The sequence below is a fragment of the Trachemys scripta genome, chromosome 23, assembly GCF_013100865.1.
Source record: "Trachemys scripta elegans isolate TJP31775 chromosome 23, CAS_Tse_1.0, whole genome shotgun sequence".
In the NCBI taxonomy this organism is placed as follows: domain Eukaryota; kingdom Metazoa; phylum Chordata; order Testudines; family Emydidae; genus Trachemys; species Trachemys scripta.
In genome coordinates, this window is record NC_048320.1 from 14,105,197 (window position 1) to 14,242,889 (window position 137,693).

A 137,693-nucleotide genomic window follows, 5' to 3' on the forward strand; every position below is an offset into this window, starting at 1 on the left:
AGTATTCATACCCTCACTCATTGTTCATAAAAGGAGTTGCCTTAATTTATGTCTACAAAGAACATTTTACAAAAGTGAAATAGGATCTGAACACAGACTCAGGGGGAAGCTCTTACAATGGGGAATACAGCCAAAAAAATGTCACCTGATTTTGAAGATCTTCTATTTCCTTATAGAAGCAGCTGTAGTCCTTTGGTACACCGGTGTGTCCATGATGGGCATACCATTCCTTGATTTTGCACTCTAGGGCAGCATTTTCTTCCTCCAGGCATCGCACCTTGTCCAGGTAAGAAGCCAGGCGGTCATTAAGGTTCTGCATGGTCAGCTTTTCATCATAGGTGACAAATACGCCATCTCCACAAACGCCACCACCACCAAAGCCACCACCGACTGCACCACCAAAACCACCACCAAAGCCACCACCGACAGCACCACCAAATCCACCTCCATATCCACAGCGGGTGCTGCCACCACCGAACCCAATGCTGGAACAACCTCCATAGCCGTATCCTGGGTGACCTCCTGCTACGACACCTCCATAGCTACCTCCAGAAAAGCTACCAGCACTCAGTCCCGCTCCACAACTTGCACCACCACTGTAACTCCTACCCGAAAATCCTCTACCACTGCCTATCCCATAGGAGCTATATCTTCCAGAAGAGACTGAAGAAATCCTTCCTCCACCACCGCCTCCAACTGCACAGCTACCACCACTACTCCTCCCTTTGGTAGAGAGAGTAACAGTCTGCTTGGTGCTGTAGCTCATAGCGACAGCGATTAAGAATCCAACCCAAAGCCCAAAGCAAGAGGCACAGCTTAATATGAATTCAGACTGCAGATTTTCTATCCCCACAGGTCTCTATTTATACCTTCCACAGTGAGTGTCACCAGTCGGGTGTTTCTCCTTCCCATGGGGCTGACTAGTCTTGCTGTTTATGCCAAGAATAATTTCCCAAAGGCAGTTTCCCTCCAGAAATCCCAGTACACAAGGAATTTAAGTTACATGTCAGCAGTTTGTTTCAAAAATACACTCGCAATGATGTTTTATGAATCATCAGCTTTTCCTTATGATGAAAACTTTACAAGAAGCCAGGAAAAAACATGGCCCTAAATTATATGCAGGGAATAAATCATAGAACATATTGCAACAGAGAACTCTTAATCTGTAATTATTTTATTTTCATTTTTATTTTGTCTTTAATAAGCATTTTTTTCATATGAGATGCTGTGGTGTAGATATAGAAGATCAAAATGAATGAATGAATAAATATGGAGTCTTGCTCTGATAAAGTGAAAACCTCACTGTAGAAGGATCTGACGCACCATGATATAAATACTCAGGTCTGCTCCTTGGCACAGTGGCAGATACTAGGTCCAGTAGAGTCCTAACAAAGCTCTGAGAGCTTGGACACCACTACTGCTATAATATACAGGGACAAACTAAGGGTACATCTACACTACAGCGGGGAGTCGATTTAAGATACGCAAATTCAGCTACGTGAATAGCGTAGCTGAATTCGACGTATTACAGCCGACTTACCCCGTTGTGAGGACGGCGGCAAAATCGACTTCTGCCGCTTTTTGTCGGCGGCGCTTACTACCACCTCCGCTGGTGGAGTTAGAGCGCCGATTTGGGGATCGATTGTCGCGTCCCGACGGGACGCGATAAATCGATCCCCGAGAGGTCGATTTCTACCCGCCGATTCAGGCGGGTAGTATAGACCAGGCCTAAGAGGATTCAGAGAACTGGCATACTAGCCAAAAGGGCAGTAACATTTGCCCAAGAGGAAATCTTAATGATGGGATGCTTTTCTTTTCAAGTGCACAAACACTCAAATTCTCTAATAGATGGAAATTTTCAAGCAACTATTAGTAGTAATTGGCCTTTGTCTCACAAACAACCAATTAGGCCTTTAAGGAAGATGTTATGATCAGCCCTCATTTATATAGACTGTGGTGCTGTCAGAGAAGACAGAGAGCGTGTTAGCTGCCACCCCAGAAGAGAGGGGCTTCTTTGCGAAAGAGTTAGAACTATTTACAGCCAGCCAGAACCAGTCAGCTCTGGACAGTCAATAGTCGCCAGCATGAGATATTGTGCTAGGGATCTGGAAGCCCTAACATGGAAAATTAGGAGCAATCAGGAACTCTCTGTACAGAGAGAGGCTATATAGTGTTGCCTGAATGAGAGAGAAAGAGATTCCACATTAGAGAAGAAAGAGTTACTGAAAAACTGCTTGCCGCTGTGAGCACCTAATCTCCAAACCCTTCTCCCCTGGAAAATGGTGTGAGATTAAACTCCTATTCACACTTCTCAAACCATCTCATATTTACTGGTAGGATTAGCTGTCTCTCCTAGGCGTTTATATGGCTCCCATCACCACAGCATTCCAATTGCCTTTCAAGTGTATGGATTTATCCACATCCCATCCATGTGAGCTAGGGTACTATGATCTCCACTAACTGATTGATTGCTTGATCGATTTAGATTTTAAATAATGAAAGGGATGCCTATCCAAGGCTGTAGGCACCCTGACACATTCATTACTTATATAGTACATGGAAATCCCAGCAGCATTGGAATAATCCTTCCAGTAGGGTAGTGGGATGAATACAGAAATGACTTGCTCCAGCTCCCAGAGTGAAGCTGTGGCTGAGCCAGGAATTGAACCCAGAGCTGTTGGATTAGGCTACGGTGTCTTAAACACAAGCCCGACCTTCCTTCAGATCTGTGACTCAGTCCAGCCCCACATACCACTCAGCAAAGACTCACTCATGAGTAAGGAGGAAAGGGGAAAGGAGGAAAATCTGATTTTCATCACTTGCATTGTGGAGTACAATTGGAGTCAGGGTGAGGATCTGTGGATGAAAATAAATGAATATAATGTTTTTGTTGCTGGACTCAAACTTTGGTTGGCCTGTGTGAGATATCTGAAATCTGATCCAGCCACAATCCACAGCAAGCAGTGTTTCTGGATGAAGTTACATTCTGCTTCCTCTTTCAGAGGTGTCTTTTTAGCACTGCAGAGTTCCACTTTCTTGCCAGCGCATCTGGTTGCCTGAATTACATGCAGCACAAACAAAGGTTGATTGTCAATTCCACATTCAGTATTATAGGAAGATCTTTGTACATTTGTAGTTAGCTAAAGACTCCGTTGCTTGACATACAGGCCCGACCATGGATCACAGAGGGAAATGCATTTATGTTTGCTACTCATCTCATTAACTCCGACTCTCTCCTGCTCTCTGTGACAGCAAACTGTCCTTTTGCTTCAAAACTTGCAGCATCAGGTGTTACTGTTTTTCCCACCAAAATGATTGACTTCCTGTTGCACCTTCCCACCGATGGCTTTTTATAACAATAGGCAGAGTTAATTTTCAGGACATCGCTCTCTCTTTGTCTGTCTGGTTCTTTTGTTCATCAAAAGTCCACTGTAGAATATTTTCTCTAAGAGCCCTGTGTGTTCCATGAGGAGGGTGTGTCCAAACCAGCAGAACTTTCTTTCGTAAATATTGCTTCCGTGATGCTTCTGCAACCTTGTTATACATGATTTTATCTTGTCACTTGTCATAATTACCTTATACAATTTGCATAATAGCTGCCAGGCGTCATCTATTAAATTTTTCCAGTTCTTTGATGTGCAGACAGATAGTAAGTTGGAAATCAGTACTCTACAGTAAATGTGGACTTTGATTTTTGCATGTGGGTGTGGGATACTGTGCTGATTGCAATTTTAGTGTTGCAACCTTTCAAATTCAGACTATGCCTTTTTATTGGGTTAATGATTCACAGGTCAGTAATCACCGTGTCTGACAAAATTTGAAGCAGGTAAATGAAATCTTTACTAGGCTGAATTTGGCATCATTGATTGTGGTCCTAGGTCTTAAATATACCTTCCAAGGTGCCGGTTTTGTACATTACTTCAGTTTCTCTCACGCTGGTGGTTAGTTCATAGCTTTGAGTTATCTCAGCACATTTGTTAGTGATGAAGTGGAGGTGTGGTAGAGCGTGTGCAACAAGAGCAGAATCATCTACTCATAGAAGCTCATCCTTAACATCCTCGATTTCTTGTCTGGAGGCTTTAATCTGCTTGCAGAGTCTGCCGCTATTTCACGATGCAATAGAAATTCCTGGCATTTACACACTGGGGGCATCATCGTCAATCGATCATCATGGCAAAGAAGAATCCAAAGAAACTTACATTAGGGAATACCGGGAAGAATGAAGTGGGAGCGAAGGCACAGCTGGTTCACCCTCCTTTTATATTTTCTTGCTGGGATGTGTGTGCAGTGATGGATTGGAATAGGAGACAATGCTGGAGCCTGCAGCGGAAGACGGAAATGTACTGGCAGAGCACTGTGTGAATGTGGGAAGTGAGCAACAGAGCTGCACTATTTAAAGTGCTTGAAACACCTGACATTAAGGTGGTCAGTTCAATGCAGATAGATAGATAGATAGATGTGTACCCAACTTGCTGTTTCTTCTTAAATTATTCTTTTATTTATATTTAAATTTTATACAAATATTGTACAATACATTTATGATGTTTCGTTCATATGACTGCCTCACAGCATACAGCATTTACAACCATTGATACTAAGCAAGTGTTAGACTAGGTGTGAAATATTATTTTTATTGCAGTCGTGTATACAGATCCCATACAAGTATAGAAGCCCTAGTGTACTAGGCACTGGACAAACAAACAACACGAGGACAGTCCCAGCCTTGAGAGCTCACAGCCTGAGGGTTGGTAATCATGATGGGAGTTTACACTTGCATACATTTTTACAAATGTTACAAACTGTACCATAAATAAATATAGAACATCAGATCTACATCATAAAATAGACTTTTATGGAGAATTTAGAGTATCTACTTCATACCATAAAATACACGAGTATTCAAAAAATCTAGTATAAACATAGTCTTGTATAATTGTTTGCAACATGCAGTATTTCATGATGATTTCAAACCTGTGACTGGTGGTCTCCTCTCAGTCTATGTCTACACTAGCACTTACGTCAGTTTAACTTATGTCGCTCTGGGATGTGAAAAAGGCACCCCTCTGAACGATGTAAGTTACACCAACCTAACTGCCAGTGTTGACATGCAGATTGCTAGATAGATTAGACAGTTGTCAGGAGAGCTTCTCCCGCTGACAGCGCTAGTGCCGCCGCTGGTGGGGCTGGAGTCGTTAAGCTGACAGGAGGGGTCTGTCCCGTCAGCTTAGAGCAGTTACATTACAGAGCTTACAGCAGCGCAGCTGCATTGCTCCAGCTCCACTGTCGTAAACGCTCTAGTGTAGCCATAACCTCAGTCTCCTCATGCACACCTTGTAGCATCTGTTCATTTGTCCCTACAGAGATTTCATTTCTGCTCCCCCATGAATGGGCGGCTGATTCTGCCTCCCAATGGGAGCACAATTCATTATAACCACAACTGTTGGCATCAATGCTGACGGCTTCCCAAGATCCATTCTGCACTGAGCCTGGAGACTCCTTCCTTATGCGCTGCCCACACTCCTTCCTTGTTGTTCTCTTTGTCTTCTCCTACTTGCATCTTAGTGCCTTTGCTCATGCTGCCTCCTACTCTTGGAACAGCCTCCCCTTCTCGCTGCGTACCAAACAGCTTCACTCCCCCTTTAAATGCCTCTTCACAACCATGATTAAGGCTACATTTAGGTCATGGAGGTCATGGAAGTGACGGAATCCATGACTTCCAGAGACCTCGGTGCCATTCTCTGCTTCAGCCCCAGGGGCTGCAGGGCTCTGGAGCTGGCAGGCAGTGGCAGCAGGGACAAGCGACAGGGTCCCCTGAAAAGTGCCAGTGACAGGTGACAGACTCCTGAGGGGGCCCTCCTCAGGGTTCCTGTGACAGGCGACAACCTCGCACGGGGGGAGGGGGATACCTTGGGCGAGCGGCTGGGGTGTCCCATTTTCTCTTTGGGAAATATGCTCCCTGCTGCTTCCAGCTACCGTGGGCGGAGGGGGAACCCCACAGCTCCCAGCCACCACGGTGGTGGGGGAAACCAGAGAGCCGCAGCAGCAAAAGTCACAGACGGGTCACGGATTCCGTGAATTTGTGTTTATTGCCCGTGACCTGTCCATGACTTTTACTAAAAATAACCGTGACAAAATCTTCGTCTTACTCATGACTTTCAGCCTAAGCCTGAGCCTCTCAATCACCTGCTTGTCTTCTCTTGCTCTACATTGTTCATGTAGGAAAAGTGAGAAAAGAAACAAAATTTAAGCTTAGAAATGGCGTTCCCCACATAACATGAATCACGTCTTCTCTCCTTTTCGTAACCCTCCTTCATCCCTTCCCTCCTGTCATCTTTGCCTGTTGTCATCACTTCCTCTGTCCAATTTAGATTGGAAACTCGTTGGGGCAAGGACTGTGTCTTCTGTTCTTTCTGTAAAGCGTTTTGCACACTTAGCGCGGGGTGCTGTATCACCATAGCTCTGACCAAAGCACTAGTGAAATGCACGGGACCAGTTACTGTTAGAGATGAACTGGATACAGAGCTCTCCACAGAGAAGGTTAATAATAGAGTCTTGCCAAAGGGCTGGCTACACAAGCACACCCAGACGGTTGCTGAGGATATTGTGTGGCTTAAACGCTGTCTCTTGTCTGAACCCAGACTCACAAAGCAGGCAACTCCTGAGGATTCTGGTTATAATTTACCTTTTTGAGTAATTCCTTGAGTCGCAGAGCAGGTGACTGAGAGAGTGGTTAGCGCCACTGAACTAACCTGTGGTCAGTGTTGAGAACAATGGTCTCTGTGACACTCTGTACCTCAGGGGCGCACCTTGTAACCCCCATATTCCTCAGTTATATATAAAATTGTGATCTTGCAGCTAAAGCAGGCCATGTGAGGTATCAGGGGAAAGGTTATGATCTGCTGAAAGCCATTGTTCTATCTAAATATGTGTACCATCAATGCATATGAAATTATAAGAATCGTGTTGTATGGTTTTCACTAAAATATGCTGGGGGGTTGGGAAGCGCCCAGATACTAGCTCTCCAGAGACAACGACAAGGCGGGTAGCCAACACCTGGGAGGGTGCTGAGCAGACATCACCAGCCATTGTCCAGTAGAGGAGTTACAATTCAATGACTCACTCACAGGAGAGACACCAGGGTATTGCTTCACCTGGGGACTCAGCAGTGCCCACCAGACATGCCTGGACTTGTGTTCTCCAAGCACATGGACTGAGGGTATAAAACAGAATACAGGGGCCCCAGGCTTGGCCTTTTCTCCTGCCCCCACCTATGCTGCAAGCAACAAGAATGCTCAGAAGAATGAAGACTCCAACAGAGGAGACTGGCCCAGGTTTAAGAGACAAACCTGTATATTGAGGACTGTAAGATCAGTGGGGTGAGAACATTGCTTGATCTAAATACTGTCTAGTATGCTAAGGATTAGGGTTTAGACTGCGTGCTAGAATTTTATTTTCTTTGATAACTATCTCTGACTTTTTGCCTATCACTTATAATCACTTAAAATCTATCTTTTGTAGTCAATAAACTTGCTTTACTGTTTATTTTTACCAGTGAGTTTGCCTGATGTGTTTGGTAAATCTGCTCAGGTTACAAAGGCTAGTGTATGTCCACTTTCCATTGATGAAGTGGTGAACCAATTAATAAACTTGCATTGCTCAAGAAAGGGTCTTGAGTAGTGCACGATGGTATATTCCTGAGGTACAAGGCTTGGAGCTGGGGGGATGTGGCTGGTATCTTTCTCTGTGTGATTCATGAGTGGCTCTGGGAGCATTCATGCAATCTAACTGGGTGTGGAGCTCCACATGCGGTTGTGCTGAGTGATAACAGCATCTGGAGGGGTTTGCTGCTGGTCACTAGCAAGGCATTGTGAGAGACAACCCAGGCTGGAGAGTTAAGGGGGCACAGTGGTCCCACAGTTCCAGGCTGCACCCCGTGGATCCCATCACAGTCTCCATGCGGTCATGCCCTGTGACTTGGGGCTGAAGGGTGAAAGTAAAAGGAGAGGGGACACAAGAACCGAGTGTACTGTCAGTAGGGGAGGTCTAGAAAGTGAGATGGATTCTGGCTACAGGGCTTCATCATAGTTTCATATTGGCAACTCATCTCTAGGATTTTCCTCAGATCTGGACCGGGACAGGAACTCACCTCCACATTGATATCACCAGTTGACTGGCTTCTCGGACAATTCATTTCCTGCATAGAGAACCCACAGCAAATATTAGTGGTTCTCACATGGTGAGTTCACTTCTGTAGCAAAAAAGTAGTAAAAACCACCTCTGGGAGCCAGTGAACAGCTTCTTTGTGAGACTCATCTTTGACACATCTCTAGCGCTGGTCACATCTCCACTGACGTCAACAGAGTCACACCTGCCTACGCTAGTTGTGAATTTGTCCCTGGAAGCAGAGCAGCATTCCCTGGGTATCAATGCGTTCTACAAGCACTGTGCTTTTGGGGGTGACAATTAACCAAAACGGAGTGGGCAGCACTGACTGTTGTGCTTGGGAAGAGAATTACTTTCCTACTTGTAACCATGTCTCCAGATCTACCTGGGTGTTCTAGTCACTCTGGGATGCGGAGCCAGCATGGGGATGTTACATTTTTCAATGGTGCATGTTGTCATTTGTTATTTGGGCTCTAACTCCTTCTTTCTCAATTAGAGAAATACCATCTATCTTATGTAATACAGCTTACTTGGAAATTTGATCTGTCACATGGTTCTTTAGTTCCCCACATTCATTTGTTTTCCCTTGTATCTCCCCATGTGTTGCAGTCCATCTTTTCCTGTGTTTGCTCTATTTTACCCATTAAAAGTTCACTCTTCCGCATTTTCTCTGGCAACCTCTTGTCATCCACAAGGAGAGTGTGTCCAGTCCTGCAGAGTCTGGCTTTCCGAAGTATTGTTTGACCTATTTGGCTAAGCTCATCTTGTCACCACAAATATATAATAGCTCGAAGGTGCTCCTGATTATTTATTTTCAGCCCTTTGTGGTGCCAACAATACCTTGGCCATAATTAATAAATGTAATATATGCTGCAGCTACACTGGCAAATTTAGGACACATAACTCACCATTATTGCAGCTCCATTAGTGATATCAATAGTGAGACTGTAGTGTAGACAAGCCTTGTACACTTTTACCATCAGGTTATCTAATCCATCTCAGAGCAGAATTAGATGACTGATAAAAATGCCTGTGTTTACACTACAGTCTCTGCTATTACTGTCCCTGGTGGAGATATAGCAATGGTAAATTACAAGAATTTCTGGTCAAAATCTTGTTTTTTCACAATTTGTAAAGATAATGATCAGTTTACATTTCATTCAAAACATTTCACTCTTATTTTTCAACAAAAAAACTTCAACATATTTTGTTTCATTTTGAAAGTGTGTAGCGTTTCAAAACAAAATTTTGAATTGTTTTTGAGAGGTTCCCCTTTTCTGTCACTTTTTTTACTTTTTCCCTAAAACTAAACATGCCCAGGTTTGTAACCTTTCCTCATAGGTCAGGTCTTCTAAAACTTGTATTGGTTTTGTTGCTGTCTGTTAAATGTGATCACAAAGTAATGTGAAGGCACCTGCAAAATGTTCTGTGGACATTTTATATATAATATGCCTAATAAAGTGGTTACCATATAAGTTAGGTAAGAAAACAGGAACTGAAATGACATTTGTGCTTTGTAGCTTTATATTTAATTTACTCTAATTTTATAACGTGACTTAGAAATACAGTGGAATTCTGTACAGAGAGGGATTTGGAGCGATTCCTTCCTTTTCTGATAAATATATCCAAATGATGTCTCTATGCAAGTCATGAAACTGGGAGCTCCTCAAATTGAACAGTTCATAAAAATAAAACCTCCATCTCTCATGAACGGAGTCCTTTTTTGCAGCTATTTTAATGCCTCGATTGGTCAGTTAAATTGCAGTAGGCTCAATGCTGCAACCCTAACTCGCTCTGAGTAATACTTATGAAAATACTAGTCCTACTGAAGTCAATGATACAACTTTGTAGGTGCTTCCCAGTGTGACTAAGGGTTACAGAATTAAGCCCAGTATTGTTAGCTTTAATGAGCACTCCTGCAAACTGGTACATTTTGTTCAGACTCAAGCACAATCCCCCAATCGTCACCTCCGCCATCAATAAATCCTATAAAGTTCTTCACTCAGCCACTCCCAGCTATTTCCTAGCAATCCGCTGAGTGACAAAACATCCCCGGAGATTCTTTATGCTGCATTTGGGAAACCTATCCCTCTTGCTCTCTTCCTTCTTTCAACCTCAGAACAACGCCATCTTCTGGCTGCCCATGGGTGACTCTTGGTACATCCCGCCAAGGGTTTGAGGGGGCCCCTGCCTCAGGCCTTTAGAATGACAGAGACAAGATTCCATTTTGCATGAATGAGAAGAAAAGGTTTATTAGACATTTGCAGACTTCAGTGCGGCACTCAAAGACGGGTGAAGGAGAATGCAAGACACTGAGAAGGGAAAGAATGCACAAACTGAGCTGAGTATTCCCCATGGCCCAGGCAGATACAGCGCCTGGTCATTCAGTGAATTGTTTCTGAGCAGCTCAAGCCTTGGGACTGGAATCCATAGAGTGCTCTGTACTGTTAGCGGGTGGAAAGCTGCACCTGCTCACGAGAAGAGACCACCTTTCCATCTTGGACCTCCTCAACAATCGTGCGGACTTGACGAGTGGATGAGATTACTTCAAAGAAGAAGAGAGAAAAACAGTTATTTGGAGCATAGAGAAAATACTATGTATGTTCCCTAGGCATCTTGAATATACTGTTTCAAACAATCCTTCATTGGCTGAGGGGGAAAGAAAAAATGTGATTCCAACAGTTAACTTGTATAAATCACCTAAACAACTCAAGAGAAAGCAAAATCTCAGCCTGGATTCAAAGAAAAGTTCACCACGATTTGTAGACCTTTAAAGTGAAGACTGAGCTATTTGCATATCATTTTGAACTCATATTTGAGCCAATACCTCCATCTCCAGATACCAGTGATGGACTTTCACACTTGATCCCAACTAAACAAAATTAGGTGACCATTTGAAGGTTTAGGTATTATTTGATTTTTCAGATTTCTCCAAACACAGAATTCAAAATAATTTAAGACAAGATTGAACTCACGCGAACATAATCTGCTGCTCCCGTACCAACCTCCCTTTTCTCCATGAACCCAAAGCAAAGGGTTTCATACAGCTCTCCCTGACAACTCAGTTAGAAGGTCCCTTTACCCCACGTCTTTTCTGCTTCTAAGGGCAATGGTCATTTGGGGATTTTCTGTTCCTGTCCCCTCCACCCGTTCTCCACAGACAATACTTTGTTAGTAATCAGATTGCACAATTTGTTAACTGATAAGCTTGTACTCTGCAAAGCCGCTTGTTACAGATGTGACCGAGTTACACTTCAGATAAGGTACATCCTTACCATCTCTCCCAGACTGCGAGGACAGCGCTGCCGAGTACTGGGAAGCAATGCTACAAGGGGAAAAATAATAAGGGCAAATTAGAAACATGAACACGTCTTCGGGATCTCACAGTCTGTATTCAGTGGTGGAGGAGAGGCAGCCAGGTCACAGATGATAACAAATCACAGACCCCCCCAAAATGTGAATTAATGATTTAGAACGACACCTGACAATATTTGTTCTGACTTGACCTTGCTTTTCACTTTCTGCAACAACCTGAGTCTCCCTGAAATTGTCCAGTATTATAACACGAGGAGAAAACCCTTTCAAAAAGATCAAAGCATCTCACGTCGCTTTACAGATCTGTCAAATAACTGTCAGCCCCCCTATGAGGCACAATAATAATGTTATTTACACCCTTTTACAGATGGGAAAGCTAAGGGCTAAAGAAGTCAATTAACTATTAAGCTTGCTCAATGAGTTGGCACCAGAGCCCAGAAAAGAAACCAGTTCTTCTAATTCCCAGTCCCGTGCTCTAACCACAGTACTGCAAAGGGAGCACTCCAGAGTTCAGAGAATGAATACCTCCCAGGACAGGGTTCTCACTGAGGATAGTAACAGGGGATAAGCCATTGAGCCGCCACTTATTGGCCTTCATATCGATGAATCTTGACTATTTATTTCAAAATGAGCCTCTAGGGACACAGGTTATTCAGCTGTTTAGCTGTGTCATTATTAGCCGGCCCCGCCCCATGGCACTCTATCTAATCGACTCCCTTTACGTACTGGGTATCCTCGCCCTCCAGCAGGCGGCGGTATGTGGCAATCTCTTGCTCCAGGCGCGTCTTGACGTCCACGAGAATCTTGTACTCATGGTTCTGGCGCTCCATGTCGCATCGGAGCTCGGCCAGCTGCTCCTCCACACTAGTGATCAAGCCCTGGAGCTGTGCCAATTGGACGCCATAGCGGGATTCTGTCTCCGCCAAGGTGCCTTCCAGAGCAGCTTTCTGGGAATGCAGAGTAGAGGGGAAAGAATTCAGTGAGGGGGTCACTCATCTTTGTGCCTCCCCATGTGTGTGTCTCCCTGGGAAGCCAGTAGCACGTACCATGCTGAGCTGGGACTGCAGCTCTATCTCCAGGCCCTGGACGGTGCGTCTTAGTTCCGTGATCTCCGACTTGCCGCTCTGCAACTGTTCCGTGTTCATGGCTACTTCTCGGTTCAGCTCTTCCGTCTGGAACAAGGGAAAACAATCTAGTTACTGCACGAATGATGTGTGTAAAGATTTGCCCCCACCCGTAAGTATCAGGAAAGTGCTTCTCCTCATTCAGGCATTGTGTACCTTGGTGAAGAACCACTGCTCGGCCTCTTTACGGTTCTTCTCTGCCAAGCTCTCATACTGCTCTCTCATGTCAGCCAGGATCTTGGTCAGGTCAACCCCAGGAGCGGCGTCCATCTCCACAGTGATCTCTCCACCCAGCTGGCCCCGTAGTATATTCATTTCCTGTGACAAGAGAGACAGGCTATGTTCATCTGCATCTTAATTATACAGACCCACTGCAATGCATCTGAGGAGGTTTTTCCCACTTGCAACCTGCATAGAGACCTAAAAAAACTCCTGTGGGGGTTTCAGTTGTTTCTGTTTGGCTAATAAAATCCCAAGCATCCAGTGGCTTCTCAACCTAGCAGCCAACGTAAGGTTCTGTTCCTATAGCCAATGACTTGGCTCCAGTAGAAACTACCTGAATTGTAAGCGGTGGATGTAACTTACCTGGTACCTACAGAATAGATGTTCAGAGTCTATTATTCTTTACCTGCTCATATCCCTTCCCAACAACTGCAAATCTCGGAACTGTTCCTACTGATTGGCCTGTGCAGATTCCATTGTGCATTAGCTACAATTTATAGGTCCCTCTTTGGTGCCTTGTTTCGTCCTCACCTCCTCATGGTTTTTCTTGAGGTAAGCCAGCTCCTCCTTCAGGTTTTCGATCTGCATCTCCAGGTCAGCTCTGGCCAGGGTCAGCTCATCCAGCACTCTCCGCAGGCCGTTGATGTCAGCCTCCACACTCATGCGCAGGGCCAGCTCCGTCTCAAACCTTGAAGTGTAAAAAAGGTCAAAAACTCAGACACATCCAGCTGATACCGATTTTTCACTCCCTTTTCCTCCCCAAGTTTCATGTATTTTTGAATGGCATTTTTGCTATCAGAGTTTCCTTCAGTGTTTCAAAAGTTTCTTCCGAATTCATGAAAGCTAAAATGAAGGTCACACTTGACACAGGCTCCCCCATTCCCTTTTCCAGGCACCACCTAACATAGGAACCTGGGAAGCATCTTCAACAGAGATCCTCAAGCAGAATGGCCTTTTTACGCATTTCCCTTCTCATCAGAGCTCCAAGGAGCCCTGGACTTACTTGGTTCTGAAGTCATCAGCTGCCAGCCTGGCATTGTCAATCTGTAAGACAATGTTGGCATTGTCGATAGTGGCAGCAAGGATCTGGGGAAGAGAAAAGAGGGGATAAGAGGGATTGAAAAAGAAGTTTCAAAAATTGCATATTGCTGATTAATTGAGGGATGCAAACAGAAATGAATGCTTCGGAGAAGGGCCAGGAGCAGCACTGTCCTTCTGCTCCTATATGGTAGAATTTGCATAACTGTACCATGGAGATATGAGACAAGCGGGTATGGACCAAATTCTCATTTGCACTAAGGGCCCTTTGCACTGCTCTCGTCATGTAAACAGGCCCCAAAGTGTGTGTAAATATAATTTACGTGGCCAGCATGGTATAAAATGAGAATCAGGCACCCTATATCTGTCTCTCTAGATACTTATTTTGTACCTATCTCTGTATCATCTGCATGCCTATAACACTCTGGGTATCCATTTTGGGAACTGTGCTCATTTGGAAGAAAGATAGTGAGCAAGCCGTATCTCATCCCATATAATTCCTCCTTCAACTTCAAATATTTTAGCTGGATTTTTAAAAGAGCTGGATAATTTAAAGAGTAATAATGTTTGCAGCTACATGCTAAGGTAAGGGTGCTCAGATCTCATGCTTCAAGTCATATGACAGTAACTTACAGAGGTCAGGAAAGATTTTCCTCCTCACCTACAGCGTTGTGTGTATTATGGAGGGGGCAGGCTTGTCTTCCTCTGAATCATCACGTATTGGTCATACAGAAAGCAGCATATGAGACTCGATTGACCACCGGTCAGATCTAATATGATAAAGCCTGTATAAAATGGTTAGACTGTTGGTGTGCCGAGGCCACTGCACGTCATGCTGACCAATATTGTCTCATTGTTTCCTTGTAATCCCGCATTGGTCTGTCTGTATCCACCTGTTATCTCTTGTCTTATACTTAGATTGTATCTCTCTGGGGCAGGAACTCTCTTTACGTTCTGTGTTTGTACACCGCCTATGTACAATCGGGTCCTGGTCAATGGCTGAGCAGGGAGTCGAACCATTACAATTTGGGTGCAGTTCCAGTTCAGGTTCATCAGTACTTCCTAACTGTTCAGTTCTGACACTAACTTCGAGTGATGGATCAATGACCAATTCAACCACTTAAACAGTATGAATCAGTTCAAATACATTGCTAGCAGATTAATGTCACACAGTCTTATGCTTGCACTGTAACTCCTAGCAAAAGAGTACAATGATAAATATTTCTTTCACTGTAAAAAAATATTTTTAAACAAATAATTTGCACACCCTAGTACAACATCCTCCAGAACTCTGTCCGTCATGTTTGATCACTGAGGTGACAAAATGAAATTCAGCCCAGAAATTGCCCTTTCTACGCTGACTTCTGTAGCAGGAAGGAACATGCACTCAGCAAGAAACTGGAGGGGACAGAGAGGGGAGGGAGGTGTTCTGGGAGTCGTAGTTGCCTTCCATGGATAGTCCTCTCCTTGTACATACCAGACAGGAGAAGTACCAGTCCCAGAATGCTTTTCTCCTGCCTCCCTCTAGTGTCATCTCCTCCAATGGCTTCCTGGGAAGTGTGGTCCCTGCCTCTCTCTCTCTAGGGTGGGAGCAGAGAGAGACCCTTCCTCAGCACTCCCAAAGACCATCTCTCAGCACCTCATCACTGAACCTGTTGTTTTAAACCAGTCACTGGTTTGGGGGTCAGTTCGGGTTCAATGCATCTGAGAGGTTTTCAGTTCTGATTCACTTCAAAAACCTCCGTGAAGCAGTTTTCAGGCTGGGCATGGGTTTGACTCTCTGTGGCCAAGGATCCTAGCACAACAGTAATACAAATAATAAGTAACAATAATCATTGATTCTCGTCTTGCTCCAGGACTTTCGTTGCTGTCAGTCACACTCTCATGCACGAGGAAGGGGCAGAAGCTGAGTGGAATTCTCTGAGCAGAAAATCTCACTGTGTCTGAGCTCCCTTTAGAACCTATCCCGAAGCTCCAGGGAGAGGAAAACCAAACCTGGGACTCTAAGTAAAGTTAGCAAAGTGGAGCCAAAATGAAGAAAAGAAAATATCATGGGAGTTTTATTAGCTCAAAGTCTGATTCACCTGCCTCACTGAGAGTCTCACTTTCTGCACACCGGATATTTTGCTAACATTCACTGCTGATGCTTTGTAAGGAGAAGATAGTGACAGCAAGACAAATATTGCATTTGTGACTGCATCCTTACTCAGGAGACACTCCCCATGACCCCCAATGACTCTACGTTCAATGAGTTTTGTCTGAGTAAGGACTGAGTAAGGATGTCACAACCTAACCTACTGAAAGGAACGTAAAATAAAATGAAAGCAGACGACACAAGTAACCAGTGAGTGGCATGAACGTTGGTGCTGCAGTGAGGCCATCCCTTGGGCCTTTTCATGAGACCTTACTGTGCAAATGCTGAGACACAAAAATGAATTAGAATGAAGACGACAGGCCTGTTCCGCTCTCAGTGACTTGAGTGAAGTTACTCCTGACCTACACTGGTGTAAGAGAGAAGAGAATCAGGCCCAAATTGTTCTGAATCCTCCTAGTTTTGAGCATATGGAAAATGTTAGGTCTTGTGTCAGCCATTCCGGAATTGCAAAGGTCCCACATCCTTGTTATCATTTGATTTGGTCTCTTTTTTAACTTCTACATTCAGCCTAGTAACAGGCTAGAAGTGATTATTATAATCATTATGACTATCTTAGCATCCATGTGCTCACAAAGTGAATGGTGCCAAACAGATAAAACGTCCCTGCCCTGAGAGCTCACCGCCTTCTGATGAGCTAAACATCTGGCAGAAGCAGCATATTTGGAGCGTAAGTAATATCCGGTACTTAGCCAATTGTGTATAATCCTGCCAGCCGTATTGCTGCTGCAGCCTGCTTCCTTCTAATGTTGCTGCAGTACCCAAGACAGAACAGCTACTCAACATGAACCAGTAGGCTTCTGCTGCTCCTTTCCTGCTCCAAAGTCTGTTTCCCTATTAGAAATCATTTAACAGGAAATGCAGTTTTGCTCCTTCTGAGGGAATATCATTAAATCACGGGTGAGTGTAAGGGCACGTCTTCACTAGCAACGTGAAAGCACTGCTGCGGCACCAGCACTGGGAAAGAGCTCTCCCAGCACTATAAAAAAACACCTCCACGAGGGGGACAGCGCCCAGCGCTGGTGCACTGTCTACACTGGCACTTTACAGCACTGAAACTTGCAGTGCTCGGGGGGGTGTTTTTTCACTCCCCTGAGTGAGAAAGTTGCAGCGCTATAAAGTGCCAGTGTAGACAAGCCCTAAATTGCTAAATCTCCTTCATTTGTGTCTGGGCACAGAATTGCTATGAAGCCCTTACTATACCTGTTGCCTGTAATCAGTTAATCCCTCGGTAATCAGTTTTTAGACACAAGGCAATCTGTAATAAAGAAAATCAGACAAGAGACATCAGACTTTTTTAACAATAGTGTCATACCTTGCTCCTCAGGTCTTCAATTGTCCTGTAATATGGGCTGTAGTCACGGTCAGGACTGGGTCCCTGCTTCTTATACCACTCCTTGATCTTAATCTCCAGATCGGAATTGGCCTCCTCCAGAGCACGCACCTTGTCCAGGTAGGTAGCCAGGCGGTCGTTCAGGTTCTGCATAGTTTCCTTCTCACCCGCAGGGAGAATGCCATCACCACCACCAAAGCCACCTCCAAAGCCACCCCCATAGCCACCTCCAAAGCCACCTCCAAGGCCACCACCAAGGCCACCTCCAAGGCCACCCCCATAGCCACCTCCAAGGCCACCCCCATAGCCACCTCCAAAGCTACTATTGTAGCTTCCCCCATAGCCACCACCCAGGCTACTTCCTACTCCAGAGACATACCTAGAAGAGGAGACAGAAAAGCCACCAGATCCCCCGTGGATACTTGGGGCTCTGTAGGGACCTCCAAGATGCACTGAGGAAACCCGTGTGGAGCCACCTCCTAATCCACCTAATCCCCCTAACCCCTTTAGGGATGTAGACGAGGAATATTGCCTGACGCTGGTGGTCATGATGAAAGGTAGTTGAGGATCTAAAGCCCAAGAGAGTCACCCAGCACAGCTATGAAAGAAGGAGAGTGCTGCTAACTTCCCTGACTCTGAGCTCCTTTTATACCCACAACAGGGGGCGTTGCCACTGCAAGGTCCTTTTTTCTCTCTTACATTCTCCAGGGTTTTTATCACCCTTAAAGTCTGAGCCAACTTCTAGAATCATCATTTTTCTCCTTGATGTGTTTATGCTTTTGTCACATTCCACTAGAAACACTTTACTTCACCAAGAGTGTTTCTATGTTTCTTCTTGTTTCTAAATGTACAGTCAGGTGTGATTCAAAGTGGGAGGCTCATTGCTCCAGGCTACATTTTTACAGCTGTTGAATGTGAGACAGACTCCTCCAGCGCATTTCTGTGAAGTAAATCTTTCTTTCTTGGGTTTTACAGAGTACCATTCCCAGTAATTACTGGGTGCTTAGTAAATCTCTTGTGATACTTGCTGTTTTAAGGAAGAACATTAAATAAAACCTTAAATGCAGCATTTCTCAAATGCGGCCACCGTGGCCACCAGGGGCTTTTCTTGCGGCCACAGCCTCCTGGGTGGTGATTAGGGGGGCGGGGGACAAAGCAGCGGCCCCTCCTTTGGGGCTGCCAGGAGGGGTTGGGCCTTGCCCCCCTTTGGAGCCACAAACACTGGGGGAGCAGACAGCCGGTGTGAGTTCCCCACCTTCCCGGGGCAGTCGGGCTCAGGCTTCTGGCTTCAGCCCTGGTGTGACAAGTGACAAGTGACAGGCTCCGGCTGCGTGGCAGCAGGCTTCTGCCATGGGCTCTGACCGCAAGGCTTTGGGCCTGGGCTTTGGCTACTCAGGAGTGAGCTCCATCCCTTGGCTGCAAGACTCCATTCCCAGTCTCACCACCCCACTCATCGCCCCCACTGCCTCCCTACCCACCTCCCCATCCAAGTCTTAATTTGTTCCCCGACTTGCCAAGGCTGAGTAGGTCTGCTGTGGAAAGTGATATTTGTATATTTGTTAATATCACCTCTCACTGCCTCTCAGCTAGCTAACCGTCTGCTGCTATGAAAAGTGATATTAACAAACCTACAAATATCACTTTTCATAGAAGCAAACTTACTGGCTAGCAAGTCTAAAAAATGCAGCCAAAAAAGCAAAAGAAACAACAAAAGATAAGAACATGCAAAGCACCTTATTTGTGTTTCTATTCTATTTAGGTCCAGTAAAGAATAGAGACAACTGTACATTATTTTTATTATTGAGTCTGCAAAAAAAAAAACCCTACATAAATAAATTATTATGATTTGGACATATACATGTGCATATTTATTTGTTTTTCCTAAAGTTCATTAAGTATTTTAGGAAAAATTGTGTGACTGGCCACCAGCATGAGTTGGTGGTCACACTCTGAGGCCACCAAAAAATGTGAGAACCCCTGCTCTAACGTGTGTCTTTAATTTTGTGAGTATGGTGTTGGTGATAGATGTATGTCGGACAGCTCTGAACCCAAGTCTTCTGTGTATCCACAGAACGGACAAAATTGTCAGCAAATGTGCAGGCTTCCTCCATAACGCTCCCGGTCAATGTACCTTCACCTCATCCTGGAAGATCTCCTATAGAGGTGAGAGGGGACTTCAGCCCCCTGGCCAATTCAATACTTGGCCTGTCTGCTGAGGTAGCCATTAAGAGGCCCAATTAGTGTTGGATGCGGTCATTGATTTTGTGATGTCAACATCTGCCATTAAGAACTAGACTGCGATCCCCCAAGTTATTTTTAAAAATCCAGGGCATGGCTATTAGATGGAAGAACTTTAGAAATTATGGAGCTCTCTAAGAAAGAGGACAGTTCAGTGTAAAGAAAGACCCAAGAAAACAGTCTGAATGGCCTGGGGACTGGTTATTGGCTTTAAGAATTGGGGATTTAGACTAATGCTCAGCAGAACAACACAGTTCTATATAATTAATCTAATGAACAAGTTAATCAGATGTTATCAGAGATTTTCCTTGTGGCTCCCTGCCCTGAGAGCACCCTTTGAGTGATGTACACACCCAACATAAACCAAACTGCTCAAGAGATGCTAACTGCCCTGTGAAGAGCCAATGGGCTCAGAAAATTATAGGGTTGAATTAGGTCAAGTTCTGCTATCTCAATTCTCAATACTAAACTCCCTACCAGACTGAAAACCCTCGGGCACAGATGTAAGTGGCACTATTTAATAATGTTCCAGGGTGTGGAGGAAAGCATATTTCTTCACATGTTGTACCATGTCAACCACTTTACTGTCTTCCTAGACAGGCCCTAACAATCCCCTTCCCCAAAGCTAGAAATTATGTTCCTTAGATCAGCTTCCATGAAAGGGGGAAGAGACTATGTCCCACAAGCAACAGATGTCTATTTCTGAGCAGGCTTTGATTGCTCAGCTCCGTCCCACCCGGGCTGGAGCATTTTACAGGAAAGGGGATGGAACTGATGAGTGAGAATAGGGGTGGGATGTGTCTTTGGGATATTTACTACTATTACATTACATCTAATTCTAGATATAGCAGAGAAAATGATGGCACAAAAGCTTTCATGTGTTTATCATTTACTGAAGCAGCTTTGTACAAGCATCGGGTGAGATAGGAGGAAGTGAACCTGACGTTTCAAGAGATCCCTTCGGGCCATAAAATCTATGACATCTATGGATGGTCACATCCACAGGTACAACATGGGTACAAAGTGGGTGTCAAATCCTACCCTTACGTCGCGGTGGCAGTCTACACTCACTTTGCCCAGGTATAAATGACAACACAAGATGTGAGGCAAGGCCTGTAATTTTGAGGTCCAGATTTTCTCCCCCACTTGATGCCAGAACCATAAAAAGAACCAGAAACTTCCTGCATCATCCCAGCTGAATGTAGTGACAACACAGGAAATGTGCAAGGTAAACCATCCAGAATGGTATAAGACCTAAATGACCGTAAAGCCTGATTTGCTTGGCAGCTGCAGAGTGCAAGGATCACATATGAACCAATCCTACTAACCTTGTCACTGAGATTTATAGTAATTCTCCAGTCTGTACTTTAGCTAAGGAACACAGAATATCAGAAACCTAGTTGAGGAAACGGTTAATTGTGTTATTAAACCATTGTGTGTTATTAAACCAATGTGTGTTATTATAACCTCTCTCTTTCATGCGCGGATACTCCTGGGGTAGGCGAGTCTGCTGCTAGAACAGAGCCATTGTGGCTGGATGCTTTGCCAGTCGCACTGGTGTAGGGGCAGGCAGGGACCATGGTTCCCCAATCTGGCTATCCCCAGCTCACTATTACCTGTGCTGCAGCTGTGGCCAGTGTACAAGCAACCTGAGGAAGAGGAACCCAGAACCATCTCACTCATGGCCCCGTAGACACACCAGAGAATCTGAACCTGAACTTCTCTAGTTATGTTTGAAATCATTTTAATTCTTTCTTCTAGTTCAGACGTGGGCAAACTACAGCCCGCGGACCACATCCGGCCCACAGGACCATCCTGTCTGGTCCCTGAGCTCCTGGCCGGGGAGCCTAGTCCCCGGCCCCTCCCCCACTGTCCCCCGTCCCCCACAGCCGGGCCGGTGTGTGGGCTGCACTCTGGCACGCCACTCCCGCTGGGCAGCGTGGGGAGCACAGCTGGCTCTGGTCGGGTGTCATGGCTGTGAGCTCCTGCTGATGATAAGGGGGCGGGGTGTGGGGGGGTTGGGTAAGGGAGTGGGCGGTCCTGGGGGGCAGTCAGGGAGGAGGGGGCAGTTGGATGGGGCAGAGGTTTTGGGGGGGGCGGTCAGGGATAGGGAACAGGGAGGGTTGGGAGTGGGAGTCCTGGGGGGCCTGTCAGGGGGCGGGGATGTGGATAGGGGTTGGGAGGGCAGTCAGGGGACAGGGAGCGGGGGGGTGGATAAGGGGGTGGGATCCCAGGGGGGCAGTTAGGGGCGGGGGGGTCCCGGGAGGGGGTGGTCAGGAGATGAGGAGCAGAGGGCAGTTGGCTAGGGGGTGGGAGTCCCAGGGGGGGCTGTCAGAGGATGGGGGTGTGGATAGGGGTCAGGGCAGTCAGGGGACAGGGAGCAGGGGGGTTGGATAGGGGGCGGGGATCCCAGGAGGGGGCGGTCAGGGGACAAGGAGCAGGGTGGGTTGGATGGGTTGGGAGTTCTGAGGGGGGCAGTCAGGGGTGGGAAGTGGGAGGGGGCGGATAGGGGGCGGGGGCCAGGCTGTCTGGGAAGGCACAGCCTTCCCTACCCAGCCCTCTATACAGTTGCGCAACCCCGATGTAGCCCGCGGGCCAAAAAGTTTGCCCACCCCTGTTCTAGTTCTTTAATTGTTTGATTTGTTCTTTCAACAAGTCTTCTAGCGTAGTAGGTGTACCCGGCATTTACAAGAGAAAAATACAAAGGCAAGTTTCCTGCCTTCAGTTGAAGAACTGAGCAGACAGGACTCCAAAGACACCTCCTTTAGAAGAGGAATCGTGTCCATTGATTTTCCTCCTGTACAATGCCAGGCACATCAATGATGCTATATAAATGCACAAATGCGTTCAGGAAGAGGATGCTAATCTTACAGAGTAATTGTGCTGATCATAACCCTGCATTCATGGCTGATGATTATAATGTACCTGAATAGGTCTGAGTGGAATGATGATGGGGTCATGTAAGTTCTGGGATTCTGAGCCAGAGAGAGAACAGAAAGGCTCCTTTCCCCCCTTTCAGGGAGAACCAGAGCTCTCTCTAGCTATACCAGGGCTTAGCCAGGTAAAATCAGGGCAAGGTCCCTAAAAACAGGGTCTTCAAATAGGAGGACCAGATTCTGCCAGCTTCACACATGTTCAGTAATATCTTATTCAGAATCATCCTGTTGCTGTCCACCAGCACTACATATGGAGCCAGGTACTACTTGAAGGGAGGAAGGGTGGCAGAACCTAGTGACTGAGGGTAGACGTACACTGCAATCAGGTTGTGTAATTGCAGCACATGTCAACACACCTGAGCTAGCTGTAACCTCGCTAGCTCAGGCAGTGACATAGCAATGGAAGTGATGTACCGTTGGCAGCTTGGACAAGCCTGCCTGAGGCCCTGGGTAATTCCTTGGGTGGCTGCTCACGGAGCAGTCCGTGCTGCTGTGGCTTCGCGGCTATGAGGGCATGAGCTAGCTCAGTTAAAGATCTCAGGTATGTCTACATGTGCTGCAGTTACACCCCTGATTGCAGTGCAGACGTACCCTGATAGCTGAAATTGTCTTCCGGGAACTGCCCGTCAAGATGGAGTGTATCAGTGTCCCACTGCATCAGGAATGGGCAGTAATGACAAATTGGCACAGGGGATCAAACCCCAACACAGCATGTAATAACCTTATCCTGAGCAGGTCACGCACCCCCTGACAGCTATCAGAGGGGTCTGCCTTTCTCTGACCCTTTAGAAAGACCTGGACAGTTGCCAAGAAAGTCACACTGAATAAAACTGCAATTGTATTACCGATGAAGGGGTCAGCCAAAGGTACCGTTAACACATCTGCCGCACCAAGCGTTGTGACCTGTGTAACACAGCCAGCGCTGATGGAGGTGTGTGGCTGATAGTTGGCAGGGGGCTGGTATGATGGCGTCTGTGATTCATTTTCTTTCCCTGTGCACCATGCACCTTGGCTCAGGCTCAGTGACCTGATGAAGCCCCATCTCTTACCTTCCTCTGTGGAATAGCCACTTGCGTCCCTGAGCAGGACTGTGAAACCACCAAGTCTCTCTCAGGTTTCCCATTTTGAGACCATTGCAACTTAGGGCAGAATATCTGACACTGTTTATACAGTTTAGTTGCAGAATTTTAGCCAGGTTGGATGTGATCAATAAAGCCACTAGTTCTTTGCCTTCATATTTAGCTCTGGTGTATGAATTCAGATCACTCAGTGATCTAGCGTACAATGCCTTTTAGAGACCATCTGAACAATTCCTTCTTCTGGCTGCCCACGAGTGCTGATGGAAGTTCTAGCAAACAGCACCAATCTCCCCCTAGAGAGCCTGTGTCATCAGCCCCCTAGAACAACCGAGACAAGACTCTAGTTTGCATGAATGAGAAGATAAGCTTTATTTGACACTTATGGGACGAGCACAGGATAGCACTCAGACAAGGGTGAGGGAAACAGAGGCAGAATGAAAAGGGAAGGAACACACTAATGGAGCCCAGACCTACACAGCCTTGGTGACAGTATTACACATCTACAGCACATGGACTGGAGTCTTCTTTCCTTTTCTATTGATGTATCCAAGGTGCTCAGGACTGGGGCCTGTGGACTGGTGTGTAGTCTTAGCGGGGGGAATGATGGACCTGCTCGCGGGAAGAAATCACCTTTCCATCTTGGACTTCCTCAACGATTGTACGGACTTGTCGGGTGGTCGTGGACACTACAAGGGAGAAGGAGATAGAAGAAACTATCAGCTGTCCTAAGGATCTGATCATCCTTTGGAATTTTTATCCTAGCTAGTGTATCTTCAGAACTGAGTGTCATAAATGCATATCCTATGTTCCATTTTACACAAATACTTGACTTAATAATATCTTCAATATTTCAAAGGAATCACTCCAGTTTTGCACCCACTAATGAATGAGAGCCTATGGAAAGAAGCTTGCTAAGGATGTGATGCAGAAATGTGTGCTCATTACTTCAGATAAGACAAATTCTTACCTTCTTTTGCTGAAGCGTACTGGGAGGCAATGCTACAAGAGGAGAAAAAAGAGAGAAAATTAGAAATATAGACACCAGAGGAGAGGGCACAGTGAGAGAACAAAGGTGCAGGCCTCTTATGGGGAGAAATAATTATTTTGACACAAGTCTGATGAATTTCATTATTATGTCAATTTTGCAGGTCCCCAATGTCCTCTCCTTGAAATTGTCTAGAGTTAAGATTTGAGCAGAACATTTGATCTTGGAAGGATTTTCAAGGTGTGAAGGGATTTAGACACATTATATTAGCCTCTCAACCCTCCTGTGAGGTTCGTTAGTGTTATTAGCTACTTTCCCAAGGTCATGCAATCGCTGAAGAAGCCAGGAATAACCCCCCCCCACCCCAAAGCCCTGAAAGCTAGAGTTTTCACATAGCTACTAGACAATGCTGCCTCTCCAAGATGGAAATGTTATGTTACACTCCATAATTCAGACAATAAATACCTCCCAGGACCGGGTTCTCACTGACGATGGTAATGGGATAAACCATTGAGCCATCACTTATTAGTCTTCTTCACAACTACCTAGGAATCTGGATTATTTATTTCAAAATAAGCCTCTAGGGACACAGGTTATTCAGCTGTTTAGCTGTGTCATTATTAGCCGGCCCTGCCCCATGGCACTCTATCTAATCGACTCCCTTTACGTACTGGGTATCCTCGCCCTCCAGCAAGCGGCGGTATGTGGCAATCTCTTGCTCCAGGCGCGTCTTGACGTCCACGAGAATCTTGTACTCATGGTTCTGGCGCTCCATGTCGCATCGGAGCTCGGCCAGCTGCTCCTCCACGCTAGTGATCAAGCCCTGGAGCTGTGCCAACTGGGAGCCATAATGGGCTTCTGTCTCCGCCAAGGAGCCTTCCAGAGCGGCTTTCTGGGAATGCAGAGTAGAGGGGAAAGAATTCAGTGAGGGGGTCACTCATCTCTGTGCCTCCCCATGTGTGTGTCTCCCTGGGAAGCCAGTAGCACGTACCATGCTGAGCTGGGACTGCAGCTCTATCTCCAGGCCCTGGACGGTGCGTCTTAGTTCCGTGATCTCCGACTTGCCGCTCTGCAACTGTTCCGTGTTCATGGCTACTTCTCGGTTCAGCTGTTCTGTCTGGAACAAGGGAAAACAATCTAGTTACTGCACGAATGATGTGTGTAAAGGTTTGCCCCCACCCGTAAGTGTCAGGAAAGTGCTTCTCCTCATTCAGGCATTGTGTACCTGGGTGAAGAACCACTGCTCGGCCTCTTTACGGTTCTTCTCTGCCAAGCTCTCATACTGCTCTCTCATGTCAGCCAGGATCTTGGTCAGGTCAACCCCAGGAGCGGCGTCCATCTCCACCGTGATATCTCCACCCAGCTGGCTCCGTAGTATATTCATTTCCTGTGACAAGAGAGACACGCTATGTTCATCTGCATCTTAACTATACAGACCCACTGCAGTGCATCTGAGGAGGTTTTCCCAATTTGCGACTTTTCAGACAAGAGACCATCTCCTGATGTGTCTTTGTTCAGCATCATGGGACTGTGACCCTAACTGTCTACAACAAGTAAAATAATAAAAATAATTTCCTAAGAAATCTCCATTTGGGGATTCAGTTGCCTCTGTCCAGAGACTAAATCCCAAACAACAGCTGGGTCCACAGCCTGGGAAGCAGGTTTCTGTTGCTGTAGATACTGGCGAGGCCCCAGTGGAAGCTCCTGAAATGATGAGTGGTGCATGAGTCTGACCTGGGGCCTACAGAGGACATGTTGCTGTCCAGAATTAATTATTCCCCACTTCTTTATTCCCAGATGCCCTCCCAACTACCCTAATGCTTGGAAATAGCCCTGCTGATTGGCCTGATTTTCATTGTACCTTAGCTACAACTTATAAATCCCCTCCTTGGTGCTTGATTTTGTCCTCACCTCCTCATGATTCTTCTTGAGATAAGCCAGCTCCTCCTTCAGGTTTTCGATCTGCATCTCCAGGTCAGCTCTGGCCAGGGTCAGCTCGTCCAGGACTCTCCGCAGGCCATTGATGTCAGCCTCCACACTCATGCGCAGGGCCTGCTCCGTCTCAAACCTTCAAGCATAAAAAGGGTGCTCACTACTGAGTTGTCACCCCTTTTTCTCCCCATGCTGCTGTCAACCTTTCAATGTCTTATAACTCTCTGTGCTGCGTGGGGGGTTGGGTGAATGAGGGACACAGTGAATGATATGCAGTGTCCAATGGATGGAACAGCGCTGGTTGGTCAAGTCTCTGCTAAGACCAGTAACTTTACTGAGCAGCTTTGGGGCATATTCTATATTGAGCTCTGAGGTGAGTGCTTCTGTTTAGATGTGTAAAATACTGGTAGCACCATTGCCCCAGGCCTATATGTTCTGAGTGATATGTAAATTAGATCAAGTCCTACATGCAAACTAAATAAAATAAGATAGGTTCTACTGGAAGCAAGACATTGCCCAAGTTTTTAGTCCCTATTTGCTTTGCAAAATGCACATTTATTTGAAATGCCTTGTTTGCCAGTGATTTGTCAGTTGTCTCGTTGGAAATGAATAGGAAGCTCCCTTTTAGAGAGGAACTCTCCCTCTTTTCCAGTCATGATGCAGGTGAGGAAGCTCGTTGTGCACAAAAGGCTCCCCAGACGGATCTCACTCCCAGGGGGAGCAGCACTTACTTGGTTCTGAAGTCATCAGCTGTCAGCCTAGCGTTGTCGATCTGCAAGAGGAGGCTGGCATTGTCGACAGTGGCAGCAAGGATCTGGGGGAAAGAGAGCAAAAGAGCAAGTGGGAAAGAAGCCTCAAAAGCTCCTCATGTTGTTGGCTGATTGTGGGATCCAAGCAGGGGTGAATGTTAGGGACGGGCCAGGAACAGCAGAAGGATTTACCGAATGGAGAAATGCAACAGTGCTGAGTTAGACTGGGCAGTGTCTGACTGCACTGCGGCCTCCCTTTCCTGCTTATCCATCAGGATGAATTGCAAAAGGCAGCATGATAATATCTGAGTAAGTGCAAGGCCTGATAAGGGCACTCAATCTCACGCTTCAGGGCATTTGCTGATCTCACGTGGTTCCAGAAAGAACCACCCTTCTTTCCCCGCCCCATCCCCACCACCATGTACTGCTGTGTGCAATTGTCATAGCAGGAATATTGGAGGGGGAGGGGAGACTAGCCATCCTCGGAACCATCAGGTATTGGTGACTGCCACAGGCAGTGCGGGTGGCCCCGTAGTGTGCTCTTGTATGGCAAAGCCTGTGTCCATTTGTTCTGGAGTGGAGTTCATTCACAGTAACTCACTCTATGACAAGGATCCTTGCAGAAGCTGAACAAAGTGTAGTGAGCAGGTGCTCTTTATATCGGATTTTTGGTGATACATTCTCAGATACAGATAATCCATCCCCGGGCTCCCGAGGGGAGAACTCCAAGCCAGGCTTTGAGGAAGGAACATCAAAAATGCCAGTGAGAGGAAGGGAAAATAATGTGTCTAGTTTGCTCCTGCCCCTGCATCGCGGAGGCTTTCTGCTTCTGCTTTCCTCGGATTTCCCTTGGGTTTACTAATGACGGTTTGTAAGCGATCAATAAGGACAGTAAGAGGGAAAATATCAACCCTGGGGCTTTCCTCTCAAGATGTGAAGCCAGGAAACCAAATCAGAATGGAAAGAATTTGCTCCACAGGCTCCTGGTTTTGAGATTATAGGACAAGTCAGGCCTTGCATTGATCATTCCTGGAAGAAGGCTGTGGAATTTATCAGTCCTTCCACCTTTTCCTTTTTAACCCTCTGCACTCAGTTTAGTGCTAATAGCTGAAGCAATTGACAGGAGTTTGCAAATTCTTTGATTCTGTGCATATACAATCATACTAAGTATATCCTGCTTTGCCTTACCTCTAGATTCGTTTGTTTATAGAATATTCAAACTGTACCATATTATCAACATAGGCCAATGTCGATAAGACTCTGCTGCTGCATTACTGCCTCTTATGTCTGTTTCATACAATCACATAATAAGAAATACACCACTTGTTCTTTCTGGAGGAATGTCATTAAATAACTGAAGTTGATAAATTACTAAATCCCCTTCCTTGATATCTGGCACAGGGGAAAATTGGATTGCCTTTCATTTCCAGCTTTTAGTTACAGAATTATTCAGTGCCCCTGTGCCAGTTTAATGAAGAGTCTCAGACAAGAGACATCAGACCTTTTTAACAATAGTGTCATACCTTGCTCCTCAGGTCTTCAATTGTCCTGTAATATGGGCTGTAGTCACGGTCAGGACCAGGTCCCTGCTTCTTATACCACTCCTTGATCTTAATCTCCAGATCGGAATTGGCCTCCTCCAGAGCACGCACCTTGTCCAGGTAGTTAGCCAGGCGGTCATTCAGGTTCTGCATAGTTTCCTTCTCACCCGCAGGGAGAATGCCATCACCACCGCCAAAGCCACCTCCAAAGCCACCCCCATAGCCACCTCCAAAGCCACCTCCAAGGCCACCACCAAGGCCACCCCCAAAGCCACCTCCAAGGCCACCCCCATAGCCACCTCCAAAGCTACTACTGTAGCTTCCCCCATAGCCACCACCCAGACTACTTCCTACTCCAGAGACATACTTAGAAGAGGAGACAGAAAAGCCACCAGATCCCCCATGGATACTTGGAGGTCTGTAGGAACCTCCAAGATGCACTGAGGAAACCCGTGTGGAGCCACCTCCTAATCCACCTAATCCACCTAACCCCTTTAGGGATGTAGACGAGGAATATTGCCTGACGCTGGTGGTCATGGTGAAAGGTAGTTGAGGATCTAAAGCCCAAGAGAGTCACCCAGCTCAGCTATGAAAGAAGGAGAGTGCTGCTAACTTCCCTGACTCTGAGCTCCTTTTATACCCACAACAGGGGGCGTTGCCACTGCAAGGTCCTTTTTTCTCTCTTACATTCCCCAGGGTTTTCATCACCCTTAAAGTCTGAGCCAACTTCCAGAGTCATCATTTTTCTCCTTGATGTGTTCATGCTTTTGTCACATTCCACTAGAAACACTTTACTTCACCAAGAGTGTTTCTATGTTTCATTTTTGTTCCCAAAGGAGGGGTGAGGTGTGATTCAGAATAGCAGGCTCATTGCTCAAGGCCACATTTGAACATACCTTACCCTGTTACGCAGGAGGCACAGAGACATTCGGACTCCACCCCGCAGTTTGCGAATCCATCTTAAATGAAATGAAAATATTTACAGAGCTGTTTGCGAAAGGTGCTGATGCGAGAGGTTTGTGGGGACAAATCCTTTGGACTGGATCCCAAGCCCACTGAAGTCATTGGAGTGCTTCCAACCAGGCCCTTTATCCGTGAGACAGGCATAGACCAGGCAGCCGCAGTGAAAACTTCTCTGAGCCCTGCAGGGCAAAAATACTGTAGCTCCACAGACTCTTCCCACTGGTCATTTCTATCTCTGTATTGATGTTGGCTCGGATCATAGAGGGATTGGAAAAACATCTAAGAACGTCAGTCCATGGCCCTGCTAAGGCAGAATCTAGTCCCCTGTCAGAGAATGAACTGTCTACAAATGGATACAACATTAGATTTTAGCTCCCCGGCCACATTGCCTGCTGTTCCTTTGGGAGGTGTGTGACCAGTTTTTCCTTGTATTTCTGTATGAATTTGTATTTCAGCTCATTTGCAATCACAAGAGAATATTGTCCAGGCCCATTTAGCAGGGGAACTGGGGGGTATTTCAGAGTGTGTGATGGGTTAAGGGCAGTGTTTGCGTTTGTACTGAGCACTGGACACTAACCAGTAAGTGGGAAGCAGACAGTTTTGACAGAGCAGGGCAGGACTGAAAACCCAAAGGCTGATGAAGCAACAAAGCCATCTGAAAAGAGAGGAGCCGCTCCTGTAATATGTGATGAAGGGATTGAGAATAGTCAGTATAATAACGGGGTTGGGCAGCTATTGGGGTGAGGAAGCAGCAGGAAAACCAGGCCGGGATTAGCGGCACTGTTTCATTCTCTGCTAGGGTGACCAGACAGCAAGTGTGAACAATCGGGACGGGGGTGGGGGGTAATAGGCGCCTATAGAAGAAAAAGCCCCAAATATCGGGACTGTCCCTATAAATTTGGGACATCTGGTCACCCTATTCTCTGCTCTGGTTTTACATTGCCAGGAGCCCGCTATCACTTGCAGTGTGCAGAGGCAAATTGCAAACCCAGCCCACTGGCCTGACGGTTCCAGAGGTAGCACTGGCAGATAATGTGAAATGATGCTTCTTTCTCTGGGAGAGGCTTATGGGCAGAGCTATGTGTGGGGAGGGCTTGCAGGGTCACGTTCCCTGCCCTCCCCCCGCAGCCCGATTTGCTGCTTGGCTTGTACTGAGCATGCTCACACAGACTGAGCGTGCTCAGTAACATTGCTGAAGCCGGCCGCCCTCACTTTGCTCCCCTACTCTCGGCGGCATGGGTCGTCTCTGCTTGTGGGGTAGCAAAAGACAGTGACTTATGGGGATCTTCTTGGGATTCAGGAAGCAGTTTGTGGTGTGTCTTTCATTAAAGTGGGGTCTTGGTTGTCCTTGGCTGAGTCCCAGTCGAGTGCTCGGTCTGGTAGGCTGCACTGCCTCAGCATTGATGTACAATAGATTTTCATTTCTGTCTGGGCAGATGGTGTTTTCGCTAATCTCCAAATTCACTTGTTTCATCCTCCCTTTGTCTGGTGATTCTAACAAACATTTGTTCCTCCTCCTGGTCTTGGCCCCTTTGGTGAGGGTGTCTACTCCCTGTTGTTGTGTGCTAGGGATGTTGCCGTGATGGCATGCTCCCCATTCCAAAAGCCGGTGCTACCACTTAACTCAGATTCCTAATCGGTCTGAAATTGGCAGTGGAGGCTGCTTATGAGATCGTCAATGTGCTAAAAGTGCCAGGTTTGCCCTTCCATAGCCCCTGCATGGAAGCACGCTCCGGATTTGACTGAAATTGCCATCAAACCAGCCAAACTTTGCTATGTCCCTTCACTGACAAAATCTCTGATTTGGGTCCCTTCTTTGTACATGAGCTGCCGTGGCATTTCTCTTCATTTAACGCGTGACTGTATCTCAGCCGAGGAGCCCAGCCGATGGTCTGGAATGGGCGATGGAACATTTCCTCTTTCTGTCACCCGGCTGATAGTGATCCAAATTCATTATCATTCAACTGCTGCTTACTGACCTCCAGTGGAGTCCCTAAGGAACAGGTCTCCACATCCCCCAAAGCCGGTCACCTTGCTGGCACAGCAGGACAGCAAAGGACTGACTAGGCCCTTAAGCCTGAGATTTCCCCTCCACTCCTAGCGGGTCCCCAGGCCAGTGATGATTCTCATTAGTAGGACAGTGCCAGGGCAGCCTTCTCTGCCGTAACTATTTTGTAGAGGAACCAAGGAGTTCACTCTCCGAGGCTGTCGGTCCTGCACCTCTGTCCAGCCATAAATTCACTCGAGATAAAGCAAATAATAATGCAGGAGATGGTATCTGAGTCTGTTCCAACAAGAAGCACGTTGCGCGTGTTATTTCCTCCCTCAGGTTAGGTACAGATGAACAGCAAGAAAGTACATGACCGAGAACAACAATCATCTCTCCTGGGAAGGAAAATGAAATCATTGCTTAGAAGTTCTGGAACTCTGCAACTAATCCCACAATTCAGTGTGAGAAACGGGATTGAATGGACCTGGATAATTGCGTTGTAGAAATTATGATCAAACAGTAAACTCTGCTTTTAATCTAATGAAAAAGCTAATTAGAAACAATTGACGATTCCCCTTCAGGCCAGTTTCCTGGTGAGTGATACATACAGCCAGTAGAAACCAAACAATGGAAAAGACACCAATTGGTGTCTAGAGCTAAAGGGCAGAATCCTGAGCAAAGAGACAGTAACATGGAGAAAGGGCTCAGGTATTGGCAGGAGTGGGAATGCAAGAGCTTTGCTCCTTCACCCTCTGAGCCAGGCATCCTTGCAGAAATGCCGGTGTTGCTAGGCAATAACATACCAAGGTGTGAGTCCAGCAGGTTGGTTTTGTTTCTGTCCAGTTTCCTCACTATTTACTGTCTGCCAAGGCTGCTCCTACCAGCCCTCTACTCAACACCTGGAAAGAATGTTCCCTACGTGTGTTTGCATGAAAGGAAACACTAAAATGACCTGTATGCAACAGAGGCACATTTCTGAGTAGGCCTGTGTAAGTCCCCATGCCAGCTGGGCTGGAGCACTGGCAGGAAGGGAGCCCCCCCTCTTCTGAGAGCCCCATTTAAAATAGACAGAAGAAAAACTCCTTCCAAGTCTGGCCTTAAGCAAAAGCATGACACACGACTGCTTGGGGCCTGCACATTTTCATTCCCCCATACCCTCATAGTCCAACCCATCCCCTGCCAAGAAGATTGGAGTAGAGGAGAGGGCAAGTCATGGCCTGATCCCCTTTAGCAGTAGAAGTGGAGAAGGAGGCTGTGGCACCAAAGCAGAAGGTCCAATTCTGCCTCTGGGACCAGGAAGGAAAGCAATTTTAGGCCTTATTCTTTTTCCCGCCCCAAACAGGTTGGGGTCTTGCAGATTGTAAGGCCAGTCCTGGCTCTGTTGTTATCCTGTAGGACCCAGAATACACATTCTGGCCTCAGTCTGAAGTTTAAGAGGTTCTTTTATCTTAATATCAGAGGGGTAGCTGTGTTAGTCTGAATCTGTAAAAAGTCTCAAAGGTGCCACAGGACCCTCTGTTTCTTTTTATCTTAATGCCACTTCAGCCAGTAGGCTCTCAGCATGCTTCTTTTTTCTCGTTTAATTAAATGTTATGGGGCAGGTAGACACCCCTTCCTTCCAGCTTCCACCACCCATGTTCTTCTGTTTGCAGAACATCAAAGCAGAGCATCATGTGGGCTCTCTCCCCATCAAATTCCTTGAGCCATATCTCCACCAATGAGACACCTGCCATAAAGCACCAACCTGAACGCTCTTTTCTTGTGCCCTCGTTCTCTGGCAGGGAGGGGCGACTGACTGACTCTTGCTTGTCCATTTCCAGTTGCAACATGCACTGAAGAATTCCTGTCACTGCAGTGGGTGGGTGTGAAAGATTCCCAGTGATTCACAGCTGTGAGTTCAGTCAGTTCACACACTGAGTTATTCACCTGGTTCAGTGGCCTCCTCCAAAGGGAAGGAGAATGCACAGAACAGCAATTAATTTGGCTTTGCTTGGGTGAGTGGAGACCTGTCCGACGGCAAAAACCTCCAAACGATAACTCAAGCTGTTCCCATGTATGCGCTGCAATTCATTTACCCTCTTAGTCATGTAACTGCTCTCACTGTCCAGTTACAGTGTAAGCTCTTCGGGGCAGGGCATGTGTCTTATGCTCATTAACAGCACTAATTTTAATAATACTCACCCACCTATACCTGCTTTTGTGATATGGAGCCGAACCCACTGCGGATCTAAGACTCCATGAGCAACTCTGATTCCATTTTTCTGAAATCGAAGGTCATTACTTGCCCCTGGCTGCTCTCGTCCCTAAGGGGCTCTCTAGTTCCATTGTAGGCCATCGCAGAGACAGTTCTGCTTCTGGATTGGTGGTGTAATAAGCAAAGCTACGAAAGTTCCACTCTGGTTGATGTGAGAATGGGATCTCCTAGGTTAGGCTGAGGACACCAGATGACGTTATTCTACAGCACTGATCATTGAAACATCAAAGAGCTCTAGGGGTAGAACAAAGCAGCTTTTATTTTATCAAGACAAAGAATCAGTTCTTTGCCACAAAGGAGCCAAAATCCTGAAGTTGGAGTGTGTTTATTAAAGGCGTCTGTTTAACAGAATATAGTCTTGGAGATTCCCCACCTCATTTTTCAGAGTCAATCTTCCACATCCGGCAGAGAGCCCTCACCACTGAAATTCACCCCCACCGAGCCTGAGCTTGGCCACCCAGCTTAGAGCGAGCTGACTCCCCACCCACGACAGGGTTTGGATTCCCCCCCGGGATCTGAGCTGCAGGCTGGGTTTGCCCAGGTGATCTGACCCTTCCACGGCTGTTTGGTGCTGCAGGGCATTGTAGTGCGTAAGCTCCTGATAGGGTGACCAGATGTCCTGATTTTATAGGGACAGTCCCGATTTTGGGGTCTTTTTTTTTATATAGGCTCCTATTACCCCCCAACCCCTGTCCCGATTTTTCACATTTGCTGTCTGGTCACCCTAGCTCCTGATCAGGGGCAGAATCTTATTTGCTTCTGATCTAAACTGTGGGAAGTTTTCCCAGTTTCTACAGCGACAGCATCCTTAGAACAGTAGGAATTCCCCGACTGTATCAGCCCAGGAATCCAGCTAGCACAGTCTCCCGTCTCTGACTGGAGCCAGCACCAGTTGCTCGTGAGGCAATAGGGCATTAAGGACTAACTTGCCCACCGGGTTTCTCCCCAACACCCATCAGAGAGAGGCTGGCTCATATCCCTTTCAAAATTCCCTGTTTTCTAATCCGGGTTACTGTAGATCTGGATATTTTTGTCAGCATAGAAATGTCCAGAGCTTTTGGAATCTTGTTATGTTCTTGGCCTCAGTGATATCTAGTGGCACTGACTTCCACAGGCTAATTGTGCATTGTGTGGTAAAATGCTTATAAGAAACGTCCATAGTACAGAAATACACGCCTTGAGCTAGAGTCCAAATGCTGGAAACAGGACAGGAAAGAGCATTTACCCGCTTTACCCCAAACGCCTCCCTCCAACCTGCCACAAGCCTCTATCAGCTGCTCGCCTTCCGCACGTCTGACCTACTCCCCTCTGTGTCACTGGGCTGCACCCACGCTGCACCACCCAAGGGAATTCTGGAACTAGACTTTAATAGAGCCTCCCATGGTACGACAATACTTTTGCCTCCCATTAATCTGTGCTTGACGACCGGTTTTATGGTGCCATTGTCAAGACTCAAACTGCATGAGCCTCACAGGCTCCAGAGGTTCCCACCAGTTCTTTAAGCAATTCCCATTGCAGTTTCTCTCTGTATTTTGGGAGATCTCATCCCCTCGGTCCACTGGCTGGCTGCCCCCTCTGCGCTCCCAACCCCGCATTGTGTCATGGCCACACACAGGTTGTTCCTTGGTTCACTGCTCACAATGACAGCTCCTCCCCGTGGGCACTGGGGCTCTCTGATCCCTGCTCTTACGTTCGGCAGTGCCCTGCAGGGCTCCTGGCAGCAGTTCCCAGCCCCGCCTTGGAGCTGTAATGATTATTTATAAGACTTTAACAAGGGAAAACAAAGCCGCTCTGCCAGACATGTATGTGAAGCTGCAATTAGTGTCTCTGCGCCTGGCTCTCTCTCTCGGTTAGCTCAGCTCCCTGCCTGCCTTCTGCCTACAGCACAGCTGATAACGTTGACATGACAGAGATAATTATGATTTGTATTTTGTCAGCAGCGTCTCTGGAACTCTAGATAACAGTGCCTGGGCTCATCGCTGCAGGAAACAGCAAGTACCGGAGTTAGAGAGTACTGTTATACGGGGCCAGTTTGGAGCAGACAAGGGGGCTGTCTGGCCCAATAGTACAGTTCTTAAATCAGAAAAGTCCAGTGGTCCATCTAGTCCAGTATCCTGCTCTCTGCCAGGCCAGAGTAAACTAACGCTCTGCCTAGTCCAGTGAGCTGTCTCCATCAGTAGCCAATGCCATATACTTCAGAGGCAGCCATAACCTGCACCTCTAGTGTATCTAAGTGTGTCCTCTACACCATGGGGGTGGAAGAGGTACTTCCCGACCCATAGGTGGTGGCCAGCATACATCCAAGGCATGTGGTTTTATCCTACTTCCTGTCAGTGCAGATGTTCTCTTAGCCCAATACGGTATCGGCCAGACCCACTGAGGGCACTTGGGCGCAGCACTGCAAACACCCAACTCGAGGCCCCCTGCCACCCAGTGGGATCTTCAGCCCCAAGTTAGGGCTCCCTGGATAGCGCTTGGGTGGCGCTAGGTGCTTACGAGTGGGATCCGCAGAAGTTGGCGAGCTGACCCGGGAACCACCTCAACTAGCCCGTGGGAAATGCCAGGGAGAGGGGCGTGGCCTAAACGCCGGGCCAGAGGGAGACAAGTCATAGCTGTGAACCTGCTCTTGGAGCCAGGCACCTCGCTGAATGCCCTAACCTCTGGGCTCTAGGGTACTCTGGGGAGGAATCCTCTCCTGGGAAATGCTTAAATATTTATTGGAGCAGGGACTGGAGCTAGCTAGGTCTCCCAGGTGCCCATCTTACCCACTAGTCCATAGAGTCAGTCTCCTGCTCCCTGGCCCAAGGGATAAGTGAGTATTTTAGACCAAGTGGAAGAGTTTCACCAGGCGTCTGAGCCGGCCATCTTGGGGTTAGAGTTAGAGCACTCACCTGGGAGGTGGGGGGGCCTGCTGTCAAGTCCCTGCTCTGAACCAGGCAGAGGCGGGATTTGAACCTGGTCTCCTGCAGCCTGGCTGAGTGCACTAACCACTGGGCTAGTGGGACTAAGGGAGACAGCACAAGCATCCCCTCCTCAGCTGTGTTCGATGAGGGGCCCGGTCTGGTAAGCACTCCTAGCAGAGGAGGCCCTGCGGGCGAGGTAGGTGGGGCAATGCCTCGCTGGAGGATCCTGCCAGGGCGTAAACCCTCAGCAGCAGCAGGACAGGGGCAGCGGTGCCCACATACCCACGGTGCAAACTGAGCTGCCTAGAGGGTTGGCTGGCAACTGGGCAGGGGGCTGAGGATCTAAAGGCACCTAAATCCCTTTGCAGATCTAGCCTGACGTGTCAGTCCCGGGTTGGCCGACCCTTTCAAGGGAGCAGGACCAGCCTCACCTGGGACTGATCAGCTGTCTCCCAGCTGAGAACCGCCAGTTAAGGCTCAGGGATTATAAAAGCAGCGCAGGCCAGAGGCTGATGCAGGAGCTGGGGGTGGGTGAAGAGCACTGCAGGGAGCAGGTTGGCTCCTGTGGCAGGCCCCGGAGTAGTGGGGATCCCAGGTGGATGCCCTATAGGAGGAGTAGAACAAAGCTGTTCAGAGCAGGGCGTCTCTGGGCTGGCAGGAAAAGCGCACGACTTGTGGGTGTCTCACGGAAGCTGTAGGAAATGGGTGGCCCCAGCAGAAGACCCCGGGTTAGGGAGAAAGGGATGATTGAAGTGGAACTTGTGTTACCCGTTCTCATGGGGAAGGAATAAAACTGACTCCTCTAGAAAAAGGGCCTAAGCCAGCCTCTGGGGGTGGCGTCCATCCTCCCTGGCTGCGGGGACAGGCAGCAGCCGGCGGTGTCTGAGCCTTCCAAGGGGCCCGATCCTGCAAGGTGCTTCACTCCCCGTGACGCTGGTGCTGTCCGGCCGCAGGCTGGCGCTCAGCTCTCTGTGACTAGCCCAGGGCCGGGGAATGCCCAAAGCTGAGTGTCGCAGCGCCACAAGGGCCACATCGTCGGTGCTCAGCCCCTCTGAAACCAGGCCACTCTCCTGCCTGTGTCTGACTAGAGACGTGGCAGCTAGCGGGCAGCACTCAGAGTGTCTCTCTCCAGGGCCTGGGGCACGTGAGCACCGCCCAGGGCCTCCTGCGCAGCTCAGGAAATGAGCCGGAGAGCTGGGCGTTTGCAGCCTTTTCAGTAACTGGCAGCAGAGGTTGGAGACAGGCAGCTAAGGATCAGCTGATGAAGTGAATGTGGGAAAGTCTGGGATCTCGAGAGGCTTCCCAGGGGGCACACCCCTGCGGCCTCCTCTGAGCCACCCGGGGAAGGGACCAGGGAGTTGGCTGTGTTCAGTGTTGAACACTGTACGGCAGCACATTGGAATACACCCCCCGCAGGCACCGCACGCCCTCCTCCCCCACCCCACACCGTGGGGTGCACAGTGCTGGTCTGGTGTGAGATTCCCCGAGGGATGAGGAGCACCAGTCTCTTCAATCCTCGTCCTCCCTCCTCCCACCAGAAATCCCCCGGGGCCCACCCCCATGACCCCATGGAAACCTTACATTACTGTTAGCACCTGAAAGCCCCTAGGCTCTCTGGGCAGGGGCTGGCCACAGGTCTTGCAGGGCCCTGTGTGAAGTGAGACTTGTGGGGCCCCATCTTGGCACTGCATGTGCCCAAGCCGGCCATCCTCCCTGATCCACCAGGGGAAGCACTTTGGGTGGCCAGCCACGTGTGTTTCACAGGACTCTGCATGTGCAAGGCAAACTCCGCTGCTGTCTAGCCAGCCCAAACAGCCTCTTCTCTCAGGACTTTCTGGTCATCTCCCGGTGCATCCAGTTCTCTGAGGCCTCCGGGAGAGCCGCCTCTTCCCCCTCCCCAGTATAACATGGAAAGGATCTGAGAGCCCAGGGAGAACTGGCACACTTGAGCCATCTCCCCAGCTCCAAAGAGGGCAGTTTCTGGGAAATATCTTTTACTGGACCAGCTTCTGGTGGTGGAGAGACAAGGTTTGGAGCCTGAAGAAGAGCTCTGTGCTGCTCAAAAGTTTATTTCTTCCTCGAACACAAGTTGGTCCAGTAAAAGCTAGTCCCTGCCCCCACCTTGTCTCGCTCCTCTCCTGGGAGGAACACAGCTACTTCGCTGCACTCAGGGAAGCAATCTGTCTTCTGGAGCGATTCTTGTTGGGACCTGCTGCTGGAGACCAAGTGTCTGGGGAGTCGGGGCTGTACCTGAATTCTGTGGGAGTAAACGCGGTGTAATTTGGCATCGGCTGCTCAGCTGCCAGTGCTCTCGAGGCTCAGAGACGTGAAGGCTGGCCTGGCACCCCACAAGGAACACTGCACCTTGGCAGTTGACTCAGTAGGGTGCTCTGCCCTCTGGGTCAGTATTGATCTAGTGTCCCAGGCAGCAGGGGGTGCTGCGCTGCGCTGCAGGAGAAGGCATCGGTGATGGCTAGGGGACACTGTCTCCTCTGAGACAGGACTGAACCCTGTCCTTCGGGGGAGCACATTTTCTCCTGAGACACACTGGCCAACCTTTAAATTGTGGGACAGGAATTCAGAGCTGGGGGCAGGAGAAAACACTAGCGTAGGAGGAGCAGGCAGTGTGGGAAATACCCCGGTGCTGGCTTCTGTAACAGAACTTCAGGTGCTAAGAATCAGTGTTTCTTCAGTGGGAGATTTGTTAGAGGGAACGCTATGCTGGTGAGAGGCACTGGGCTGACAGCCATGCAGAATGAAGCTACCTGTGTGTCCATGGAGTGGGTACAGTAAGTAGCATAGCCACCTGGGATGGTCTCATAGGTGGGATGGTCCCAGAGGTGTGATGGCCACCTGGATCTATGGCCTGTATAGGTCAGCTGGCCACGTGGGACTAATAGCCATACAGGTCTATTGGCCATACGGGTGGATGGCCACTTGGGTGGGCGGCCACATTTGGCCACGTAGTAGCAATTGCCATATGGTTATAATGGCCAGGTTGGTGTGATGCTCTCCACGGCTGCATATATTCCAGCTAACTTCTCCCAACTGCCTTTTTCGTTCAGACTTTTCCTATCCCTAACCTGGTTATTCCCTATCTTCTGTCTGCCTTTCCCTCCCCCGATCCAGCCTGGGGTCAGACAGTCAGTCGTGTCCCTTTGCAGGGGCTTCCAGTTTGGGGTCACTACCTGCGTTTTGCTTCAAGTTTCAAGTTCAAATCAATCAAAAAGCTCAAAGAGAAACTGCTGATTTGTCTGGTTTCATGTCAGTCCCAGGCAAAAGCTCCAGGCTCTCTGCTGTTTCCATGGTAAACCTTAAGTCAGCTCCTGGTGTGCTCAGAACTCAAAGGTTAGCGGCTGAGAGGAGGGTGCAGCAGATCAGGTGACATGTCAGTGATTGGGGGGGAGAGGGAAGTTCTGGGTCAGTTCACAGAGCTGAGTAGCTTCATCTGTAAAGCTGTAAGGGTCACGCCAACCCAGTGGCTTTGCTGCAGGAGTTCCAGGGTCGGGGGACACACTTGCAGGGTCTTAAGGAAGGGCTGAGAGCCTGGTGGCAGATACTGACTGGCTCCTGAGGGAGAGGCTAGCGCTGAGAGCCAGCAAGGCTGGGACGGAGTGAGGCCTGGCCTACACTTGAATGGTTTGTCAGCATGTCGGTGACAAACCCTAACCAATGCAGCCCTAATGTAGACGCAAACAAAGTCCGTTTGCCGGTGTAGCTTTATTTCAGTGGGGGGGCTGGTATAAGCTATGCAGTACAAGTATTCCTTTGCTATGTCTCTGCTGGAGGGTTTGCAGGTACAGCTAGCCAGCCGGCCCTGTCTAGCGCACACAAAGAATTCCTGGGAAGGTGTTTTTTCCCCTTCAGGGAGAGCCATTGTGGAGCCCTTGTCAGGGACATGTTCCAGAGCCCCCCAGAGATACCTTCCCTCTAGGCTCCGGCAGGCTGGTTCCCAGGCCCCAGAGGACGCTCCGACGGGAATAATCCCCCACTCGCTCCCGGACAGGAGAGCAGATGGGGGCAGAAGATCAAAAGTCGGAATTAAGGAGCTTTCACGTAGTGTTGTTAATTATTACCAAGTATTTATTGTTACTTTGTGCGTTTGCGCCGCTTTCCAGCCAGGGATTGCTGGATAGTGCAAAGATCCCCATGCTACCGGTGTCAGACCTCACTTGGGTCTCACATGCCTTGTGAATGCGCTGGAACAAGTCGCCCATTCCAATGTCAAATGTTCACCAAGGGTGCCCTCACCTGGTGACTCTTGGTATTGCTGGTCGGCGTTGGGGATTTCCAAGCTACATCCCTTTCGTACACGGTGCAGCAGCAAGACAGACTCTGAACGTAGTTCAGGGGCAGATCCTGACACAGCGCAGGGAAATAATTGCATCTCTTCCAGTGTGCAGTGCGGGTCGGTGCCCCCAGTGGCTGCAGGCAGCAATTTCTCCTCCTGCCCCGCCAGTGCATCCTATTTTCAAAGTGAAAAACTGGGCCACTGTACTCCAGAGGGGATGTACTTGAGAGACTGATAATAGCAGCTCATTCGGCACCCTGAAACACTACATCAACCACTCCTCCTAGTTGTGACACCGGGGGCTTAGCCCCACTAGTGACCAGCTGTCCTGCTAGTGGGTGTTGGGGACATGATCCGCTTCTCTATGCAGTAGTGTATAAAATAGATTTAAAACGATTACGTCTTATTGGTATTGCAGAGCGCCTAGGGGCCCTCTGTTGTGCTAGGCATTGTACAAGCATAACACAGAGCTGGCCCCTGACAAGCTTACAGTCTACGTATAAGGCAAGAGGCGATAAACTGGCAGGGGGAGTGCAAGGAAGCAATGCGATGAGACTGGTGACCGGGGTAAGGGATGGTCACAGATGAGAGCAGTGACTCTGAAGTCCAATTCAACCTATTATATGGTTTAAAACCAGGATTTTCTACACATGCTGCATTTGGCTATGCTTGTACAGAGATTTCTTTCCACAGGTGGTTGGCAATATAGGTGCACAGACAATATACAGGCATACACGTGGGTATGTACACGCGTGCTGGCCCGTGTAAAAACAGGAATCTTGACTGAATATGTAACTCAAGGCAGTCTGAATGTTACAGGCTCAGATCCTCCTCTCGAGCTGGGCACGGCTTCCCCAGCGTCCGTGGCAATTCCGCACAGCGTGGACTGAAGGGAGACTGTGGCTTTCCTGAGGCAAAATATGGGGTTGGGAGGGAGGCAGGCGGGAGTCCCTCAAATTCTTTCCTATTCAGTAGATGGAAGGGCTTCTGTTGTCCAGGCCAGCCAACCCTACAGCCCCCAGGACCTGCCCTTTGGCCCAGTGCAGGGTCAGGCAACGTGTCTCCCCACATCGCCTGGTGCGGAGTTGATGGCTGCACAGGTAACGCGGTGAGGCAGGGCTGCTTCCCGGATTAAAGCTTCTGAGAAGCGACGTCGTCACGGATGGCTCCGGCCCAGCGGCTGCTGGGTCCCGGCTTCCTTCTTTGCTAACTTGTGGGTTCCTCTCCTTTCTGTGGGGCATGGGAGGGTGTAGTACTGACTCCTGCCTATAGGTGGCACCAAACTGCTGCTTTACCATCCAGCTCAGAGGTGCTGGGAATCCGGGGGGCGAAGGCAGGTGGCACAGTGTGAGCATGGAGCTGCCCCGCTAAATGCCCCTGTGACTCCCGCCTGACGCCCCTGCCCTGGAGGGAAACCCACTCCCAAGCTGCACCAGGGGCAGGAGCCGTGGACAGCTCCCAAGCGTCCCACCACCTTCCTGGGAGCGGCCGTGCAGCCAGACGGCAGGGTCGAAAGGGAGACGCTGACTGGGGGGGTGGGAGCTGGTATCAGTCGCCCACAATGGGGGCTCCAGGCCCGGGGCGTCAGAGCATGCAGAGGGACGTCACGTCTACGAGGGAGCGGAGAGGCTGCCATTGGGGATCTTGAGGACGTTCTGCCCCCGCAGGCAGCTCTGTTTCTCAGGTTCCCTGGTATCATCAGAGGAGCTTCCGCGTCTCACTAATCCTGTGTCATAGCCCCGGCACAGTCCCGCCCTGGGAGAATCCTCTTCTGGGCTGGCCTCGCCCTTGAGCCAGCAGGGTGCGTCTAACTCTGAGGGGCCTCTCTGCACCCCAAGTTATCAGTATCACTAATGGCTGCACTGCGGCTGCACCTAGAGGCCAGGGCTCTGTTGTGTGCGGTGCTGCACGCGCACCTAACAAAGAGATGGTCTGTGCACCTGACAAGCTGCTTGGTGGATACGGTGCAGTAACAGCTTCAGGGACCCTGAGCATCTGGCTCACCCCAGCAGGGTGAAGCAGCGATGGCCTGGAAGCAGTGATGGCCTGTGATTTCCATAAGCCCCCCTCCTGAGCCTGTGTGGACAGCCGCCCCGCCCTGCCCCACATGGGTCCCCCACCTCCCAGCCCATCACCATCTGCAGCACTGGGAACGCCTCAATATCTCTATTGCCCCCGTCAGCCCTTGCCCCCTATTGGGGTGGGTGCATCAGTGACCAGGGCTCTTTGGCCTCCACGGGCCCGTAAAAGGAGTGGCTACTGGCTATGGTGGCAAAACTCCTGCTTGCAATAGTTCCTGCCTGTGTCTGCAGAAGCAAAAGGAAGGCAAGTCTGATCCCGGCCAGTCTCTGGTACAGGGACAGTTTCAGCTGCGATTGGAGAAGAGGTGGAGAGTCAGTGAAGCTGATCGGGGGGCAGGGCTGAGGGATTAGTGAGGGGCAGAGGGAGCACAGCAGGTGGTTCTGGTTCTGGTTCAGGAGCCATTCAGTCTCCAGAGCTCTCAAGTCGGCACCTTTCCCCCATGCTAACTTCCCTCTAAAAGGTCAGGCAGGCAGATCAGAACTGAGCAGAGTGTTTCCAGCTGCCATGACACAAGCAGCTCCCCTGGCTTGTGTTTTGCAGGCCTCAGAGCTTGCCGGGCAGAGGCAGCTGTTGTATACCCCTGACCCAGACAAAACTAGGCCTGGCTCTCTGTGACTCAGGCGCATTCCTGAGGCAGGCCAGGACGTGTGTTCCAGGTACTGTTTATCTCAGCGCTCTGGCCTCAGGCTGGGGCGGCCTCCGGTCTCCCGCTGAGACATGTGAGAAGATAATTACAGGCTAGTTAAGACTTCAAAGGTTTTACATTCCTTCCCATGGGGCCACGCCTGGGACAGACGTTCTCCAAAGTGCCACTTCCCATGGATCAGGCCCGTCAAAGCCACAGTGGCCAGTCTGGGCCCTGGGAGTTGCAGTCATGTCACCCCGTATTTCAGGGTGACACGCACGGGGTCTCCTCCGAGACCTGGCTCGGTGACCCCCCATTCACACCCTGGAGCCTATTTCAGTGACGAACAAACCTCCAGCAGGGTCCTTCAGCTCAGCCCCTGCAGCAGGTCTGGGTGTCTCCCAGGCAGGGCATCCTTCTCCTAGGCCTCAGCCAAGACCCTGTCTGGTGCAGAAGGATGCTCGGTCTGCTTGGCCCAGTCGCTTCTGCTGACAACAAGCCTGCAGCTAGCACCAGCTGTGGTGGTGCTTTTTGTGATGTGGACACACACACACACACACACACACCCCGGGGCCTGGACTGAGACCATTCACACAAGCCTCTCTGGACAGCTGCCAGGGACCTCAGATGTTTCTGCCAAGCTTATCTGCACCACGGAGCTTTGGCCAGCTCGAGAGCACGCTCCATTCGTTCTGGCTTGGCATGAGCTAGCAATACCTTGAGAACCGTCTTCCTCGCTCCGGTTCTCCTGTGCTGGTTAGGGCTCCCCGGAGCTGCTGGGAATCATGGTATCCTTACACGTGCTCCTAAAAACCGACTGATTCCCACTGAGATGTGATTTAATCCTGCCCCCATCTCCTCTTTGGGCCCACACAGCAATGACAGCCAGATTCCTGGCTCAGGTGCATCCAGAGTCATGTTCTTGTCTTCAGTGGCGTAACCTGGACAGGTGCTGGTGTAACCCTTAGGGTCTGATTAGGAGAATTGCTCCTGCTCCCCTTCCTGTTTGACCCCACAGCGATGTCATAGTCTTGCATGTGACAGCCCCATGGGATGTCACCGCCGTGGAAACAATGGTGTTGGCCGCATTGCAGCACTACGCCCCAGAAGCTCAAAACGGGAACTAAGGCACCAAAATGAGGAGCCGGATTCCCAAGGTGCACAGCTGCCAGCAGCTCCTTTTGGGGCCTAAAGAAGCATTTAAGGGTGGGATTTTCAAAAGTGCCTGAGTGACTTAGGAGCATCATCGACTTTCAAAGGGACTCAGGCTCCTAGGGCACTTGGCTGCTTTTGAAAATCCCGCCCTTAAATCCTGACAGAGGCACCTAAATAAGTGGCCTGATTTTCGGCACCTACTTTTGAAAATTGTGGTTTAGCAGCAGGGAAGTGCAGAGAAACAGGCCAGCAAGTACATTTCATTCATGACCAAGACCCCTCAAGTAGGGCCATTTACCATCTGTATGTCTCACCTGCCAGTCCTCTGCCAAGCCCCAGTGCCGGCTAGTGACAGCTTCTCAGTGACTCACAGCAGCAAGTGTGTGAACTTGGCAGCTGCTCCCGGAAAATCCCCACTTGCATTGTTCCCAGCCAAGGGTGTGGAGCGCTGCAGCGAAACTCATGCAGGCCCCACCTCTCCTGCAGACACTTGCCAGGGCCAGCCAGGGGATACTCGCTATCGAGTGCCGAGGCACAAAAACCTGACCAGGCAGGACCCGCTGGCCCCTAGACCCGTGCAGGAGCCTGGCGTTGGGGGATTGATTCTAGGGCATCAGTCTGGCTTATTCTTTGGCTTATTTAATCTAATTTTGAAGTACACTGAACGCTGGTGAATGGTGCTGTATCATATGCCTGGCCCTGCAGGCCTCTGCTTATCTCAGAGCAGGCCCAGCTCAGGCAGCCACAGGGCAAACTTCCCACTCCCGAAGAGCGTCCCCTCCAGGGACGAGGGCCGTTCAGTCCCCGGGCCCCTCTTCTGAGACTGCCAACAAAGGGCACCGATTAGTGTCAAGCGTGGGACATGGATCCGGGCAGTAGGGACTGGACTGAAACCCGCCAAGTCATTTCACACAGTCCAGCAAAGAGTGTCGGCCACTCCAGCCCCAGCTGGATTCTTGCTGGTGGCCTACATGGGATCCCATTCCCAACCCCCGATGAGGTGTATGTTGCTGTCCTGTGTGGACAGAGGGTTCACACACAAGGAACTTGGATTAATGAGCAGCTGCTGCCACTGGTAAATATCCCATTTGGGACCCTGTGGCATCTGCTTTTCACACCCTTCTTCCTTTGCAGCAAAGGTCTCACATTCTGCCCTGCCATGGGCATCAGGCACAGATTCCAGACGTCTAAATAACCATCCTCGCAGCAATATAAGAGCAGAGGTGCTGGAACTAGGGGGGCATTCACGCCCCCCGGCTTGATGTGGTTTCCATCATATCCAGGGTTTACAGTTTGGGTCAATGGCTCTCAGCCCCGCACTGTACACATTGCTCCAGCCCCCTGTAAGAGCTGCATTGCTGCAGAAAATCTCTTGTGTACTGAGCATGCCTGAGAGCTGTCCTGTGAGTGCAGCCTGGTGTACACTGAACTGTAGCAAGACAGGGCACTGGCAGAGCGTGAGATAGCCTGTCTCCAGAGACAGCCTGGAAGGCATGAAGCCCTTTTCTCCAACCCCCTAGAATACACCCAATCCTGTCCCATTGTGAACATCTCTTCCTGAGCCCAGCCGGGGGGCAGCTAATGCCTCGGAGCACGAGGACGGGGTCCCTTGGTAGCTAGTATCACTGATGTGCTGTTCTTCATCTGGGCCTGGTGTGAAGATCATTAAACTATTTGTGTGCTCCAGGGGTTAATTTATCAATGTATTTACATGTGTCCTTTTAAACTGTGGGACCTTTGAGTTTCCCAAAGCATTGTGGGATGCAGCGTGGAATCCCACTGGCCTCCTCTCTACCACTCACTGTTTCATCCGCCACTGACTTTTATCCTTTGATTTGGTATTGGCCTTTGCTAATTTCAGGTTCTCTGAAGAGCCCATAGCAGGGCACTACCAGCTCCTGAGAACGGAGCATGCGGTTTTACAGTCCGGCGTCACCCGGGCGAATTTGGAAACTGGGGGGGGGGGGGAGGGGAGCGGTGCACGGGGCAGGTCTGGCATGAGAACGAGGCAATAATCCAGACTGACAGAATGAGTGTCATGAGTGTCCTTGCCCTGTGCTGTCGGCCCTTCCATGGCCTTCTCCACGCCACACGGCACTATAGGGCACACAGCTGCTCTGCAGGACAGGGGCCTTGCAGTGGGGCCACGCGTCCAGCCAGGGGGTCCTGCAGCACAGGCCATGGGGAGAGCAGGGTGGGGCCTTGTAACACAGGCCAACCATGCAGTTGGTGTGTGTCGGGGGGGGGGGGTCCTGCAGCACAGGCCACGCACTGGGGAAGGGGTCTTGCAACATGGGACAGCTCCAAACCCAATGAAGCCCTTGCTCCATCTGCTTCCTCTTCCTCACGCTCTGTCCCGTACTCTGCTGACACCTTCCCAAGGCCATAGAGCGGGAGAGGGCGCAGTCAGACGGCTGGACATGGGGGAGGTGCTGCTAAGTTTACAGCCCACAGTCAGGTCAGATACCGCGGGGCTGTGACTTCGATTGGAATCCCTTTGGTTTGCAGCACCCGGCGGTCCCTTCGTAGGGCCCAGAGAGGGGCCTGTGGTGGCGGCCGAGTCGGGACTGGCCCAGCGCCGCCCCAGGGCAAAGAGCTGGCTGTGTCAGGGCATTCCCTTCAAAAGCAGCCAGCAGCAATTTGTTTCCTTATAAGGTAAAAAAACCAGCTTCTCTCTGGGAGTCGCCCAAGCAGCCAGGTCCAATCACGCAGGTTATGCAGACACGCCCGGCTTGGCGAGGCCTGAGAGCGCAGGCTGGCCCCGGGCGTAAGGAGTGCTGACAGAGGGAAGCTCTCCGGGTGCATCTCCTCCCTGCTAATCAGTGACTAACACCAAGGCGTGAGCAGGTGCGGAGCAGCAGAGACAAAGGCAAACAGAAGCATGTGGAATTTACATCCTCATCCCTTAACCACTGGCCTTCCCCCTCTGACCCACGCACCAGGCCTGGAGCTCCATGCTGGGAGCAGCAATGGACACAGAGCCAAGCGGGCAGCAACCATAGCGTGAGGGTCTGTTCCCTGCCATGGCAACTGGGAGCCCCTCCCACGTGGGGAGAAATCCCAGAACCAAGGAGAGTCCCAGATGAGGTTTGCTTCTGCTCAGGAGTGAATCTGGGACAAACTCTACAGGGGATTTGGCAAGCGACAGCTTAGAAAATAAAGACCAAAATTCAAACCGAATCTGTCTCAGATCAAAGGGGAAACGCGAGGCCTCAAAGAGCAGCTAAAGATTTCAGCAGGGGAGAATGTTCTCGCCCCAAGTACGTCAGCCCAGCAGCAGTGGGACTCCACTGGGGAAACACCCAGGCTGGAGAGCTTACGAGAACAGCCTTTCTCATGGGAGGATGGTGCTTTGGCCTCCAGGCTGGACCCAGGGTGCTGAGGAAGAACTCTGCAGACGTTAGCCAAGCTTCCCTCTCCAAAGATGTGGCTGCAGGTTTGGGCCAGTCTTTCCCGTATCCAACCAAACTGACCCTTCCCAAATCACCAGCATTTCAGAGGCCTCCACTTCTCTGCATCTCCAGAGGCCCCCATTGAGCCAAGAGCTGGGGACTCCAGAGCAAAGGCAGGTACCTAGCGTCAGAGGTGCCCAGTTGGGGATGAGCCCATAGGAGGTGAACAGACAGACAACACTCTGGACCTAGCCAGTCCCTGCACAAAGGGCAGACACATCTCACGGGCCACTTGCCCATTGCGGGAGCACCCCCATAGGATGGCAAGAAAGTCTCCTTTCTCCCCGGGCTTATAAAAACACTGGACACATTTGCAGTTGACCATCTGATCAGTGCACTCATAGCAGCGTTTGTATTAGGGGAAAGCAGCACATAACATCATCCTCATAGAGGGGCAGTGAGGGGCAGTGGCTAGGACACTGGCCCGGTAGCCAGGACTCCTGGGTTCTGTTCGCAGCTCTGTCACTGACCTGCTATATGACCTCACACAAGTCGCTTTCCCTGTTTCTTCTGCCCCCTTTGATTGTGTGTGTTGCGAATTCTTACAGCAGGGACTGTCTCTTGCTATGTCTGTGCAGTGCCCGGCACAAGGAGCCCAATCTTGGTTCGGGGTCTCTAGGTGCTCCCGTGATACGTGTAATGGTTACAGAGATTGGCCGGCCTGGAGAGCTGCATCTCACTGAATAAATCTCAGCAAACCAGAGCAGCTTTTGACCTAATCCTTTGCTGCTGGGGTCTCTTAGCAGGTTCAGCTACTACCGGACACCGCTGGCAGTGACTGCTGGACTTCCCCATTGCCTGGCACAAGAAGGGTTAAATGCATCCGATCTGGGGTGTGAAGAACTGAGAGAGACAAGTCTCCTGTTGCCGAGTAAACGGCCACCTGCCAGCCAGTTCTCCGCTTGGACTTGCAGCCAAGGGAGAGGGGTTGGTGGGATCATGTCTGGGGCCCTTGGTGGAGCCTTTGCTCATTGGCAGCGTCGTTTGGTTTTGCAGCCCCAGTGGGTTGAACAAGTGTGGCTGATTGTGTAAGCTGCTGGCAGTGTGGAGAAGGCTGGATACACGTTCTGCCTACGATGAAGTCCGGCTGTTGGGGAGGGACGTGCCCTCGTCTCTTCTTTCCAGTAACCAGAATCAGAGACATTTGGTTTATCTTGAGTAGGGTGACCACACAGCAAATGTTAAAAATCGGGACGGGGGTGGGGGGTAATAGGAGCCTATATAAGAAAATGACCCAAAAATCGGGACTGTCCCTATAAAATCGGGACATCTGGTCACCCTAATCTCGAGACAGTTTAATCCCCAAAACAAAGGCTTCCCTGCCACTGCTCTGTGCCTGTCACAGTGCCCAATCTGCGTCGCCTGCAGGGATTAAAAGCCAAAGGACGCACTCATGTGTTCACAGGCCATCCAAAGCACCCAGGAGGACGGGCTGAGAACAGGCTCTAATGCACTCGCTCAGGACAGCAGGAAATCCCCAGCCCTGCCGCTAGTAGGCAAAGAACGGGCGGGTTTGTGTGTGGAGCAGCAGAGAGCATGGAGTTGTACTGCTCCGCACCGGGCATGGCTCCCAGCAACCCCCACAGAGCCATGGGTCACACAGCATATATCTCACCATAATTCCCCCCAAAGCTTTCTACTGCAGGCGTCCTAGCACGCCTCGTGCGCTGACATCGCATGAATCTACTGCAGGCCTCCCAGCATGCATCGTGCGCTGACATCGCATGAATCTACGGCAGGCCTCCCAGCATGCATCGTGCGCTGACATCGCATGAATCTACTGCAGGCCTCCCAGCATGCATCGTGCGCTGACATCGCATGAATCTACTGCAGGCCTCCCAGCACGCATCGTGCGCTGACATCGCATGAATCTACTGCAGGCCTCCCAGCATGCATCGTGCGCTGACATCGCATGAATCTACTGCAGGCCTCCCAGCATGCATCGTGCGCTGACATCGCATGAATCTACGGCAGGCCTCCCAGCATGCATCCTGCGCTGACATCGCATGAATCTACGGCAGGCCTCCCAGCATGCATCCTGCGCTGACATCGCATGAATCTACTGCAGGCCTCCGAGCATGCATTGTGCGCTGACATCACATGAATCTGCCCTGGGCAGTAAGATGGTGCCACATGTTACTATTCTGCACAATTTAGCAAATGTTAAAAATTAATTAACACCTTAAAATACTCATCTCCCCTGGCTGCCCCTGGACCCAGCCCCATGCTGCAGCCGGGCTCCATGGCGGGTGTGACACCGGCAGCCCAGTGCATGCTGGGATGCCCCAACGTTGTACAGCTCCAGGGGCCTAATCCAGCAGGGAAAGGGGAGACTAAAGCCCTTCGGGCTCGACTGCCCGAGCAGAGCCCCAGCGTCAGAGCCTTCCCGGTCCCTGACTGCGCTGGGAGGCTGATGTAACAAAGAGCCCAGGCCTCTAAAGCAGCCGCCATTTAAAAGAAGGGTCCTGCTTTGCTCCAAAGGGCAACTCAGGGATCCAACCTGGGCAAAGCCAACTCCCCAGGCCAAATCTGTCACCCTAGAGACACCGCGCTGAAGTCAGCTGGGGGACCCCAGGAGTGACTCTGGCCCCGTGTGTCCCACCCAGTGAACCCCCCCGCCCCATCTCAGAAGGGATCCGTTGGGTGTCGAAGGTGACGTCTCTGCTTGGTGCTGTGCAGAGGGAAATCTCTCTGTGGTCTGGGTGTTGTCCCCTTTCAGGCTGGGTGGGGTGTTTGTGCACCGTGGGAAGCTTTGCTCCCGTTGCCAGGTACACAGGAGGGAGCTGCTGGAGCGTAGCCAGTGTTTGGCCCTAAGGGGGAGGCTGGATGTGTGGGCAGGGAGCAACCCGGTGCCTGGCCGCGGGGCAGGGATGGGGCTGGGAGAATGCAGGGGCTGGGCTGGAGCCAGCGGGACGCTGCAGATTGAGACATGCGCTCCTCCCTTTGATTGTTTTGCCTAGTAAGTGAAACCAAGAATTGAGGCCCAGAGCAGGATCAGGCATCAGAGCCAGGGTCCTTTCCGACCTTCCCCCTTGCCTGTGGTGGCGAATAGGACCCAAGGCATGTCCCTGATTCTCCTCTCACTCCCCCAGTATTGCAATGTGGCAACTCCTTCAGCTTCAGCGGGGTCATCTCTGATTTATACCAGTGTCCTTAGCATTGTTCCCACTAGCGTCTCCATAGAGACCCTGCAGAGACAAGGGGAGCCCAGCTCTCTGTGCTATCCAGTACTAGTGAGCACAGCAGATCTCAGTGACCCCGCTCCACACGGCAGAGCTAACTCACTCACCCCAGCCCTGGGCCCCACTCACACCACACTTCCAGAAGCACCGGGAAGGGCGGGATGGGGTCTGCAGAGCGAGGGAGAGCCAGTAATGTGGAGCTGCACAAGGGAGAACACGTCCCCTGACAGGGGCCAGGATGGAGGGACAAGGGAAGAGAGCGATCCTGGAGGGCTATTTTGGCCTGGACCCGAAATGAGTGGAGAGCCAATGCGACTGTCCGTGTCAAACGGGCCTTAGAAATCCCCAGACAGAGACCCATTGGCTGAAATGCCTTTGACATTAGCCCCACTGCAGGCTCATTCCCTTGGTGTTTGGTTCCTTGCACGGTGTTCAAGCAGCGTGAAGATCCCAGCTGGGAATCGGGAGTTATTGTCCATTCAGGTCTCAGTCCAGCAATTCCAGATGGCACCAAAGCCCCAGGTCTGCAGCAAACGTGAATCCCAGGAGTGAGAGCCAATAACAACCCAAGTGTTAGCCCAGAGGGACCGGGCCAGAGACAAAGGCTCCAGCATCTGAAAATCCCCCCAAGGGGCAGAAAGGGAAGCACTGCCGTGGAGCATCCCGTCCCCCAGGAATGACACCCCACGGGGAGGATACAGGGCAGCATCCCAGTGTCAGGAGCTGGGAGTCATTCAACTGCACGGGCCAGGTGGGCCCAGGGTTAGGGGGTTTGACCTCTCAGCTCTTGCAGCCTGCGCTGGAATCCTGCCTCGAGTCACAATGAATTTGTTGGGTCTCATCCTTCTCCTGGTCTGTCCTCATTACACGCTGCCCAGGAGAGAGCGGCTCAAGACTGGCTCAAGGGGAGGGGCTGCAGGTCAGGATTGAGGGGCAGTGGCAGAGCGGTGAATCGGCCCAGGCCTGGAGGCCAGTCCATTGCCAGCACTGCGGGAGGGCCGGGTGCTGGATGGCAGTGGAGGCTGCAGTGCATTGGCCGATCTGTGTGTGGGCCCAGGCCTGGGAGAGCAGCGGGTCTGCTGGCCTGGCCTGGGGTACGTTGGTGAGGGGCAGCACCAGAATTGCTGCACTGAGCCCCAAGATGCCTTGTGTGACTGCACAGCCCAGCGCTCTCCTCCTGTCCCTTGCACAGAGCCACATGGTTTCTCACAAAACGAAAGGAAAGGCCAGCGGCCCCCGGGAAGCAGGCGAGGAGACATTTCCGACTCCAACTAGCCATCACTGCCCCGCTCCGAGGTTCGGATGCACAAACCAAGCGGAGCTAAGGTCTGTAAGTCTACTTTTGGACTTCAGGGACACGGGTTGTTTCTTTTAATGATTTGATCAACTCTGCTTTTTCTCTCTTATTTAGAGCGAAATGAGGGTTTGGCCAGAACCCCCAGGGTCTCCCAGCTCCCCTTTTCTTGGCTTCTGAGGCTGGTGCCTTTCCAGACAGATACGATCAGAGCTGGAGCATCTGTGAATAGTTCCAGCAAAGCAGGACATGTCTAGCACCAGTGGGCTCATTGGCATGTGGAAACAGATCATTATGTGGAAGAGCAGCCCAGCTGCTGATGCCAGGTGAGTTCCTGTGCAAGTAATTACTGGCTCCCTGGGCAGGGCTGGCTGCAAACTTTGAGTCAAGAGCGCAGACGAGTCATGAAATCTTGCACAGAGGGTGGTGGGAGGGTTTCTTTGATCCGTCTGTCCAGCTGGCTCCTCCATAAAGACCAAATGTAAAAATCAGGGCTCTCCCCAGATTGTCCTTTAGTTCCTTCCTCCCTCCGCACCCCCCTGACCTTCGCACCTGGGCTCCTCAGCAACATGGAAAACACACAACGATCCAACACCCCCGAAAAGTGCAGGTGGAAAACCTCCCCCTCTGCTGCGATCAGGGGGGGCCTCTTACTCAGTCGCCCCATTGCCAAGCCAAACATCTGAGTTAGAAATCATGCCGTGAAGCCCACCAAATGCAGCCTCTGGCTGGACCCTCCCAGCACTCCACTGAGACGGCTCCGCTGCTGCTGGCCCGGGCAAGGCCCCCCTGGCTGCAGTGGGCACGTGTTATTCCCATGATGCTCTGCATAGCTGCTGTTTTTTAGACAACAAGGCAGGAAAGGAAGGCCGGCCACGCAGAGCAATGGTTATGCACGACTGTTGGGCAGTGCTATGGATCGGGCATGTCAGGCAGGTCCACAAATGCTGCCTGCCTTCAGATCTGGTGTGGTCCTGCAGAGAGACCTGAGACGCAAATCACTGTTCCCATCTGAGAGGATCTCCCAGAAAACTGCGCTCTGCCACCTTGGCTCCCTGCCCGGCTCCCTGAGCAAGGCCTTGTCCATGCAACTGAGAAGCGAGGGGAGCAAGGAGCTTATGAGAGCCCTGGAAATGAATGTCCAAAGGCCCCACCCCTCCCACATGCCACCCGGCTCCCCCTTTGGACTCCCATGTACGGCCCAGGTCCTGTGCTCTGTCCCCTCCCGCCCCAGTGGCTGGCAGTGCCCTTGCAACAGGCGCTCGGGCAGGTCTAATCTCAACTTCAGCTGAACTGCCCAGCACTAACCGCAGAGGAAGCGCCTGCTGCCCGGCTCGCTCCGAAAGCCCTGGCCTCTGGGAGCCTCCAGGTTTGTGGCTAACTCCACAGAGACCAGCCCAGGGCTGCACAACGAGACACCCTATCAGAGGCTGTCGGGAAGGCTGTAAATGTCCTGTCGACGTACAGCTCCATAAACACCACAATGGGCTGTCACCGGCCCTGGCTCTGGCAGGAAACATCCCTCTTTTTCTAGCCCTTTGCCAGGGCGGTACATGCCCAGCAGCTCACGGCTGTGCAGAGTCCTAGGCGGCCGTGGTGGGAGGCGCGTCTGCTGCTCTGTGGACCAGCTGATAGCAGCCATGCCCCGTCCTTCAGGCACCAGTGCTGACCCAAAGAGGGGGCACTCGGCCCAACGGATGGCGCTTGCTAGAGGTGAGCAAGCCAGTCTGGAGAAGAACCAACCTGAGCTCAGGCCCGGCCTTTGCCGAGGTTCTAACGCTCGGAAACTTGTTTCCTCCCATTTGTTTGTCATTTCGGTGGCTGCCTTTGCACTCAAGAGCGTCTGGGTCCGATCGGCTTCCGTCCCTGGCTGCTAACGGCCTGGTGGCAGAGGAGCTGGCAGTTAACCACGCTCACTTTCCCCCTGGTATCCCCTGAGGGTGGCCTGCATTCTGGGCACAGATACGCTGGGAGGCTCAGATCTATCAGCGCACAGCCATTCTCCATGGTTGTCTGCATGGCTGACACTGGCCCAGGAAGTGCCCATCGACATATCTCATCCAGCCAGGACTTGGGGACCCCAGTCAGGACGTGTGCTGCACCCTAAGATGTTCCTGCTCACATGGGTCCTAGGTTTGTGCTGTGCCACCCGGCACAAGTGACCTGCTGCTGAGGGGCTGACCAGGGGCTTGGAAGAGAAAGCACTCGAAGAGCCCCGTGGGTCCCAGCGACACACACCAGCCACCAGCCCATTGGGGTGTCACCCGGGGCTGCTCCTGCACGGGCAGCTGGGGATGGCAAATCCAGAGACCACAGGCTGCAGCAGCCCCCTCTGCAGTGACTCCGGGAGCCAGCCCAGGTGGCCTTGGGGCCTTGTTTGCTGACAGAGACACTGGTAGCTTTGTGCTGCACCTGGACACACCTTGGGCATCAGTCATTTCGCTGCCCTCGGGGAGGCTCTGGGCAGATGCCTGAGCATCAAGGGGGCACGAGGCAGGGCAATCCCAATGCTAGGAATGCAGCCATGCCAGAAGGATGTTCTCCACCCTGCTCATCTCCTCCCAGCTCCTTCAACCTGGGGCTGTTCTTTTACCCCCTGGCCTGCCTGCCGCCCTCCACCACACACCAACACCACATACAGGAATCACCAGTGCGAATCCTGACAGCACACGGGCCCACTCCGGCCCAAGTCCTTAGCATGTGTGAAAAAGACCCTGGCACATGGTGGGCTGTGTGCAGACCCAAACCCTTCCTACTGGGACTTCGATGCCACAAACCAGTCCCCATCCTTAGAGCAGAGAACCAGCACCACAGACTAGCTCCGGGGAAGATGATCAGTAAATGCCCAGGAGAAGGGGAATCACCTTTGCTGTTATTTACATTACAGTAACAGCTACAGAGACAACTGAGATGGGGTCCTGTTATGCCGGGCATTGCACAGATGCAGCGAGAGCCAGTCCAGGCCCCCTAAGAACTTGCAGTCCAAAGGGAGGGAGGGCAGGTGATTTGGCCAAGGAACCAGGCTGCCTTGCTAACCTCAGCAATGCCCAGGGCTTCCCAGAGCTCCGGAGATTCCCAGACGCGCTCCACGCAGCTGCTTTGGAGAGGCGCTACCTGCCTGTTGCGCAGGGATGGAGAAGGCGGGTTGGGCGAACCTGAATCCAGCTTGATTAGAACATTTATGCTGCCATCTTGTGGACAAAAGAGGTTTGCACACTCCAGAGCACGGAGAAAGTGGGGGCTTTGGCAAACCGTATACGGCTGGGCCCCGCTAATGGAAAGGGCTGAATGCTTTGGATGTTCACTGCTTTGCTGTCCAGACTCCCTGGGGCCTTTCCTAAGCAGCCTGTCTCAGAAATCCCAGTGATGCTGGTTCAGCCAATGCCCCGTTCGGATCGTCCAGCTAAAGAGATCGTCCTTCGAATTGACATTCTTCTTTCTGCCCTAACAGGAGCCCATTCCAGCTGCAGTGCTTAGGGCCCCAACTCCAGTGTTATTAACATCCTGGGTAACCCGGTCGCTCTGCAGCCCCACGCGAGACATTTCACGTGTACTGAGACCCGTTCATCCCGCAGGGCCCCAAGGTGCTTCCCAGACACTGGGGCCTGATTCCCAGCCTCAGAAAGGCCTGTACAGACGGGGGGGGGTGTTGCCTGGCAGCTCTGCTCCCTCGCAGGCAGCGGGGTGGGGGGACAGCAGCCAAACCAGGGGTTTCTGTCGCTGGATGTGCAGCTGACATGACTGTGACCCAAAGCACCTGTGTGCACCCTGCATTCGCTGTCGCTGCCCGAGCAACAACCAGAGGGGAATGAGTCCGGCTGGGCCTGCCGCTCCGGCCGGGTCGGGGGGCAGAAAAGAGGTGGCTCTCGGATGGTCTCCTCCCAGGATGTCCAGGGCTTGGAGCTGGGACTCTTCCATGTAGCATACTTGGGTCGCTGTGCCCAAGGGTTGGTCTGTGCTGACACCCAGTGGCCGTGCCTGGGACACAAAGCCAATGTATTTGGTGTAGCAGCTTTTAGCCTGAGCAAAAACGTGTGCCAGGGGAATGTGAATCAACCCCCCCATGGCAGGATTTGGGGTGCATCTGCCGGGCCAAAGGCATCGGTGTCTCCCATCACCACCTCCACCAACTGCTCAGGCACCAAGGGGGCCCTCGGGTGGGTGAACGAGCATCAGCGCCATGGCATAGAGGGATGGAGGCCTCTGCCAAGGCAGGGTTGTTCCCTACGGTGAGATCCCAGGCCTGGACGCCCTGGCCAGGACAGCAGGGTCAGATCTGTGCTCCCTTGTTATTGTTTGCAGAACAGGAGCAGGTCCTTGTACTCTGAAACACCCCCCCCCTTGCAGACAGAAAGGAAAGTGGGGGGGGGGGGCTAAAACTGACCCATCCTTCAGTGACTGGGGCTTGTTCACCGGGAGCTCCCCGTGGCCACGCTGTGACATCACGCCTGAGGTCACATGCTCCCTCTCCCAGCCTGCTCGGACGGGATCTCAGGAATTTGGGGGACCCAGAGCCCATGGGCCTCTGAAAACTGTTTGCAGCAGCTAACTGTCCAGCTCCACCTTCCCACGAAGGGCGAGGGCAGGGACCACTCCTGGCCAAGGGACCCAGCTCCTCAGAGCTCATGGTCCAGGGAGTGATGGATGAACTAGTCGCTGCTGCCCCCTGGTGCCTGCAGGCAGGACTGCGGGTCTCTCTTTCCTGGAGTTCTGGGGCCCTGGGACCTGCCATACCCAGAGGGAAGGGATCTCTCCTCGGGTTCAAGGAGGCTAATCACTAGCTGCCATCTGACTGCAGCTCCAGAGGGGAGCCCAGTGCCTCCGAAAGGCACCAGCAGCTAAAGGGGGCCTGTCCCTTGCGTTAACTCTCTCCATCCTCCGAGCCTGGGACCACCCCATTCAATGCTGCAAAGCACCAGTCAGTGTTTATGGTCCGCTATGGATCGGGGTCCACCGAGTGGAGGGGCTGGTGGGGCAGGGGGAAGTTGGTGGGGCAGGGGAGGGGGCTGGTGCGGCTGTGCGGGGGGCGGTGCACCCACCCTGGGTTGGAATCCTGGCTTCGCTCACACATGCCATGAGTTTGCTGGGTCTCCCTCGGCCTCACCCCAGAAAGTCCCACACAACAGCTCCGTCCTGAGCCGCGCTGCGACACTTGCTTTATTGGAACCCAAAGCCACAGAAAACCAAGCGGAAAATCAGTGGGGCAGGGGCAGCTGGGGCCTGATTGGTGGGGAGGGATCCCCCTTTCTTCCCCAATCCCAGCATGCCTCAGAGGGGATGCTCCACCTCCTCCGTGCGGGAAGACACCACCCTGCCGTCCAGCAGCTCCTCGATCACAGTCTTCACCCTCCTGGAGGTGGGGGAGCTGTTAACAGCCTCTGGGAGAAGGAAACCAGGAGAGTGGGGCTGGGGAATAAACAGAGCGGTNGGAGAGCTAGGGACGAGAGCATGACGGGGAATCAGGCCAAGCAGCAGGTGGCTGAAGGCCAATGTGTGGGCGCCTTCATGCTTGCTACAGGGAAGACAGCCCATGGGAAGGCAGGCCGCAGAGCGGTACCGGGCACTGCATGCTGGGAGGTGTAGTTCTGGCAGACTGCACCTCCATATTAGGAACGGAAGGGCTGCTGCAGGCAGCACCATTTTATGCCAGTTGGGTGTGGCCCCCTGGCAAGTGGCCATCGAAGCGCGGTGCTGGAAAAGTTCAGCCCCCCTGGGATCAGCATGGAACAGAAGCGAGTACTGTGCTGTCCCTAGCTCCGCTCCTCGCTAGCCCAGCAGTCACTGCTCGAGCACAGCTCAAACCTCACTGGTGAGCGCAACACCAGGGGGGCCCAAAACCAGACACCTGTGGCATTCCCACTATGGCCAGATTTCGCAAAGCGCTATAAGCTCAGGAGACTCAGCAGAGGAGATTCCAAGAAAGCAAACATGCCTCTTTGACTAGGGAATGGGCTCGGCTAAGCCTGCAGCCTACTGACCCGGCCTGCAGCAGTTGTCAGCCAACGAGCTTTGCAATGCCGGTAGACTGGCCACACCTGAGCACCGTCAACGCCTCTCACCTGCCCTGGCTCTGCTCCCTTCCACTTCCAGCCACCCTATATAGCCAGCAGCTGTCCCACTGAACAGACCCTGGGTGAGCGCAGCATTAGCAGTCACTCCAGAGCCTGTCAGCTCAGCGCTGTACACCAGCACGTTGCTGCCTGGTACCTGAGCATCCGCACGAGAGCTGGGATGCCTCCAGATTTGAAGATGGCCAGCAGCCCCTCGCGGTGGTGAGAGAGGTTGTGCAGGATGCTGGTGGTGCAGCGGGCCGTGTCCAAGTCGCTGGTGTGCTGCATGGCACGCACCACCGCTGCCACAATCTGTGGGGACTGCATCAGGGCACGGCGCGACGCCTCCTTCTTGGACAGCTGGTTCACTATCATGGCCGCTTTGCTGACCACAACCTGGGGAGAGAGACGGCTGCAGATGGGAGAGGGGTCCCAGCCAACGCTATGAACCAGGAGATTACAGAGCAGCGAGGGAGCCGAGACTCCCACTACAGAAGCCAGAAGAGGTTTCCTGCCTTTCAGGTGGCTAGCGCTGCATGTGGAGCAGCCGGATCCGCTGTACCTTACTGATCTGCTGGGCCAGAGGGGTGGGAAAGACTCTGCGAGCCCGCACAGCTAGAGGAACGAGGGATAGCTGCCCTCGCACGAGTATTTAACAAAACACAGCCGCCGGGCGGGCGGTGGCCAGGGCTCAGGCGCTCTGGCACAGCACGGGGTGGGAAGGGAGAAGCAGCCAGGGGGGCAATGCGTCAGGTTTTTCTAAGAGCTCGGCTCTAGGTGATCTTTTGGGGCAGCTCCCTGGCCTGCGCATGTAGGTCACAACGGTCCCTTCAGGCCTTGGAATCTATGCAGCACTAGGGTGCAGGCTGCCCTGCCCGGCCATCTGGCCAAAGCCAGGAGCGCTAAGGTCACACGAGGTAGTAAAAGGACAGGAGGGGGAGGGGAAGCACTGAGTACAGATGTAAAGGGACACAGCTGTCCTGGATCGGGTCCCCCCTAGCTGCAGCAGGGGGGATGGGCCACGTGACCACAGCGCTTTACAAAGGAGAAGGGCGTTGGTCAGCGTTGCCTGGATCTCCTCTGAGGTCCCAGGCACGTTGCAGCAGCCTCCCCCGCCAGAACTATGCTTCCAGGCAAGCACGCAGCTAGGAGGCTTGTAGCCCGAGTCCCAGAGCACGCCCCGGACAAGAGCGTGCATTGAGCAGAGTTTGCTCCCTTACCGGGTCCTCGTCATTCAGCAGCTTGGTGAGCTCCGGGATGGCCCGGGTGGCCAGCTCCGCATCGTCCTGGTAGTTGATCAGATGCACAATGGCAGATTTCAGCATCTGCGAGGGCTCGGCCAGCCTCTGCACATTGGTCTGCTGGCCCTCGACGTGAGTGGTCATGAGCAGGGATCGGTCCTCCACGGTCTCTGGGTACATGGCAGCCCGGACACGCTGGGCCCGTGTCATGGCCAGCTGAGACTCCATGTCTGCTGCTGCAGGGAGCAGAGGGGGAGGGAATGTTAAACTCCCAAGCTCCGCAGAGTTCGCTGCCAGGCCTCCAGATTTCAATTAGCTGAACAGGAGCTTAACAAAAGGACACCGGTAACGTCAGCATCCCAGCACGCCCCGCAAGGAGCTGGTGCTTCACATTGTAAACAGATACAGCAGCACAGAGATAAGGGAACACTTAATTAGGCAGCATAATTAGGGAATTGTCACACAAGGCCTGTTAATTAAAAAAAAATTAAGGGCATTTGCAAGTTGGAACCAGCTGGCTCAGGGGATTGGAATGGCATTTGGAGGCCTTTCACCATGGGGTTTGTTGGGACAGACCCAGCTCTTACCACCAATTGCCACCTGTAACCTCTGGGAACGGCTGGTGGCTTTGGTCCAGTTCCTAGCAGACAAACCATCCCCAAATCACACCATTGCCTAGGGCCTGAGCTACTCCACTGTAAGGCCTGGTCTACACCTAGAACTTAGGTCAACCTATCTACTTCGCTCAGCGCTGGGACAAAGGACTCTTCCGTCCACCTAGCAACAGCCTCGGAGAGGTGGATTACCTGCCTGGAAGGAAACCCCCTTCTGATGCTGTGGGAAGTATCTAGGCTAAAGCAGCACTGTGCCTCTTCTGCGGGAAAGGGGATTTACCATCTGGGACCAGTAATCTGATCCCTTTACTCCGAGATAAATACAGGAGAGAGACACTAGAACCGAGTCCAGCGTTAGCAGGTAAGAGTTCAGTGATTCACTCTCTAGTTAGAGAGAAACGGAGCCAGGGTCTTCTACTTAGCGTCTCAGAAGCTGTCCCTCCCCACCTCAGCCCAACCTGGGTATTGTAGCTGCCAAGACAGCGGTCATTCTGGCTACGGAGGCTCTGCTAACAACATGCAGGTGTTTGGGGTACAGGGAAAAAGGGGAGGAAGAGAACATTTTTCTGGTTTTCTTCCCCTCTGTTTCAGACATGCCAGAGTCGCACCATCACCAGCTACTTTGTGCAAGCGACAAGCTGAATGCCTGGGAACCGTTTTGCAAACAGTCCCTGAGCAGCCAGGTAATTGAGAGGCACAGATGGCTGATCACTAGGCTGGGATCAGACGGCTCCTATCTTGAGAACACAGCTTAAAGCGCCATTGAGGCAAACGTGGAGACCGAGCTCAGAATTAGAGATGTGGTTACGCCACAAAATACCCTCTCTGTATGAGATCCTTCCTGCACTCAGACGTGCTGCCAACAGTTCACCAGGGCAGGGAGACAGGGGAAGGTATTTTAAGCTGCAGTGACCGCCCAGGCATGGAGAAGACAAAGGATTTATGGAGATGCGTCCAGAGTGGGGTAGATCAAATACAAGACATGGGAGATTTTGTGAGGGGGATGGAGAAAGGCTGGGATGGAGCACTAGAATGTCTGCACAACCCCCATCCGAGCATCTGGTTTGCTCAACACCAACTTTATATCCTGGCCACCCGTGTCCCGTACCTGCTGCTGGGCCCAGGCCCTGGCCCCCCGCCTCTCTGTAGGTGGTTGTCTTGATGGTGTACTGCTTGGCGTAGAGGTCCTCGTCATCCGCCATGCATTTGCTGCTGACCGACGGCACCTGGGTGTTCACCCCAGAGTGTATGCCAGAGTCGTAGGTGTAGGTCTGCTGCCACTCCGTCACCTTGATCGGCTGCTCCATCATATTCATCACCTCCATTGCTGCTCTGCAGGGGGAAGGGGAAGGAAGTTACAGACTCCATCCAGCACATGGGCAAACTGAGCCAGCAGACAGCTTTCCTGGCCAGAATCCCCCCCTCCCCTCACAGACCCAGGCTAACACACCATCAGTAGCTAAGTGCTGCTCGCCCGTGACCCTCCCACACATGCAGCGATCACTATCTGCCGTTTTCTTATTAACGAGATGAAAGGATGAACCAAGATGACAAATCCCGCAGCTCAGCACTTTGCCTCTCGTGTTGCAACATGAAAGGAGGCTGTGGCGGGTACGGGCAGCTCCCCACGGCCATTACTCGCAGCAGAAGGGGGTGGGTTATTCTCGGTTCCTGAAGGCGTGCGCAGAACATCCCGTGCCGAGGGACAGCTCCCCTGCTATTCCGGGCAGCACAGAGGAGCTTTTTAAAGAGCCGTTTCCGGACAGACGAACTGGCAGAAAGCTGAAGCCAGCCACAAGGGTTTGGAGTTCAGAATAAAAATGGGCTTTTCAGAGATGTTTCTGGGACAGCCTGAGTGCACCTAAAAATAAGGCAAGCCACGCTAGCCCGTCCCAGCGAAATGCCCTCCAACTGGGTGCCGGACCCAGGGCTAAGACAAGCTGCTGTATCCATGCCCAGGAGAACAGGTACCGCTGTCCCAGGGCAGGTACTTACCAGGATGCAACAAGCCGATCGGCACCTCCAGGCAAGATCTCTTACACCCCGAGTGATGGAATTCGAATGGAAACAGCTCTGCAGAGTCTCCTCTATACTGCCATGCAGGAGAGCCAGGCTGGATCACCACTCTCCTTCCTGGGGCTGGCAGCAGCCGGCTCAGCCCCTGGGGGAGGAGACGCCAAGCTCTCCCGCCCAAGCAGCCACCGCCCCATGCTGCTAGGAGTGGCTTGCAAGGGAGTGCCAGATTCCAGCTTGATACCCTGCTCAGCCATGAAGGTGGGGACAGCCACAAGGAACCTGGATCAGGGTAGGAATCCCTGGTCCTTCCCCATGGCTGTCAGCACTCTGGACTGATTCCAGCATTTCTGCCACGTGTGAACTGGGAATCCAGCCTTTCCCACAGTGGAAATGCACTTTCTTCGGGTGTATCCCCTGCCCGTCCACACACCCCCTGCACAGCCTCGGACTCAGCCCCAGGGCCCCCCAGATCTGCCTAGAGCAGTCCCATTCCCAGGAGAGCAGACAGCTGCTGCAGAGGTATTTAGAGAAACACAGAGCAAGCAAGGAAATAGCCATGGACACTGGCAGGATGGGATCTGGATGTAGGGTGACCAGACAGCAAGTGTGAAAACTTGGTACGGGAGTGGGGGGGTAATAGGGGCCTATATAAGAAAAAGCCCCAAATAGTGGCACTGTCCCTATAAAATTACGACATCTGGTCACCCTACTTGGCGGCACATTCTGTATGATGCAATTGCAGCCTGTGCTACTAACCGAGACCCCATTGCACTAAAGGGTTAATGGAGAAGGGCTGCAGCTGGGTGCGGACACGCCCAGGACAGGAATGCCAGTTAATCATGGGGGCTCTCTGGGTACGAGGCTCCTCCAGATGCCGGCGGACAGGAAGGATGCGTTCCTGAGAGAACCTGGCGAAACAATGGAAACCCCGGGAGCCGGGGCGAGACTGATCTCGTTAGTCACCTGAACCGGTGCTTTCAGCCGAGACTTGGGAAAAGGATAGGGAGCTTTCACCTCTAGGTCACTGGCTTGAATCTGGCACATGCGGCTAGCAGCTAAATTAGTCTAACAGCTGCTTGGCCTACACCCAGCGAGCTGGTGGGTCTCCGGCCAGCGCGGAGGGGGACGCTTGTTTGCGCTCTTAGCAGAGCGCAGCCATTCAGCGCTTGACCTAAGATGGAACCTGCTTCCTCTCAGAGACGGTCCCGTGAGGTTAACAAAGCCAAGACCGGTGCTGTGGGCCAACCAAGCCCCCAGCCGAAGCATACCCAGCCAGCTCTGTAAGGAAGTGCACTTCCTTGCAAGCCATGTTTACTCTACTTTAACCCAGCGTTTCTCTTTATTTAAAGCTCCAGCCGACATTTGTTTCTGCTCCACCCAGCTGTGCACTGAGCCGAATGCCAAGAGATACCAACAGCTACTTATCTCGGCGCGGACGGCCCAGACTCGTATTCACGCCAGCTGAGCGGCTGCCCTGTGACCCTCTCAGGTTGGGATTAGAGGGTCACCTTCTCCCCCAATAGGCACGTCGGGTCCACAGAAAACAGGAGGGGGCCCCGATTCCAAGCAACACCCAGACCCTGAGGAAGGCGTTCTGGAATCTCTGCAATCCAGCTGTGTTATTGGCGAGGAGTTGGCAGCATGTGGAGGGAGGCGGGGGGAGGGAGGTACTGCAGGTGGTGAAGCAGGTTTCTCAACCCTCCACCCCAGCACAGCGATGTCCGGATGCTAACAGGGCAAGTGACTCCCTTCCCATTGGCACAAGCCAGACACCCTAATGGAGTCGTCCCTATGGTCCTTAGGATGGGGTGGGGGGGGAGGTTTCTGCAGGGGGCTGGGTTTCAGCCCAGAGCTTCAAACAGGGATGAACAGTAAGCCAGACCCCAGCCCCGTCTGCATATGCAGGTAGGGCACTGTCCTGCTCACCTGGAAAGCACCTAGCGCTTCTGGGGCAATACCACAAATAACTGAGTAATGCTTGGCCTCCTCCCTGCCCAGCCCTGCCAGCCTCACCCCACTCAGTAGCTCTGTAAGATCCACCTTGCCAGCGCGCTGCAGTAACAGGCAGCGTAGGATCGCAAGCAGGAGTGCCAGGCTAAAGAATTCGGGCAAGAGAGCTTAGCAGACAGCAAGGAGCTTGCTGCTTACTGTCTGGACTGCATGTCGGTTTGCACCAGCGTGACTTCTCCAAAGCAAGTTGAGTACATTATAGCCAGGGCTGATTGGGGTGGGAGGGATCAATTGTACTGGGGCCCCAAAACCTCTGCAACTGGGGTGAAATGGGAGGAGGGCCCCACTGAACCGGACCTACCTGGGGCACACATTTCTCTCGAAAGGTCCGATTATAGCCCAGCCTTTGTACTGAGAGCAGGGCTCCGTTTTGCAGAGCTATTCCTCAGACCCACCCCAGAGTGGGTATGGGGGACCAAGCTCAAGGGGCTGGAGCATGGCTGGCTCTAACCCTGCCTGCTTCCGGCTCGCGTCAGACAAGCTCTGTGCCTCGCCTTCCCCACATCTGCACAGTTCCACTAAAGCATTCAACGCTTCTACAGGGGACTGCTTATCCCCAGCATCAGCGTGTGTTTATGCACTCAGGATTATTCGAGAAAAACAGCCCATGCCGCAGATGGCTCCAAACAGGGCCCTGTCCTGGGGGCGGCTTGGGTAAACATAGGGGAAGCTTTCCAGGAAAGAGAGCCTGGGTGTGGTCTGCACTAGGAGACAACGAAAGCTGTTCCCCTGCTGCTATGCATTCCCCAGCCCCATCTGTGTCCAGGCATCCAGGGTGGGGTTCTAACACTCAAGATGGAAGGGAGTCCCCCCTCTACCCTGCTGTCTACCCCCTTCCTGGGCTCCTCTGGGGAGAGGGGAGGTTGCTCAGGACAATGCTCAGGTCAGGAGTGACCCAGGCTGACGCACAGAGCCCGGAGAGCTGCCTTTTATGGCCATGCCAGTCACCACTCGGACTTCACTCCCACTCCCAAGGTTTGCAGGGCCCTTTGAGAGCAGGAGATCCATAGTCCGCCCTCCGCATTGCCTGTGACCCAGACACAGAGTCACAACAAGTCAGGGAAGGGAGGGATGAGTCACAGTTTCAGACTTGATAAGAGAAGTGAGCAGACGACCACGGGAGCAGGAAGTTTGGCTGGTCGAGTGCATGTCCAAAGGAGAGGTTTAATTACCACCTTCCACTAATACTCTGAGTCATGCGTGGAAGGAGCTGGACCAGGAGAGCTCTATGCTGACTGCTCCCCTCCACCCAGGAACAGACCCAAGCCAAGCGATTTCACGGGACAGCCAGCCCGCAAAAGCTACGATGCAGCCATTTCAGTGCCTGAGCTGGCAGGAAGTTGGTCCAACCCTGACCCCCATTGCCCTCGGGCGGCTGACTTGGTGGCACATCTTATGTCTGAGTCAGGGCATTGGGTGGCGGCACCAGATTTTATAGGGCAGATGGGGGTTGCACCTTGCTGCGTCGGGACGAGGTCCGCTCAGGGTTCGTTACGGAGAAGGTTGTTTTTCTTGGTGAAAACATGTCTGAGCACCGCCAGCAGTTCCCAGGCAGCCCCTGTGCTATAATGAACGGCACAGAGCCATGATCAAGGGAGAGCGAATCTGACCCAGGGCCTGGCAATGCATTCAGACAAACCAACGCAAGGACAGAATTCAAAGAGGAGTCCAAATGAAGCTAAAAGTGTTGCCTAATCGAGTTAGAACAGGGGTCAGGAAATCTGGTTCTGCTATTCCCAGCTCTGCCACAGATTGAATTTGGACAAGTCACTCCACTTATGCACCTCAGTTTCCCCACCTATAAAATAGGTGAACCACACTGAAAATTAAACCTCACCAGTTTAGTGCTATGAAAGTCTACTAGATTGCTGAAATCCACACAACACTAGCACACGGACACGCCCGCTCACCATCTTCTACCTAGTCTCCCGGGACCATCCCAGGTACATTTTAAGGGCAGTTTTCTACTCTTGTCTGTCTGTAATTTTAAGCTATAAAGTTGTAATTGTATTTACTGGTTAGGTTACAACTTTAATGGCTTGTGCATAATGTATGCTTATGCAGTAGTAAAAAAGGCAAAGAGAACCACTAATGGAAGCTGCTCACGCGATTTACTCCCCATCATGTGTCAACAGGATATGCTGGGGGGGTGGGGGAGGGGGTGGAGATCGGGGTTGAACTAATGCAAAGCACTGGGGTCAAGCAGAACACAGAACGTGGTCTCCACACAGCACAGGAACATTCAGTGGTCAGTGAGCGGTTAACAAAGGAAAGCACAGATCCAAGTTTCCAGAAAAAGGCGAGGGTCGATAGTGGACTCAGTGCTGAAAATAGATTGGTCTTACATTCAGCATTTCAGCCCATGTCTCTTGCTATCCTGATAGGTCTGAGATACTTCTGTCCCTCTTCTTGCATCTGTAAATGAAGTGAACTTAAACTGCTGGGTACGTACATACAAAGGGTCAGCCTGAAAACTGCGCCAAGATTTTTAAAAAACAATTCTCTTTGCAGTGTCAGGTGGGCGGGATGTAAGTCACAGGCTGACAGCAATCAGTCAAGGGGACAACAAACAAAGCAGCCAGGAAACCTTCAGAACGAGGCACTGAGCAGTATCCTGAGACAAAGGACATTGTCCGAAAGTCACCACTTGTTCTAGAAGGGCACCTGCAGAGCTCATCCCAGGGCGAGGTGTGCTACCAATTCCACATGCCCCTCTAAATACACAGCCCAGGTCACTCCCCGCGAGTATTTCCCCTGCCATGGGGAGGCTGGCCGTTAAGCCACAATAAAAGCAAGGGAATTAGTAAGTCCTGGAGTGAGTATTGACCCATTTCTGTTCCACAGCTTGGTCAGTTCCACGTGCCACAGAAAAACCACAGCTAGTTCCCAGGGCACCAGACAGCAGGAGCAGCTCTCTTTACAGCTGAGCGACAGAGGTTTTGCAATTTGGACAGCAAACTGGGGGTATCTAAATACAAGCACCTGGGTGGACAAGGAGATGGGAAACACTTAGCACTTCTCAAATCTTCTCCCACACCCCAGTGAGGTAAGTAGGGAAAATGGCAGGGAGGTGAGGTGAATCTCACAGCACCACAGAGAGTGTCTGGGCCATAAGGAGGAACAGAATTTAGGAAGGTGGGGCTCGTATGTAACCTGCATGTTATCCCAAAGCAGAGGCCACCTACAGAGGGAGGAGATAGCCATGAGCATATGGGGCCAAAACCCCAGAAAGTAAGTGTTCCTAAACTGGCTGCGAATACACACACACACACACACACACACACACACACAGGAGGACGGTGGATCAGAGAGAACAGTGGAGTCAAGGGGAGGTATTTTCACAACAGTCTAGGAGATTTAAACACCTTTTGGTGGGATTAATCAAAGAGGTGTCTCAATCCCTTCACCTACTTTGAAAATCTCAACCAAAAACCTTACAGATAAGACGAGGAAGCAAAATGCAAGTGGATGGTAACTGAGGCATGGAATTGGAAGCTGAAGAGGTCCAAGAAGGGTTGACTGGAGCCTACGGAAGGACTAGGAATGGGTCCAATCACAGCCACTGCATGTTAACTCTGCATTGAGATTCAGGTTTTGCTAAAGAGGGGCAATTTTCTATTTAAGGAAAAACGAGGTGTCCCCCAAGGCCAGGTGTAACCCTGAGGGGAATCAGACCATTTGCCTCCCTCCAGCACAGCACAGCACAAGCAGGGCTGCTGGAGGATGTCCAGTCAGAGGCCAGCAGAAGGAGCAGGTTTTGTTAATTCAGTCTAGCACCTAAGGAGTGCATGAACTACGAGGAGGGGCTGGTTACAGAGAGACTGAGCATATATGTGGACAGTAACTGCTGCTCAGAGCTGAAGGAGTTTGACAGCCACTTATTTTCCAAGCATGCCTGGGTTCGGCTGGAACACTGACTGCTCTCACGGCTCTGCATAATGCATGAGCTGCCGTAGTTTTTCCAGTGTAGATGGCAATCATTTAAGCTTACAAATCAAAAGCTAGTCCAGGGGTATTTTACAAGCTGAAATGAGCTGGGCCTGCTGAGTTTTGGCTGCAAACAGGATAACAATTTTCAAGGCACTGCATGTGACTATCTGCTCTAAGAGGCTTTGTACAAATAGTGGGCAGGCCAATGCCCCACGGGCACGGCATCTCTAGTCCCACATCACAGCTAGCCACTCAGAAGTGCAGGCAAATGATGTTGGCTAAGGTACCAATCTCTTTGAGAGTAGCCCAATGAGTCTGTTTCTCGGATTAAGACTTCAGGCCAGATGTCTGGCACCAACTTTCTTCCATTCCTTCACAGCACTCACCATGAGGCTTCAGCATGTGCCAGACCCAGTCTTGCACCTGCCCAACTCCGTGAGAGGATAGAGTTAATGGCGAGCAGCCCTGCCCAAACACAGAGCAGCTTCGTGAAAGGTGGGAACAGCTGCAGGATCAGAACTGGTTTGCAGGCCACTGGAACAGAGGGGCCAGAGATCAGGACAGGGTCAAAAGCAGGTTCTCCTGGTCTCTGTTGGCAAGGATCCTGCTAGGCAGTAACAGATGAATGGCAAGAGAGACAGCTGGGAAAAACTGTAAAGTACAAGATTCCACTTGTTTCTAGAACGGCCTTCCTTGCAAGTGTATTCATGAGCACGCATCTCCCTTGGGGAGCAGGAGAATGGACTCCCCCCACCCCACCACCTCTCTGGGGATGGGGATGAGGAAGGAAGCAGGTTCTATTCAGTTCAGAGCTGCCCTGGAAATATGAAAGGGGATTTTAGCCTTTTGATTGTAGGAGTGAAAGCGAATGAGGTATATTAATGCAACAAAGAGCCTTGCAAGCGGAGGCTGTGTTTGTACTTTGACCTAGTTTTCTCCAGAGTTTCATCCATGCTACAGAAGAAGAAAAAGCCACATTTCAACCCATCCAGCAGCCTTTGGTCAGAGGCACAGAGCGAGCTAGTAATAAGCCTGATCGTTCGCACCCTGAGAAGTGTCTTTGTAGGTTTAGGAAGCAGCGCCGCTCAAGCAAGGAGTGAGCCTTCTAGGCAACTGAGCCAGCAGAAAGAATGTCACTGTTTGACTAAGGGTTCGGGAAATGGCACCAGCTCCAGGAACTCTCTCTGCTGTCTGGTTCTGCTGTGCTCCCCACAGTACAAGTGCAGTGTGAGACCTAGGAGTCCCGGAGGAGAATCCAGCTCTGTCCCCTTGTCAGATCAGGGGCTTTAGCACAGGAAAACAAGTGAAATTCATTCTGAAGGCAACAAGATACGTGGTTATTCTGGCCTCCCCGTTGGGGCAACATGCCAAGCGGGTGGTCAACAGTGCCCACCGCTGCAGAGATGCCCAACCGCTGCTGCAGCAGAGGTGGTCAATCGGGAGGTTTGGCCAGTAATTTGGAGGGACTGGAAGAAAGGACGCCTTTGTCTTCACCCTGTTCAGTGCAGAGAGATACGCACAGGGAAGTATGCTCTGCGCAGCTGCAATCGTAACAGAGAACGAGGTAGCAATGCAACCATGCAGAGTCTTCTGTAGAGCAAATGACATGCAAAACATTCGCTCAGCCTTGAGAATCTCTTTCAGTGCCAGACTGCTCTGCCTCATTCCCCCCATACCAGCTACGTGGCCTCCTGCTCCAAAGCGGCAGATACGGAGTTTCTCTCCATGCCTTCCGAGTCCAAGAGAATCCTTTCCCCAGGATATTAGCCCGGAAGAAGTCTCATAGGAGAGCATTCGCTGTCACGAAGGCAATGCCCTTGGTAGTCACTAGCATGACGAAAGCTGACCTACAGAGTGCAGGCATGTGAACAGAGATTAGGTTAACTGGTCTGTACATACAAAGGTTTCCAATACCACAAACACCCTGCTCGGATCTGGAAAGAGTGAGAGAACTTGCGGGAAGACCGCACCAAGAGGAGCTGAAGTGAGAAGTGACCACTGGTGCCACTCAGTCTGGTATTTACCTTAAAGCCATGGGAACAGGCTACAATCTCCTCCACTCTTGAAGTGCTTCGCCTTCTTGCTGTGGAGGACAGTTCGAAAACGTGGCCCCGAAGGCGTAAAAACCAGAAGGCAAATTTAAAAAAAAAAAAAATGGAATTTAAGTCTCGTGATCTTGGGGGTCAGACTCACAAGTTCTGAACTCTGAGTTGGCAACATTGCAGGGGCCTTCAGGGAAAGTGGAGCAGGGACAGAACACCACACAAGGGACAGGGTCCCCCTTCCCTGTAACAAACCAGAACCAATTCTGCCACCAAAAACTTCTGCATTCAGAGATGGGGGTCATTATATCAGGACTCCTCTGTTACAAAAACATGATCCAGGTACCTGCTAGGCTGCTCCCCATGCTTGTGGGGTGGTGTAGCAATGAGAAGCCAACAGGAAATGCTTATTATGAGGGGCGGGGGGAGTTTTCCCATTCTATTAGCCTCTACAGCAGCGACACCAGATCTCTCCCAAGAGATCACACGAAGGTCAAGCCCTACTCCTTTAATGGAGCGCTGGACAATAATACGCAGCACGCTCCCATCCATCACTCTGGAAGTGCTCTGCTGGCAGGAGCTCTAGACATGGGCTTGCCACTCAACACTAATGCAGCGCCACACCCTTTGTTGTGCCAGCACAGGAGCTGGAGATAGCAGGATCCACACCTGCTAAGCAACCAACTCCTAGACAGTGACCCTGGGCAGCTGTCTGAAGGGTGCGAAGCATCCACTGAACACAGTAGGAGACACGGACCAGATCACACTGTGGCAGCTCTGTACATTGACCAGGTCACTGGGGCTTACGGCATGAATACCTTGGTTTAGTTTAACAACAAGCAGTTGGTAAAAAAAACAGGAAGCAGAACAATGGCTTGTGATAGCCGCCCATCTGCCAACACTTAAGGGACATCACAAGAGAAATTCCTTTGATGTTCTACCTCTGACCACCTGCTGAGCTCCCCCAACTAGTTTGTCCAGGGAGGGGCCCAAGCCTGGGAACACAGGAGAAAGAAAACCCGGCTAGATTTAAAAGGACACACCCTCAACCAGGGAAGAAAGTTACAGGGAAAGGGACCGACATCTGTGTGGCCAGGGACAGAAAAGCTTCCTGCGGGTCTCCACCAGAGGATGGCAATGCTTCTGGGAAGAGTCCTGCATACAGACCGTTTTTAAGACCTTTTTTCCTTCCCTCCCTCCTTACTGCTGCTGTTACAGATTCACCATTTGGCTTTAAAGAAGGCTGCTAGTCTCTATCTACCACTGGTCACAGACTCTGGAAGGGCAGGACCATGGGTCCAAACCCAGTCAGGGCTGATGGTTAAGCTCGGTTGATACACAGGATGGTGCAGCTGAACGCCAGGTCTCAGAGTGGAAGAACTGCACGATTCCATACCAGAAGTCACGGCATGAGGCTTGGAGCCTGTGGTGCGTAGTCAGAGGGGACAGACCTGCAGCGAGCTCTGTACTTGTGACCCTGGAACCAAGGAAGATGTGGGGAGACTATCCAGGAAGCTGAGATCATCTGTTGGACTGTTCCACATCCTCAAAGGGGACAGCAGCACAGCACTGCCCCGAGCATGCTTCTTTCTAGAGATCTGTCAGAGTTAAGAAAAGTCCAGACGCCAACGCGGAATGAAAGTGGACTGAGTGTCACCTAGCTTGATCACCAGAAAGATTCAACAACCACACAAGATACCGCCCTACTGAACTGGTTCAGTGAAATTACTGCCGAGAAGCTGGGGCTAACCTGCGCCTTTTCAACTGCAAGTGTTTGGCTTGCATTTACAAGGGCTACTGCTTATGCTTATAGGACAAACACTGACCATTAACCCTGAATGATCACTAGCAAGAGGGGAAAGCCATGGAGATTCCAGACTGGCCAACTGCATGTGCATGTTGGGAGGACATGAAACTAGATGTGGAAAGTTTATTTAAAGGGCACAAAAAAGTGTCAAAACAGAACCAAGTATCAGGTCAGGCTAGATGGTTTAGCCATCCACTCCCCCAGAGCAATGACGACTTTTTTTTTTTTTTTAAAGGTTTAATTCTTTCCTACTACAATCCTGGAGTCAAGGAGTTAAGAATTCTGACAAGGAGCAGAGGAAGCTACAGCTGGTAAGAGAGAGACTAGAAGCCTCCTATCTTCAAAGTTATTTGATCTGCATCCAGACAGCTTCATCTTTGCACAGATAATGTCTGACAAGGAAGTCTCCAATAAATATGCATCTATTTGCAGCTCGAATGCCTGCGTCTAGCCCTTTCCTTTTGCTCCCTGAGATAAACTTGCCCTTCTTTGTGTCGAGCAGGCAGCAGAATCTTTATTAGAGTTCCAACTTTAAACTGATTTACTGTTGAGCGACCCCCCAAAAAAGCAGGAGGGAAGCCATAAATATTGTTGCATAAAAAACAAAACAACAACAACCTATCCCCAGTGATGCTCAGCTCCTGGTCCTGACACATCCAGTTGTCAGGCTCGAATCACTCAGAGCCAGCTTCACATGGGAGGGAGGAAGCAGGACTGATGGGTAGGAGCTACGGATATCAAGGCACAAGAACAGGTTTCAGAGTAGCAGCCGTGTTAGTCTGTATCCGCAAAAAGAACAGGAGTACTTGTGGCACCTTAGAGACTAACAAATTTATTAGAGCATAAGCTTTCGTGGGCTAAAACCCACTTTATATATATATGCATCCGAAGAAGTGGGCTGCAGTCCACGAAAGCTTATGCTCTAATAAATTTGTTAGTCTCTAAGGTGCCCCAAGTACTCCTGTTCTTTTTAAGGCACAAGAAGAGGACAGTGTGCCCCCATACTGGAGTGCGTGACTGCATCCTACCCCACCTCCTTTCAAATCACAGGCCAATGTTGAAAGCCAGAACTGCCAGCTCCAGTTAAAAGGATTTGAGACTAAGAACACAGGGCTTACCAGAGCACTATCCAACCACTAAAATAGGTTAAATGAAGCTCCGGGATATTACATTAACCCCTTGGACAACACAGCGAAACCTGCGAAGCATCCTCTCAGCTTGGAGGCTGAAGAGCCGGGGCGTTTAAGGGTTACTCTGCCATAGCCAAACAGTCTAGTTACACTTTAGAAATCTTACCTGGTGCTTAGAATTTTTAGAAGATTTCAAACTACAAGTGTTGACACAGAGCATCCTAAGCATTGCCCCGCGGAGGCAGGCCAGTAACTTTACACACACCTTTGGGTAAGACTGTGTCAAGAGGGGGGAGTCCCCCAGTTTCCCCACACTTGGGAGTTCTCAGGGTTTCATTGGCCATTCTACACAGAGAACAAACCCAAAGCGAGCTGCTCTCCCCTACAGATGGAGCGAGGGAGGGAGCAGTCTCAACCACCTATTCTGCACACAAAGCAGCCCCTCCATTTTCCGGGAGAGAACAAAAGGTCAGAAGGGCTGTTGCTCTCCCCTTTCAGGAATCACATTGTTCACAGCTCTGTGCAAGTGGGATGAGCCTGAGCGAATGTAATTAGTTACTTAGGCCTTTAAAAAGAGACATTTAAGGCAGTTTGACAAACACAAGTAGCAAGAGGCACAGATTCTAAGGCAGGTGATCTCAAATCCTCCCACCAGCAAATTAGATAACACTTAAGGTACAATGAGGAGTCCTTGTGGCACCTTAGAGACTAACAAATTTATTTGGGCATAAGCTTTCATGGGCTAGAACCCACTTCATCAGATGTATGAAGTGAAAATACAGGAGCAGGTATAATTACATGAAAGGATGCAGGGTTGCTTTACCAAGTGTGAGGTCAGTCTAACGAGAAATCAATTAACAGCAGGATACCAAGGGAGGAAAAATAACTTTTGAAGTGGTAAGAGAGTGGCCCATTACAGACAGTTGACAAGAAGGTATGAGTAACAGTAGGGAGAAATTAGTATTGGGGAAATTAAATATAGGTTTTGTAATGACCCAACCACTCCCAGTCTTTATTCAGGCTTAATCTGATGGTATCCAGTTTGCAAATTAATTCCAGTTCTGCAGCTTCACTTTGGAGTCTGTTTTTGTTGTTGAATAATTGCCACTGAGATCTGTTATTGAGCGACCAGAGAGATTGAAAGTATCAGGGGGTAGCCGTGTTATTCTGTATCTACAAAAACAACAAGGAGTCTGGTGGCACCTTAAAGACTAACAGATTTATTTGGGCATAAGCTTTCGTGAGTAAAAACCTCACTTCTTCGGATGCATAGAGTGAAAGTTACAGATGAGGTTTTTACTCACGAAAGCTTATGCCCAAATAAATCTGTTAGTCTTTAAGGTGCCACCAGACTCCTTGTTGTTTTTTTCAGAGAGATTGAAGTGTTCTCCTACTCATTTTTGAATGTTAGGATTCCTGATGTCAGATGTGTGTCCATTTATTCTTTTGCGGAGGGACGGTCCAGTTTGGCCAATGTACATGGCAGAGGGGCATGGCTGGCACATGATGGCATAGATCACATTGATGGATATGCAGGTGAACGAGCCCCGGATGGTGTGGCTATCGCCTACACACCTACCAATGTGATATATGCTTACGCCCAAATAAATTTGTTAGTCTCTAAGGTGCCACAAGGACTCCTCGTTGTTTTTGCTGATACAGACTAACACGGCTACCACTTTGAAACGCAAGCTACAGAAAGCTGGGAAGAGAGAAAGAAGCTAGAGACAAGTGCTGGTCTCTAGAGCACCCAGGAACAAAGCCACACCTAGGGGAAGAAGGGTTTTTCCCTTTTCACTCCATGTTCACGTCACAGCTCAAGTTCCAACCTGCAGAGGGCTTCACATGTCCAATTCACACTACACTTCCTGGAGGTGATCTGTAGACCCCAGAGGTCAGAAGAGTCTATCACGCCTGATCATCTCCTCCCTTCACACAACAGTGAAAGTATTAGACAAAAACCAATTTCTTCTTAGTGTTGAGCCCTGATCCCAGCCTGCCTGTGACCTCACACACACACACACACACACACACACACCCCCACCCACCCACCCACCACTGAATCCACTCACATTTGGGGGCACCACCCACTCTGCCCATCACAGTGCCATGGATTGACTCGGGGCAGTCCTGAATCCATGAGCCCCTCCAGCATTTCTGACTTCATGTGGCCTGGCATCCCCTTCCTCAGCCCACAGCAATGGGAGAGGTCTCCAGCAGGGCTTCTTTAGCGTGGAAAGTAGCAAAAAGACCTATGCATTCACACACATGGGGAGCAATCAAGATACCAATCACAACAGGGGATTAAAAACAGGACATGTTTTGTCCTGCAATGCACACGACTTCCCGCTAACTTTGCAGCAAATAATCAGGGATACAATTTGGCCTTGAAGGTGTCCCAAAAGCGCGTAAAGCAAATCCTTTCTGTGAGGTACAGAAGCCAGCAAATCTTTGGGATCTCATGACCGCATCTGTGGCCCTGGAACGGCACTTAACACAATCTCTCCACACCCTTCAGAGGGAGGTAAGTGTCTATGGGCTGTATATAGGTGCCTAAGATGCAGACAGGTGCCTAGTGGGGTTTTTAAAAGTGCCTAGGTGCCCAACTCCCATGGGTGTTATCCCACCACATGCCCAACTCCCGTGAGCCCTGGTGGAATTTTCAGAAGTGCCCAGGGGCCTAAATACTTTTAAAACGCTGGCCCTAAAGCGCTGCGTAAGTTCTAAGGTGATCTACAAGGTCTGAATGGAGCCCATATTGCTTTGTGTAGGGGGTCAAGAAGCATGTCCATGCCCTGTCCACACCTTCCTATGCCACCCTCTAAGGCAGAGATTGGATAACTTCAGGAGCAGGTCAAAACTGCTTTTTCTCTTTTTTTTTTTTTTATAAAAAGCTGCAATATTTACAGCTAATGAAGCTCAGATAGAAAGCACAGCAAAGGCAGTGCTCTATAAAAGACTAGTTGCTGGGGTTATGAAAGGGGTCCCTTCCCAGAAGGAGAAACAAGGATGGGAGACAGAGAGAGAGAGAGAGAGCCGCTTTTCAAGATTCCATCAGCATCAATGAAAAATAAAAGCATTAAATATATAAAGAGTCAGACCTTCGGTAGTTTAAATCATTTCAATGGAGGCTTTACAGGGAAGGAAAGTTGAGGAATTCAAAGGGAACGGAGGGATCTTTAATGAGGAGACGACTTGTGTGTTACAGGAGCAGTGATCTTTTTAAAGAAAGCTGAAATAGCACAACGTGATTCACTCCCTCTCCCCACAACCCCCACTCCGCTAGCTCTGTCCTGATCATCCACGCAAACAAAGGAAATGAATTCCTCTATTCTCCTGGCACGTTCATACTGTACTGGAACCGTTCCCCCAGCTTCCCATGTCAGGCAGATGAACAACGATCAACAGGCTCTTGGATAACGTCAGTCCGAGTTGCTCAGAAAGAGGGGAAGGGGTCTTTGGAGACGGGCCAGCTGACTGGAGGAGGTTATTACAAAATGGTATTTTTTAAATGCCATCACTGGGAGGCAAAGGTCATTTCCAGGACTGTTGATACAAGGCTACTACAAAGCATCCTCCCTCATGCACACAGTGGTGTGTGCATTTCTCATGCATTCCTTCACACAAATCTCAGCTGAAACCAAGAGCCACTCTCCAAACTGCCTGGTTCTCTGCAGTTACCTGTTTTGCTTGGTTGCAGCTCTCCATCAATGGAGCTCACAAGAACAGATGCAGGAGATGAGTGCATGCTCCAAACCCTGGAAGTGCCTTGGCTTCACCCAGGTTAATAGCTATTGACAACCCCTCCACCACCACCACCTCCCCAAGTCAAGTCCAGGCTGTAATATTTCAGCACCTCCTGTCATACAACGACAAGGTGTTATGTATTAATAGCTTCCACTACTCTCCCCTTATAAGAATATGCACAGTGCTGGTCATTACAATTATCTTCCCCCAGCAAGCGGCATATACAGCCCTCCTGAAAGACATCCTGAAAGCTGTTGGAGACACACCCACCTCCTTTAGGTCTTTTGCTGAAGTTTGGTTATTGTAGGTACACAGCAAATGGCGAGCTGAAATGGCCATTCGTTGGGCCACCGCTTCGGTAGCTGTTTGCACGTTTTCCTTACCTGCAGCAAGTTGTTCTGCTTTCTGTCACACTGAAGCAAAAGCCCCACACAAGGGAAGGGCAGAGAGCTAGCGTCTGCCAGACGGCATGCAGCGCAGGGCATTATCTCACCGCCATATGTACACGTGGGTACGCTCAACACAAGCAGCCAATCGGCCTGTTCTATTGTGTCTCATGCTGATATTTTCCACTGGATTAAGCCTCGGAAGCAGTGAGTAACTCAGCCATGAAGAGACATTTCTGAGATGCCAAAGCCAGAAAGACTATTAAATGATCCAAGACTGAGGGTTCGTTTTTCAGAGGACATTATATTTCCCCCAGTTATTGAGCACAATAATGTGTTCATTTGTGTTGGGCTAAAGCCTTTTCTAGAAAGGCATCCAGGCTGGATTTGAAGACATCAGGAGATTAAGAACCCAGCACTGCCCTTGGCGGTTTGTTCCAATGGTTAATCACCTGCACTGAAAAATTTGTGCCCAATTTCTAACTGACTTCAACTTTCAGCCATCAGTTCTTGTTCTACCTTTCTTCGCTAGATTAGAGACCCCATTACTACCTGGTGTTTTCTCCCTGTGAAGGTACTTCTATTAATCTAAATCACCTTTTTCCATCAGCTAAGCAGGTTGAGCTCTAAGTCTCACTGGAAGGTATTTTCTCTAGACCTCAAGTCATTTTTGTGGTTCTTTTCAGCAGCGTCTCCATCAGCATCCTATAAAACATGGACCACAGACCTGGACGCAATATTCCAGTAGCGGTCTCACCAGGCCATAGGCAGAGGTAAAAGTCACCTCCCTGTCCCTATGTGCTTCTCCCCCGGTTTATCCTAAAATGGAGAGTCAGAGGGCCACACAGTAATAAGGTGCGATGCCCAGACATGTGCAGCGCTGTAACGATGGAACACCCTCACATGGTCGGTCCATCCTTGAGTAGCTGAGAAACTCCACTTTACACCCCCTCTCCCTGCTCCACCCCAGCTGGGGGAGGGTGGAATGTTATGCATGTTCTCTCCTGCCCCCACTGCTCAGAAGGCAGGGACTCCTGGCACCACTGGGTGGGGTGGGGCACCGTTGCTAACATGGTTGGTTTACACACACTCAGCAGCATCTCCCGTGCACCAGGAAAAGCGCTCCTGCAATCAGCTGACTGGGGCACCAGTCAAATCTGGCCTCTTGGCCTGCATGCGACTTGTGCTAAGTACTGCTGTACCAGGGGACAATGGACAATCATGATTAATGCCAACTCCTATGTTGCACTCGTGCAAGTCAGCTGCATTCATCCTCAATACTGTATCAGGGCAATCTTTAGACCAATCAGCAGGCCTTTCCCCACAGGGAGCTGGTTAGAACCCAGTCAGCTAACCTGATTCCACTCCACCACGTGAGCAGAAAGAAATGCGAGTTCTTTTCTCAGTGGGAAGGTCTAAGGAATCTTTAGCAATTTTACAGAGCACCAAGGTGACTGACACACTAGAAGCACGCACATGTTCTTGGAGAACACCACACACACAACCCTCCCACACCCTTCTGTTAGCTACTTACGAACCATTTGGCTGAAAGAGGTCACTGCAGAAGTTTCCACTTTGGAATCATAACTATTCCATCACCCTTGCAGGCCAAACCTGTCGCACCATGTGGGCTCTCGTAAGCTTTGGTAATATATTTTTGCTGTTAGATGTGTAAAGAAAGGGAAGCCACTCCCCTTCCCTCTACTTCCTCCCTCCCCTCCCCCCCAGGTTAAGAACCCTGAAGCCACCCCATTATTGCATCTTCACTTCGGCAGCAGCATCACCCTCCCCAGGGTTAAGAGTCAACAGGGACTAGTCTCATTTGTTTTAATTGTGCATGCATGCCCCATTATTAAGAGCAAAATCCAAAGGCCCTGGTAATTACTACATCAGAATAACTAGAGGCAAAATTACATTAAATGTGTATGCTTCTGTGTTAAGCCCTTTCCCCGCCCCTTGACCTGCTTTCCCATTAACAAGATGTTTGGGAAAGAAATCGGTTTATATTAACAAAGCTGGAGAGAATCCCTGGACGCAAACCAGCTCTTCCAAGCCAGTCAGCTGTGCTCGGGGACTTCCCAACATACCTGAAAACAAATATGGGGCCCAACCTTCAGCATTTAAGCGGAGAGACTAGATAGGCATAGAGGAGCAGCACCACCCGAACCCTGGAAGCAGACATGACACCCCAGGAGGAAATGCACCAAGTCTTCGTTACACCATGGTGTGATGTTCGAGGCAGTCCCCACTTGAGCTGTCTACAATAAAACACTTGCAACACTCATCTGCCCCAGCTACAAGGAGTTCTGGTGATGCACACAACAGCTTCTGTTGCACAAGAACAGATGAACCGCGTTTGTGCATCCACACCTACTACGCTGCTAAAAGTGCTGTACCAGTGCGTTCTGGGAAAGTGTGACCGGCCAATAGTGCCTCATTACGTGTCGAATGCCCAGCAGGACGCAGAGCTGCCCCATGTGTTGCTGGCATCATGCCCTGTCCTGCCACAAAGAGCTGGCGAGAATATCAACCAAAGCAGTTACCCAAGCACAAGGGAGGAGGAGCCGTCCATCTACACTGCGGTGGAAAGAAGCGTGCCAGACCAGCTGCAGAGAGACAACCATGCGCCAGATTAGGCTACCAACTTCTAGCCTCGAGGTGGGCAGGGACACAGCCGGATTTAGAGCCAGCCATGCTCAATTAAAAACCTAGCTGAAAGCTGTAGTGGGGACAGGATTTAAGTATCAGAAATGCTGCCTCCACTAGAACCCCCATACAAACATGTTCTAGGTACATCAAAGTCTGGAGACCTGCAGAACTGTCCTATGGAAACACCAAAAGATGCTAAGATCAGAACCCCAGTGTGCTAGGTGCTGCACAGACACAGAACAGAGTCCCAGCCCCAAGGAACAGAAATAGAGAGAGGAAAGATCTACCCCATTGCACAGTTAGGGGAAAAAAGACAGATTAAGCAATTTGCCCAAGCACATATAAGCAGGGTTTGGCAGAGACAGGAAATAAAATCAGAGTTCTGGAGTCCCAGTCCAGACCCTTAACCACAAGCCCATCTTCCTTCTCCACTGAGCAGCATAGAAAGGCTTGGGTTAGATATTTAATAGCAAAGGGCAAGGGTTGAAACTAAACAGAAGGGGTTAGTGGTATAAGAAATAACATGGCCAGGAGTCATTCAACATACATACCGAAGGGGCAAGTTTTAGGCAGAGGCTTAAAACAAAGGCAATTAAAAATAAAGATGCCACTAACGAAGCGTGTTCCTGTCAAGCCCTCAGTCGCCTAGCGTGCAAGTGCTCCCCATCCCCCCAAGATGTGGCAGACAGCTCTTTGGGGCAGGGGTCGTCTCTTCCTCCATTTGCACAGAGCACCGTAAGGCTGTATCCCCCAGGGATCACCCCTAGATGCACAATAGACCCGGCATTTCCCACGGCCTCCTCGAAACCACGCTCAGCACTGCTGCTTGTGTAGGATCGGAACAAGCCATCTGTGCTCCTCGATAGGAAAAGCATTTGATTTTAAAATTTAATAGCAACCCTTTCTGCGTATGAGAATGTTCTCGTTGGCAGGAGACGCTGGGGCTTCTCCTGGGGACGCAGCTTCTGGGGCAGGAAATCACTATTGGCGCTACAGCATGGGGTTCGGCTTCCTTCTCACCATTCGCATTTCCTGGAAAAAATCAGCCGGGGCTGCACTCAGCTGTCACCGGTGAGTTTTATCAGAAGGAAACAAGCGATTGCTCTTGGCTCCGAGCTGGATACCACGCTGACAGACAGACACTCTCTGCAAACCTGAGATGGGCGCCTGGGAGAGTCTATTTCTCTAGGTCATTAAGGTCACAAGGATGCAGCTTAGTATGTCTCAGTAGGCATTAACAGAGGTGCAGTTGCCCTGCCCTGTGACAAAACATTCTCCAGCAAGGCCACCCAGCCATCACCTCTCTCAGGGAGAAACCTTTGTCTCTCTCACTGCTGACCAGAGACTTTTCCTGGCGGCTGTACAGTTTCCCACCAACACGGATATCCCCAGCAAGCCAGACTGGCTAACCAGGACAGCATCTGCACTTTGTTTACTAGTCGCAGGCTCTGAACAAGGTAATTGCCCACAGCTGTGAGTTACCACACAGCTCTAAGCAAGCACATTTATTCTTAAGGTGAAAACGTTAGAGAAAGCATATCAAACCCAATAAAAGAATCTACAGACATGCTAATAAACTGCCAGAGATCACCCCACAACTCTGCAGGGGCTCTGGTAGAGGTCAGTCCCTCAAACTCCATCAAAGGGTTCTTCTGTGCTTACAAGCCCATAATGGCTTTAGCTCAGAACAACCACCCCCATGCATGCGTTAGGCTTTCCTCTACACAGCCTGAGCCTTTGAGCTTCAGATGCCAAAAAACAGGTAACCAGACACTGGCCCCTTCCTCAGAGGGGAGCTTCAAAAGGCTAGGTTTATGCATAAGGGGGGGGGGGCAGGATTTCATTCACCTCCCCCTGGACATTTCCCAGTAAATCCATTTCACATATATTGTCCCCAAAGACCATTCTAGTCTGCCACATTGTTCGCGACAGTCCTTTCACCAGCCAGGCCCCCCAATAATACAAAACCTTTGCATTTAATACAAAGATACTTAAACTTAATTCAATAAGGCTTTTCAAGGATATTGCAGAGAATTGCTACAACTGTCACACTTTCATTTAAGAAAGCCCTATATGCGCCGATTCTCTCATTAATGCCAGTTTGTTCTTGTTGGAAATATCAGTGGGACAGATGAGACAACTTGCCATTTGCCCATGAATAGGAGATTCTGGCATGCTTGCTTGAGCTGCCCGTGACTCCAAAACAATACAATTAATCACAATAACTCCATCTGGAGAAGATAGATTTTATTACTTTTAAAAAGCTACGAACAAATAGCTCCCTAAGAACACAATAATTGCAGGCTTTAAATTTAGGTTTTGAGGCGCTCACGTGCTATCTCCAGCTTGGATAATGGCGAGAAAAATACAGTATTTCTGCAGCACAGTCCCCATTTCACAGCCAAGAAAAGAATTCAAGAGGGTAAAACAAAAGGATTTGGGGGCTGATTCATTTCTACATTCAACCGCATTACATCTGCAGAGTTCAGATGTTTCATAAGAAATTATAACCAACACCAGTCAGCGCCCAGCCTGTCCGAGCAAGTTAATGGTTTGCCACTAGTGCCCCGCCTGCATGTCAGAGTGATTACTAGGAGGTTGTTTAAAGTGGCCAAAGGTCTTTTTACCACCAGCTAAGCAAATGCACTTCATGCAGTGATATGCCTTAGTAAGTCAATGCCACAAAGCAACAGGGTCCAAAGGCAGCATGGCTCCACATTCCCAATATAGCAGCCGCAGACAGATGAGACACCCGCAGAAAGCTATACAGCTGCCCCCTTTGATCCCCCATCTCCCCTCTGCCAGCCAGGCACTCTTCACAAAAGAGGGGCAGGGGAATGCTTCTTACCCAAGTTTGCTAGTAAAAATGATGCAATTGACATATGTGGATCCTAATTAGGAATTTTAGCTTTTTCCAAAACCAAATGAGCCTTCAAAGAATTCAGAACAGCCACACTCATCTGTTAACAAGTCTCATCTGTCTTCAGTGCACTGGAAAAAAAACTTGAGCAGAGTTCACCCTTTCCAATTTCATCGTGTAGCTGGAGAGAGAATTATCTTTCTGGAGCTGGAAACAGTCTCCCACCCCCGCCACTGTCTGCTGCAGAACAGCAGCAATATTTTTCATCCCGAGATCTCAAGGCTCTTCACAAGGGGAAGGCAAAGTTGGGAAACTGAGGCAGAGTTGAAGCAACTTGCCCATGGTCACAGCAGACACAGAAGAACCTGGGTTCTAGTTTCAGCTCCTAGACCTGTATCCCCCCCACAGGACCATGCTGCCACAACATCCCAGGCCCAGTGTGAAGTATGGTTGTCGTTTGTATTTATTTTTACAGCTGTTCATGGGTAGTGGCTTTGGTCAGCCAGGTGCGGAATATTCAAAAAAACATTTAGCAACCCAGATCACTTTCACCTGGCTGTCCGTTCTGCTTCAGGAGTGGGCAGAAACTAAAGTCTCTCGCTCAACATCCTGCAAAGAACCTTGAAACACATTTGGTTTAAGTACTGAGAAGCCAAAACTCTCAGTGCACTGGGGCTAATGATGCAAACACATCTGTAGACAATAGCGTCTGTATTAAGAGTTTCAGATTGAATGCCACGCCCCCTGCCCTTTCTGTAGAAATGATTTCAGAACAAAGTGACTGAAGCATTATGAAATGCCTAAAGGCCTGACAGAATCTGCAGAAAAACTAATCAGGGATGGCAGATTTAGAAAGATATTTCAAACCTCCATCTAATTAGAAACATCTTTGTGTCTGACGACTGTTTCCCCAGCATAGCTGTTTATGAAATATACATTATTCCTACAGAAGAGAAGTGGGAGGTCTGTTTGTCAAAGAGATTTCAGACAAGAGCACAGCAATATTCCTAGGCTGCGTATTAAACTTCAAAGCTAGAACTGCAGTTGTCACTTATGTGTTTGTTTCAAAAGAGGTCTGAGTGCTGAAAAGAAGATTCCTGCTCTGCAGACACAGGAGTGTTTTATTCGGTAAACACCTGTAATACCAGTATGGTTCAGTGGGGAGCACTAGATCATCCTAGGACAAAAATCAGGGATTCAGTTTCAACCAAGGCTATTTATGCAGCACCACTGATGCTTTACAGATTGGTCATACGTGACTGATCCCTGCCCCAGAGATCCGCAGATACTAAGGTGACGGGCAGGAGGCAAAAACCTAGACAGCGGAGAAAGAACTTACCACAGAAAATCAGATCTCTGCTCTTTCTGAAACAGCTCTGCAGGATAGAAGATTCCTTGGAAAGTGCTCCTAATGTGAGAGGCTGATAACCCCCATCACCCAGCTAATGTTGTTCCCTCACTAAATGAGTCCTAATGCCCTTGTCTACTAAGCACTTACTACCTATGCTTTCCATCCACAGATCCCAAAGCACTTTGGGAAGGCGGGTCAGCATCTCCCCAAAGCCACACAACAACAAGCGCGTGAGACAGTGGAGAAGAGAAGTCCAACGACTTCCTGTTTCATCATGTATGACTGCTGACTACCTGCACCCTTCACTACCACAGCTTATTTCTGACTGCAAAGCACTTTCAGGTATGCAGAGAAGGATCATACAAAACCTAATCCTATTCCTGCTACCAGCTTACGTGCCTAACCTGAAACATTTCCTCAGCACTTTCAGATTCCAAAATTAATGTGACATTCAACTGACGTTTGACAAGCTAATTAGACCAGGCAAGCTCATGCCTGAAAACATTTACATCTTTAGATGAGATCAGTTAAACAGTCAGAGACAGGACCTGCAGCTACCTGCGATGTGCTTTTTGGTTATAAGCTACACCAGGGTCAGGAAGGAGCAATCACTCCAGCGAAGCGGGGCAGACTTCTTTTTTAATTTGTCAGTGAAGAAAGCACCTCCCTTTGCGAGAGCACAAACATTAGTTTCTATCGAATAGCTCTCAGCCATTACTGTCAAGAACCGGTAAGGAAACCCAATCTAGCTAAGCCAGATCTTCGCTATTTGCCATGACTTACCACGACCAGCTAACACGTGTTAAAACTATGACCTTGCCTTGTCCACACTGGGATTTCACACGTGTTTGACGACATGTTAGGTAACATGTTAAAACACTCATCTTTTTCCTAGTGTGGACATTGCTTAAAGGAGCAACAAGCAACTCACAAGAACTTCCCTCTTCACTGCAGCCCTGCCACACTGGTTTTAGGCCACATCCCCAGGATTCCAAGTTCCTGAAATATTTTGCACTTGGTTTTGGGGATTGCCACTGTGCAAACGGCACACACTTTTAAAGCTGCTACAGTCAGGTTTTGAGGATTCCTTTGCCAGTTTTTCTACGTGCAGATACAATACTCCTGCTACCCCACATAATCATCAACTCCAACTGCTCCTCCGAACCACCTGCTGCGTGTGTCACGCTGGATGGGGGAAGGGACAGCTAGGAACTTGGCGAAGAGCTACTGGTCCCATGAAACTACAGAAGGTCTGCCAGTGTTCTGAAATAGCCACAATTCTTCTCAGACATGAAGGTGGGGGTCAAAGGTCTCTAATCAGATTCACAATGAGTATACCTGGACTAACGGTGAAAAGCAGAACGGTCTTGTGGATCAGGCACTAGACTGGGAGTCAAAAGACAAATTCTATTTCCAGTCCTGCCACCTCTTGGGCATCACACATCACTCTGCTTTTGGGCTTGTCTTGGGGAAGAAAGTTGCACTAGATTAATTTTTTTTTTGGGGGGGGGGGGGGAGAGTTAAGTTGATTGTTACACCACCAACAACCCATGTGTGGACATGCCTGGTTTAAGAGTGACTTCTTTTGGTTTGGCTGACATCAATTAGGAATAGATTGAAGCGCAACAGAAAAACTGATGCAAGCAACTGTGTGGACACTTAAATCTGTGCAACTTTTTTTTTTTTTTAAATGTAGAAAAGACATCAGTTTCCCTATCTACCGCAGGGGGATGCCTTCCTTTGTGGAGTGCTTTAAGAGCTCTGATCACCGTGCTATGGAAGACCCAAGTGTTTTCTGACACTGATCCAGAGCTGAAGTGTAGTAAAAAGCCAAATCCTACACTGCACAAGAAAACCACAGGCTTAGAGAGAAACTACAGAAGCAACAGGACCAAACTCAAAGTTGGAAAAGCCTCACAATCATTAAAATCTTGCTGATCCCAGCTCCTGAACCCGATCATGGATTTGTGGGGGGAAGCCAGCTAATGCAATTAGGACTGTACTGAGCATTATCAAGGATAAATACTACCTGGGACTAAAGGGGAAATTGTTCAAGGTCTGCAACTATACGGAAGGAGAATCAGCTTCAGAGGTGGTAGAAGCAACTGGGGAAGCTGTAACATGAGACACGGCTGTAACCTCTCAACTGTGTGCAGTGGCCGTGGATTTGGGAGGTGTTCAACTTACTCCGAGGATTCCCCCAAAAGATCCTTTTTTGCCCCTGGAAATGCAGCCCTGCACCGGCAGGGTTGGTCATGTCCACATCACGATTTAAGCAACACAGCGATGCTATCAATGGAGTTTCCGCTCCTCTCAGTTCTGAAGGAAGTGGCCTTTTTCCTCAGCTGTGCAGGATTGCTCATTGCTGGGGAGACTCCTCCAAGACAGGCAGAGGGTTGCTTTAGTGGGCTTATGGCAGGAGGTTACTTTGGAGAGATGTTGTCACGTTTAACAGATCTGTTTTTAAATCCTTTTTACCACTACCCAGCTGGGGGGAGGGGAGAGGAGGAGGAGGTTAGAGAGCTCTTCAGAACTCCGACTGCAACACTTGGCCCAGGTCTGCAGTGACACTGGGGGCTTTCCATCCCCTGTTCTCATGAGCAGGCAGAGGAAGTCTGTTCTTCCTGACACCGTTACCCATGGCACCAACACCCTCCACCTCTCCAGCAAGTTGCCCAGTTAAGTTTTCAATAGCCACGCAGCCCTCCTTCTGGAGGACTGCTGGTTGAAAGCACGGGGAGGTTAAGCACTGGTCTCGTCCATCCTGACTGTTCATTAGGGTCTCTCCAGGGAGCCCCTGGGAAGCCATCCAGCGTGGGTCAGCCGACTTGGGCTCGCAGGGCTCTCGCCAGCACTCTGAAAACACCTATGGAAACAGCATTTTGAAGTTGTGGCTCAGGCTAGAGCCTGGGCTCTGAAGCCTAGGGAAGGGGGTGGGTTTCAGAGCCTGAGCTGCAATTTCAAAGCGCTGTCTACACAGCTATTCTTGGAGCACTAGCCCGAGACCCGCTAGCCCAAGGCCGTCCCGTCCCTGTCCCCCCGACCCGGGCTGGGAGGCTCGCTGCAAGGGCTGTGTAGACACACACGCCGTTTATTTCGATAGCCCTGTTTGAAAGAAGCTGACTTGGGGAGGATACGCCCATCACTCATGGGTTGCTGAGACAATAGAAGATACAAATCTATTGTTCTAAAGTGGCCGCTGTGCAGTGGCTGTTTTGCACAGACTCTCTGACAAGCCTGAGAAGGGGAGGTTACTGGGACCCACTTTCCTACATGCCATAATTCAAGCTGCATTTTTAAACTAGTTTCCCCCAAAATGGCCCAAGCAATTTGTTCGCATTAACCCAGCCACCTAAAAAAAACATAAGACAATAGTGAAGTTGCAAAGCACAAAAAAAGCCATTTTAATTTTAACCCACAAGCTTTTGCATTCCTATAGCTTAATGGCCAAACCCACTTAAACCAAATTTGCAGTAAAAGGGGTATTTCCATGACATTTTCTGGAACCCTTCCAAGCCGATGAACAGTTACAGATTTAGGATGCACAAAGACAGTTTAATTGGGTATTCTGTACTTTTATAGCCTACTTCAATAAACATTAACAAAGGACATGAAAATGGACCTTTAAACCTCTCCAAATCCGTTATCGGAGAACGAACGTATCTACTGGAGTCTTTTGCCTCTATTACAAACAGCAGGGACCTTGGTTAAGTGACAGGGACCCCCACAGCGCACCAACCCCATTTAGGAATACAGCTGGAAAGCAGGGGCTTCCATCCAATCCCTGAAGAAGATTGTTGCTTTTAAATCCCCCCTGGAAATTCTCACATCTCTTAACACCCATGGGAAGAGAGCTAGAGATTCTCCAATCCCAAGCTGACGGGTGAGTGAGAGTGCCCAGATGACTACTTGGTGTTAGCACTTCTTCACTCCAGTATTTCATCAACACTCAGAGGGCAGAGGTGGAGAAATAAAGTCTGGACAGCAAGACTGCTGGAGACAGACTTCTTTTTTTGGTTCATTACAGCAGAGTCAGACTACAACAAGGCCATTTATGCTCTCAGAGTTACCATCTCCAATACTAAAAGAACCAAACAGCATCATTACTGGGTTCTGAACTTCACCTCCAAGCTGGGATATGGGGCTTTCATTAACAGGTAGAAGGACCGTGCATGCTATGGCTTCACTACCCTAGGTGAACAAGTAGCACAAATACCAGAGAAGCAGGGTGCCAGTTGTGTCAAGGCGCAGTGGTGGGTTTGCTGGATCTACAATCTGCTCTTAACAATGCAATGCAGGAATTAGCTACAAGTAGCAGCACTATGGAGTCTTCATAGCTTAAGCAAAGGTTTTGTTTCAAGAAGAGCTTATGTCACGTGCACGTGGACAAGACTACTTCAGCTCTAGCATCAATGCCTCTAGAGGGCAGTGCCCCTAGCAAGGGAAGGATTTCAGAGAAAGATGGTGCAGAGAAACACCGAATTGTTTCATTCAACTGCATGTGGAAGGGAGCCCGTGTTGGCGGGGGATGGAAAAGTCAATACTCGGCACAAAGCCCGTCTAGGTGCAGAGAGCCACCCGTTACAGCAGCTGGCAGGAGAGAATGAGGGACAAATTTGACTTGCGACAGGTCCAAGTATTTGAATAGGAAAGGGTCATGCATTGCCCGGAGAGCCTGCTACTTCCTGGGGCACATACCATAGGAACTCAAGGGCTCGCGGGCATCTGTAGCTACTACAGGGTGTCGGGGGAACTCCGGTTTGCAAACAAGTGCTTGCTTGTGGGAGTTTCAAGGAGATTCCAAGACAGAAGAACACATGTGAGTAGGATCAAGCCCTTAACATCTCCTTCCAGCTTCTCCTTAGTCCCTCTGCCCTTCTTTAACCTCCCTGGCCCAGTCTTGCTCTTCCAGCCGCAGTACTAGTGCGCCTGGGGAGAAGACACACTGGCTTGACGAAGCTCTTACGGTGCTCCAGAGAACGCGTCTGAGCATCAGTATCCCCATTTTGCAGATGGGGTAACAGACCCAGGGGAAGAAAAAACAATGAGGATTCCTTGTGGCACCTTAGAGACTAACAAATTTATTTGGGCATAAGCTTTTGTGGGCTAGAGCCCACTTCATCAGATGCATGGAGCGACTCACCCAAGGTCACAGAGAGACTATATTAGAACTGAGAACAGAACCAAGGAGTCACTACCCTACCCGCTGGAGCTCACTAGTTCCCTGCAAGAACATGTCTACTTTAATCAGGCGCACAAACAGGTGCAGCGTGGGCAAGACACAGATAACCTGCTACTTCACATTTCAAACGGACATTCTTTGCTTTTTAACTGGGACTGCCGCAGCCAGAGTTGTTAATGCTTGACTTGAAAGTCGCCCTGAATGCACTAACACCTGACCCGCGAGCTCAGAGTACTCACTGACGTCACCCCCAACGTATTTTTAGAGACCCATGGAGCTAACACACAAGCGAGCACTTTGTTTCCCTTCAGGCAGAGATCAGCATGACTCATTTCAGAAAGTTCCCAAGACACAGCCCCAGCAATTGAGTGCCTCCTCGCCTCTTTCAAAACTCTCACAATCCTGCCATCCACCCTGGTGAAGGAATATGCTGTTCTGCCTGCTGGGGATACACCCCAGGTGAACACCGCCCTCCCTGAGAATTCAGAACATGGACACTGAGATCCTGGAAATAAATAGCACATTTTCAGCATTGCCAGGCACCATACTGAGAATATTTATTGGCCTGGAAGAAAAGGGCATCTTTACATACTTTGCAGAACACTGGTCGCTTTCAGAACGCTTGGTATTATTATGAAAAGATGTTTTTATTTCTTTCACTCTTCCCAAACTTTTAATTTCTACCCAAGAAAACCACAAGAAGTCTCATCTTTCACATACATCTTGTATTTTCTGCAGTTCGGTTCTAAGCAGGCTTTGCTACAACATTCACTGAGAATAGAGGGTTTAAATCAATGGTACAGCATCACACCTACTTCAAGATTCCCACTAGCCACCACTTTTTCCATGCCTGATGCTCGGTCAGTTTTCCACACTGGGGTGGATATCAACCCAGGATAGAAAGTGCAAAGACACAATGCTTTGTGTTCAGTTACTTCACACCAATAGAACAGTCTGAGGCCAGGTCTGGTGTGAAAAATCCACACCCCTGAAAAATGCAGGTAAACCAGCCTAAACCCTCATGTAGACAACAACCTAGCCGCTCGAGAGGTGGATTAACTACATGGATGGGAGAACCCCTCCTGTGAGTCCTCACACTGAGGAACTATAGCAGCACAACTGTAGCATTTCAAGAGCAGACAAGCCCTCAGTCTTTTACAACGCACAATCAAGTCTATATTCCGTTGTTATGGACAGCACCAAGCACTCTACCGGGACTCCCCTTCATGCAACTCTCACGGTCTTTACCAATTAAATATGCACCCTCCCCGCTGAGAGCCAAGTACATCGGGGCGTTTACACATACATGTTCACACTGATTTTATGACAGCAATTTTCTACTGAGATTCTCTTTTCAGGTTCCTTATACAAGAGCTTTTTTCCCCCCAAGCAACTCCCAGCAACACCAAAATTTGGCATTGTCCTTTCATCTTTGCTGCAAACCAAATTAATTAAGCTAATCATTTAGCTAATACAATTAGAACACCCTCTCCTCTACCAGTGCCAGGTTCCCCCAAAGCCGGGCAGCATGGCAGACTGAACATGCGTCTAATTTTACCCCCTGGATTCCTTCCTTTTTCACTCGCATCCTCCGTTTTTACCTTCAACTCAGATGAGGTTTGGGTGTATTCCTTCACTCCTTACTCACACTCGAAGTCCTGCATATTTCCACACTCAACTACTAACTCCCTCTCACTTAAGGACAGTTCCTGGCAACAAGATGAGAACACACAAGATTTTGGGCTCTAAAGTTACTTTACTTCAACATGCTGCAGAGTGTAACGAACAGGTTCAAGCTCTTATAAATAAATAGGGCCCTACCAAATTCACAGCTGTGAAAAATGTGTCACAGACCATGAATTCTGGTCTCCACTGTGAAACCTGGCTATTGTGGGGGGTGGGAGGGGTCACTGTATTTCTATCCTTACTTCTGTGCTATGACAGCCAGCGGCACTGCCTTTAGAACTGAGCTCCCAGCCAGAAACGGTCACTGTCTGGCCACCCAGCTCTGAAGGCAGCGCAGAAGTAAGGGTGACAATATTTCAACCCCTCTCCCATAATAGCCTTGTGACCTCCTTTTGGGTTGGGACCCCCAGTTCGAGAAACACTGCCTAAAGAGCTTCACATGTTGACATTTTATTTATTTGTTTATTAAAAACAGCCATGCTTTGTGACAACATCAAATGTAAGATTTAAATCTCTGAAACCATGGATTTTAAAACTGACCGTGAAATTTACCAAAATGGACAGTGAATTTGGTAGGGACCTATTAATAAGGGCCCAAACTCAGCTTTGAAGGGGTGACATAGGCTGTGCCGTCACCATGCTGCAGAGAACAAGCAGGCATGCGCTCTGAAAAGCGACAAGGGACACTGAGGGGGTGTGCACACCAAGGAGACTAGACCAGCATAGCCACGCAGTGTAGACACAGCCTCCTTGAAGGAGTTTTGCAGTCAGTGGAGGACCACCCCCTCCCAGAACTATTTCCATCAACACAGCTGTATAGTATCTACACTGGGGTGTGGTTTTTTCAGGCCCCAACCCGCGTAGATATGCCAAGAGATTTTTCAAGCATAGGCCAAGCCTACATTGCGAATTGCATGGCAAACAATTTTAACTTGCAATCTAGGTGTCCACTTGCTTGCAAGTCAAGTCTCTACCACTACAAGCCATGTGACTGCAGGGGACTCCAGTCAGGCAATTTAATTAAAAAGAGTCAACACTGTTCACTTGTATAGGATCTTCCTTCCAAAGATCTCAAAGCGTTGGGAGCCAAATGTCCAGACCCTGCACCTGCACCAGTTACTGTGTTTTGCAAGAAACACCACATCGGTCAGACTCGCTGCATGCTAACCAATAAAGCAAGTTGTGATCATTTTATAATAAATGCATGAACAGGATTACAGCAACCTCAGAGAGTGAAGAGGTCAAACACTTCTAAGCAGCCCCACGGCAACTTCATCCTGGAAGCTGGCTGTCGGTTGATCCACTGCACTGTCAGTTATACAGGGGGACGATTTTGAGTGCGTGTTGCTCATGCCTCAGAAAGAAATTGCCATCTTATGTTAGCATATGGAGCACTGAGTGTGAGCGCTCTCACGCCCTCCCTCCCATAACAATCAGGGGAGCAGTGATTGAACGCTCACCGAAAGGCCAGGAGACCATTTGCGAACTTGCTCCCAGGGAATTCAAGCACGAGAACAGGCAACCCCCATGATGAGCTTGAAAAAAAAAGGGTCTAATTTCAAGGACCGGTTGAAGTGGATTTGCAGAACATCTCGCTCAGGGATGTGTGTCAGTCACGAGTCCATCACGCTGCATCGCCTGTCCCCCAGATCTCCTGAATTAGCAAACAGCTCATTACGTCGGAGCACCCAAGAAAGTCCAGTTTACACCGCGGGTCTTTAATACGCAGCAGGCTTCTCGGTCCCGTGCACCGCCCAGCTCGCCGCAGCTCCTGCACCGGGCAGCCCAGATCAAGGGGGTCTCCTGGCGAAACAACTTCGCACGGAGCGTGGCGCAGGGACCCTGCAAAGCGCCCGTCCCAGCCGGGAACGAGCCCCGGGCCAGGGCCCGCCGGGGGGGTTCGGAGCTCGGATGCCCCGCGAGCCCCGGGCCGGGCAAGTGCGTGCGAAGGGGGGGGGGTTTGGAGACGGGTGTTTGGGGCAGGGCGGGGGTCACCTGCCCGGACCGCCCCGCGCCCTGCCCGGGACCCCCGGGCGCTGCCCGCCCGGACAGGGGCAGCTCGGAGGGAAGCGAGCCGGGGCGGGGCTCGGGGCCGCTGCGCCCCCCGGGGGACGGAACCGCCCCAGGACCGGACCGGATCCGCCTCAGCCCCTCACGCGCCCCCCGCGCGAGCCCTCGCCTCACCTGCGCCGCGCTCGCGCTCCTGCTCCGCCCGCTCCTGCCCGGCACTGGCGCCCGCCCCGCCCGCACCCAGCGAACAAAAGGCGGGCGGAGCAGAGCCCGCAGCCCCGCCCCCGACGGTCCCCATGGACACCGGCCCCGCCCGCTCGGCGCCGCCCCGTCATTGGCCCGCTCGCCCTTCCCTCACCCCGGCAGGGGCGGGGCCTCCGCCGCCACCTGGCGCGCTGGCCCGCCTCCCCATTGGCCGCCTCCCGAGCAGAGGGCGGCCGGGGCACGCGGGCCGGACGCGGATTGGCTAGCCGCTGGGCAGCCGGGAGGCGATTGGACGTCCGGGAGGGCGGTCCGCGTGGCGGAAGGCTGGGGAGGGTGTGTCCCCGAGGCAAGTGGGGAGGTGCCCACCTGGATGAGGTCATGCAGGTGAGGGAGGAGCCTGCGAAAGGGGGGAGGGGCGGGGGGAGTCTGGCAGGGGGGAGCAGGGGGGGTCTGGGCTAGGAGCTGGGGGCTGTCCAGGCCCCTAAGAGCTCTCTGCAGCCCCCCCCGCCCCGACAGCAACCCTACTGTGTCCCCCCCCCGCTCCCCAGACACATACTGTAGCCCCCTTTCCCCTCTCCCATCGGCAGCCCCCCTCTCAGCCCCCCTCACACCCCACGGCTCCTTCCAGGGGGAGGCACGGTCCTGTTAAACGCCATGCGGGTCACATACCTCCGAGCGCGGGGGGCTGCGTGTGACGGGGAGACGCAGGCTGTGCCTACGTTCGGACGTGGAGATGGAGTGCAGCCACGGCTCCCTCGTGCGTGGCTGCACATGGTGTGGCTGTTTGAGTGCAACAGGCCACACCATGTTCAGTAACCTCCTGCTCAAACCCCTGCCTTGGCGACTCCACTCACGGCGGGATCCAGTTCAAAACTGCCTTCTTTATTCTGCAACCCCTCGGTGCACTAGCTCCAGTCCACAAGCGTACGACTTTCTTGGCTCCCTTCACGTCATGTAGCATTGGTTTCCCTTCTGGCCCCAAGTTCCCAACACAATCCCCCAATCCGTATGCAAGAGCCTTCTCCTCTGCCTCGTCTCCTGCCTGCCCCAGGCTCCTTGTGTCACTCCATTTCTCTCCTGACTTCCTGTGAAAACATTTGTTTCTCCCTTGCATTCCCTGCAGCACAGCGCAAACCCAGACAGGAACAACTGTGCAACCAATTTGACAGAGGAGAAATTGAAACGGAGTCACTTTTCTACTCCAGAGTCCCGGGGTCGGCAAAAATGATATTTCCTCCAATGATCAGAAATGATAAAAGACTTCACATTAAAAAGCAATGAGGAGAACCTGTGCGTGGCCTGCAGGGAAAGGAGTGAGTTGATAGGAACAGCACCTCACAGTTTAACACCCTGCCACCATCAGCGATGCTGACAAATGGACAGAAGATAAACCCCAGCAGCTTCCAGATGCTTGCTACAGCAACCCGGGACCCAGACCTGAGGCTTCTACCTCAATCACTCTTCGATAACCCTTTGTCTGGCTTGAAACACTGATAAAGTATCTTGAATTTGAAATATCTCGGGACTTGGATTCTTTACCTCTTTGAAGTGTTAGCAGAGATACTGTGTGTCTGAAAGCCTCTGTAGCTAACCAGTGGTGACACGTGTCACATTAAGAACTGCCAGAGAGGGAAGAAGGTGGGATGATGATACATTTCTTATTACTACAAGAAAATAGCAGATACTTCTGGCTGGGGGTTAAGAGTGGGACCTGAATTCTGCTTCTTGCTATGCCACAGACACCTTCAGGAGTCACTTGAGTCAAAAGTGGCCTCTGATTTTGGGGTGCTCGGCTTGGGGCTGGCTTTCAGAGGAGCGCCGCTCCCATTAACCTCATTAGAATTGTGATCACTCAGCACCTTTGAAAATGAGGCAGAGTTGTCACACGTCGGACACCCGATATCACTAGCCACTTCTGAAATGCTCCCCAGGTCACAGTTTCTTCTTCAGGTGAGAGCGCTCACCTGAGCCCCAGGGGAAAGAGCAGGAACGTGCTTTGAGATCCTCGGCTGGAAGGCATTATTAGAAACACAAAGCGTTATGTTTATTATCATTTCTTAATTATTATTATTATTATTGGCATTTAGGCCATTGTCACAATTAATGCATGTTTGTAAAGAGCTTTGAGGGCTTCGGATGAAAGATACCAGAATAGAGCAAAATGTGATTACAGAGTTACTCATTGCTTGCAAATACTGGAAACGAATATACACACATGATATATAACTAGCCCTATATATGGCTAAAGGGACCATCACACCACTCTGAAGAAAGCATGGACAGGGCTGCCCTGGCTAAAGGACTGCATTCCACAGGGTGCTGCACACGGATGGTTGCAAGACAATGCTTTCACGTCCTGATATAACCAAGAGCTTGTTCCTGGAAGCCAGGAGTATCACAGCCAAGTTGCAGGTGGTCTGATGGGAGGCTGCCACCCATAGGGAGCTTAACAGCTCACCAACCCAGAAGGCAAAGGAAACACCTCTGCTCCCGTCTCTTCCCATCTCTTCCCATCTCCATTCAATTAGGCATTTTCCTTTGATTTGTTACGCCCTCTTTGGTTGAGTCACATGTTTCTCTCTCTCACACACTCACACAGGATCAGGCCCAGATTTCAGTGTCAGTGGGGTTCCTCCAGCTTCGCATTGCAGTCACTGAAATCACCCTTCTCTGTATCACCCTGTGCCCATTTCTGATCTCTCATTACACCTTGCCTGGATGCAGCTCACTGATCTGCCTGATGCAATCTTCCTTCTCTCATCACCGCACCCTGGGCCCCCCTCCTCTCTCCTCATCCAGCCACTATCACCTTGGGGGGTTCTGTATTAACCTTGTCCTCTGTCTGTGGGAGCTGCTGTTCACCCCACTCACCCTGCTGCTGATCAAATCCACCTCCTGGAGACAGGCTACCATCTATGCACAGGCAGCCTGGTGTGATTGCTGCTCCAGAGAAGCTAGAAGCCAAGTTTAACCGGGACAAACGGGGCTTTGCCATCTGCACTCAGGGTTTCCACTGGGCCAAGACCAGGTTCTTCTGGGGAAAAACAGGCAGAAAAGACCTGCATCAATCAAATTAAGCAGAGCACTGAAACCAAAACCCAAGAGGCCTTTTCTGCGTATCAGAAAGGTGTCCGGGAGGGGGGAATAAATAAAGGGGGCCCACGTCCTTTCGTCACCCATAAAGAATTCACCAGCCTGGGCCCCAATTGCAGGAATCTCCTAGCTGCAGCCAGAAGGAATGGACTTGAAAGGCCGGCTTTGGGGTTTACCTGCCCCTGCTTCGGAAAGAGGGCGTGGGAGCTGGAAAGTAACCCGTGAACAGCACATCCACACCGATCCTTCGCCACGCCCTGCCCTCCAGCACAGCTGCCTCCCCTCTCCCTCCCTCCTGGGACATGTCAGTTATTTGGGGACTGCTCTTCCTCTCCGTGTTATTTACACCGTCACCCTCTCATTCCGGCCTGTCAGCGCTGTCGATTCTCACCTACCCACCCCTCCTTGCTTCCCTGGCACCAGATTAACGAACTGGCAAATGTAACAGGTGCTGTTTCCCGGTTTGTAGCTCCTGCCCAGGGATTAGAGCACAGACTGGCCTCCTGTGTTCAGCGCGACTCGAATAACACAATTATCTGCCAGTGCACTTTGTAGCCAGTCCCTTTCCAGCCATCAGGAGAAGGGTTATTATTAAAACTCCATTTCCTGACAGTGCTTCCAGGCTTGGTTCGTACCCCCATTAAAAAATATCAATGCACCGCGCTTTCCGAAAGCCATTCGTGTGACACAAGCCCAGCTGCACTTCCCTTCGGCTCCCTCGGCACAGTTCAATTGAAACCACTAATGCACAGCGGCTACGGTTCGCAGCTGTCCTACATCTAAAGCCTGTCGAAATAATGATCAGCTCAGAGAGCCCCTCTCCCCACATGGCAAGGCAAGGAGACAGGACGCCTGGCCGAGGCCATCCCTGATCACCCTGGACCATCCCCCATCCTAAGGACAATCCCCTCAGCAGCATAGAGAGCAGTCTGTGGGGATCCAGGCCCGGGGGGAAAGCAGGAATCGGCTTTATTCGTGTTGTCCCGTAGGGCAGCACTAAGTGGGCGCAGAGCAGAACGGACGCAGACGACGTATGCTTTGCACACGGCGGCTGGGAGCTCGGCGTGGCTCCATGTTTGTACAGTGCCTGGCGCAGCAGGGTCAGGTCCATCGCGGGGCTGCTGGGTGCTAGAGCAATACAAAACAGCAACAGGGTGTCTTGCCCACAGCACCTCCACGTCCCCTCACTGGATTAATACAGACAAGGGGCCAAACCCAGCCCTGCTGTAAAAGGGGGGCTGCAAAGTCTCAAGGCCACCAAGACGTGTCTCTCCCTGAGAGCAAAGTCACCCTTGTCCTTCCCCTCTGTCTGCTAATGACCCTTGGGCGCTGCAGATTCTCACTAGGAGCACCCCCAGGACATGGGCTGGGTCATTTCTGGCTTGTGGGAGGCTCCTGGCACCATTCTGATTTGGGGGATTTTTTTGAGCAAATCCAACAAGTGGAATTACAGCGGATTCTCCCTGGGCACCCCACATGCCCGTCCCCGCACTCCAGCCCTGTGCGGCGGGCAGTGCCTGCGTTTGCTCTGCCGTCCCTCTTCTCCCAGCACAATCCCCGCTCCTGCCACGCAGCATGAGAACCAGGCCACCAGCGCGGGGCCTCACCTGCGGAGTGCAGCCTGTGGCAGGGAGAGAGACGCAGGTACGATTGTTGGCCACAGGGACGGGCTGGGGAGGTGCCATGGCCAGCTCAGCTCACAGAGAAGAGTCCTCCAATGACCGGGGGCAGCTGGAGCCATTTCCACTGTCAGAGCAGAAGGGTCCTTTGCTCTCAGCCAGGGCGCTTTCCAAGCAGGAAGGGGCCAGACAATCCCTGCCCCAATAGCTCCCAGCAAGGACCCCAGGTTCGTCTTCCCCTCCCTGCAGTTCCCATCACAGACAACTCGCATGATTTGATCCCAAGTCCCACGATAGTTGCTCCTGGAGTCATGGGAGAATCTGAGCTCTCTCCTCTCTTATTAAGGAAGTCTCTCCCCCTAGTATCTGGGGAGAAAAGCAGGAAGAGGCGACACCTCACAGCTCAGGACACAGGTGCCGAAGGCCCAGACCCAGGACTTAATTGTTTGTTTGTTTTGAAATCTCATCATTTTAAAGCCGATCTCGTGATTTGGTGAGAAGCCAAATCATGAGGTTTGAATATTTGGTTCCTCGCCTCCACCTCTCTCCCTACTGCAGCCATCAGCCCTGGTGGGACACTGTCTGGGGTCCAGCACTGCTGGCTGGTCATTAAGTTACAGCAAACCCCCTTCTGCCCCCATCCCAGGGGCTGAGCACACTGCCCCCCGCTTCCCCAACCCAGCTGTCATACTCAGCAAGCAAGACAGAGACCCTTCGACTCCGCAGTGGCGGAGAATTCTTCCTTCAGGGCAATTCCCAGCGAGAGAGACACCCCACCCCCACCCAGCCAGGATCCGTCCATCTGCCTCTAACCACCAGCCCCAGGCCCTGCATGTCAGCAGCCTCTCTGTGTAAAGTGAGCTGGGGCAGGGGGGTGACAAAGGGGAGTAGGAGCCCTGTTTCCTGGGAAGGAGCCGGGCTGCATTGACACAGCCAGCTCTGGGGCCCTTCCATTGCAGCCTCCGTCTCTGCCAGCTTCCTCTGCGCTGGCCCAAATGCCTCCGCTGGGGCTGGGGCTCTCCCCGTGTGGCAGGGAGCTGGGACACCGCCCGGGTGAGTCTCCAGCAGGAACTTTCCACCCTGGCAGCCCGAGTTGGGGAGGGAGGGGGAGCACCTTCTTTCACTTAATTACAGACATGGCTCTGCAAACGCCCGGCTGAAAAGGGCCGTGGGAGGCCAGAAACCCACAATAATGCCAAGTATCTGAACGGAAGCGAGCACCAGGCCCCTGGAGATCAGGCTCAGTTCTGGCTCCGCTACTGCTTGCAGAGATTCCAGGACGAGTCATTTGAAACCAAGATCTGTTCCTGTGCTAAACGCCGGGGCACCTGCTCAGGAGAGTTGGCTGGTGCTCTCCAGGTTGTTACTGTAGGGTTGCCCAGGGGCTCTGGTATTATTAGTGGCAGGTCCATGCAAGGTGCAGGGCAGAGAAGCATTCACCCCAGCCAGGCTAGGCTGAAAACTTGCTGCTGTGTAAACGTCCCTGGCCGTGAGGTGTGGTCACCTCCACACCCAGGTAGCACCAGCTGAGATTCACCTGAGCTGGTGCCCAGGTTGCAGTGGGCTGGGAAAGCACCCAGCCAGGCTGGAGGAGTGGGGGAGGAGGTGTAAATATCACCGCCCAGGGGATCTGCAGACACTGGGATCGTAGTCCAGTGGCAACCCTACAATAACAAACGATGGAGGAGGGGTGTGGGCACTGGCTGGACTAGGAGTCAGGAGGGCTGGGCTCAATTCCTGGCTCAGCCCGACTCACTGGGTGAGTCATTTCATTTACAACAGGCCTCAGTTCCCCGTCTGTAAAATGGGGGTGACACGTCCCTGCCTCCCGGGGTGTTGGGAGCGTGCTGAAAGCCAGGTAAGTGCCTAGACAGAGCTGGGGGCAGGGCCAGCCACCTCTCCGGCAGCAGGAGCTCTGCCCAGGGCTACCTCACCACTCCCCAGCACAGGAGCAGAGGAACCTCCAGGAATGCCGCTTGCCCCTGCCCAGTGCGCAGCCGCAACGAGGCATCCCTGGATTTCACATGAACCCCAGCCGGCCCCAGGAATAAGACACCCTGAGTCGCTGCACCAGGAGGGAGTTGAGAACTGTCAGTCCCTCCAGGCCCTTTGCTCTTTACTTTTCTCTCCACAAACAAGGCCGGAGGATTTCATTTCCTGTTTCTTGCTGGTTACACTCCTGGCTTCCCAGGAACAACAACAGCCTGGCACCGACCCCACCCCCCGACACTCAACAGCTGGCGTCCAGCGCCCCCCCCTGCAAGCTTTCGCTGCCTGTCAACTGTGCAGCCTTGTCCAGCTGCTGGATCCGGGCCGAAACACCTCTCCGTAAATCCGGAGTAGCCCCACTGCTGGCAATGCCGTGGCCCTGGGGTAAGGGCAATCCGAGGCTGGCCCAAGGGGCAGCATGATGGTTGGCTTCGGCGCGTCGCTCCTGATTTACATCGGGATGGGAGGAGAACCAGGTGGCGTGTGGTTTTAAGGCCTCTTGCCACACCCAGGCACACGCAGTGGCTGCTGGCTGGGCGTGGGTCAAGCTGCTCCATGGAGGCCGAGGCTGGCCACGTCCTTGCAGAAGGGTGGGCTCCACGGGGCATGTGGCCTCGCTCTCCGGCCCCGCCCCTGTGCGAGACAAACCCCCCAGAACCCCCACCACAGGCTCCACAATGAGACGGAGAGTGAGGCGCAGGGAAGCTCCATGAACGTCGCACGTCGTCCCCAACGCCTGCCTCTGCTGGAGCACAGAGTAAATCCGTGTAAATATTTCATCAGTGCATTAGGTGCAGTCAATTTCAGTGAAGTGTGCGGCCAATTCATCTATAATTCACCGTCTCAGCCCTGCAGTCAGAGCCGGGGCTTGGTTCCTTGTAGCATTATTGTTTATTAATAATGTGTATTGGGAAGAAGAGGCTGCACTAACCTGGTAGGTCTCATCCCCTGCAATGGGCGTCTTCCCTGTGCTTCGGAGCCTGAAGGGCGGGCCTGGCCTGGCCTGGATTTCCAGACACAAATATTGCTTTGAAGGTCAGCTGGCTGCTTCCTCCGGGGAGACCCCCTGACACATCCCCTCCCCCCCACACATTAGGGGTGAGTGACCTTAATGGTCAGGAGAGCCCCGGGCGGGTGGCATCCTACCCAGGGCAAACAGGCACAAGGGAACTGGTTTCTGCAGGGGTTAGAGCAGAACTCCTGGGTTCTGAGCCTCCCTGCGACGGTCCAGCGCGCTGCCGGAGCTCGGGACTTCGGGGGCGGTACTGACCGTGCGCCAGCATGGGGGAGGGGAGGCGTTTCTGACTAAAATGATCTAGCAAGGGAAAGTATTACTTACAGCTCTGCCAGGGCCCCTCAATCCCGCCCCGCAGCCCCTGCTAGCCCAGCCCTGGGCTCCCCCCAGCTCTGCCAATGGCCCCCAGCTGTTGGAGGCAGGAAGGTACTTTGCATGCAGCTCGGAGTTTGCACAGAGCCCCCTGGCCCTGAGCCTGAGGGCACCTTGTGTGTGGGGCTAGGGGATGAGCAGAGCTTGCAGAATCACTTGTGCTGCGTGTGGAGGGGCTGGGGGGGGGGACACAGGGATGGAGGAGGGAGGGCCTGTCACACCAGAAGCTGCAGGAGCTAACTTGGAACCTGGAAGGCTTTTTCTCCCTCAAACTGCCCATAAATCGACTAAGCACCACTTCAAGCTCCAATCGCAGTCCTGTTGTAGCCCAAGTTGATTGAACCTAACATCTGCCTCCTGCATTATTTACACGGTTTGCATTGATTGGCTTCCAGGCTGGCACGGAGGGCTGGCAGCTCCCACGCAGCCATGGCAGAAAAGCCGCGGCTGGGACACAGGGTCCCCACTCCTGGGCTGTGTGGGCGAGGGAGGGCAAGACAACCCCTCCTGCCCCGCGACGGCCTGGCACCATCCCAGGAGTCCGAGCATCAGCCCGTGGCACCGAGGCAGGGTCACACGGGGACGTCTTTCTAGCCCGGATCAAAGGGCAGAGGGGGGGAGCTGGACCCGCTCTGAGCCCCAGAGCCACGTTCCCACCACACACGCGGCACCTGCTGGGCTCTGCATGGCGCAATGCTGCTTCTCACACGCTTCAGCCGTCCTGCCCCTCACGGCTCCTTGATCCCTCCGCAACCGCCACCCCACCCACCCGTATCCAGCCAGTGCTTGCCCAACTCAGCCAGCCCGCAATCCCCTCTCTTTCAGACATTCCAGACTCCAGCCCAGGAAGAGACTCTCCGTCCCTTTCCCGGCGTAGGCCGTGGCACGGAGCCAGGCTCCCCAAGGCTCCAGATGGCTTCAAGACACAAGGAGCTCTGTGCGCAGGGCTGGGGAGTGCTCCACGCCGCACTGGGACCGGCTAGCAGGAGACACGCAGGGCGGCACCACTGACCCCTCTGGAATTCGAGAAGAACCACAAGCCAGACACCCTGCCCCAGGCCTGTTGGCAGCAGAGGAACCTGCAGGGGCTCGGTCTGTCCGGGCACGGGGTGCAGGAGCATCACAGACTCGGCGTGGGGCCTGCAGCGTCAGGCCGTGCATGGGAAGCATCAGGGGAGGTTTGGCCTCATGACTCATGGGGCTTGTAGGAACCTGAGCTCTGGTGGTGGCTGTCCCAGAGCCGGGGCAGGAGTTCCAGACCTCGCTTCTCTCAGCCCGACCCTTCGTCTGAGGGAGGGCACCTCACCTTTTACCTCATGCCCCTGAAACACACCAGCACAGGCAGTTGGACTGGGACTCCTGGGTCCCATTCCCATCTGTGCCTGGCATGACCAAATCCCATCCTGCCTTGTGCCTCAGTTTCCCCTCTGCAGGGGGCTCGAGGGATTACTGCGTTAGTGTCCCTGCAGCACCCTGGGCTCCCAGTGTGAAAGGGGCTGAGGGGAGGGGGTTATTAACACCCCTCGTTGCAAAGAGGCCAGAGCTTGGGCTGCAGCACGGCCAAAGGCCCTGGGAGCGGGTGCGTGAGGAGGGAGGAGGCGAGTCCTGTTTCTCTGAGGCCCTGCAGGGAGAAGGGCTGGAGTGGAGGGGTGGGTCTCCTGAGTAAATCAAAGCCAGTGGATGGCACGAGAGCAGGGACCAACATCCAGCAACGGCTGGCAGAGCAGCAGGGCCCTGAGCAGACAGATGACAACCCCGGCCGGCTCAGAGAACAGCTTTACCCTTCCTGCAGCAGCTTCTGTGCCGGGATGGGTGAGGCATCAGGACAGCGCCCTGCACGGCCAGCACCTGCTTAGGGCTGGAGCCCTCCACCCAGTCCCGCAGCTGAGCCAGGACCACTCACTCCCCCTGGATAGAATTCACTGCCTGTGTGTAGCAGACTCAGGAAGCCAGACAGATGGGGGCCAGGGGAGGCTGACCCAGCCCAGCCATGGGGCAGGTCCAGGGGGATCAGATGAGCCCAACTCCCACAGACCCACCTGGTGAAGCCGCTGCAAAGTCCCTGCTCAGCTCTGGGTGCAGGCGTCTGGGTCTGGCCGCCTGCAATTCGGGGCAGAGGCCGGAGCACTGAGCTGCTCCTTCCACTGGTCAGGTTCACACCAGATCCCAGAGGGAGGGGCTCCGGCCCCACAGCTCTGCCCCAGGGGTCAGGCTGCAGAGGGACCCACCAGACAAACAGGACTGCAGCACCTATGGAAGGAGGCGGGGGCAGGGCCCTTTGCAAACACAGATGTAGATCACTGCACAGGTGGTAGGAGCTGCTCTGAGCAGGTCTCAGCCTCACCTCGCGCTGGTCGAGTTGATGGGAGCCAGGCTGGGGGGGCACTTTTAGCCCAGACCCTGTGGCAGCCTGAGAGCCAAACACCTCGGCCCAGAGCACAAGGACGAAGGGACACGGGCGCTTCAGGACCAGCCCCTCGCGCTGCCAGGCTCCATCTCGACCCTTCCCGGGGAGAGGGCGCAGCTCCTGCTCTGGGAACAGCCTGCACCAGCCACACGGGGCTCCAGGGACTGTTACTTGAGAGGAAAATGCAACAGGTGGCGGGAGCTGGTATCCGGCAGCGATTCCCACCTGCTGCCCCACAAGCCTCTCCAGGGAGTGGTGGCGCTGGGGCCCACAGCACGATGGGGGCTGCAGGTTGGAACTGAGGGGCCGCAGCAGAGCTGTGGGTGGGGAGCCCAGGGTGGGGCAGCGGGGGCTGCACAGCGGGGCTGAGGGATGCTGGCAGAGCACTCCCATAGCCCCCCCACACACAGACACACGAAGCAGCTGCTGGCCCAGGGCTGGGTGTGGGAGCCTCCCTGACCCTGGCTGAGCCACTTGCATTTCCAGAGTGATGGGAGCAGGGTCCAGGTGCTGCGCCGGTGGCTCAGAGAGACGCTGGTGTGACTGGCGGGGGACGACACTGCCCTGTCCTCTGCCCCACTGAAGAGCTGCTGGGCCTGGCCTGGAAAGGGACCAAGGTTTCTAGGCAGGGCCACGCCTGGCTGAGGCCACGAGAGCGTGGGCCAGACGCCAGCGCTGACGGGACGGCTCCAGCTGGGCGGGCACCAAGGCCTCTCCACAGCGAAACGAGAGAGTCTCTGGAGCTTGGGCTGCAGAACCAGGCTCTCAGCTGGGGGCTGAACCAGCCCTCGGAGGGGGGGCCTGTAACATGGACGCTGTCATGTGTTCGCTCTGCTCTTAACCTTCCCGCGCCCTCAGGGCTCCCGGCCCCCCCAGTCAGACCCCAGCAGGGACGTCTGCACGGCTGTTTTTAGCACCGTAGCACAAGTCTGAGTCGGTCGACCCAGGGGGCTTTTTGCAGTGTGGACGTACCCCTAGAGTCCCCCGGCTCCCCGCCCGCCCCAGAGATCTCCAAGGGGCTGGGGCACAGCTAGGAAATACCCGCTGCTGGAAACTGGCTTATTCCAGCCGCGGCTCCGGCGCGGCCGGGGGAGAGTCAGAGATTTCTCTCGGCTGTGCTGCGTGCAGCCACCACAAGGCCTGAGCTCTGCCGAGCAAGCCGCGGGTGAGGTTAAACCAGAGCAACCAGCCAAGCAAACCCAGCTGAGTCCCTCCCAACTCACCCTCCCACCCCCTGCGAGGCAGGCGTGCTGCTGGACCCCCTGCACCCCTGGGAGGTACGTGACATACCCAGGGTCACACACGGAATCTGTACAGAGCAGGGACTGGAGCCAGGTCTCCTGATTCCCAGCTGAGTCCCCAAACCACTGGGCCACCCATCCACCACCCTCTGCCTGGTGTCACTTCACTTCTCCAGGCCTGTCCTTCCCCAGCCACTAACACTCCCTAACGCAGCCGTGCATGGCTGCCCAGCGCTCCGGGGCCCTCCGGCACAAGGGGCTGGAGACAGACCAGTTTAAACTCAGTAGCCCAAAGTTAGTTCCTGCCAGGCAGCAGCAGCCCCGCACGCTACAAGGTTCACTTTAGGGCTAGCGAGGGGCTCGCCTGCCACAGGGCAGAGCGGGGCCCCAGCCGCCAGGCTCGGCCCGCCCGCGGAGTTCGGGTTGGGCATGGTACTCATGGGCCCTGCACCTGCGTCTGTCCAGGGATGAGGAACAGAGAGAGCCGCTGGGCACCTCCAAGGACAGCGCAGGAGAATAACCACGGATCCGCTGCCTCATCCCAGGGCTTTTGTGCCCGGCAGGAATCCAGGTGACAGGAGGGAAACCAGCCTGCGATGAAAAGCTTGTGACTTGCCCGGCTGCATGCTCCTACACCACATCTGCATGCTCTCCCCGTGCACTGCCCGCACATCTGGATGTTCTGCCTCTCGTCTGCTTTATTTGCTTTCTCCCCACGTCCCCGGTCCCAGCGCGGGGCCCGGCCTACGGATGGAACAAGGAGCTCACTGGAGTGCCAGGGCCCTTGATGTGTTCATCAGCCTGAGGAATAAAAGCCCACCGTGCCCCCAAGCCTCCAGCTTCAGCCCAGCCGAGCAGCAGGATTCACTGACTCGATTAGAATGCATTTCCGGGCTGGAAGCGAGTGACAGATCTTCAAATGCCCCGGCCAGAACAGGATTTCACGGCCCCCTGGGAGCCAAGGCGCAGTGTGAACCCTTTCCGTGCGAGGAAGAAAGCAGCCAGAGACGAGCGCTCTCCCCTTTCATCTCCCAGACGCCAGCTCGGCCTTCAGAATCCAAAGCCTGCCTCGTGCCGTAATTAACCAGCCCAGAGCTCGGCTCCTTTGTGTCTTCTGATCCCGCTGCCCCGGCAGCCCGCACGGGTCCCTGCACGGTGGAGGTGCCGTCCGTGCCGAGCGGCTGAAAACGTACAAACAAGCCACGTCCGGAAGGGACTGCAGCCCGCGGGGTGGGTCTCCGGGGCACGCGGCTGTGACAAGGGCCAGCGCAGAGGACAGGGTACCCACCTCATTCATAGTCCTTGGCTGGTCAAGGTCAGGAGAGACAGCAGCCGCCTTCGGCTTCCTCTCGGCCAAATTAACCCATTAGATGCCACACAAACCGCAGTGCCCAACAGGTGAACATGAACCATGCTCCGGTCTAGGCTCAGCTCGGCAACTGACACACAACAGGGCACTGGGCGGGTCCCCACCCTACCCTGATCCATGCCTCAGCTTCCCTATCTGGAAAGTGGGTTGATGATCAAAGATGAAGGTGCGAGCCCTTTTGGGAGCTTGACTCCCCACCCACACCTGAGTGAGCAGGGATGCCAAGAGACCAGAGGAGGGACGCGCGTCCCCTTGGGGGCTTTGTGGATCAGTCTGGTCCCCAGTGGACACTTATATCCCGGTCAGCGTAGAGGCCAAGCACTGCATGGGCCATGGCGACCGACCTGCCCCTGTGCTCCCAGACACGGTCGAGACAGCACAGGGCTGAGGCACCCTGGGGAGGGAAATCTGCCCTGCTGCTGTCCTTGCGCTAGCTGTTTGGAAGGTACACTGAGGCCTTGGCATGCCAGGGCCGCTCTGCCAGCAGCCATGCGCTGTCCACACAACATGAACCTCCAGATTACATTTAGGAAGCCGCCAATAGCCCAGCCCCCTCTCCAAAGCCAGCCATTCCCAGAAACCTCTGGGTTTTCCTAGAGGACATTGCAGCACAGAGCCGAGCGCCCCTCCCAGCGGTTCCAATGAGCCATCTCCGCGAGCCCTTCCCTCCCCATGGGTCGCCCTCGCTCAGAGCCTGCAAGCGCTTCGGGGCAGGGACCGTTTCTGTGTTTGGGTCTGTGCAGCACCTGGCCCAATGGGGCCCCCTGGGACAAGCAGGGAGCTGGGTCTCCATGGAGCTGGGAGAACCTCAGAGGTTTCTCTTCACAGGGGCTTGGGGGAACCTCTCTCATGGGGGTCACAATGCCTGGGAGCTGCCCCCACACACACCAAGTTTTGCATTTGAAGAGCCCCCAGCAAAGGTCAAAACAAAATGTGGCCAAAAAAAAAACAACAAAAAAAAACTTAACTCTGACCAGCCTCCACCCCCAGGATCCCCCACCTAAACCCCAGGGCCTCCCCACAGGCTCTGTCTTACTCAACCCCATATCCCCGTCAAGTGCTGGTGCTCGGCCGCCAGGTGAACGTTTGGGGTTTGTAATAAAAACCCAGGGAAGTTCTGGGCTAGCAGGAATCCCCCCCATTTCATCCTAGTTCAGTCACTTACAAAACAAAGAGTCCCCAGCACAGTGACCTGGGCAGGTGAGCTCCCCCCCCCCCATGGCAGATCCGTTCCTCACCCCCGGTTCTGCTGGGGCTTTGTGTTTTACATCCCTCTGCAGCTCCAGGATTGTCCCGGGGTTGGGCTGAGGAGCTGGGAGAAGCCAAGGGGAATGCGGCGCTCGTCCCAGCAGGGCAGGGCGGGGTGGGCCCTGGCACCCCCCCAGGGTACACGCTATGATTCAGCCTCTCGGTTTCGCTCCTCGGAGCCAGCGTCCAAGGGGAGCAAAAATGCCAGCTCAGCAGGGAGGAGCAAGTGCGTGGCTGGTTCCCGGAGCCAGTGCTGGGGAACGGCGTCCCGCTGCCCGCCCTGGGAGTGCTGCACCCGGCACAGGCACCAGCTTGCCTCCATGGGACGTTTACAACAAAGCAACGTGCCCCACCCTGGCCCCAAGCCACTGACACCGCGGCAGAGGGAGCTCCCACCCCCATCCTGCTGCTAGCACTCGCCCCCAACCGCGTATGGGGCACGGCCAGTGCCACCATTGCAGCAGCTCCCGGCCCCTAACGCGGGGTCCTGCCTCAACCCAGCTCCCCCAGCCAGGGCAGTGATGTGGGGCCCACCCTTACGCTCCCCATGTTCTGGGGCTAGGCAGGGCCGTGCCCCCTCCCCTAGCAAAACTAGAGCAGCCCCAAGGCTGCTGGGGAGCAGAGAACAGTGAGTTCCAGCCCCTGTACCCGAGTCTGCCCCATGGGCCCAGGAGAGCAGAAAATATCTGGAGCACAGTGTGTTCCACCTCCCAGATGGGCGGGTGGGGCGGTAACTGCTATCCGCCCCCACCCAGGACACAGGGCAGCTAGACTGGGACTCACGGGGAGCGCGGCCGGCAGAGATCGCGTCCAGGAAGGGGAACGTGTCCCTGCAAGTTTAAATGCCCAGTATCAGGTTGCAGCAAAGCGCCCCTGGAGCATAGGGACCGGGATGTAAGGAACGGGAAGGGTCCTCAGGGCTGCAGCGAGCCCAGCCAGGTGGGGTGGGGCCCAGCGCTTTCCCAGCGACTGCGAAGTTACCACATTTCCCCTTGGCCCATTGAAAACCAAGCACCCAAACCAAGGCCAATGCTGCCCCTGCTCCCCCGGCTGGGCCATGCTCCCAGCACAGGCCATGCTCCCAGGACCCATCGCAGGGTCACAGGCCACTGCCGAGCCCCCGGGGCAGGGCGGGGCTATGCACAGCGGGTGGGGCAGGGAACAGGACACACCGGTTACAGCAGCCCGCCCAGGTACAGGTGAGTCAGATGTTTGTGAGTCTGGGAGGGGCCACCTCCCCTCCCCCATGCCGTGGCTCATCCCACAAGAGGGTGGCAAAGAGCAGCCGGGCCTGCCTGTGCCCAGCCTGCGCTGGGGGAGCCCATGGGCCGTGGGCCTGCTGCAGACAAAGGAAGAGGCTGGAGCCCCCACAGTTCCACAAGTGGCAAATCAGGTGCCCAACCTGCGGCCTGGAGATCAGAGGGACAAGCGCCCACAGCTGCCTTGGGACCAGCCCTCGTGGAGCACCCGGGAACTGGAGCCCCAGCGGAGAGGCCACTGTTGGAAGCTCAGGCTTCCCTGTCTGGACCAGAGGTGCTGGAACTGGGGGGGGGGCTGCCACACCCCCTGGCTTGAAGTGGATTCCATTATATCCAGGGTTTAGTTTGGTTCAGTGGCTCTCAGCCCCCCCACTGTACACATTGTTCCAGCCCCCCCAGGTCTGGACACGTTTGACAGCCAGCAAATGCCTGGCACCTGCACTGGGCCGGGAGCCCAGTAGCCCCCCGGGAGGGTAGCAGCCAGCAGGGCCATCAGAGGGAAGGGAAGGATCCTCAGGGAATGCGGCTCAGACAAAGGGGCTGGCTTCTGCGCCAGCCAGAGAGAGCAGGTGCGAAGGGGGCAAGCTCCCCTCGGCCCCAAGCACCCCAGCCCTGCCCGGCAGGACCCCTCCAGGGTCTGAGGCATCGGGCTGTAGACAGTCCCTGCCCCGAGTGTCTCCCAATGCTCTCTGCCAGCTCCTCCCGGGTGGGACCCCAGCATCTCTCCAGGCCCTGTTCCTCAGCATGGGGCAGCCCCAGGGCATCAAAGCACCAGACCTACTGGCTCCCTTTCCCCTCTCCTGCTGCCTTGGGCCCAGGCCCTCAGGCTGCATCCCCCAGATCCCACCAGAAGCAGGAGCCCACACCAGGTATTGGAGACACAAGAGGCCCCTAGCTACCGCCTCGGTCCCTACAGGAGCTTCTGCCACGCCTGAGGCTCCCTGCCCCAGAGAGCAGCGCAGTGGGGTTCAGGGCAACACACCCCAGCCACAGCAACCTTCCCCACCTGGTCTCAAGGCTCACAGCGCCACCTAGTGGGGAGCAGTGGGAACCTAGGGGCCAGGCCTCAATTGTCAGCCGGGCGATGGCTAATTTATCTGTGGGGAGCGGAGTCCCCCCCCGCCAGGTGCCTGCTCTGCCCCCAGTAGTCCCTGCCCCTGGGTAGCTGCCAGAGCTCTGGCATTCTCCAGTGGGGTGAGGTTCGGCCTCACATCCTTCTGCTCGGGTTCGCTCTCCTGCCCCTTCCGGCTCTGCTGTGCCCCGGCTGGGTGATGGGGTGGGAAGTAGGGGCACTGTGGGGCCATGCTGCGGCCAAAGGGAGCATTACACCTGTCAAAAGATGAGGCCCTGAAACATATACCCTCGCTATCAGAGGCCCGGTATGAGGCCTAAAGTAATGGTCAAGGCTTTGCTAACATAAAGCAAAGTTAAGCTGTGAACCAGAGGCAGGCCCTGCTCACAGAAGCTGGCAAGGAAAGGGCTGATGGTGCACAAATACACATACCTAACACGTACTGGACACTAGAGATATAAACATAGCCCCTGCTGGTACCAGACTGCTCCGATACTTGCACAATCCACACAGATAACAAGGACAGGGGCAAAAGGGGAATATGATGGATGGAGTTGTTTTGTTCAAACCAACATGCATAAGGTGAGGCAGCACCGTACTGCGTAGAGTTGTACCTTACTCCGTAGGGTGGTTGCACCTCAGTACATCAGGAGAGACATGTAACTTGTTTGTACCCGTGTATAAGAACGCAGCCCCAGGGCAGTGTCTTTGTCCGGTCTAGGGGGCAGTGGTGAGTCCCACCACTGACTGAGCCGGTCCATTGTCAGGGAGCACATATGTACTAGCAGAACTGTAGACATCTGATCCGGGGAGCTAGAGACGGTGCTTCATTTGACAATAAACCTGGCCGGGTGCCTTCGTACCTTATCGGAGTCTGTGGTCATTGGGGGTTCTCTCGGGGTCTGCTGCATCAGCGATCTGTGCAGTGCTGGGGCAGCACACAGAGGGAACACGCACGCAGCCGACTGTTATCAACATTGGATAGAGCAGAGCACCACGCTGGTGGCATCTGACAACATTGGTGACCCCGACATGACAACAGCACCCATCAGGCCTGACCTGCACCACACATACCGGCGAATCCCACCCAGTGATTCCTGCCCTGAGTTCAGGGACCGGGGTAGGACAAGGGCAGGTCAGTCGCCATGGCCCATGCAGTGCTTGACCTCTCTGCTGACCGGGGGTGGAGATGTCGCACCGCCCTTCAAACACCCCCCCCCCCACCAGCGTGGATTTAAAGCCCCTGTGTGATGGAGAATCCGCCAGGCAGCAGGGAAAGGACCCATCCGGATTTTATTAAAGTTTAGCACAAATATAAAAAGGAACTGTCCAAGGCAGGAACCATTAAATTAACGGAGAATAACCTCACCAAGGGCTGGTCTCGTGAGAGACGCCAAAGCACTCGGGGTGGCCGGGCGCCACCAGGCAGCCCCAGCGCCATAGGTTACACACACCATAACCACCACTGCACAAGGCACCGTTCGGCGTGTGCCGGAAAAAAACCCAGGGCTGGAACGGCAGGGGGCTGCAGCTCAGGGTGGAGAGGCACTGGGGCTGGGGAAGGACTGGGCTAGCAGGGGGCTGTGGGTTGGGATTGAGGGCACCAGCACAGATGCAGGGGAGCCCAGGCCTGGGATAGCAGGGGGCAGGACTGGGATACACGGGGAGGGAAGGGGATTTGCCCAGCCCCTGCCCACGCTGTGTCTGACTCTCACTGGCCCACTTCACCACCAGAAACGGATCAAGACAATTCAAACCAAGCCGTATCCGTCCCCGTCTGCCATTTCCTGCCCCTCCCCTGCAAGACTCCCAGCTGTGGGGAGGTTTACAGGCAAATCCCAAATGGCTCCAGCGCAGGTTCCCAACTGCTCCCGAACCACAGGAGGAATTTTCTCCTCCACACACAGCGGGGGGACGACACAACGGGAGTGATAGTTCAGGGACCCGCAAGGTCTTCACCCAGCATGTGTGTTAGTGGCCCAGAGAGGCATTTCCCATTCACCCCCACCCCGCCCCGCCCCAAGGAGCCTCCTTATCCAGCCAGGGGTCCCAGCACAGCAGGGGCTGGTCCTGGGGTTCTCACAGAAGGGGGGGCTGTTATTCAAGTACTGTGAAGTGAGGCCTCGTGGGAAGAGCAGGCGACGCTTGGGATTGGTTCACAGGTGCTGGAGCTCAGCCAATAGGATCGAGGGGTCCATGAATTATTTAAGAAGGTTTAGGCACAAAAGGCAAAGGCAGAAAGGTCCCGGCCCGTTGGGATCCCCGGGCGAGCTTGTGTTTATACATGGCAGAGCCTGGGGAGTCCCACGTCCTGCTCCTGGGGCGGTCCTGGCCCCCCAGCTCCCACAGGGAGAGGTTATTTGGGGCCATCAGCCCCCCGGCCCCTTTGGCCTAGACCCATGTGAGATGATGGGGCTGAAGGACTGTCGGGGCAGATGCCACTCGGCCCCCGTGAATGCTGCTCATCGGATCCTCTCTGCAAACAAAGAAGAGCTACCGTTAGGGGCAGGCCCACTGCGTCAGGGCACCGGGCTAGGAGGGTCTGTGCCGCTATGTCTCAGAAACTGCCCTGGGTTGGCCAGGAGTGCCAAGCAGCTCCTCCAATGGGACTGTCTTGGGCCCCCCCAGCCGGTGCCGAGCATGAACCTGGGGCCTTGGCGGAGAGGAGAGTGGAGACTGAAGTGCTGGGCAGTCCCTTCTGGAGGGAGCAGAGCGTGAGCAGGGAGGCCCGGAGCGCGGGCCATGCAGACGGGGTTTAGGTACAAAAGGCAAAGGCAGAAAGGTCCCGGCCCGTGAGGCTGTGTTTATACATGGCAGAGCCACAGAGGCAGCTCACGGCTCACCCGGCCTGGATCTAGCGTCCTGCAGACCAGGCGTACTTCTGCAGCTGGCAAACGCCGGCTGATCCATCATCTCCTGCTTGGTCCGGAGCTTAGGGGCAAAGCTGCTGGTTCATCCAGGCTCATGGAGCTGGGGGAGGGCTGGGGGATGATAACACCCCACCCCCTCAGTCACCATGGGCAATGCCAACGGAAGAAATTCCCAGCCGTGCAGTACGGTGCCTGCCCCTGCCCCAGGGTCTTGCAGCTCCAGGCTTGGGGTGGGAGGGAGGCCGCAGCGACAGCCGTAGACAGCAGAGGCTGCCCACAAGCGCACGTCACTGTCAGAGCCATGCAGACAGACCCCGCTGGAATCACACCCGGACAGGACAGAGGCAGCCAGGCAGGAAAAGGGGAGGGAGGAGAGAGCCCAGCCCTGCACAGGCCCCGAGCAAGCCTCGTTAGCATAACAAAGACCCTTGGGGGAAGCAGCAGCCCTGCAGAGGGGGGTTGGCCAGCCTGCAGACTTTGCTCTCCTTGCCTCGAGCAGGGTCCTTTGTGCTCCGGCGGGAGGCGCAGGGGGTGCTGGTCTGTGATGGCGACACCCCATGGGGAGATGGGGGCACTCAGCACCACTCAGGATCAGGCCCATAGTGCTGGCCAGAGAGGCTGGAGCGTGGGCACAGGTATAACAAGCTCTCCCCATGCCATCCCCCACCGCCTCAGTCCTGCCCTGGGCCGGGGCCCTCCAGGGCAGGAGGAGAAGGGCATCTCCACAGCCGTCAGCCCTGGGGCCTCTCCCGAAGGGGGCAGCCAGTGGGGGGTCTACTGAGGAGGTGGCCAGGCTGTGCTGTCACCCCAGGAGCCACCTGGGCTGCGTCCATGGGGCAAGGGGAGCCTGTGGCTGCCCTCTCCCCCCCCCACAGCGTCACAGGCCCTGGGAGGCGGCGGGAGCCTGCAGTCAGTAACCTTGGTCGGCTTTGTCCCCTTTGGACTTGGGCTCCTGCCACCACTCAGCGAAAAATCCCTCCTCGTAGTCGCCTAGGCCGTCAAACTCGCTGTCCGAGGGCAGGTCCTGCCCGTCCGGCTCCGTGCCCTCAGCCAGCTCCATCTGCAGCACAGGGAGGGAGAAGCCGTCACCGCCCAGGGCAGGCCTGTCCCCTGGAGCCTATCCCCTGGGCTTTGCTCAGCAGAGCTGGAGAAGGCCCAGCGGGAAGGGGACAGTCTACCCCTCCCTCCATAGGAACCGGTGTGGGATCGCCCCTGGACTCCACTCTCCAGAGCCCCCCCGGCAGGAGCCAGTGCCGAATCGCCGCCCCCCCCCCCGCTCTCCAGGGCTTCGGGCAGTCTCGTTGCAATGGGCACGCTTTGCTTCTCCCCTGGGGAGACCTTTCCGAAGCCACCCGCTCAGCCAATGCCTTAGACCTGTTCGTATCAGCAAGGTGCACAGAGCTCATTTCCCCAGCGCCAAAATGCAGCCAGCTCTGGGGTGGGGCCCAGCAGCGCTGGGTGCCGCTATCAAGCGGCCGTTACTGAATCAGCACGGCCCAGGGCTCCCATCCAAACAGCGACGTGGCCCAGCCCTGCTCAGGTCCCAGCCCAGAGGGTTCCAGCAGCAGAAAGCTGAATGTGGGGGCTCCTCTCACCCCAGCCCCCACCCCCATCTTCAGCAACTGCCCCAGCTCACCTCGTCGTCGGCCTGCAGATACAGCTTGGCAAAGTCCAGCAACTTCGTCTGCACGGCCGTCTGGTTGTGATACTGCAGAGCCTCCTTGGAGGGGACAGGAGGGGGCACATCAGCCTCACTGCCGCCCCCACGGCCAGGAGCTGTTCCCAGGGACAGGTGGGAGGGGAAACCCCCTGCAGGGCCCCGAATCAGCCACGAGAGCAGTTCCAGGCTCCCCATCTCGAGGAGCTGGGCTCACCCCACCCTCCCTGGCTCCCCCAGACCCCGAGATGGGGGTACAGCCTCTCCTGGAGCCGAGGACTGAGCCACTGATGGGCTCCATGAATCTGCCCTTCCCACAGCCCCCCGGACCCCTCACCGGGCGGGGACTGAAGTCGTCATCCTCCAGGTGCCAGCGCTCGCGGTAGAAGCGATAATAAACCAGGTTCTGCTGCATCACCTCGTCCGCCGGGTCAAAGAGCATGTAGCTGGAGACGCTCTGCACCGCGTTCTTCACGTCGTTCACTGCACCAGAGCCAGGCGTGAGTGGGGGCGTGGGGCACAGAGACCCCCCCCACTGCACCAGAGCCAGGCGTGAGTGGGGGCGTGGGGCACAGAGACCCCCCCCACTGCACCAGAGCCAGGCGTGAGTGGGGGGCGTGGGGCACAGAGACCCCCCCACTGCACCAGAACCAGGCGTGAGTGGGGGGCGTGGGGCACAGAGACCCCCACACTGCACCAGAGTCAGGCGTGAGTGGGGGGGGTGAGTGGGGGCCATGGGGTACAGAGACCCCCCCACTGCACAAGGACCACCCAACACGAGGCCTCTCTGATTCTAACCCCTCACGGCACAAGGGGTCTTGGGGCAAGGCCCCCCACTCCAGACAGACGAGGGGCACCCCTCACACAGCACTGAGGGGTGTGGGGCAGGGCGACCCCCAATAGGAGAGAAGCTCTGAGGTGCTCAGGTGCTAGCTGCAGAAGGAGGGGGCGAAAACAGGCAAGGGTGCATGGGGGAGGGGATCATTCCCTGCTGCTCTGGGGTCTAAGCCCCTGCCCCCCCAGTCTGCCTCCCCCCACACCCTCCGGCGAGGACCAGCAAACCAGGACACGGCCCGGGGGACTCACGCTTGTAATAGGCGAACTGCAGGTAGTGGTACATGGTGGCCACGAACTTCTCCACGAAGTACCCGCCCACATTGGGCGTCAGGTCAGCCTCGCAGTCCACCTTGCACTGCAGCACGTCCACGAAGTGATCTGGGAGGAAACGCCCGTCACGCCGGCCTGGCATCCCCAAGCCCCGGCCGCCCTCGCCCACAGCCGCCGGCCCCTGCTACCTAGGGAGACGAGCCCCCCCAGCGGCTGATGGTGGGATAACCTGCCACACGGGCAAGTTTCTCCCTGACCCATCACTTATGGGGCGGCTTGTGCCACAGCGCAAGAGGCTCATCTCTCTGCCACGCCTCTGGGGTTTCTAGGACTGGCTGGTTTGAACCACCCCCACCCCGATGCTTTCGCTGTCCCCCACAGCCAGGCAAACGGCCTGTGTCCCTCCCCTTTACATAACAGCGGCCAGACTGGGTCAGACCAACGGTCCATCTAGCCCAGTGTCCTGTCCTCCGACCGTGGCCAATGCCAGGTGCCCCAGAGGGGATGAACAGAACAGGGAATCATCAAGTGATCCATCCCCTGTCGCCCATTCCCAGCTTCTGGCAAACAGAGGCTAGGGACACCAGCCCTGCCTGGCTCATAGCCATTCTATGGACCGATCCTTTGGGGGTGGAGGGGATGGGAGCTCCCCCCTCCCTGAACCCAGCAAAAGCGCCGGATCCACAGCCCCGGAGACAGACTCCTCTGCGCATCCTGGGAGCACAGGTGACCTAGGCAGCAGTGGGCTGAGCTCCCTGCACCCCCATAAGGGCCCTGTCCTCAGCCCCACCCTAGGGGGCATCTGGCTACAAACAGACTGAGCCCCCCCCGCACGTCACGCCAGGCCCCGGGGAGCCTCTGTGGGGAGCCACCTGCCCCCGGGGACCCACACACGTGTGTGAACGGGAAACAGGCGGCTCGGGGGACACAGCAGCTTCCGTCGGTCACTTCTTGGCCACTTCTCCCCAGCGCCCGGCAGCAGAGCCCGCCCCGTGGCTCCGTGAGGTGTCCCCACCTGCAATAGCCGGGTAGAAGTCCTTGAACTCCCGCAGCTCGTAGGCGCCCTCGCAGCCGGCCAGGCAGTTCTCGTAGGCTTTGTAATACTCCACCAGCGCGTGCTCCATGTCTGCGATGCTGCTCCGGAAATCCCCACTGTTATACAGCTTCACCGAGCGCACGAACGCCGTCTGCAGGGATCGGAACAGCCCTGTGTCATGGGTGGGTCCCCGCCAGGCCCTCACCGCAGCGGGAAAGGGGGCAGATCCAGCCCCTCGGCCATCTCCTCCTAGTCAGCACGAGGGCCGGGGCTTTGACGGGGGCTGCCTGGAATTCAGCCCTGTGCAGAAGGCCCCGCCCCAGGCCCAGGTATCATAGAATATCAGGGTTGGAAGGGACCTCAGGAGGTATCTAGTCCAACCCCCTGCTCAAAGCAGGACCAACCCCAACTAAATCATCCCAGCCAGGGCTTTGTCAAGCTGGGCCTTAAAAACCACTAAGGAAGGAGATTCCACCACCTCCCTAGGGAACCCATTCCAGTGCTTCACCACCCTCCTAGTGAAAAAGTTTTTCCTAATATCCAACCTAGACCTCCCTCACTGCAACTTGAGACCATTACTCCTTGTTCTGTCATCTGCCACCACTGAAAACAGCCGAGCTCCATCCTCTTTGGAACCCCCCTTCAGGTAGTTGAAAGCAGCTATCAAATCCCCCCTCACTCTTCTCTTCTGCAGACTAAACAATCCCAGTTCCCTCAGCCTCTCCTCATAAGTCATGTGCCCCAGCCCCCTAATCATGTTTGTTGTCCACTGCTGGACTCTCTCCAATTTGTCCACATCCCTTTTGTAGTGGGGGGCCCAAATCTGGACGCAGTCCTCCAGATGTGGCCTCACCATCTGGAGTATTTCATCCAGTTTTGGACCCCCCCGACAGAAAGGATTTCTGCACCTGAGACGTTACACACCTACACGAGAGCTGGATCTGGCTCCCGGTATTAGCCTGGGACTGAGACGTCACAACCAGTTTCCAGGGGGTGTCCCAGCCTAGCTCCCCACCCACTCCGGATACGTGGATTTCTGCTACACTGACCGAGTCCCTCTTGATTTCTGTATCACTCGAGTCATCCCCGGCGCCTTGCGTTCTGCATGGGCTGAATTCCCAGCAGGGCCCAGCTTGTGCACAAACTGCCCCAGCTGTGTGCATGACAGCAGCCCCCGGGGACGGGAACAGGCATGAGCACAGAAGTCTCCTAAGGAACCCAGATCCTGCCCCCAGCGCGGACTGGAGAGCACCCAGAAGTGTCGCGCGCTGAGCAGACAGCTGGTCCGAAGCCCAACGCCAGCAGCGCTGGCGCTCCACTAAGTTCTCCTGGTGTACGTGGGCTGGCAGGTCCCAGTGTGAACGCCCTCTGCTGGGAGCTGCGCATCCCTACACAAGGGCTGGATCTGGCTCCCGGCATTAGCCTGGGACCAGGCCGTCACAACCTGATTCCAGGGGGTGTTCCAGCCTAGCTCCCCACCCCGCTCCGGAGACGACGCTGATCGAGGAGCAGACAGGGCCTCCGAGCAGAGCCCGGGAAATACAGGTGTAACCGCGGGCAGTGAACGCCTCCCTCCCCGTGGTCCTGCCACAGATGGGAGCTCACGGCAAGAGCTGGAGCAGAATGAGCTGCAGCCTAGGGCCCAGACTGCCTCTGTCAGCCGCAGGAACAGCCAGCGACGGGACAGGACCCAGCACGGCCCCCCCTGCGGCTCTGAAAGCGACAGCTTCACAGTTACCACTACCCCTCGGGGGGGCGAGGCTCAGACAGACCAGGGTGGCCAGGGCCAGGCACGATGCAGAGATAATCCGTCAAAGCTTCCTCCCCAGATCATCCTTGAGGCACCCCAAACCTGACCTGTAGCCCCCCATTCCAGGCATGGTCACCCCCCACCCAGCTCTGTCATTGTCCTCACTCCTGGCCCACAGCTCTGCTGATGCCTCCCAATCCCGACCCGCATCCCCCTTATCCCAGCCTGGCCCCCTGGGGACGCACTCACTTCGTAGGGCTGGGCCTCCAAGTCCACGAGGTACTCGTCCACGTCCAGCATGGTTCTGTAATAGTTCATGTACTTCAGCGTCATCTCGTGCTTGGGATTCTTCTGCAGGAAGGTGTGAGCAGCAGACACGGCTTTCTCCACCTTATTGGCCTGAGAGAGGGAGAGAGTCGCACGACACTGCAGCCAGGGTCTCTCCCGGCCATCCCACGGCAGCTCCACGCAGGGCTCAGCGTCTCCGCTCCGGCCAGCCACCGGCCCAGATAATCCACACGGCTCCTACTGCCTACACCAAAGCTGTCCGGATTCAGTCATCCCGGCCTAGCTTGCACAGCACAATCCCACAGCCCGGACACAGGTATTCCGGGTCATAGGGCTTTATACTCGCATGGCTTCTTCCCCTTCCCACAGGGGGCTAAGCTATCCCAGGATAACACCACTATACCAGTCCAACAGCGTCCACCCCATGGGCTTGTCTGCTTCACCTACACCGCTGCAGCGACGGAGATACGATTTGGGAGGGCGGACATGCCCCAAGAGCTGCTCAGCCAGGGGGCTAGTGGAATTGCCATGGCTGGAGAGATTTCTAAGCAGGGTTCGGCACCCGTCCGCCGGCCCCTGCTTTCTAGGCCCCACAGAAACAGCTGCTCCTACTGAGGTTCTGAAAACGTGTCTCCTTGTGACATACGCAAAGAGACTGACGCAGAGCCATGATCTCAATCCCAGGCCACTGTATTAGGCCCTAGACCATCCCTCCCCTCCTGGTGTTTCTTTCACACCCCGAGATCATACCAGACCGAATGCGGGAAAGCAGCTCTCCGGCGCTCTGGTCTGGAATACACTGGCTCCTTTATTCGCCCCCAAGTAGCCGGGACATGCTCAACCTTCTCGTGCAGGAGGCAGCGCGGCATGCTGCTAATATTCTGGCTGCTAACCCAGCCGAGCTGCAAGTGATCTCATGGGATCGCCCGACCGAGGTGGCTGGCAGAGCGAGCGATGCAAAAAGAGCCCAGTGTGGGTCCAGGGACCTTTCCCGGCGGGAATCAGACAACGTGGAGCTTGGATCAGCAGCAGCCCTGGGGCGAATCCCCCGCCGGCAGCAGCCGACGGGCAGAACCAGACGATAAAAAAACCAATGAATCCCGGTGACATATTGTGGGCCCCCATCCTGTGGCACCGATGCAGGGAAATCTGCCCCCCCACCCGCCACCCCTCTGCAGTTCAATAGGACCTGGAGCTGCTCAGCCCTTTGGCCAATCAGGCCACGTCTGGTTGGGTCCCTAAACATGGAGTTTGGAGCCTAACGTTACCCTCTCGCGTCTGTAATTTTCAGCCAGGTTCCCAAGGGATTCTGGGGCCCAGGCGGCCACAGATTAGGGGTGTTTCTCAGGTCAATCACGTCTAATTGCACCTCAGATTGTTCCTGCCTATCGGCCTATAGGCCCCCTGGCTGGGACTCCTGCCAGCCGTCCTGACTGCCCCAGCGTCACCAAGCCTCAGACTCTGCGATTCCAGGCTGAAACCCCTCAGCCAGAGGTGTGGCTGGCGAGGCTGAGGGGTTACGTTAGCAGGAAGGACAGACTATCCCACTGTGAGAGCCTCGCATCTTTGGCCTGGAGGAAATTAGCCAGTAAATCCAAGTGTGCACAAGAGCGCGAGCAAACTACTGCGAAAGACCGACTCCTCCCAGGGGCTCCCCCAGCACGGCCCATGCAAAGAGCAGCTTGGATTCAAACTATCCTCTTAAAGGATCCATTTGCGCTCCAGGAGCCAGTGAAGCCGTGTCACTCTGGCAATGGCTAAGTCACCCACAGCATGGCTCACACAATGGTATTCCGCAGCATCAGACCTAATTAATTCTCACAACCCCTCCCTGCTACACCCCCCCCTTATTATCCCTGCTTTACAGATGGGGAAACTGAGGCACAGAGCGAGGCAACAAGACTTGCCCAAGCTTGCACTAGAAGTAGGTGTCAAAGCCAGTAATAGAACCGAGGGATGCTGACTCCCAAGGCCTTTGCTCAGGCCACTGGACTCTCAGCCACCCCCGGCTTTGCTGGCAAATCCGACAGAAAGACAAGCTAGAATTGCAGGGCGGAGAAAGGTGGGTGATAGATCAGGACGCACAGAGGTCTTCTATAGCAAACTCAGTGGGTAAGACTGCAAAGAACGAAACTACGTTTCCTTTTGTCTTCTCCCCTGTTTGCCCCCCCCACCCCGAGGGAAAACCCTTTCATCAGCCTGTTCAAATAACTCTTCCTGAGCATGCACACAACTGGGAGCCCTGGGCCAAACCCTTTGATTCTCCCTTTTTCCTTGTGCTCTTCAAAAGGCATTAACATTTCTGCCAGTTGGACACTACGGCACACTGAGTCCTGCCCGGCCTGGGCATGCACCAGCACTGGGGTGTCGAGGGATTTCCCGAAAGGACCCCCCCCCACCCCCAAGGGAAGCAGACTCCCCACTCCAGCCATGCAGACGGCAGCACCGACTGCATCTGACCAGTGAAGTGAACACGACCTTTCCCTTGAGCTATGAGGGGAAAACAGACGCTGCCCCGAAAACAGAAGTTTTGGAACTTTTACCTTCTAGGAACGGCAGGGCTGGAGCGGAGGGGGCAGGGCCGAGCTAACAGGGCCAATGGGACAGTGAAACTGTAGGGACCAGCAGTCAGCGATGGGTCCAAAAGACGGCTTTATCCCTCCCCCCGGCCAAGGATCCCTGTAGGGTCTATTGCCCAGGTCTGTGCTCGGCAGTCACCCAGACTTCTGCGGCTCTGGATACAGGGGACGTGGCATTTGCATTCCTCCTGCAAATCCGAGTCAGGGGGCTTCCTGGCTCCCGCTGTGGGGAGGGCTGGCCAAGGGGGTGGGGAGAAAGGGGAGGAGAGAAGGGGGTGGGGAGAGGAGAAAAGAAAAGATCAGAAGCAACTGGCAAAGGTTTTAACACTCCATCCTGGCGCGCACGAGCTACACGCTGGTCCCAGCTGCTGACACGGAGCCTGCATCTCCTGCTCCTCGCGATGGGGCTCAGAAGCAGCACAGATTGTGAAAAGGAAATAACGACACAGCACACAACGCACACGGCTGCTGGCCAGTCCCCTCGCAGCAGTGGGATGGGTGCCCCTTAAACTCACTGGGCCAAGCACCCGGAAACACCCCGCATGCCACATTCCTGCTCCGGCTAGGAAGGGACCACACCGAGAGGGCCCCAGTGCGCCAGACCTCCAGGCTGGGGACCGGCTCACATTCACACAAGCCTACAGAGGCTACGGGAGGGAGGGCACCTTGTTCTCCGCCTGGCACCTGGCTCCTGTGGGACCCACAGATGCCAAGGGCAGAAGGGGCCGTGGCCATCGTCGGCTGACCCCAGTGCCCTGCAAGGATTTCTTATCTGTGAAACGCCCACAACGTGCTCTGGGCAGACCGAGATGCTGCCCCCTGCCTGGAGGAGCCAAAGGGCCCAGTCCTGCAAACCCTCATCCGAGCCGTGCCCGAGACTTCAGGAGGCCACACGTGTGGGCCAATGTGAGGGATGGGGCCTGAGACGGGGAGACACTGAGCGGGCAGGAGGCCCTAGGAGGGGGGGACAAAACAGTGAAACAACTTGGTGAGAGACGGGCAGAGACCAGAGCAGGAGACATGGGGCGGGCAGGCTCCCAGGCACATCTAGGGTGACCGGATGTCCTGATTTTATAGGGACAGTCCCGATATTTAGGGCTTTGTCTTATATTGGTGCCTATTACCCCCCACCCTGTCCCGATTTTTCACCCTTGCTCTCTGGTCACCCTAGGCACATCCCTTGCACCCTGGTTTGAAAATGTCCTGTCCCCACCCCCATAACACTAACGCCTCTGCCTCCAGCCGTGCTGAGGTGCAGGGCCCGGCGGGGAAGGCTCAACCCCGCACCCACGCGAGTCAGTGGCGCTCTGGCCACTGGCTGCCACGCCCCCGGGGCTGGATACTTGGCGCGCAGCCTGCGCCCCCGGCTCACCTTGAAGAGCGCGTAGTGCAGGTACTGGTAGGGCGCGCGGCGCTGGAAGTCGCGCAGGGTCTCGGCTGGAGGGTAGCGGAGCTGGAAGACGGGCAGGCCGCGCTTGCAGCTCCGCAGGCAGGCGGCTCGCTGCAGGACCCGCCCGAAGACCTCCAGCTCCCAGACCCACTCCTCCGCCTGCGCGGCCGCGGGCTGCGCGCCGCGGGCTGCGCCCCCCGCGCACTCCCGGTGGCAGTGCGCCTCGCTGTCGCGCAGCAGGCGGTGGAGGCGCAGGCTGGCCTCCAGGGAGCGGGCGCTCTCCTTCCAGCGCTCCCCCTCGTACTGCTCCAGCGCGTAGGCGTAGGCGCTCTGCAGCGGCATCAGCTCGGACTGCGGGAAGCCGCGGAAGCTGTACTCCTCGTACTGCGCGCCCGCCGGAGCGGGGCCCTGCGCCGCCGCCGCCAGCAGCAGCAACAGCAGCCGCCGGCCTCCCCGCTCCATGCCCGCCCGCTTCCTCGGCGCCGCGCAGCGCCGCACACGCACTGCAAGGAGCTGCCCAGCCTGGGGGACCAGCCGGCGTCTCGCCTGGGGAAAGGCGGGGAGTGCAGGAGGCCGGGCCAGGCGGATCCGCGGGGTCTTAGTGCTGCCTCCGCCAGCAGCTGGCGGCTGCGCCTTGCACCAGTGTGGGCCTTGCACGAGTTTGCTCCTTGCACCAGTGTGGGCCTTGCACGAGTTTGCTCCTTGCACCGTGTGTGCGCCTCGCACGAGTTTGCTCCTTGCACCAGTGTGTGCCTTGCACGAGTTTGCTCCTTGCACCATGTGTGTGCCTTGCACGAGTTTGCTCCTTGCACCGTCTCTGCGCCTNGCTCCTTGCACCATGTGTGTGCCTTGCACGAGTTTGCTCCTTGCACCGTCTCTGCGCCTTGCACGAGTTTGCTCCTTGCATCGTGTGTGCGCCTTGCACTAAACATTATATATATTTTTTAAATGACTGCTCCACTATTACAAGAGTTAACGTGGAAATGGTGCATCCAAGAGACCAATACATTAAGATGACCATTTTATTTTGCCATCAGGAAATTTAACATTTATATTTTTACATTTTAATTCAGCACCTGTAACAGTGCGACTTCTCCTTAGAGAGAAGGAACTCCCATCTTAAAATAAAGATTTGCTTTGACCAGTCAAACAAACAAACAAACAAACTACACACTTTATGGTCCTGCCCCGGCTGGGTGAGACCCTGGCCCCACGGCAGGCAATGGGATTGTGGCCACTGATGTCTGTGGCACCAGGATCTCGCCTGCACCCGCTTCTCCCTGGCACGCTGTGCCCTGGACATCGAGTGCAGAGCTGGTGCTGGCCCACTAGGGCCCTAAGCAGGAATATCCCCCCCCCCCCAACACACACTAATCATTAATAGGGGCCCCTTGAGCCACTGGGGCCCTAAGCAATTGCTTAGTCTGCTTATGGCTAGCGCCGGCTCTGATGGAGCGTGTGTTGCCTTAGAGGGGACATTTGCATGGCCAAGCCACCGCTGCCCAAATCCACAGTGCGGCCCTCCCAACCAGTCATGCCCAAGGAACAGGTGAGCGGCACTGGGAAGGACCCACTGACTGGTGGGGCCAGACAGTAACTGGGATCCGGTTCTGTTACTCCCCTTATTACGCTGCCGTGTGAGAGACGACACTGCGCTCGCCCGGGGACCCAACCACGCCCAGGGACGCGCGGCACTTACAGTATTATCGGGTCCATCCTCAACCTCCCCGTGCAGCCCCCAGGCAGGCAGGAGCAGAGCTTTCTGTGCGGGTGAGTTTTAGCTGGAAAAGTGCTGCGCTGGGTTTAAGAAGCATTCGTGTCAGGGGCTCACAGGCCTGGCCACAACTGCCCGGTCCAGGCGTGACTGCGCAAAGGAGCCCAGGGCCGGGCTCCTGGCCTGTCGCGCTAGGGCGGGAATGTTTGTGTCGCACTGGACAGTGCTGCAGCTGTGACAAAGGGGGTGGAAGCAGCATCTTCAACTGGGGATCAATCTGAAGGGTGACAGTCACACAGAGCCAGCCCAGGGGCCAGCCAGACCACTCAGCTCCTGTTTGGAGGCCAGGCCCTGTGCCGTCTGATGTCTCTGCCCGGGGGGTGCGTGTCCCCAGAAGCAGAGACCTGCAGGGCTGTCAGATGAGTACAGGTGCAAACATTATTTATACAATGCCAGCAGTGCGCCAGGGGCCTTGCAGACAGGTCTGAAGGCCAGGTCTCTGTCCCAAAGACCTTCCAGTCTGTATGCTGGGCAGTGCCAAGGGTTGAACACAGAGAGGTGAAGTGATGGGCCAATTAACACGTGATCCGCTGCAGTAGGAGACACACACTGCTAGGAAAATAACCAGTGCTTATCTTTCCACAGCACTGCAGAGAATAGAGAGGAAGTTCCCCACATCTAGAGGGGCCAGCACCCTCTTTCTTCGCTCGGTGGGATGGTTGGCAGCAGCCCTCGTGCCTAAACCTGTAAAGCCAAGAATCCATCCGTCTTGCAGACAACTAAGGGACTTGCTGACTCCAGGAGTGAACAACAAGCGTCTGTCTGGATCCTTGTTCCCATCTGTGGAGGACCAGTGGGTCCCATCTCAGTTCCTAGATGTCTAGTCTGTATCCAGGATGTGCAAAGTGCACTTAACTCTGGTGATCGCTGTTCGCAGATGAGCTTGTGGAAGGCAGAGATGCTTGCAATGGTCTGATGTGCATTTGATAAATAGGACACCAATCATTCCTAATTCATTATCATTTGCACGTAGCACCTTTCCTCAGCAGGTGTAATAGTGTTAGAAATGGCTATTAATAATTATTCATTCGCTGTATTTATTACTCCTGACTGATAACTACTGATCATAGAATCGTAGCACTGGAAGGGGCCTCGAGAGGTCGGGTAGTCCAGTCCCCTGCACTCATGGCAGGATTAAGTATTATCTAGACCATCCCTGACAGGTGTTTGTCCAACCTGCTTTTAAAAATCTCCAATGATGGAGATTCCACCACCTCCCTGGGCAATTTATTCCAGTGCTTAACCACCCTACAGTTAGGAAGTTTTTCCTAATGTCCAACCTAAACCTCCCTTGCTGCAATTTAAGCCCATTGCTTCTTGTCCTGTCCTCAGAGGTTAAGGACATTTTTTCTCCCTCCTCCTTGTAACAACCTTTTATGTACTTGAAAACTGTTCTCATGTCCCCTCTCAGGCTTCTCTTCTCCAGACTAAACAAACCCATCTTCCCTCACAGGTCATGTTTTCTAGACCTTTCATCATTTTCGTGGCTCTCCTCTGGACTTTTTCCAATTTATCCACATCCATCCTGAAATGTGGGGCCCAGAACTGGACACAAGCCTCCAGTTGAGGCCGAATCCACGCGGAGCAGAGCGGAAGAATCACTTCTCGTGTCTCGCTCACAACACTCCCGCTCCGACAGCCCAGAAGGATGGTCGCTTGTTTTGCACCAATGTATCCCAAGGTGCCCATGGAGCTGCCCCCACAGTGAAGGGACCCCCGAGAAAGGCGGTGGGAGCGACACTAGGACCCAGGGGGAGGCTGGCTGCTGGGGTAGGACCTCTCCCTGCACAAACTTGCAAGAAATAGTTTGCTTCAGATTTTTCCTTCTCAGAAATAATTGCAAAAAAAAAAAATCCCCCCGCGTGGCACTTCCCCCTCCGCGTCCCCGGCGCCTCCCCGCGCGACGGGGGAAATTCCCGGGTGGCCGTGGGGCCGCCCCCGCGAATCAGCGCGGACAGCTAAGTGACCTCAGCGCCTCGCAAGCCCACTTTACACGTTGACAAAATTCCTGGCGAGAGGCCGGGCTGGGAAGCTGGGAAGCGAAGCGCCAGGCTCCGAGCAGCCCGGCCCCTTCCCTCTCCGCCCGCACTCCGAGCACCATGGCCCTGGCTATCCTCCTCCTCCTCCGCCTGCTGGCGGCCCCCGGCCGGGGGGACCCCGGCCCCCTGGAAGACGTGGTGATCGACAGATACTACATCCCGAAAATCTGCTCACGGGAAGTCCAGATGGGCGATTTCATCCGCTACCACTACAACGGGACCTTCAAAGATGGCAAAAAGTTTGACTCCAGGTACAGGATTGTTCTGGATAACCTTGCACAAGCCGGGTCCTGCCCCCCCGGCGACGTTAGTGTACTAGCAGAGTGTGTGTGTGTGTGTGTGTGTGGGGGGGGTCTGCTGCAGCCCCCCCCCCCCCTTCATTTTGCAAATAGAGTGTGCACGTCCCTGCCTCCCCCCAGCTGCACTGGGATGCGCTCTCGTGGTTCAGAGGATGGGCTCACATTCTGCCCTGCTCACTGGCATGGTTCACTTCTCTTGCCGGCTTTGGCACGCCATGAATTGAGGCCTATGGCCGTGCCAGGATCCCAGCGCACTTCTGCACGCGCGGCCCAAGAGCTTGCTTTGCAACCAGAGCGCAGGGCCGTTCCCAAGGGCGAGGAAAACCGTTACCCTGGGGTGCTGCTGGACAAGCAGTGGGGGCCTGCTCAGTGTAGACGTGTCATCCTGGTGGCTCCATATTCGCCACGTGCGAACCATCCCCGAGCAACTGCCCTGATCAGGGGGGGAGGAGAACCGAGAACGTTGATGTCCATCTTTGGGGTTCGTTTTCCAGGAGCCGTTGCTTTGTATTTTGTGTCCGTTTTGTTTTCTTTGGCGGAGAGCTGGGTCCTGCAATCTCCCATTCATGCCAGCAGCCCTTACTCCCAAGGGCAGGCCTGTTGAGTCCAGTGCAACTGCTTGCAGGGGTAAGGACTACTCGGGTGAGTAAAGGATGCAGGACTGGGTCCTAACTGAGATTGGGCACAGCAGACGGATAAAGCTCATCACAGCGGCCATGATGCAGGGACAGATTCAAGCGCTTTTTGACCCATTGCAGTTTCGGAGTGTGCTCCATTCCCAAAGGGCCCCTTTTCCACCTATGTGAGCTGGTCCCAGCTCTCCCTGGGCCTGCGCGTGCAGCCAGCCCTTTCCTCACGCTGATGTCAGTCCGGAGTTACGGTGCTGGTGGCACTCCAGGGGAATTTCTCCTGATTGAAACCCGTGAGAGCAAGAGGCAAAGCAGGCCCATTGCACGGGCCTGCGGAGAGGCAAGACAGACATCTCTAGGTTCAGGATCAGGCCCAGCAGGGGGCAGCAACAGTTGCTTTCCCGGGAGGTTTTCAGAAGTGCCAACGAAACGCTTCAGGGAATCTGCTCTGGTTTTAAATATTTAAAACGTGGCTACTCGTCCCTGAAGGCCCGAACAGGAAGCATAAAAAGTGGGATAAATCAGCCATCCAGCAGCCACCGCTAGGCGTGAGTCTGACCGATAAATGGGGCCCCGGGAAACCTTTCGTACTAAAATAATTCTTTGTCTTGATGGCTGCAGCGTGGTTCCCTGAGACGTTTCGCTGGCCATTAAACCAAGCAAAGGATCTCGGAGCACTTGCAACAAGCCCGAATTGCCCCTGAGAGAGTGGGTTTTCCGATTTAAAAATCAGAGTAATTTGCAGGTTACAAATGAGGCTTGGGTGTTTGGTCGTTGGTTACTCGGCACGGTGTTCGGAACGTGGCATATCTGTTCCCCGGAAGCACCGGAGAGTCAGCCAGCCAGTGCTTATCTGGGCGAGATGCTAGTTTGCATTCGGTCCCAGCTTAAACATCACGAATGACTTTTGCAAACAAAGGGCCTGATCCTGCATTCCCAAGCCTCTGAGTGTGTGAGGAATGCAGGATCAGACCCAGGATCAGGGACGTCAGCTCCAATCCCGCTTTGACGAGATCGTTCCCCACCACTGGGTCCGCGTCTGCTGCAGAGATTGAGTTGCAAAAGAAATCTGGCCAGGAGCATACGTGGGACGTCATACTCCTTTATATGCTCCACCATGAAACGCAACACATATGTGCCCTCTGCCCCCCCCCCCCCGTATTCCAAGAGCAAAGAGACAGAATCCATCATCTGCAGAACATTATGGGCACCCCCCTAACCTGTCATTTCATGGGCCAGTTGCTTTAACCACAGAGACACGGGGATAGCTGTAGTCTAGTGGATTAAGCAATGGGACTCAGGAGAGCTGGATTCTATTCCTGACTTTGCTGCCAACTCATTGGGTGAGTCACAGGGACCAGTGCTTTCAGAAGTGGCCTCTAATTTGGGGTGCCCAAGCTGAACCGCCTCGGGCTTTGGCACCCGCAGCTCTGTGGCTGGAAGGTGGGCAGCAAGTTGGGCCCCCAGCCACAGAAGCCCCCCAAATTAGAGACTTCGGAAAATGTTGGGCCATAGCCGCTTTGTGCCTTGTGACGTGGGGCCGATGGTGTGTAATAATCAGTCATTAATTAGTGCTCGAGGCCCGAAGGGACCGTTATGATCTTCTAGGCTGACCTGCACTGTACAGGCCAGAGACCCTCACCCAGTAACTTGAGTATCAAGCCCATCGCTTCTGTCCGCGTGAGAGCGTGCGGCTTAGAAAGACATCGGTCTGGATTGAACTACTCCAGTGATGGAGACTCTCCTACCTCTGCAGGTGGGTTGGTCGAGTGGTGACGTGTCTTGGTACAGTCGTTGCCCCAGGAGAGTGGGACGCATGGAACATCCTGATCTTCAGGGGGTGGAGTTGGAAACTCAGGCTGTTAGTCACCGGACTGATCTTGTGGCAGGCCCCACGGGCAGGGCTGGGTGGGAACATTGCAACCCTATTGTTTGGGGCCAGCTATGGGATTCGCTGGACTGGTGGGGCAGGCTGGTGTGGCCAAGGATCCTAGTTGCTTTGCAGTATCCCAAACAGCCAAGGCCATCAGAAGAGGGGGACTTAACGTGTCTCCGTTCCTCCCCAGCTACGACAGAGGCGCCACGGTGGCGGGCGTGGTGGGAGTCGGCCGGCTGATCACCGGCATGGACCGAGGCCTGCAGGGCATGTGCGTCAACGAGCGGCGTCACCTGATTGTCCCTCCCCACCTGGGCTACGGCAGCATCGGCGTCGGTAAGGGGGGCGGCGAATGCGAGGGCCCCGCCTGGCCGGCCTAGCACGGCCCAGGGGGTTTGCGGTGCGATGAGGTCAGGCCCAACGTCTCTCCCGTCAGCCCTGCAGGAGCCCAGGTCGCGGCAGGGTCCTGCCTCCTGCACGCTGGCTGAGCCCTTCTCACTGGGGATAACGTGGGAGGCAGAAAGGCCCCCGAGGGTGGATCCACTCCCGTCTGCACTCCTAAGGACTTGGGCACCCACAGGTCCCGGTGAAGTCCATGAGCTTCACAGAGCTCAGCACCTCCATGGGCTGATCTCCCCTGGATGAGTGCAGGGGAGTCCAGGGACCCCCCCAGGGCAGGATCTGGCCCTTGGTGGTGGACTAACATGGAGAGAGCTCTCCCCTCCTGGCCTCCTCTTTCTCTGAGCGGCTGAGCCGCCCGCTGGTCTGGGGGCTGGCCTGGCATGAGCCACGTGCAGATCATCGGCGGCTGCAACCACAAGGATGAGGAAAGGCTCCGAGTCCCGTGCTGAGATCTCCTGGCCCCCTCCTGAAGTGTATATGGAATGCAATGGGTGGGCAGAGCGATTCCAAAGTCCTAGCCAATGAGTAATGGGTAAAAATAAGAGGGACAGGCCAGTAGGAGCAATCAGCAGGAACTATTTAACCCATGGGCTGTGAACCTTTGTCATCACATGCACAGGGCAGGCGAGACCCAGGGCCTCCTGCACTGGGAGATCAGTGCAGATCTCAGCGTGCCAGTAACAATCCCGCTGTAGCATTACGGGAGCAGCGCGGCCTGGCCCGGCTGAATTCAGGCAGGAGAATAGGATCACACCTCCTCACGTTCCCCCAGTACTCTCCACTGGATGCAGTATCATTTCTCCTTGCTGTGGGGCTACCCAGCTGCCACATTCAGCCCAAAGGTGGCTGCATTTTGGTGTAGAAGCCATCTCTGAGCACGTGGAGTATCACTAGGTTTGATAAACCCTTTGAGAGCCTCACACGAAAGGGCTAATCCGAGAATTATTATTCATTCCAAGCCAATAAATAATTGATACAATAAACCCCTGAGCACTGTTTGGGTGTGATGCTGTCATCCCCCTCCTTAAAGGGAAAACCAGCAGAAAAGGGCAGGTAGGTATTGAATAAAGGCTGTGCCCTACTCACCAGGACCGCCCGGGTTCCCAGTGCCAGCGCTCTCCATTCTCCGTAGGACAGTGGGGTGGAGTGGCTGGTTCATCTGAAGAGAAAATCCGGTAACTGGCATTTGGGGCACCCTCATGCTGTGAGGTGTGGTGGCCCCTTCTCTGCTCAAAGTATAAGTGACCCCACTTGGGCCAGGGTGAAGCTGGGACCTTCAACGCTCGAGCCCCTGTGTCGAAGTCCATCAGCTCCAAGCAGCAGCAGACTCCTGGTATCTCGTAGGTGGACCAGCCATGGGGCGGGGGACAAATCTGTAAGAGCACGTGAACAGCTGTTGTGAACGGGGCTGAGCGGCAGAGGCCGGGGGGGCCTGTGGGTGGATTTCGAGGCGCTGAAGTGAACAGTCTCGGCCTCGTGCTGTGAGGCTGCTCCCCTCGCTGTGACGCTCCTCGGGGCTGAGCCATTGTCATTCGTTGTCCCTCGCAGCTGGCATGATCCCCCCCGACACCACCTTGTATTTTGACGTCATCATGCTGGACATCTGGAACAAAGAGGACAAGCTGCAGATCACCACCTTGCACAAGCCAGAGCGCTGCAACCGCACTGTGGAGAACTCGGACTTTGTCCGGTACCACTACAATGGCACGCTGCTGGACGGCACCCACTTCGACTCCAGGTACGGGGAGCCGAGCAGGAGGGGTAGCACCACGGGGGCTAGTGACAAACGCCAGCTTGCCTGTCTTGGGGACCCCTCTGCCTCGCTGCACAGAGCAGGTAGCAGTGGGGCCAGCTTCACACGTGCCCAGGGCCCGCCCCCAGACCCATCTCACCTGACTCAGAGGGGCCTGGCTGGGGGAGGCGTGAGTTCATGCTCCGTGACTCCCTGTGGGGGAGGGGGAGCCCGCTCGTGCCAGGACCCCTGGGCTGAGCAAGTTGGGTTGGGGGCGCTGCCCGTGCCCTGGAGTCATTCTTCCCCTCGTCTCTTTTCCGTTCTCTCCCCGGTGCCAGCTACAGTAAGGACAGCACGTACGACACCTACGTGGGCACAGGCTGGCTGATCAAAGGCATGGACGAGGGCCTGCTGGGGATGTGCGCTGGGGAGAAGAGGAGGATCATCATCCCTCCCTTCCTGGCCTACGGGGAGAAGGGCTATGGTGAGTGGGGGCGTCCCCAGAGACCGGATTGCACTCGCCTGGCACGCTGGGGCAGTGACTGATGGGGCTGCCCGGAGGCAGGCAGCCAGGAGGCAGTTTGCATGGGCGAAAGGCAGCGCTGGGTCTGAGCCCCACGAACGCCAGTCATGGCAGGGGCCAAACGCCCCAGGCAAGGAAACGGCCAAGCAGTGCCCAGCCAGCGCTCAGCCCTGCATGGGCAGAGGAGACGGGGTCACTTTGGCACTGTCCGGGAAGCTCTGGGACCGAGGAAACCCTGGGAAGAGAGGGGAGAAAGGGATGGGAAGGACAGGAGTGGATGGGGAAGCAGATGGCTCGGGGGGTGGGGAGGGCGGGCATTAAAAGGCCATGAGCATCTGATCCCGCGCAGCCCAGTGTTCTGCCGTCAGCCAAACAAGCAGGCGGGCAGGTGGCTGATAAAGCCGGGGCTGGTCCCAGGGCAGCAGGCCTGACCCACCCGGGCTGCCGGACAGATCTCGCCATGCAGTATTGGCACCATTTTCCAGTGGAATTCAGGCAGGACCAGAGAGGAGGGTGTGAGCCAGCCAGGGCAGAGGGGGGTGAGTTGGGGGGGCGAAGGGACCCTGCTCGGCACTGGGTCGCTCTGAGGCAGCTCTAGGTTTCATGTACGTACGTCACGGCCATGATCAGGTGCATGGTGGAAGCTCCGCCTTGTGCCGTTAAACACGGAGCTGCTGCGAGCCGATAACGCCAGGTCGCAGCCTGGTGCGCTCCGCGCAGAGCTAGAGCGGGGCGTGCTGGGATCGGCCACTCCGGGGTCCCCACCTCTGCAAAAGAGGAGGGGGTGACTGGCCACATGGCCACCCCAGCCACGAGCAGGCTGCAGTTCTACCCCACGGAGGTCCCTCACTCCGGCTGCTCTGGGCATGGTGCAGGGGCTGGCTCTGCTTGGGCGCAACCCTCCTTCCCTCCTCTCCACCCAGGCACAGTGATCCCGCCCCAGGCCTCCCTGGTGTTCGATGTGCTGCTGGTGGACCTGCATAACCCCAAAGATGGCATCTCCCTGGAGCACCTGGAGGTGCCGGCGTCCTGCAAGCGCAAGGCTGTGACTGGCGACTTCGTCCGCTATCACTATAATGGGACCCTGATGGACGGGACGCTCTTTGACTCCAGGTACCGGCCACCGGCGGGGCCTACGGATGAGCACGGGCCTCCCCATTTGTGCCTGGGGTGCCACGCAGCAGAGCTCCTCCCCACACGGCCCCCAGTGGAGTGGAGAGGCCTGGGCAGAGCTGTGGGGTGTGGGCAGGGCTGTAGGTTGGGGGATACGGGCAAGGCTGTGGGGTGGGAGATGAAGCAGGGCTGTAGGAGCCTGGGCAGGGCTGTGGGATGCGGACAGGGCTGTGGGGTGGACGGGCTAGGGGATGCGGACTGAGCTTACGCCGCCACGGTCCCCTCATTCGGTGCTTACCTGCAACCTGACGCCACCTGGTGCTGTGTTTGCTGCAGTTACTCCCGCAATCACACCTACGACACCTACATCGGGAAGGGCTACGTCATCCCCGGCATGGACCAGGGCCTGCAGGGCGTCTGCTTCGGAGAAAAGAGAAGGATCGTCGTCCCGCCGCACTTGGGCTACGGGGAGAATGGAGCCGGTAGGGCGGGGTCCCCGCGGGGTAGTGGGGTGGGATTGCAGGGCAGGGAGCGGGAGTCAGCAATGCCATTTCGCTCCCCGCTGGCTCCGTTACACAATCCTTTGTTTCCTGCATCACATCAGTCGTCCCCGTGCCCAGGACAGGGGGATCGCCCGCGGGATGGGAGCCAGCCCTGCCCTGAGCCAATGGGGGGGGGCGAGGGGGCTGCCTCCCGCAGGAGAAGGGCTCGGAGCCCCTGCACCAGTGGCGGGGTTGTCAGGCAGGGCCGTTGGCTCAGGGGGGTGTTTCTCGGGCTGGGGCGGGCAGGGACACATTCAATTAGCGCCCAGGGGACTGGACTGTAGGAACAATCCTGCACCACCCCCCGGCTCGGCAGGGCTTTCCCCCCGGCTCTGCCCTCTCCCCAGCCCCTCATCCCCACAGGGCCCTTCGTCCTTCTCCTCCAGGCAACAAGATCCCCGGCTCAGCCGTGCTTATCTTCGACATCCACGTCATTGACTTCCACAACCCCCTGGACTCGGTGGAAATCGAGACCCTCTCCCGGCCCGAGGGCTGCAACGTCACCACCCAGGATCGCGACTACGTCCGCTACCACTACAACTGCTCGCTGCTGGATGGCACCAAGCTCTTCTCCTCGTGAGTGTGCCCCCGCCCGCCCCCCGGGGCAGCCTGGATCCCCCCCCCCAGCTCCATCCCAGCAGTCCGGGTGCTGCTCGTGGGTTAGTGCCAACAGCTGTGGGGTGGGGCCCTGCGAAGCTCAGCAGGATGGAGGTGGCTGAACTCGGGGAGACTGGGGTAAGATCATGGGCACTAGCAATTCCTCTGACCCTCAGGCAGAATTCCCCTGCCACCGCTGATTGGTACAAGGTCGGGGGAGGCCCGAGGCAGGTTCCTGAGGGTAGGAGGCTGTGTGGGCAGCCCCGGCTTGGGAAGTCCTCTCGCCCGTCCAATGTCTTGCATTGCCTCCTGCAGCCACGACTACAACCACCCGCAGGAGGCGACGCTGGGGACCAGCAAGGTGATTGACGGCCTGAACACCGGCCTGCTGAACATGTGCGTGGGGGAGAAACGGGTGATCGTCATCCCCCCGCACCTGGGGCACGGAGAGAACGGAGGTGAGGGGGGGAGGGGAACTGCCTGGTGGGTTGGTTTGTGGCCCCAGTGGTCTGGCAGCGGCCCAGGGTGTTACCTGGTCTCCTTTGGCCTTTAACCCCCCCAGCTGACCCAGCCTGGGCAAGTCGCCCCAGCGGGGATGTTAAGAGCTCATTCTCGCACGTCGCACCATGGTGCAAAGGCACCGTAGTGCGTCAGAGCACACGAGGGATCGGTGACATGCACCCCTTGCCTTTCAGCCCGGGGCGTGCCAGGCAGTGCTGTGCTCCGGTTCGAGGTGGAGCTGCTCTCCAGGGAGGAAGGAGTCCCAGAAGGTTACCTGTTTATCTGGCACGGGGACCCACCCGCAAACCTGTACGAGGACATGGACCTGAACAAGGATGGCGAGATCCCCCCCGAAGAGGTGCGGCCGAAGCTCCGGGCACATGGGGGGAGGAATCGGAATCAGGGAACACGGCCCCAGAAGCAGCCTCGGATCCCGTGATCCGCTGAGTTTGGGCTTTTCAATGGCGAAGGGAGGGGCCGGCTAGGCTGCCACGGTGCCCAGCTGGCATCCGGGGCATGTGCCGAGTACCCGGAGCGGCTGCAAAGCTGTGACTAACGTGCACACTTTGGTTGTTAAGGTGGCAGTACCAGGGATTCTGCCCTAGCCCAGCCCTCCTGCCCGGCCAGGGGCCCAGGGACGGACTCTGAGCGACTCCCCTGCCCAGGAACCTGGAGGGGAGCCTCCTGCAGCCTGGCGCTGGCGTGCTCCCTGCCCTTGTTATCCTGCGGCATCTAGCCCTGTCCGGCCATTGCCCTCCACCCCAGAGCTGGCTGCATGCTGTCCTGGGATCCCTCACGAGCCCAGGCTGTGGGCTCAGCCACGTAAGCTGTTCTCACCTCTCCCTGTTGCAGTTCTCCACTTTCATCAAGGCCCAGCTCACCGAGGGGAAGGGACGGCTCATGCCCAGCTCTGACCCGGAGACCGTCATCGCCGACATGTTTCAGAACCAGGACCGGAACCAGGATGGGAAAATCACCGCGGAGGAGCTGAAGCTGAAATCGGACGAAGATCAGGAGAGAATCCACGAGGAGCTCTGAGGAGCTCTTGCCTTCAAGAGACAACTTTTCTTCTTGTCCTTTCCTACCTTGGAGTGGGCTGCTCCCCCACCACCACAGGGACTGGGCCCTAGAGAAGCCAGCTCAGGAAACTTTAGTGCCAACCCCTTTGCAGAGCGAGGTTGTTTGGTTGTTTTTTTTTACTATTTAACGGTGTTTTATTGGAAGTGTTTCTAACAAGCCAGCAGGGGAAAAACTCCACATAACAAACCCAGGCCTGAGGGTCCCAAATTCTTGCCTTTAAAGGCAGAGCCTAGAACAAGGGTGGGCAAACTACGGCCCAGGGGCCGCATCCGGCCCTTCAGATGTTTTAATCCAGCCTTCGAACTCCCGCTCCAGCCAGGGAGTGGGGTCAGGGGTGTGCCCCGCTCCGCATGGCTCCTGGAAGCGGCAGCATGTCCCCCCTCCGGCTCCTACATGTAGGGGCAGCCAGGGGGCCCCGCGCCACATGCTGCCCCCGCCCCAATCACGGCCCCCGCAGCACCGATTGGCCGGGAACCGCAGCCAATGGGAGCTGCAGGGGCGGTGCCTGCGGACTGGGCAGCACACAGAGCTGCCTGGCCGCACCTCCGCATAGGAGCCAGAGGGGGGACATGCTGCTGCTTCCAGGAGCTTCTTGAGGCAAGCGCTGCTCGGAGGCTGCACTCTGACCCCCTCCTGCACCCCAATCCCCTGTCCCAGCCCTGATCCCCTTCCCGCCCTCCGAACCCCTCAGTCCCAGACCAGAGCAACCTCCTGCACCCCCAACCCCTCTTCCCCACCCCCAGCCGGAGCCCTCACCCCCTCCCACACCCCAACCCCCAATTTTGTGAGCATTCATGGCCTGCCATACAATTTCTATACCCAGATGTGACTGTCAGACCAAAAAGTTTGCCCACCCCTGGCCTAGAAACTAGACCCAACCGTGAGCTATTTCCTAGGACTTCCACCCCCCCCCCCGGGCCTGAAGGCTCCAGGGGCTACACAGGGGTAACTGACACCCCTTCCCAAACTACCCTGGAATTGTATCCAGCTGCTTTGAGACCAGAACCCAGAGACTTTTCTTCTCTGGGCTTTGAGTGATTTAATCCCTGGCTTTGCGCTCTGCCTTTGTCCCCTGCAGAGACAGGCCCACCCAGCCTACCTGCTGCCAGTGCCGGATGCGTCTCCAAGACGTTGTCTGCCTCTGACAGGGTGGGGGCTGCAGCTGTGGACACAGATTAACTCCCCTGCCCCAGCCCAGGAGCAGAACTGGATGAATCCCAGCTGCACCCATCCCCCCATCTGCTCTCTCCAGTGACGTGGGGTCTGGGGTTGGGACTGGGATTCCTGGAAGTTGGTGGCATCCCCCCGTCTA

The 137,693-nt window shown here is 53.6% G+C and overlaps 5 protein-coding genes across 6 annotated transcripts in view; 1 reads left to right on the plus strand and 4 right to left on the minus strand.

Annotated features, from left to right (window-relative positions):
* LOC117869385 (keratin, type I cytoskeletal 19-like) overlaps positions 1 to 820 on the minus strand; it is a 7,436-nt gene extending 6,616 nt beyond the window's left edge. Inside the window, exon 1 of the mRNA XM_034756207.1 lies at positions 146 to 820. Coding sequence (XP_034612098.1) covers positions 146 to 766 — 621 coding nt within the window. The 5' untranslated portion in view covers positions 767 to 820. The remainder of the gene's footprint in view (positions 1 to 145) is intronic.
* Positions 821 to 10,388: 9,568 nt separating this feature from the next.
* Positions 10,389 to 17,954, minus strand: LOC117869361 (keratin, type I cytoskeletal 14-like). Its single transcript, XM_034756159.1, has 8 exons — positions 17,330 to 17,954; positions 13,828 to 13,910; positions 13,356 to 13,512; positions 12,759 to 12,920; positions 12,525 to 12,650; positions 12,205 to 12,425; positions 11,439 to 11,488; positions 10,389 to 10,708 (listed from the first exon to the last, which is right to left on the minus strand). The coding sequence occupies exons 1-8, from the start codon at positions 17,894 to 17,896 to the stop codon at positions 10,611 to 10,613; spliced, it is 1,464 nt and encodes a 487-aa protein (XP_034612050.1). The 5' UTR covers positions 17,897 to 17,954; the 3' UTR covers positions 10,389 to 10,610.
* Positions 17,955 to 23,942: 5,988 nt separating this feature from the next.
* LOC117869441 (keratin, type I cytoskeletal 14-like) lies at positions 23,943 to 93,992 on the minus strand. Its single transcript, XM_034756278.1, has 13 exons — positions 93,884 to 93,992; positions 62,012 to 62,235; positions 60,269 to 60,525; positions 59,191 to 59,444; positions 58,285 to 58,348; positions 28,790 to 29,374; positions 27,249 to 27,331; positions 26,497 to 26,653; positions 25,811 to 25,972; positions 25,577 to 25,702; positions 25,257 to 25,477; positions 24,568 to 24,599; positions 23,943 to 24,286 (listed from the first exon to the last, which is right to left on the minus strand). Exons 2-13 carry the CDS (start codon positions 62,226 to 62,228, stop codon positions 24,189 to 24,191), a joined length of 2,256 nt encoding a protein of 751 aa, XP_034612169.1. The 5' UTR covers positions 62,229 to 62,235; positions 93,884 to 93,992; the 3' UTR covers positions 23,943 to 24,188.
* Positions 93,993 to 111,871: 17,879 nt separating this feature from the next.
* On the minus strand, positions 111,872 to 123,832 carry P3H4 (prolyl 3-hydroxylase family member 4 (inactive)). Its single transcript, XM_034755869.1, has 8 exons — positions 123,257 to 123,832; positions 119,267 to 119,416; positions 117,247 to 117,418; positions 116,211 to 116,339; positions 115,462 to 115,607; positions 115,104 to 115,187; positions 114,386 to 114,527; positions 111,872 to 113,073 (listed from the first exon to the last, which is right to left on the minus strand). Exons 1-8 carry the CDS (start codon positions 123,734 to 123,736, stop codon positions 113,060 to 113,062), a joined length of 1,317 nt encoding a protein of 438 aa, XP_034611760.1. The 5' UTR covers positions 123,737 to 123,832; the 3' UTR covers positions 111,872 to 113,059.
* A 3,132-nt stretch (positions 123,833 to 126,964) lies between these two features.
* On the plus strand, positions 126,965 to 136,722 carry FKBP10 (FKBP prolyl isomerase 10). 2 transcript variants are annotated; one of them, XM_034755866.1, is made up of 10 exons: positions 126,965 to 127,338; positions 130,082 to 130,227; positions 131,842 to 132,031; positions 132,370 to 132,509; positions 133,472 to 133,661; positions 133,998 to 134,143; positions 134,590 to 134,779; positions 135,116 to 135,258; positions 135,496 to 135,659; positions 136,154 to 136,722. In XM_034755866.1, exons 1-10 carry the CDS (start codon positions 127,148 to 127,150, stop codon positions 136,337 to 136,339), a joined length of 1,686 nt encoding a protein of 561 aa, XP_034611757.1. In that variant the 5' UTR covers positions 126,965 to 127,147; the 3' UTR covers positions 136,340 to 136,722. The 2 variants fall into 2 exon arrangements, with proteins under 2 accessions (XP_034611757.1, XP_034611756.1); XM_034755865.1 differs by having other exon boundaries at positions 126,974 to 127,338; positions 132,364 to 132,509; positions 136,154 to 136,721.
* The last annotated feature ends 971 nt before the right edge of the window (positions 136,723 to 137,693 follow it).

Excerpts from the sequence above, each read along its gene's own strand:
- P3H4 (XM_034755869.1), bottom strand. The coding sequence starts at position 123,736 with ATGGAGCGGGGAGGCCGGCGGCTGCTGTTGCTGCTGCTGGCGGCGGCG. Across the intron at positions 115,188-115,461 it reads ACGACTTCAGTCCCCGCCCG|GAGGCTCTGCAGTATCACAA; the intron begins GTGAGGGGTCCG and ends GTCCCCTCCAAG. Across the intron at positions 114,528-115,103 it reads ATCTGCAGGCCGACGACGAG|ATGGAGCTGGCTGAGGGCAC; the intron begins GTGAGCTGGGGC and ends CCTGTGCTGCAG.
- LOC117869361 (XM_034756159.1), bottom strand. The coding sequence starts at position 17,896 with ATGACCACCAGCGTCAGGCAATATTCCTCGTCTACATCCCTAAAGGGG. Across the intron at positions 12,651-12,758 it reads AGCAGTGGTTCTTCACCAAG|ACGGAAGAGCTGAACCGAGA; the intron begins GTACACAATGCC and ends CCCTTGTTCCAG. Across the intron at positions 12,426-12,524 it reads TGCAGTCCCAGCTCAGCATG|AAAGCTGCTCTGGAAGGCAC; the intron begins GTACGTGCTACT and ends CTGCATTCCCAG.
- LOC117869441 (XM_034756278.1), bottom strand. The coding sequence starts at position 62,228 with ATGGAGGTGATGAATATGATGGAGCAGCCGATCAAGGTGACGGAGTGG. Across the intron at positions 60,526-62,011 it reads GGGCCTGGGCCCAGCAGCAG|CAGCAGACATGGAGTCTCAG; the intron begins GTACGGGACACG and ends TGCTCCCTGCAG. Across the intron at positions 25,973-26,496 it reads TCAAGAAGAATCATGAGGAG|GAAATGAATATACTACGGAG; the intron begins GTGAGGACAAAA and ends CTCTTGTCACAG.
- FKBP10 (XM_034755865.1), top strand. The coding sequence starts at position 127,148 with ATGGCCCTGGCTATCCTCCTCCTCCTCCGCCTGCTGGCGGCCCCCGGC. Across the intron at positions 130,228-131,841 it reads CTACGGCAGCATCGGCGTCG|CTGGCATGATCCCCCCCGAC; the intron begins GTAAGGGGGGCG and ends TGTCCCTCGCAG. Across the intron at positions 135,259-135,495 it reads GGGGCACGGAGAGAACGGAG|CCCGGGGCGTGCCAGGCAGT; the intron begins GTGAGGGGGGGA and ends CTTGCCTTTCAG.